Genomic DNA, 139,641 nt, shown 5'->3' with positions numbered 1-139,641 from the left:
GGGGCAAGATCCGTCAAACCCCTCCCGGTTCTGTGGCTCCGACAGCGGCCTCTGCTGGCTCCAGTGGGCTAATTCAGCGGCTGTGACAGCCTGGCCACAGCTCTCCGGAGCAGCAGCTGAGACAGTCCTCCCAGAGTGCTGCGCTTGGCTTCCAAGGACCTCGCCCAGCGCGGGGGAATCCAATGTCCCCTTTCCCACACCCCCTGTGGCACCGAGTTTCCACTCGGCTCCACACTGTGGCCCTTTGTCTCACGCCAGACGGGGGCTCTGGGCTGCTCAGGCTCCCTTCCGCCCGGCAATGGTTCTGGCACGCAGCCTGGCTCTGCAGAGTGGGCTCGGGGGTTGGGTCTGGGGAGTCGGGTAGCAGGGGGGAGGGAAAGGGCAGGTCATAAGACAGGACTGGCCTGCCCCAGGGCAAGGCCAGGGCCACAGCAATCTTCAGCCTAAGCAGGGTCTCAGCACTTTCCCCTCCCTTCACGGGGTGACTGGGTTCACAGTCAGCTCCACCGACTCTGGAGCCAAAGTGACCGGGTTCGGGACCTGGCTCTGCCCTTCCAGTCTGAGTGGGATCAGACTGCCTGCCAGTAGATGAAGAGGAGGACAGTGCCCCCACCCCCGTCACGGGCCCTGGGCAAACGACTGGTGCTGTGTGTTAGTTGCATACTATGATTGTTACTGTCACTACTGCTACTGGCATGCACGCGTAAGCTGTGCGCTCGACATTGTAATTATTCAACATTAGCATTTCATACCTGACACTCAGACACTGCCATGGTTTTGTACGGAAAAGAATCAGACGCTTACTGTCATCAGTTAAAGCAAAATAGCTTCCAGACGTGGAGAAGGTGGACGCCAGGATCGTGTCACTCCCCTTCTCCACAGGCTGCCCGTCCTCCCTGAGAAAGAGACGAGAACGGTGAGGCCTCGCCGGAGTCGACACGGCTGCATTCCTCCAGGCCAGCCTCGGCCACCTGAATCGTGAGCCAAGGCAGGAAATGCCGTGAGGTTCACGTAGCCAACATATCGGACCTGCTCGGGGGACATGGGGAGAGTCACACAGTTCTCATGCTTAAGGAGTAAAACCTAAACAGAAAAACCTCTCAGTGAGGACCTTCCGTGACCACACGGCCTACTCCGTCATGGCCGTGAACTAATTCAAGACTAGAGGCAGGGCCCTGGCTGGTGTGGCTCAATGGGATGAGCGACGTCCCACAGACCAAAGGGCCTCCAGTCCAACTCCCAACTCCAGTACAGGCCGTGGGCTGTGGGCTGGGTCCCTGGTTGGGGGCATGCAAGAGGCAACTGATGGATGTTTCTCTCCCTCTCTTTCTCCCTCCCTTCCCCCTTCTCTAAAAATAAATAAAATCTAAAAAAATAAAATTAAATTAAAAAGACCAGAGACAAAGATTAAAACAAGTTTTTAAAAAATAAATGAGCCACAAGATCAATTCTGCTAAAGAAAGTCACCGTATAAAATCATCACACTCTGCTTTTCTTACTTGTCAATGAGCCAAAGTTAATTTCATACACTGCCCCCAATGCCCTTGAAACTGACGGCATTATTTCAACATGCCAATAAAATCATTACTGATAAAAATAAATCATTTTGAAAAGTCCTAATATTTTCAATGCCTAATTTGAAAATTAGCGCCCCCCCCCACCCCAGTTCTTTCCTGGGGTGGTTTATCCACACAGCGAGGTGAAGAGAAATGCAGACTCCAGCGACAGGACGACTCCTTCTTAGGCTCCCAGGTCCCACCGGTCAAACCATGACTGGAGCCCTGAACACACTTCGCCCTCGTCTCACCCTTTATCTTCCTGTGGCTTCTTTTCCGCAGTGGCGCAATCATACACAAAGAGGCTGTCATCGTCACTGAGGAAAAACAACAGAAGGACTTTAAAAGGAGCACTTTGTTCATAAAAACACTCATTGCTTTTACATCCCTGGAACAGAAAAGTATTCTAAAGGTCTTACCCACAACGGGAAACTGTCCGGTCTAGGTACACTACTTCAGGGAACAGTCGCAGAGCTTTATTTGGCCTTATCTGTTCGGATTTGCCGTGTACAACTGGCACAGCTCTGTATACAAATCAGCTTAGGAACATAAGCGAGAACAAAAACTCAACAAGAACTAATGCACTATTCTCGCAGGCACTAGGACAAAATGGTTCTGTTGGATGAAACTGTGTTCTGATACTATTTGCGGCGGGTATTCTGTACCCAAATTTAAAACTACCATTTCCTGCTTGGGAAAAATGTCTCACCTACCGAAAAAAGCTCCCATGACTGCCAAGCACCAACCAATACAGGCGCCAACTGTCTCTCCCACCAGACCCGAAGTTCTCTGCGGCTTACCCTACTCCCACCCCCAGTGCTTGGAAAAGGGGAGGCATCTTGCACAAACCTACAGCCTAAAGGGACTGTACTTTAAACTCTTCTCGCATGGAACACTGAAGCATAGAAAAGAGAAATAGTCCTCCAAGTCAGAAACCGTGCTGGCCGCTAGTGAAGCAAGCACATGGGTGTCTCCCTGTGCCACGTGTTAGCTACTGGGATCCTCTTCCAGGATGTCCAACCTGCAGCCCGTATGAGGCCAAGAATGGCTAAGAATGTGGCCCAACACAAAATCATAAACTTACTTAAAACATTACGAGGTGTACGTGTGGGCGTGTGTGATTATGTGTGGCAGCGTATTTAATGTGTGGCCCAAGACAATTCTTCCAGTGTGGCCCAGAGCTGCCAAAAGGTTGGATGCCCCTGCAAGGGAATCTGGGATACATGCCAGGTTTGTGAGTAAACTTTGTGCAAAAACCTTAATTTAACACCGAGGTGGCTTTCTGAAGCCAACCACTGAACACTGACGCTGCCGGTGTACCTGTTAGACACGTCATCTGTTTCACCTGCGAGAATCGAATCCCTGGGATAAGAAACAAGGGGCAGGCACTGACCACAACTAATACCCATGAGGCTCCCGAGGCAAGCCTACTAGAGCAACAAACATTTCCTAATTTAAAAATCCCGGGCATAGTGTACACACTGGGGAACGATAAGGAAGGAGGGTTAAATTGGGGAAAAGCAAAAGCAGAAACGTGTGACCGGCCACTAGGGAGTTGAGCTCAGCGGCCTCCGCACCCTCGAGGACGGCGTTGTAGCATTAAGACCTTCGACTGCTGAAGAGTAAGTGGAGCAAGGGGTCGACGGATGCTGAAGGGCATATGAGGCAGCAGGTCCCACCGCAAAGTGAGGGAGTGCGCCCGGAGATCAGTAAGCCCCACTATGTTCCCAAAGAGTAAATCCCTGCAGCGAAGCAGGCCGAAGCAGGCCGGGGCCGCCTTCCTCCCTACGTTCGGGCCTAGAGGGCGTGCCCAGGACGCCGCATTGGCCCCAGCCTGGCCCTCCTTGTTCCCCAGTAACCGGGTCCCGCCTAGACTCCGCAGATCTCTGCAAAGAGCGCCCCAGACAGGTCACCGAGGGGGCGGGGCCCTAGGCAGGGAGCGATCGGTGCTCTGGGAGCGATTCTTGGCAGGAGGGCTGAAAGGACTGACACTCTAGGGCGGGGCAGGCACGCAGCCGGGCCGGGGCGGCAGCAGAGGCCCGAAGGCACTGGCGGGGCTCCTGGGAGGCACCTCAGGGAAACTGGGGTCTCCAGGCCCGGACGCGCACCCGCAGCATCGGTTCACTGCTGCAAGCCCAGACCCCTCACCTGCTTGCAGTGGTAGTGGCCAGGAACCGGCTGCCTCCCCGCACCACCACCGCCTGCCCGCATAGCGCCAGCCCCGCGGAACTAGCCATCAGCCGGGTCCTCGCGCCTCTACCCACGTGCGCAGCTCAGCCCCTCTTCCTGACGGCGCCGGAAAGTGACGTTCGCGCGGACGCCTCAAGGTGACGTAATCCCGGTCCGCCGCCGCGGAAGCTGGAGCCCGGAGCATGCGTAGAACGTTCTCCGCGCGCTCTCTCCGTCCAGTAACCCTGGTTTCGTATCTCCGCAGGTCTGGGTGTGTTGCTCACGCAGTTTGTTGGGGTGAAACTTGCACGCCACACATGGTAACGCTGCTTAATGTGGGTCTTTTCCTCCAGAATGAGTAAGGACGTTTCGGGATCTTTCTCGTGCTGTAGCTGGACCTGCTAGGTTCTCAGTAAATAGTCCTTCAAGAAATGTGAGGGATGGAGTTAAGATCCAGGTCCAGGACGTGGTGTCGGCGCGCGGGAAGGGAGCCCTCCGTAACCTGTGCACCGAGACAAGCCATAAGCGCCCCGGGTGCTAGTTTTCAACCCAAGATAGGGTTCGTTCAATATTTGCTAAGTAAATAAATGCGACAACTAATTGTTGCTAATAGAGTGGCATCGCCAGTCACCAATTGAACAGATTTCTCGGGACTCGTGGTCCCCGCATTACACATTCTTCATCTACTCCCATTTCTCTCCTGGACGCCCCTTCGCTCCATCTCCGTGCCTTTTGCCATCACCCAAACCACAACAGACCTGCTGCTGGCCTCCACATCTTCTGTTACCCAGAGACCCACTTCTCACACTACAGCCAGAGAGAGATTTTTGCGCCATACATCCGATCGTTTCACCCCCCTGCTGAACCCCAAAAGTGGTTTCTCATTGCTCTCAATATAAAGACGAAATCCCAATCGTGCACTGTGAAACTACATGCGGTCTGGCTCCAACCTGCCGCAGCCTTCCCTTCTCCTGCTCAGGCCGTGACTGCCCCTCCAGTTCATTGGCCCAATGCCCTTACTAGCCACGGGCCCTTAGTGCATGCACTTCTGCCTGCCTGCCTGCCTGCCTGCCTGCCTGCCTGCCTGCCTGCCTGCAACGATCTCCCCACCACCCATCTTTTCACTGTCCCTAGTTAATTCCAGTCACTCCGTTTCATACCAGTGGAGCCCTCACTTAATGAGGGAAGGTTTCTCTGACCTTGCACTGTTGGCATTCACAGCTCCATGATTACTTGTTTAACGTCTGTAACCAGACTGCAAACACCATGTGGACCGGGACCTGATACCTACTTTTGCAGGTCACTGTCGTCCCAACTTGCAGCACAATACCTGGCATGAAATCAGTGCTCAATCAATATTTGTAAATAAATGGAACAACTAATTGACTGTCTTAAAGGAGCAGCTATGTTTATCTATGAGGAAGAGATAGGCAGGAGGCTTAACGAACTAGGAGAATGCTGACCCAAACCCACTTCCTGTTCAAACAAGGATGAACCTACACCCAAAATTAAAGGTAGCTGCTGCTGGCAAAGCAGAATGCTTGGGGGAGAGCTGGGCTTCCTTCAAGTCGATGAGGTAAATGGGAATTTTATGGAGGCAGGAATGGAAGACAGCTTGTGTACCATGGGATGAAGGACACAGAGGGTAAGGGGAGTGGTGGGGAAGAAGGGGCAAGTGAAAGACTAACACATTGCAAGGGCGAGGTCACCAATGGAGGGGGTGACACTGGGCAGTAACCACAGGGGAAAAGGAAACGTGTTTCTGAAAGTGAATCTGCTGCAAACATCACTGCTATTCAGCTAACCTGACTGGCACCATGAAAGTTTGTACTCATGGTCTGGGACATTTTTCAGGCACACATGGAATTTACACAGTTTCTGTTCTGGATGGGATGACAACTCCGAGACCACAGAGGTTCCAGAGGGACTCGTCATCCATCACCAGGCTCGTGAACAGATGAAGCTTCCTTTATGTCGTGGTTTAGATCTCACAGAATGTTCCACAACACACATCACGACAGATACAATGAACTATGATTGCGTATTTAAACTGACCTGAAAGCTTTGCTACCTTCGTGCTATAGGTCGCAGCCTTGAGAAATAAGCACAATAAAAAAAAAAAAAAAAAACGTTGCTTGGAGACTGAATAGTAAAGATTGAGGAGGAATCACACATTATATTGAGACCCAGAGCATGCCAACATGAAAACATAGAGAACTGTGCTTGGCCATCAGGTGTAAACACAACTTAATCATTTTGTTGGGGTTTTTTTAAAGTCCTCAAATTCTGTTTTAATTTTCTTTTTTTTAAAGATTTTATTTATTTATTTTTAGAGAGAGAAGGGAGGGAGAAAGAGAGAGAGAAACATCAATGTGCGGTTGCTGGGGGTCATGGCCTGCAACCCAGGCATGTGCCCTGACTGGGAATCGAACCTGCGATGCTTTGGTTCGCAGCCTGCGCTCAATCCACTGAGCTATGCCAGCCAGGGCTTTGTTGTTGTTGTTTTTTTAATAAGTCACTTGCTTTGCACCTTAAATTCTTATAGTACTTGTGCCAAGAGGATTTATTTGCCTCAAGATTTTTTTCTCATCGAATTCCGCGATAACCCATACCTTTCTTTTTAATTTTAACGAGTCTGAATTGAAATGCTTTTAAGCTTATTCTTCTTTTCACACTCTTCCCTTTCATGTCTCTTCCCAGTGCTACTTACTTTATTTTGTTGTGTGCTACTAGATATTAATGTATGTCTACAAAATTATTGTTTAAGTGGGTTTTATCATCATGACAATTATATGTAAGTAAACTATAAAGTTCATCATTACTATGATACCTTGATATTTTACTGTCCAATTATTTTAGCATATTACCTAAAGCCCACAACTTAAATTTCAGTTGTGTATAATATATGTTTGTTTTAAGATTTTAAATAAAGAAGCCCTGGCTGGCATAGCTCAGTGGATTGAGCTCGGACTGGGAACCAAAGTGTCCCAGGTTCGATTCCCAGCCAGGGCACATGCCTGGGTTGCAGGCCATAACCCCCAGCAACCGCACATTGATGTTTCTCTCTCTCTGTCTATCTCCCTCCCTTCCCCTCTAAAAATAAACAAATAAAATCTTTAAAAAAAAAGATTTTAAATAAAGATTTTATGTATTTATTTATTTATTTATTTTTAGAGCTAGCGAAAGGGAGGGAGAGCGAGAGAGGGAGAGAAGCATCAATGTGTGAGAGAAACATCAATCAGTTGCCTCTTGCATGCCCCTACTGGGGACCTGGCCCGCAACCCAGGTGGATGCCCTGACTGGGTATTGCACTGACCGCCCTTTGGTTTGCAGGCCAGCACCCAATCCACTGGGCCACACCAGCCAGGGCAATTTGTCTGTTCTTTTAAAAAATTTCTTATTGTGCCTCCTTAAGCTATCACCAAGTTTTCACTTCCATGAAATTTTAAAAACAATGAAATCATATTAGCTGTTTATTGCTTGGGTAAAAATGGAGAGCCATTCAGTTTTGTACCATCTCTCTTGGTAATTTTCTCAAAGAAGTTAGCTGTGTTATCAGTAACTGTATCTGCTACCCACTGCCATAATAATGCATAACAAGCATGACATTTTTTGGCCTAAAACAGCTGTTACTTAGCTTGTGATTCCGTGGCCCGGCCAGCTGGGCAGCACTTAGCTGCGGGGTTCTTGCGCCGGATGACCTTTGCTCTGTGACTCTGGCCTGCCACTCGGGTGGATGAGAACCTGCCGATCTGAACGGCCTGGGATGGCTCATCTCCACTCCATCGGGCCTCTTGTCCTCAGAAGGGCATGGGGCATGGTCCGCATGACAAGCACCACCAAAGAAAAGGCCACAGACCTCATGAGATCCAGGCACAGAACTAGTGCACTGTGCCATGTGCACTTCCAACACATTCTGTCGGCCATAACAATGTCAGAAGGACAATAAGAGCCAAGGGGTAGGGAAATAAATTGCCCCTTCCGACAAGAGGTACAGCAAAGTCACATACAAAGGGTCTGGACAAAGGGACCCATGGAGAATTGAGGCCATTTTTATAGTCAAGTCAGCCCCCAGGCCCCAATGATTTACGTCTGTTCACCTGAAAAGCACTCACGTCCTCCCAAGATCCCAAGAGTCTCATCCACCCGCAGCCTCAGCCTCCAAGGCCAGGGTCTCAGGATCTGCACGATGCGGCTCCTCAGGCGCAGGTCCTCTGATCCGGGGACCTACAAACTAGCGTGCTGAGTGGCCTTCCCACACGCCAGCCTAGGCAGGTGGACTGGAGAAGGGTAACCACGGTGAACGCTTCCGCTGGGAAGGGGACGCAAGGGACACACAGAGCAGCCAGCCTGCGGCAATTCTGAAACCCACAGGGAGGTGTCTGTGGGGCGCCCCGGGGTGGCGAGTGTTCCTCGATGAGGCGAGTTCACTGCTGGGAGCGTTCCCCCGGGCGACATCCTAACCTCGCTCTTGCCTCTGCCCTCTGGAATACCCCTCCTTTTCCAGCACCTTCCCGGTCACTTTGAAAAATATGCCCTTTGAGCAACTCTCTTAAACCTCTTCCTGCCCTGAGCAAGCTGGGGACCCAGAGGCCATTGTTCACTTTAAACTGCCCAGGCCCCTGGAGCCAGCGGGTGGTTCTTTGTTCAGTACAACTCCCCAAGAGGCTGCAGGGGTGTCGGCATCAAGGCTGGAGAAGAAACATCCTTCGTCAGGTCCCCCCACTCAGCGACAGCGGAGCATCCGTCCACAAGCAAATGTGCCTTGGGGGGAGCTGCAGGGTCCAGCGTTATGTGCCATGGAACCAGGGTGTTGCCACCTGTGCAAGGTGACAGGCATACAGACCTCGGCCCCAGCTGTGGAGGCGGCAGTGGCCCACAGACCGCCTCCAGCCCCTCTTGGCCGGTCAGGGAGCCCCTGGGAGACACCGTCTTAGACAATCGCCCAAAAGAGAGCCTTTGTAGGAGTCCAGCTTTCCAGTGGACAAGTTCCAGCAGGAACATATATGAGCTTGGGGCACTGGAGAGGGTAAGAGAACCGCGTGACGACCGGCACCACCACGCCCCCGAGGCAGCCCAGCTTCCGGCCGAGAGAGACCTTCTCAGCCCGTGGTTTCTCCCACAGGAGAAAGTGAGAGCGCTTGAGTGCGCACCCAGCTTCCCCAGCTGTGCCAGGCGCCGCCAAGGAGGTTTATTTATGTCTCTCTTGCCCCGACCGGAGTACCAAAGAGCGGGGCTGGGGGAGCAGGAGATAAAATTCTCAGAGGAGCTTAAAGGGATACCAACACTGCTAAATGCATCATCACAGACTCTATCAGGCAGCCTGCCCGAGAGCCACTAGAGTTACCTGCAGACCCCTCAGCTGGCCCACGGGCACCCCAGCACCCACCCACACACGTCATCCTCACACAGTGCCACCCTGCTCCTCCCCAGCGGTGGTAAGTCTGGGCAAAGGAACTGCCAGCACACACAGAGCAGGGGCTCACATCATCGGCGGACCGAGGACAGACGTCAAGGTGGAGTTGTGGCACCACCCTCGGAGGACAAAAGCACCCATCTTTCGCATTGTAGGATCCACAGAAAGACAGCCAAGCTTAGGAATTCCACCACAAGAGGGAGCAAGAGACATGGAGCAGAGGTGTCCACACGCAGGGCTGACGGAAGGTGTTTCTCTCCGAAGGCAGGCAGTGCTGATGCGGAGGTGAGAGCTCCTTCCAAGGCGAAGGCAGCAACACAGACTTCAGAGAACGTGAAAAATCCAGGAAACGTGACATCACCAAAGGACCACAATAATCTTTCAGGAACTTATCTCAAAGACGTGGTGATCTGCAACTTTCTCAATAAATAATTCAAAATATTAAGGAAACTCAGGAAGATACCAGAAAACAAACAAGACAGCTCAATGAAATCAGTAAAAACAGTGCATTAAAAATGAAAAGTTTGACAAAGATAAAAATAATAAAAAAAGGAACAAAAGAAAAATTCTGTAGCTGAAGAACATGAATGAAATGAAGAACGAAAGAAAGAAAGAAAAAGAAAGAAAGAAAAGAAAGAAAAGACAATAGAGAGCGTTAACAACAGAATCCAGCAGAAGAAAGAATCTGCTGTGGCTCAGGGGACTGAGCACCAGCCTGCAAACCAAAAGGTCACTGGTTTGTTTCCGGGTCAGGACACAGGCCTGGGTTGCGGGCCAGGTCCCCAGTAGGCATGCAAGAGGCAACCAATTGATGTTTCTCTCGCACATGATGTTTCTCTCCCTCCCTCTCTCTCTAAAAAATAAAGTAAATTAAGTAAGAATCTGTGAGTCAGAAAACAGGAACTTTGAAATATTCCAGTTGGACGAGAACAAAGGCAAAAGAAATCCTGTGTGATCTGTGGAGTCCTGACAAAAGGAACAATTTGCGAGCCATGGGAGATCCAGAAGCAGAGGAGAGGGAGAAAGGGACAGAAAGCTCATTTAAATCAATATTGACTGAGAACTTCCCACATCAGAGGAGAGATTTGGACATTCAAGGTCTTGAAGCTCCTAAGTCAACAAGCAAACACGACTTAACGAAATCTTCTCAAGGAAGCATAATAAAACTCTCAGAAATCAGAGGCAGAGAAAATCTCAGAAGCAGCAAGAGAAGAGGATCTTGTCATTTATAAGCTGTCCCCACAAAGCCTTCCGCGGTTTCTCAGCAGAAACCTCACAGGCCAGGAGTGAATGGGATAAAATATTCAACGTGCCCAAAGAAAACACTGCCAGGTGAGAATACTCTTCCCAACAAACTCACACTTCAGAAACTAAGGAGAAATCAACTTTCCCAAACAAGCAGAAACAGAGGGAGCATGTCACACTTGCCCTGCAAGAAATACCGAAAGGACTTCTTCAAGGAAACGAAAGTAACATGAAAACACAGTTAATGCACAATACAAGCGTAAAGGTAAGTGAATGTAGTCAGATTCAGAGCACTCTACTTCAGAGCACTGTAATTCAGTGGTGTGTTTGCCACTTAACTCCAGCTTAAAGGTTGCAGGACAAGAGTATTGAAAATAACTGTGGCCACTATAACTTGTTAATGACAGCGGGGGCGAGTTCTATCCCACCACCAGAGTTCCGTCCAGAGTGGCTCAGAGCTGGGCCATATGTGCAAGATTCGCACAGACCGGATCTTGCTGGACAAACCTATTCATTGTTCAGTGTTCAAGAAGATAGATATTGGAACCTCCATTTTTTTCCCATTAAAAAGTCAGCATCTAAAACGATAATATAACTTTGGGGCACCAAATGAAATGAAGTATTTGTGGGGCAGGGGGCGTTACTCGTCAGACTGCACTATGAAATATTTCATCCATACCAAAAATATGCAAGTAAAATAGCAAACACTTGTGTACCTACAGCACACCTGAAGAAATAAGTATTACCAATGGAACTGACGCTGTAAGGCTGCCTTCCACGTGGACCCGCCCCAGTTCCCCCGCCCCCTCCAAAGGTAGCCATTGTCCCCTTCCGTGGGTGGCTTGTCTTTCTTGGTTAACAAGTAGGAAACTATGTATTCTGGACACGAATTCTTTATGAATTAAACGATTTCCTAGTTTGTGGTTGTTTGTCTTTAATTTTTACAGTGCCTTTTGCTAAAACTAAATTTTGATTTTTTGAAATTTTATGTATTGATTTGAGAGAGAGAGACAGAGACGTTGATGTTCCACTCATTCGTGCATGCATTGGTTGCTTCCTGTATGCGCCCTGACCTGGGATCAAACCCGCAACCTTGGTGCACTGGGATGATGATCTAACCAACTGAGCTACCCCACCAGGACCAGAAATTTTCTTTTTTTTTAAAGATTTTATTTATTTTTAGAGAGGGAAGGGAGGGAGAAAGAGAGAGAGATAGAGAGAGAGAGAGAAACATCAATGTACGGTTGCTGAGGGTCATGGCCGGCAACCCAGGCATGTACCCTGACTGGGAATCGAACCTGTGACACTTTGGTTCGCAGCCCACGCTCAGTTTGCTGAGCTACACCAGCCAGGGCTCCAGAAATTTTCATTTTAATGTAGTTAAATAACTTGGAGTGTCCTGGATCACAGGAAGTGTGTGTGTGTATGTATGAGCCCTTAACCCCAAACTGAAGAAAGAATAAGGGTGGAGGGGGGTAAAGGGGGAAAAAAATTGGAACAACTGTGATAGCATAATCAATAAAATATAATTTTTGCAAAAGAGAAAGTATAGGCCTGGACACATTTTCTTCCCCACCCAGCACAGTGCCGGGGCTGAGACAGACGTATTTCCCATGGCTTTTTTTTGTGGGCAGGCAGCCTTGCCCAGGTTCCCCTTGTCAGCGAGGGGCGGCTCTGCAAGGGCCCCCTCCGCTCTCCAGCTGAACCCCGGGCCTTCACAGGCCAAAGCCTGGTCTCCTCTCCAGATATCAGTTAAACCAAGGCACTGGCTTTACCAAAATCAGCAAATGCTCCCTGGGCAGCGGGCTTCTCCTGGCTTCTTGGTTCTGTTTTTTGGTCCCTGGGGACACACACTTCCTATGAAAATGTGATCACATTAGACCAAGATGGGGTGCACTCAGAAGGCCCTGGTGGATGCAAAAAGCGAATCCACTCGGGAGGCGCGCATGTTCAGCCCAGGCTTGGGAATTCCCCGGGAGCCCAGAAAGACGTGAGCTTCAGGTATCTTACTGCACAGCGATCATGGACAAGAGACAGTGGACAACGGGGAACAGAACTGGACATTTGATCAGAACCGGTGATTTAGATTTTGCTTGTAACATTTTTCCCAGAATTGCTAAATGTTCTGTAGCCCAAGGGTTTTTCACAACATCTAGTGGCCAAATACTGCCAGAAAAAGAAGTCATCACATGCTTTAAAACAGTTTTAAGTACCCGCAACTTCGCTTAAACTTTCCTTAGCAAAGAAAAGCTTTAAAATTTACTTCTCCTGTATGCTGAGCTACCTGTTTTTGTTCTCTTTTGAAAAAGGTTTATTTTATTCTCATTCAAGAGAGAGGGGAAGGGAAAGAAACAGCGATGTGAGAAACACTGGTTGGCTGCCTCCTACACGCCCCCAACTGGGGATTGAGTGGTGCAACCTGGGCATGTGCCCTGAGCAGGAATCGAACCTGTGACCTTTCAGTTGTAGGACTACACTCTAACCAACTGAGCCGAGCCAGCCAGGGCTTTATTCTTTTACTAAAATGAAAACTACCTTATTAGCTTAGCAAAGCATACTATATAAGGTCATCCTAAACAATATTTTTAAACCAGTGTTATTGAAAGTGGTTTGTAAAAAAATTTAAAACACATAATTGTATTAATTTACATAGGATAGTGGCATAATACATTTCCTTCGGGGCTTAAAAAGAATGTATATTTAGCCCTGGCTGGTGTAGCTCAGTGGATTGAGCGTGGGCTGCGAACCAAAGTGTCGCAGGTTCGATTCCCAGCCAGGGTACATGCCTGGGTTGCAGGCCATAACCCCCAGCAACCATACATTGATGTTTCTCTCTCTCTCTCTCTCTATCTCCCTCCCTTCCCTCTCTAAAAATAAATAAATAAAATCTTAAAAAAAAAGAAATCCTATCTCTAAAATAAAAAAAGAATGTACATTTTAGACAAAGATGCAGAGCTTGGGTGTGAGTGCAGATGCTGTGATAGCGCAGTATTTTTATTTTCTTCTTTGACCCCAACACCTTTGAGTTCACAGCTTGGGTCCCAGTGCTGCTCCAGTAATCTAGTTATCTTTTTAAAAGTTTAATTCACCCTTAGGATACATATGGGAGAATTTCTAGTAGTTTATATAAAACTTCGGGTGGTTAATAAAAGAATACAGACAAATGTAAGTTTTTGAGGTTATTCACCTGAAAATAAAAGGCCATGATGAAAAGCAACAATCCTTTATTTAAGATCAAGGATGGCTATTGCAGAAGCACCGATTCAGGCAGAAACCTAAATAGTGTTCCAATAATGGGACTGAGGCAAGGGGTTTTTATGAAAAAAGGGAAATAATTGCATGAACAGAAAGAAGGAATTTGGAATTGGTGCTAATAAGCTAAATTATTAGCTACACACGGCTGTGTACTAATTCTAAAGAATGTCTTTAGTTTCCGGTCCTGGAGTCCGGAGGCATGCTTTCTTGTTAACCTCACAAACAATTGTTTGGAAAACAGTGCTGTTCCGGCCCAATCCAAAGGTTACTTTGCCCAGTACATTCCAAGGTTCCAGCAGTAAGACGTGCAGGCAGGACCTCTGGAATGGCCATTTTAAAATGGCTCCACTTGTGCCAACTTTCACAAGGTTCTGTCTGAAAATGCTGGTTTGAAACTTGGTAGAGCTCCAGGCAGAGGTGACAGGTCCCTGCAGAAAGAGAATTAACAATTGGAGGACCAACCCCTGCTGCCAGCAAAATCTAGGCTGGTGTTTCAGCTGGCTGGAAAATACGATATAATCCCCTCTCCACAAATATTCATGAAGTCACCGGCCCTTTCTCCAGCCTCTGTATCTCTGATTTTTCTGCAGCATCTTATATTTGCTTCTTGCATTTGGCCCTGTGGTTTCTATTCCCTTTGGCCAAATGCAGGGCAGACTGTGCACTCCAGGCATAGGCATTGGAGTTACAGGTTGCCATAGTTACCTTCACACTCCTAATCATGTTGCTTCCTTAAAAACCATTAAGACATCCCCTTACTCACTGGGTCTCTTCCTCTCCAGGTCTCCCCTCCACCTTATCTGTCCCCTCTTCCGTCCACCCTGGCTGATGACCACACCCCATCTCACTGGGGGAGGTCTTTTCATTTTGTTCTCGAGTCTTAAGGCACCAGTCCGGTGTCTGCCTTTAGCTGGCTGTGCCCTGCTGTTTGTGGAGGGGACCTGGGGACTCTGAAGCAGGGTGATGTGAACTAGGTTCCCCAAGTGGCAACTGTGGCTTACCTTCAATTTTCTTAATCACCAGCGAAACAAGCACACTTCACAAAGACAAGCATGAACCTTTCTCTAGGACAACGAAGTTAATTTGGTTTGAGCAAAGGGTAATTCTGTTAGCATGTTTGTTTTTCTTTCCTTCTCCCTGTAGGGATGTTTTTAGGACAAGAGTCTCAATGTCCCACAGTTCTAAATCTTATTACTAAATGTTATTCTTGCTAAATGTTAAAATGTAGCACAGAATTTTGCAGACCAACTGTATCCAGGATGAGCTTACCAGGAATGCAACCAGATAAAGGTAGTCGGCTGCAAAAAAGAAATCAATGTGTAATAACCAAATAGTGTGTATAAGCAATGGCTAAGTCTCCTTTCTAGGAGACAGCTGTTCATGTGAGTTCCCTTGTCTTTTTTACTTCCTGCAAGTAAATAAAACTACATTGGGAAAGCCACGTTTGGGATCTTGAGTAAAGCCCTGCACCAAACGCTTGAGTTTGGTAACAGAGACAAAGGATTCCTTTCTCGTTGCACGCTAGGATCTAAGGTTGTTGTTCTTGCCTCTCAGGGTGGATTGGATAGTGGCAGGTCCTACTGTATTCGTTTGATTCTCTCCGATGATAAGAGCCTGGGGGACCAGTTTACACCTGTTTATCTTGCCACCTGAATGAATCTCTAGCCTAGCCCAGTGAAGTTAGAATTGCGGACAAGGTCCACTACGATGTGATACTTAAGGGCACCGGGCGTGGCAGGGCTGGGAGCAGGGAGACATGATGAATAAGGGAGAAGGAAGCCGATTACTAACTACATGTATTCCACGGTTTTGCCAAATGTGGGGGTAAATCTGCACCGATAGCTATAAACTTGGATTTCTGATCTTCCTGGCTCCGGTATTATTGTTGTTACAGGCCAAACGCGCATCCACGATCCCGTCTGAGGTCACCCTGTACGAGGGGCAGTGCACAGGGGTGGCCGCAGAAGACCACACCGATGAGAGGATGGGGTCCGACCTGACACGGCCGAGTGGACGCGGGGAGGTGGGGAGGTTGGGCACAGGGTGTGGGCGGGACTTAACGTGCAGAAGTGCTTCAAGCCCACCAAACATTAGAGGACTGTTAACCAGAGCCGAAAAGCTCCGGAAGGGGCCTGAAGTCTGTGCACCTCAGGAGAGGACACCGAAGACCTCGGGTCCACTCTCCGCACACGCATAGGAGACGTCCCACTGTGCAGCCCCGGGCCGCGAGAAACGCTAGCCTGCGATTGCAAACTCCTCCGCAGCACGGCCTCGGGGGTAAAGCAAAGAGCCAAGCGTCCCTGGGGTGCGCGCGCAGGACCACGCCCCCGCCCTCTTCCGCTCCTGATCCCTCTGATGATTGGTGTCCTCCGCCCAGGGGGCGGGCACTCAGGCGGTGGTGCGCGCGCAGCGGCTGGGACCCGGCCAGTCTCCGCCTGCGATTGCTGCCCGAGGTGCAGGAGGCGGGCTTTCAGGCGGCCGTGCGCGCTCTGCAGTGGCACCAGTCCGGTTGCGAGCCTCTCCAGGCCCGCCCCTCGCCCGGCCCGCCTCCGAGTCACCGCGATGGCTGCCTTCCTTCTGTTCCGGCAAGGACGAGCCAGGGCGCTGAAGGTATAGGGGAGCTGGGCCTGTGGCTGCGAGCCCGCGTAGGGTCGCGGCGAGGGCGCGGTCCTGAGGCCATATCTGGCCGTCCCGGGGAAGCCATGACCCGGCTCTGCAGCGGAGGAGAGGGTGCAAGGCCGGTGCAGGCAGCCGGGGGCAGGGGCCGGCTCCCGCCCAACCCGAGTCCCCTGGGGAGCCCCCGATGTGCGGCGTGCACCGCCTTGCTCTGTCCAAACGGTTCAGGACTGCGTCTTTCCTTACTGAAGCAGGAGAAGAAGTGAGGGAACTTCTGGGCACCTGGTTGACCCGGCAGCTGGTTTCGCAGCTGCCAAGAAGCCAGCTTACATTACCTGGTCTGTGAAAAGGAAGGAAGAAGGGCTTGCTTTCTTCATATATGAAAGCTAAGGCCACTTCACGACATCTAAAGTTTCAAAAGGTTCTTATTACATAGCAGTAACTAATCATTGGTAAATAAATTAAAGCACAGATGGGAAATCTATTGCCAGAGAGTCTCTTTACTCCTTGAAAACTAGTTGCAAACGAGTTTTTCTGCGTATACCCATGCTGAGTGCAGTCATGAACAAAAAATTGTTACTCCTTCATGTATGCACTGAAGGCGCCTCTGTTCTTATGTGGAGCGTCTACAACAGTGCCCAGCACACAGCAGGTCTTAGTAAATGGATGCCGAATAAATGAACAGGTTATAAAATGCTTGCCGCTTTGATATTACTGAAAACAAATTTGAAGCAATTTTTATCATTTTTAAAATACTATTTTAAGCAGTATTCTAGTTTACTTTCTAAGTATAGAACAACATTTTACAAAAAGAATCATAGTATTTTGTAGGTTAATAGTTAATTGGAGACTACAAAAAAGTATGCACAGAAGAAAGTCTGGTTGGAGAAGTACCCAAGTGTTAATAGTGCATGTTCTTGAACTCAGGTTTTGTTTTTCTTTTTGCAGCTTTTTTGTATTTTTCCATAATTTCTACAATATACATATATTATGAAAATTGTAATCATTAGAAATGTATGAATGCAAAGGAAAGTATTCATCTGTAGTACTAGCCTTTGTAGCTTTTTTGTATTTTCCATAATTTCTGTAATATACACATATTATGAAAGTTATAATTATCTTTATAAATATGCCATATGAATTTAAAGGAAAACATTCATATGTAGTAATAATACATAATCGTCATATGTACTAATAGCGGTTGTAAATGGTGTTTCACTAAAGTATCCTTTTGAAAATTATGTTTTACTTTTCTTTTTTCAAAGATTTTATTTATTTATTTTTAGAGAGAGGGGAAGGAAGGGAGAAAGAGAGGGAAGAGAAACATCAGTGTGTGAGAGATGCATCCGTCAGTTGCCTCTCGCCCACCCCATAACTGGGGACCTGGCCAACAACCCAGGCATGTGCCCTGACTGGGAACCGAACTAGTGACCTTTCAGTTTGCAGGCCAGCACTCAATCCACTGAGCCACACCAGCCAGGGCTATTTTCTATTTTTCAATTAAAGTTTACTTTACTTTTTTTTTTTAAGATTTTATTTATTTATTTTAGAGAGATGGGGAAGAGAGGGAGTGAAACATCAGTGTGTGGTTGCCTCCAGCACACCCCATACTGGGGACCTGGCCTGCAACCCAGGCATGTGTCCTGACTGGGAATCAAACTGGCAATGCTTTGGTTCACAGGTCTGTGCTCAATCCACTGAGCTACACCAGCCAGGGCCAATTAAAGTTTACTTTCAATATTATATTGGTTTCAGGTATATGGTATAGCAGTTTGACAATCATACTTTACAATATGTTCCCCCTGATATTCCCAGTACCCACCTGGCACCATACATAATTGTTGCAATACTATTGACCATGTTCCCGGTGCTGTGCGTTACATCCTGGTGACTGTTTTGTAACTGCCAGTTTGTACTTCTCAGCTCTTTCACCTCTTCACACCACCCCCCAAACCCCCTCTCCTCTAGCAACTACCAGTGCGCTGTCTGTGTCTATGAGTCTGTTTCAATTTTGCTTTTTCTTTACATTCCTAAAATATCCTTATTTGCTCATTCCCTTGTCAGACTATGCTCCTCAAAGGACAAGTGTTTCCAGGACTTGGTCCTGCAGCTTCTCTCTCCGCAGAATCCGGAAAGAGTGACAAAGGACTGCCACTGAATTCCAAGAAGCAAAGCACACCAAAAAGTAAGATTTCCATGGTAGTCATAGGTGAAAAGAACGCAGATAAATCAGTGAGCTCCCCATGAACTGAAAGGAGTTTTTACTAGCTACACAATTCATGCTTCTTTGTTTCCAGCAGCATCCAGATTATCATCAGACATGAGGTTTGTAACAGATATTAGACCAAAAGTATCAGTAATGTAACAGTCTTCTACTCACCATTCAGCCCTGAGTGGGATGCAGAGTATGAAGGCTCTGGCTGTTTGGGTGGCCCTAATACGTCCTCCCTCCCAGGAATCCCACTTTTCTCTCCCTGATTGTGACTTTTTTCCGCAGTGTTTTGAGACTCATCTGTGGCTTTGCTCAGCCCCAGTCCAGGATTGCAGGCGTTACTCTGTGGCTGTGAAGAGAGTTAAGAGCCGGCCCCGTTTTCCATTGTGACTCGCTTTGATGGAGCATGCTCGGGGTCTGCTCTGTTTGCAGCTCTTTGCACGGTCATTTTGTCTTTTAGCACCAGTTTCACTTTACTTGTCCTCCGAATACCAGCGTAGCCTGTCCTCATTGAAGGGCAAGAGGAAATGCAATGCTATGTTTGGTTTGGTTTTATTCTTCAGTTTTAATTTAATTTCATCTTAACCCTGACCTGAGGATATATTTATTGATTTTAGAGAGAGAGGAAAGTGGGGGTCAGGGAGAGAGAAACATCGATCGATTGCCCCAAACGGGGATCAAACCCACAAACCCATGGAGTGCATGGGGCAGCAGCACTCCAGTCAACTGGGCTGCTCAGCTGGGGCCGTTTTGTTTTGTTTTGCGTTGTTTTATTTTATTTTATTTTATTTTATTTTCAACAGTATGTTTTAAATACTTCTTGTGTGAGAATTTTATGTTCTATTCCCACTCGTTATCAGTTGACTGTAATCCAGGTCCGTTGCATTTAGTCTTAACTGATGAAACCTTAGTTGAGTCTTAAAAAAATATACATAATATTTGCAATCTCTTGGCAAAATCTTTAATCTTCATATGGGGTTTAGAACGATACTCTGAGTTTGTCTTCTTTTCGTGATGATGCCCTTTTCTCAGTTTGAAAGCGTTTGGATTGGTTGTTTTGTCCCTCCTTGGTCTGCACGCAAAAGCGTGAGCGGGTTATAAGATACTGGCATTCTGTTGAGAATGCTGCCTGCCAGCTGCCATTCACACGCCATTGACCTTGACCCAAGAGGCACACATTCCTGGTGATGTCTTCGGCCCCTGTCCACTGTACCTGCTTCATTTTTAAATCGGTGCTCTCTTTCTTTAATCCGTAAGCTTTAATATAAGGATCTTAAAGTAAGGACTTTGTTTGTTTGTTTGTTTTTATTTTGTGGGCATAGCCGCAATACCATTATCACACCTAAAACACCTTTATAAGAATGTCAGTTGAGTTCTGTGTTGTGCCTGGCACGTGTCTGACATTCTTTACTGGTGAATGAGTAGTTGGGTTTCATTACTAATGTTATCCTTGGCCTTGGCGAAGGTTTTTTTTTTTTTTTTAAAGGTTTTATTTATTTTTTATTTTTAGAGGAGAAGGAAGGGAGAAAGAGAGAGGGAGAGAGACATCAGTGTGTGAGAGATACATTGATTGGTTGCCTCTCTCATTGCCCCCAGCTGGGGACCTGGCCCGCAACCCAGGCATGAGCCCTGACAGGGAATCGAAATGGCGACCTTTTGGTTCGCAGGCCAATGCTCAGTCCGCTGAGCCACCCCAGCCAGGGCAGGCTTTGGTGAAGCTTTATCTTTTATCTGCAGTCCTGCCTCGTAGGTTTATGAGCTTGGATTAATGGAATTTAAGTTACCATCGCAGAGCCAAATTTGCCGCTTTTTAGCAACTTTCTTCGGTATGTGGAGTGGAAATGGGGTGCTTCGTCCTGTGAGAGTTTGGGATGCAGCTAGGGGATGGGAAACACGGAACTGGGGGGTTGGTCTTGGGTTCGCGGCTTCTGCCTCTGGACTCAGCAAACCCTGCAGGCCCCCGAGCCTCGGCCCTTGGTGCCGGAGTGGGGCCAGCGATCTCACCGGCCGCCCCGGGCCGGGGTGGGTCCGGTGGGAAGTGGTAAGAGGGGTGGTGTGTGCAGGGGCAGTTTTCAGAGCTACATTATCGTTAACACACATTACATTCCTGTCTCAGAACTTAAGAAACAGTAATCCCTAGGTGAGGAAGAAGTAACTTACACTTCTGAACCGCTGTGTGCAGACATGCCAGAGCTCCAGTGATGGAAAAGCGCGAGACACAGGAGCGCTTTTCACACAGAGGGAGCAAGCACGTGGCCAGGCTAAACCCCGCCAGCAGTGGGTGGGTTTTGTTGCATTTGTCTTTCCAGGACAGTCACTACCGAAGTGAAGCATTGCCAGGTGCATCAGCATCCTGCCTGTAGGCAAACGTCAGGGATCTCATGAGAACACACAGGTGAATTCATGCTTGTGTTCGAAGTTGGAGCCGTTGTCCCTCCACGTGACAGCGCTGTCTTCCAGGGACGCCGTTCTGCACCGCTGAGTGCAGACTGGCTGCGGGCCCTGGCACTGCGGCGCAGCGGTTTGGTGGCAGCCCCAGACCACAGCGGCCGGCTTCCCTCGGAACCGCAGAGAGGGGGCTGGGCTGGGCGGCAGCCGGTCAGCGGAAAAGCAGAGTGCTGGAGTTTAGTTCCCCAGCCGTTCCGTGGAATTCTCCCAACAACGCAGCATGAATGGAGGAACCTTTAAAGCAGGGGTGTCCAGCCCACAGGCCGGCTGCACTCGGCCCTGGGTGGCTGTGGATTCAGTCCAGCACAAAATCGTTCATTTACTTAACACGGCACTTAGTTTTATTACTAAGTTTTATACTAAGTTTTACTACTTAGATATACATATTTTCTATATTAGTGATCACAAACTTAGGACCTGCTCGATGCTTTTAAAAGATTATCGAAAGGGCCGCTGCATAAGTAGGGTTATTATGTGAGGACTTTTTTGTTTCTCCGTGGTGGCAGATATCACGAAAATTATGCGCAGACCTTTTTTTTTCTTTCTTTCTCATCCGTTTTCATCAGTGTTTGCGTATTTAATGTGTGGCCCGGAGACGCCAAAAGGTTGGACACCCCTGCTTTAAAGCATTCTTTTCTGTATGACAGGAGTTTCTTTTTCAAACAAAATATATCATTGTTAATCCCATTTGAAATTTTCTTCCCATTTCAGTAGGTGCTGCCTCAACCCATAATGTAGTTTTAATAACTTATTTACCATTTTAAAAACTTCACAACAAATTTTGGAAGATTCAGGCATAATTTCTCTACTCAAAGCAGCCTGTCTCAGAGGAGCTTTATTTGAAGTTACCTTTTTTAAAAATTCCCTTCCTCTTTTCCACCCAGCCTTCCACCCAGCCTTCCATCCGCCTCCCATCCGGCACCCATCAGTGTGTTCTCTGTGAGTTTGTTTCTGTTTCGTTTTGCTTGTTAATTTGTTCAGGTGTTTTGATTCCACATGTAAATGAAGTCGTCCAGTATTTGTCTCCTGGTGCCGGAGGGCTTCCCTCCCTCCACATCCGCACCAGCACTTGTTTGTTATCTGTTCTCTTGGCGACGGCAGTTCTCACAGGTGTGAGGTGCTACCTCATTGTGGTTTTGATTTGCGTTTCCCTGGCAGTTAGTGGCATGGAGCACCTTTTCGTGTGTGTGTGTGTGTGTGTGTGTGTGTGTGTGTTGTCTGTGCATATGTCCTTTTTGGAGAGGTGTCTATTCAGGTCCTCGGCCCATTTTTTTTAATTGGATTATTCACTGTGGGTTTTTTTTTCTTTGAGTTGAATTAATGTAAGTTAATTGTGCATACTTGGGAATTTTAGACTCAGCGTAGAGGCGGATTAGCGATGCAGGTGAGCAGGCTGTGGGGTTCGGAGGCTGGCATGCCTTCTACGCTGCAGTTGGCAGTTTCTGAGCCCTGTCAGGTATGGGTTAGGGAGACGGGGAGAAAGGGAGAGTTCAAGTGCTCACGCACTTCTTTGCCTCGTTTTTATGTCTAAGGTGCTCCTGGAGCTCCGTGCGAGTCCTGAGAGTTGCCTGCGTCCGCACCTGCTCTGGGCGGTCAGCATGCGGATTCCGGGCTCGCAAGTAGCTGCGGAATCCGACGCGCCGTGCAGCAGGCGCGGAGGCGGAGGGGGCAGCTGTGAACAGTCACTCGTGCGCCGGCCGTTCACGCACGTGTCTCCGTGCACTGCCCGTGGGCCTCTCCGCCTGTGTCCGGGTTCTGGTTGGTCCTCAGTTTTCCTTCATCGTCTTCTGTTGTTCTGTCACATGTAGGTCCCCGAGCCCAGCACACTGTTACAAGCCTGGTTGGGTGCTGGTACTCTAGGAAAGCTAGGAACACGTTTTTTCCACTTTAGAGAAGTTGGATTGATGTCTCTTTAGTATAAAATAGGCTGGAAAATAAAGACTGGATTTAGAGTTTGTTCGTTTGTAATATATTTTTTTAAATTTTACTTTAGATTTGAAAAGGCGTTTTAATTTATAAAAACATGTTCTACACTTTTGTCCTAATCTGTGCAGTTAGAAAAGATTCGCCACCTGAGGAAATGGACATCAGCTCTAGTCAGTGTGCTGTGTGATTGCATTGTTTTTAAATAATTGACTTGACAAAATGGAAGACTTCCATTTGCACTTACTTGATTTTTTTGCAGTGTAAACCCTGTTGCTTCCAGTGGTATATATGATACTAAATGATGGTGGACTTTTGTGGCCTTACAGTACTTCTGCTTTGCTCAGTTGAAGAAATCCCCGGATGGCTTGTGATCGTGAAGGACTTTTCTTCCTCTTAGGGCAACTTCATTTGAACCACATTATCCCCCCCACCCCCCGCCCCCACAACGCCCTCCCCGCCAAGCACGTGGATGCGTGCGCCCCAGGCCCGAACCAGGCCTCTGTCTCCTTTTGTTTCACCGTTTTGTTCAGAGAGTTCAAGTTCATACAATATGGAACACTTTTCTAATATTCAAGAAGCACCAGTTTTTACGGTTTTGAGAAATTTTACATTTGTAAAACTTCAGTAGTTATCTCACATTATAGTTTATCTTAAATTTGGGTGAAATTGTTTCACAGTAATTATCAAAGAAGCTCTCTTTTGAAAAGTGTAGACAAGTTTGTTATTTCTGTTGTTAAAAATCCCCATGTTAAAAACTGCCAGTGACAAAGAAAAGCATCTGCCTTTCTTCCTGTTCTCTTGGGGGGCTCGGCCCCCCTCAGGGTGGGTCCCTGGCGCACTCCTTGGGGTGGTTACTTTGAAGGTGTTGTGAATGACAGAATGGCATATGATAAGATGTCTGTGACTTTGATTCACTTAGACTGTTTGACTAAATATCAAAAATAATATTCCTCTTTATGCCATTTCCTAGATGTAGTGGACCCAAAGGAGAGGGGCAAGCTACTAACAACCCCAGCAGCAGCCGAATTGTCTAGAAACCTAACTTCACCCAGGTCTTCCTCGTCAGCTGGGACTCGAGGCGGGACGGTAGCGGGCCCTCGCCCCGGTGACGACGTGCTGCTCACAGCCAAAGGGGCTCAAGAGGTTCTGTCGACAAAGACCTGGGTAGCGCCTCCCCAGAAAGGCCCGTCCGCGCTCAGAAGCCAGGGCCCCCGCGCAGCGGCCCCTCGGAGGAGCGGGGGAGTGGCGGGCGGTTCGTCGTCATCTTCGTCTTCGTCCTCGTCCTCGTCCTCGTCCAGCTCCTCCGACTCAGGGTCTGACGAGGAGGGCGACGGCCCAGCGGCGGGTTTGCAAGGGATGGGCAAAGGCGGAGGAGGGGTGCCCAGACCGGGGGCCTCCCTCTCCTTTGAAAACAGGGCCCCCGAGGTGTCGGCGTCAGCAAGGGAGACGGCCCGGGCGGCACAGCCACGTGGGGACCTCAGCTCTCCGGAGGGGCCCCGGCAGGCAAGGAAGAAAGGGGCCTCCGTGAAGCCTCCGAAGGTCGGAAAAGACGAGCCAAAACCCACAATATCCAGGTCACAAGTACATAAAGAGTTTATGAAGGCGAAAAAAACGCAGAACATATTCAGCTCAGATACAAGAGATAAAGAAAGCCAGAGGCCATCTGAAGGGACAGATGTCTCGTCCGACCCTACCAAATCAGGGGCGTCTGCACAGCCGAGCGCGGGCCCAGCGCCCACGAGACCAATGGCAGGCCCCGCCGTCGGAAGGCAGCTGCGGGCAGCTCCCCCCGAGACCCGAGGGAGACAGTTGGCAGAGTGGGGACCAGAGCCCACCGGGGCAGTGCCTTTTTCCCCATTCAAAAAAGAAAACTTGGGGAGGCAGATCATAGAAGGAATCTCAAAGGCAGACGAAGAGATTCTGGAAGACCGGGGACCAATAACAAATTCAAAGCTAGTTCCTGTCCAGAACACAGCCATGTCTGACGAGAAGACGGCAGAACTAAAGCTTGAGGCAAAGGGCGAAGTTGCTGAAGACGCAGCAACCCAGGCGGGAGGCCAGGACAACACACGGGGTATATTCCTTGACCGCTGCGAGCTCTCCTTGTGCCCCGGGGGTGGTGAGACTGAAGAGCTGTGGGGTAGAAAGAAGGGCCACCACTAATTGGACTCCACAGTGGGAACGTGGCCTGTTCCACTGTCTCAGATCAGCAGCGGGGTCTCTCTGAATTATGAGAGATACATGCCTTACAGGCAGAAGTCCCTGAAACATTTCATTTTTATATTTTTTAAAGATTTTTATTTATTTTGTTTTTTAGAGAGGGAAGGGAGGGGGAGAGAGAGAGAGAGAGAGGAACATCAATGTGCGGTTGCTGGGGGTTATGACCTGCAACCCAGGCATGTGCCCTGACTGGGAATCGAACCTGCGACGCTTTGGTTTGCAGCCCGTGCTCAATCCACTGAGCTACGCCAGCCAGGGCTGAAACATTTTAAATTTATCTTACAGTGAAAGAGTAGGCCCTTGGCACTCTGGGCTGCCCCCGAACCAGTATAGTTTTGAAAACTGGCATGTAACGCATCACCCTTAACGGTTGGGGGTAGACAGTGTCCGCTTCACGAACTTGCAGAGCAGCTCACTGAAAGGAGAGGGGAGTTTAGTGTGAAGGGCGGTAGTTAAATTCGGTCTGGTGCTGTACAGGCGAGCCACCAGGTGGTGCCTCGCGCACCCTCATGCCTGAGGGGAAACCTGCAGGTCAGGAGTTCGCACAGTGAGTGACTCGAGGGCAGCCGTGGACCGTGTAGATCTTTTCACTGGATGCCTCCTTCTGCTTTACCCGAACAGCCCAGCGGGCTGCTTTAGTTTTCTGCAACGAATTTTCATAAAGGGCTTTTTTGCTAGCACCGATTTTGAAAGGGAAACTGTTTATTCCTACTTATGTTACCATTTTCTTGTGCGTTGAACTTTATAAAACAAGAGTGTGCTTTTTAGGTAGGTCATAGCCAGACGGTCTAGGAGGTCTCTGGTTTTAGGATCTGTGTCTCTTCCAGACTTCTTCAACACGCACTACTGTGACTAACACACCCCGCTCCTTCCTGTTTGCTCTTGATTCTTTTTAAAATCTTCCTTTTGCCTAATTGACGTGACCTGGTCATCATTGTTATCAGTTGCCTTCTGCTGACAGAGTTTACGTGTTTTCTTCCCTCCTTTTTCTCTGCTTGTCATTAATGTGCAAAGTGCCGGAGCTCACCAGCCGCTCCCGACCTCCGGAACCGCACGGCCCGGCGCCCCCATTTCAGTCACGCTGCTGTAACCTGGGGAGGAGCACCAAAACCTTCAGGAGGAAACAGAATCTGGGTGTTCAGAGTGCAAACTTTTTGAAAAAACTTTGCTTCTGATTTTTCATGCACGCGGGAATCTCCCAGTATTCTCTTTGCCCTGTGGGGGTGAGCCGTGCCGCCCAGGAGCGCAGGGGTTGCGTCTGTGCGGTGGGCCACCGCGTCCCTGAGCCCCCCGGACTCTGCCTTCCAGGGGTGTCGGGTTTTGCCAGGTTTTCAATGCCCACATTCACCTTCGTTTGGAAGATGCCCCTGTGCCACACCAAAGATGCTCTACTCACGGAGATGGGAAAGATGCCTGCTCTTTAGACATCTTTTTTGTTTAGTATAACTAAAAAAAAAAAAAGCTTTTGGTATGAATTCAAATAGTGGGAGAGTGAATTTAAGTTACATTTTGTGCAGCCTGAGTAGAAGCAGAGCGCACGCCCCGGTGATGGAAGTTCGGGGTCGGTAAGAACGTGACCCAGAGTTTAGCCAGCGTCTCGCGAGAGCTTCACCCTGCCGCGGTTTTGTCTCACGCTGCACACCGCTGGACAGCGATGTCTCCTCTAGCTGCACACTTTCAGTTTCAAGATCACCAAATGTCTGGGTGTGTGGGTTTTAACTCTTTTTTTCCATTTAAGGAAATAAAGCTAAATTAGTATTTTTTTTATTCTATGAATCTGAAGTATACCAACAACTTTTTCCAAAAGTTAAACGAAACCTACGTGTCCCCTTTCCACTCCCTCTTGACTGTGTTGTTACTAAAACAGGTGGAGTTTATCTAATTTTCCTGTGTTCAGAGACTTATGCTGCTCTTGAAAATGTTCTTCTATAAATGTTTGCTTCTGTTACAGACAGATTTCTAGTAGATCTCACTTTTTCCCCCTGAATCTTTATGTGACCCCAAAGTCCCACTATAATCGTTCTAGGCATTTGCAAAGTTCGGAGAAGCCCAGGGTGCAGAAGCACATGAAGTAGTAAGTTAAGGCACATTACCGTAACTATTCCGTTTCTTGTTGAGGCTGTGTGTTTTAGAACAGATTCGCAGCTAAACTCTCGGCCTTGGTTTTGAAGACGCTGTTGCTTTCATGAGCTTTTCTAACCAGACACCTGATAGCAGGGCTGCAAAGCAGTTCTTTCCCCGTCCAACGTGCTCACTGCCTGTGTTCCGCCCGCAGAGCCCGTGCAGGCCGCCCCTGCCGCCGAGCCGTTCGACAACACCACCTACAAGAACCTGCAGCACCACGACTACACCCCGTTCACCTTCCTGGACCTGAACCTGGACCTCTCGAGATTCAGGATGCCCCAGCCCTCCTCCGGACGGGAGTCGCCTCGCCACTGAGAGCTCGGTTTGACGATCGCGCTCACGTCGTCTGCTGCGTCCCGGGCCGAGAAATAAAGTGCGCTCGAGTCCCCAGGCCTGGCGTGTCACTGCTCCCCTCGTACACCCTCGCAGGGGAGGGCGGGTTGGGGACCCGGCGCCGCTCGCTCGCTCGCTCAGCGCGTGTTCAGGAACGTCTGCGTGCAGGGAATTCTCCCCTGAGGCCCACGGACACGTCCACAGGGTTAGGACACGTGGGTGCTTCCCGGCAGCGTAGCTCTGCGTGGAGCCCCTGGCCAGTCAGTGCCCATCCGGGCCACCAGCTGGGCGCTGACAAGTGGGACGGCAGCCTCTGCTTTCACACCCAGCTCTTAATCAACTAGCAGTGGGAGTTTGCTCGTTTTAATTACTGCGTTGCAAAGAAATAAAATTACAGCATTTTAGTATCGGAGAAGGAACTGTCCTCATGTTCACTTGAATTCGGTTTCCGATGTGAACTCGGGGACGCTTTCAGCGGTGGGGCTGGGGAGAGGTGGGAGCTCTGTGGCGCCCAGGTGGCCGCGGCCGGCCCCGCTGGATCCGCTTCGGTGGCGGGATCACCTTCCTTTACTTAGAACGTGACGTGCCTGGGGGTGGCACACGGTGTGCACCGGGCAGCCTGCGGGCGTGCAGTCAGCAGACTGCTCGGGGGAGGTGACACATGGAGGTACAAGTGCCGCAGCCTGGGAGCTGCGCTGCAAGACAGCGTGGGCCCCTCGCAGCACTGCAGGGCCTGACGCCGGGGGTTCCTGGCGCGGGCAGGACAGTGTCACGCCGCGCTTTGTTCTCACGCCTCCCTCCTCGTTCATGGGCTTCGCTTCCCTCTGCGTGAACTCGGGTCCTCGGCCTCCAATCAGCTCACAGCGAGCCGTGGATTTGAAACTTAGGATTCACATTCCCATAAGCCTGCCTTTCTTAAAATTAGTCCAAATAAGAAAACCAAAATTGAAAACAGTCTTGAAAACCAGCGCTGCGATTGTCTGCCTCCGATGGTCTTACCACCCAAGAGGCTTAGCAACTCAGCAAGTTTTCTGAGCACATTTTTTGTTGTAAGACTACTAAAACCACGTTACCAAAGGGAAGATGGGAAATAGTAAGATTACCTAAAATCCGCTCTGCTAACCCAGCCATTAGTAGCATTTACAGTGGGGATGTCTATAGTTAGATGTAACCACGTAACGTGCGTAGTCTTCTATCCTGTTTTTCTTAGTGGCCTGCATGTCACACCGTGGCCCACAGACCCCCTGTAATGTTTAGGGGTGGCGGGGAGAATAGGATGTGAAGCCACAGAGCGAGTTCCCCTGGACTGTTGGTGCCGCAGACTCGAACATCTTTCTGTAAAAATGACTGAGTGTATTTTGCTCTGCGTGAAGTCTTCCCTCGCAGCCAGTCCGGTGGGGCTGTCTCTCAGCCCCTCTGGGACTTCGGTCCCCTGTCCTCCGCCCACCGAAGAGGCTCCAAAAGCAACAATGGGCAGCACCAGGCAGGTCTGTGCCTTAGACCCATTGTCTCGAGCGACCCCTCCACGTCCCACCTGGCGGCGACAGGACGGTGCCCGCCGAGCGCAGCTGGGGTCTGTGCCATTTCCCGGGTTCTCTCCAGGGGCGCTGCCAGAAACAGCCGTGTGAGCACAACTCGCTCTGTGTTTGGTCTCGTCTCCTTAAGACGGACGTCCAGGAATGGATCTGACCGGTCCCCGGTGATTGGCCAGCGTTTCCCTCGCTTTCATTTCCGTGGGGTTCTTTTTAACCAGCTTCACAGGTTTGAGTCGAACGAGGTAGGCAACTGTTCTGTCTGTGTCTGTACTTTCCTGTCACCCGCACTCTGGCATCTCTCCAGACATGTGTTCTCTTATGCCTGTCAACTCCCCGTGGGCCGGAGGACACGGCGTGGAGACCACAAGTCCAGTCCCCGCCCGTAGTGGGTTCTCGCCCCGACGTCTACCGACTGCTGGCTGATAACTGAAAATCGACAAGCGACTTGGGGAGGTGGGTGGTTCTGAGTCTGCTCCCAGGCACCGCCTTGTGTTTTAATAGCCCCGTGCTCCTGCCTGTCTCTCCAGCATTCCGAACCTGGAATGCACTTGGCAGCCTGCACTGGGTCATCTGACCTAACCCCGTGTCTGACACTGAACCCAGAAAAGACCAGCATTCAAGCTGCCCATCACATACCGACCCTCATAGGCAGAGACAGAGACTGAATCGTTATGGGCGCTTTATTCAAATGGCTGGCGATCCGAGAAGACGGCAGCTTCTCACCGTAATAGATTGTCTTAAATTCCATGTTAAAATGGCCCTTTTTATAAGGAGAACAAAGTGTAGGTGAGGGGTTTGGAATTCAGGGAAAAGTTAAGTGGATTTAAAAAGCGTTCTCACACTGGGCAGTGGTCTTTAGCAGTGTCCTGGGTGGTGGTCCCCTCACCCTGGAGTGCAATGGCTCCATTACCATATGGAGTTGCTTGCAGGCCTCCTGGGACGCACAGGTGGAACTGCTTGTGGTCTCCTGGAGTCAGGGCGGGTCACGCCTTCAGCTCCTGGAACAACAGCTTTTGCGTGCATTGATTACTAAGCTTATTAGCTATCACTTAAACTAAAGTTTTCCAACTCTTATGTCCCCTATCAGCACTTGAGGAAGCAATCCGAGGTCTGTGCAGTGAACTGCCCAGCGGCGCAGGACCTACTGCACCCCACCAGACGCTGCAGGAGACAGACACGCTGCAACATCCGTCTGTCCCGGGAGAGCAGGGAGTGGCGAGCTTTTCCCCGTAAGGGGCCAGATGGGAAATACTTTAGGCTCTGTCACTTGCACTCAGTCGGTGTGGCACAGGCCTCTGTGAGCCTTACCGGGGACGCAGAGAGCAGGGTTTCTCCAAGGGCCACTGTTCATGGGCCCCAGTGTTCACGGCTCCTGCAGCTCACCGAATGAATGGAAGAGCTGGCCAGAGAGAAGACTAGTAAGTCGTGTGTTCCGGGTGCCCTGTCCCCTGGTTCTGCCTCCTTCTGTCCCTGGCCCTCTGTTCCTCTTCCCTTTTCTCGCCAGGCCCCATAGAAGGGTCTGCAGCAAAGGCTAGAGTGCTGTTTCTTCCGGAACAGTTTTCACTCCTACGGGTCTCGAACAAACATCGCTGTGAATGCCTCCTACATGCGGGCCTGGGCTGACACGCCCTGGGCTCCGAGGAAGGGAGGGAGGCCTGTGAAAACACCACGAGGTAACATGCCATGTCCGGTGACGGCAGGGTGACAACGGAAGTGAGCTGCAGGGAAGAGGTGGAGGCAGGTGTTCATCGGAGAAGGCCGTGCGGGACGCGTCTCACCCAGGAGTTCACTGGGTGCCCGGCGGGACTGTGGAGGGACCCTGGCGGGCCTTCAGGATGGGCGTGTATATGGAAAGGCCTGGATGCTGAGAAGCCGTTGGTTTTCAGGACACTAGGTCCTCGGGCATGGTGGGCGGCTCCGGCTGAGAGGGGACGCACCAGGGCTGCATGGGTGAGGGGCTGGTCCCGAGGCTCGGGCTGTGTGTCAGCCCGCCCCAGCTGCCGTGTCAAAAATACCGCAGTGGGTGGCTGAGCTGAAAAATGTATCATCTCCCACCCCGGAGGCGGGGAATCCAAGGTCAAGGTGGTGGCCCAGTCGGTCCATGGTGACAGCGCTCTGCCTGGTCCGCACTGGCTGCCTTCCGACACCGTCGCGCCGGGGATCGGGACTTCAGTGTGCAAATCTGGGGGGACACAAACCTTCGGTCTGTGACAGGCTCTGATCTGCAGGAAAAGAACTGAGCTGCCCTGTTTCGTAACAAGAACCAGACTGGCCGTTTGTTGGGACTACTCGGACAAAAACGGTGGAAGGGGCTGGCCGCAGTGGACGTCAAGGACTAAACGCCCGTCAGTGTGGAGACCAGATGGCGTGGAAGTCCACGCTCCTGCTCCCACGCTTCTGGTGCTTGGGAACTTTCGTAATAACGAGAACTTTGTGAATCCTACTAGTGCCGTGGAGAATAAAGTCGCAGAGGACGACACTCGAGACAGAGAGAGGCAACGGGTGGCTTTGCGGATTCCTGCAGGCAGAGCAACGCTGCGTCTCGCTCAAGCCTGGCTCCTCGCCTGGGTGGCCGGGAAACTGGGAGGCCTGGACAGGGTAGCCACACGGCTGTCCTGAGAGGTCAGTCCCGCCTACAGCCGTGCCAACAGTTTGTGACCGACTCCCACCCTTGCCCGCAGCAGGAATCGGGTTTTGACCGTGTTAATCTGGTCCGTAACTCTCACCCCGAGTGCGGGTGCGTTTGTATTTCCTCCAGGCTCAGAGGCAGCAAGAGCGAGCGGCTCCGGTGACAGCCACATGCCTCCGTCTCTTGTTCCATCTGCTCTGTCCGTGATTCGATACAATTCTTCACTTTCAGCAAATTTTCCTGTGATGTGTCCGAATCGACCTCCTATTTCCGTTCCTCTCGTTCGGACCTCTGCCCACGGGTGGCAGCACTTTGGTCTGCCTTCCAGCTGCCTTTCCTACAGAATGGATCCTCCACGCGCCCTTCCTGGGAGGAAAGCTGGGCGCTGAAACCCAGCCCGCTAGGAGCTGATTCATGAGAAAACTCAGGAACAACTGCCCAGCCAGCGGTGCTAAGAGGACTGGGTTTGGCCGTAGAACTCATTTGCATATGGAACTAATACAAAACAAGGACGGGATCACGGTTGCCAGGCCGGAGGGGACTGTCACAAACCCTGACAAGTAAAAATCGCAGGAACCGAGGACTGGAGGCAGGAGCAGGAGCTGCGAGGCCGCAGCCTGCTGTGAGGCCGCGGCCTGTGAGGGACTGGGTTCATCTTTCAGAGCCGGTCGGGCCTGTCTAAAATAGAAAATAGAAAGGGCGCTGGTGGGGGTGGGGGTGGAGCAGGGACTCCCTGCACTGCCTCTTCATCTCAGTGGCACTTGTGAGGAACCAGTATCTTCTGAAAAAAAAAAACCAACCACATTTATTTATCTGAAGTTTAGAAATCCCTTCGTTTTTACTTCAGTTTCTTTTTATCAATTAAATTTAATAATTTAATGTATAGTTTAATGCTTTGTATTTTTAAAAGTGTCGAAATGAGGTCTTTTATGTCTGATAGGTTCTTGACAAAATTTTAAATCAAAGCTTTAAAATATGTTTAATATGCCCTGGCTGGCATAGCTCAGTGGAATGAGCGCGGGCTGCGAACCAAAGTGTTGCAGGTTCGATTCCCAGTCAGGGCACATGCCTGGGTTGCAGGCCACAACCCCCAGCAACCGCACATTGATGTTTCTCTCTCTCTCTTTCTCCCTCCCCTCCCTCTCTAAAAATAAATAAATAAAATCTTTTAAAAACATGTTTAATATTCAGTCTTTTAAAATATCTAATTTTTCTTACAGGCTTTTTTTTTTTTTTACAAATGTTGTTAATCTGTGATGCAGTCACAGTTTAATGACCACCTCTCATCTTAAAAAGTAAAATTTTATTGGGCATGCATTTCTTGGTGAAATGTATTGGAACTTTCGATTAGTTTTTATATTCAAGAACAAATATAACTTAAGCCTAGTTTCATGAATAATAACAGCCAAAAAGAGAGGCAGAGAAAGTGTAGGCCACGCCCAGGGACGGGTTTGGGTTTTGTGGGGCCTGAAGCGCATGGAATTAGGAGAGCTCTTTTTAATGAAAACATACTGCAGAATTCCGAATGCAAAGTAAGGTATATAAAAGTGAATATTATTTAGAATGAAGGAAAAAGCTTACAAATTTTGAAAGCTGGTAGATGCCACAAACCTGGCAACATCCAGGAAAAGAATATGATATTTTTATTAGCCGCTCGGCGTGCCTTGTGCCAGGCAGTTAATAAAAGAGTTTTGGCTGCAGACCTCGTGACTGCCTTTTCACAGGACGGTTTTGCAGCACTGTTTTGCTAGAATGCAGGGGTAATTCAGCTTTTCCCTCTTCACGGTTGGTCGGAATGTGTTCTCCGATAGTTCAGATACATAAAAATGTGGCTTCACACACAGATGTCCTTGCCGTCCGTGCCCCCGCTCCAAACACAGGAACCGTGTAAAGTTTATTTTTCCACACGACTCCCATCAAGAAAGAAGGAGCGGGGCCTGTGTTTAACCGCCCCGGCTGCCTTCGGGAGAACGCTCTGGGCAGGGGACGGGTTCTGTCGTCCGGGCAGGGAGGCGACCAAATCCTCTGCTTACGGCTGTTCACAACGGAAGGGATTTCCCACCAGCCAGGCTCTGGCTTTCTGAATTTCACACCTGCTTCCCCTTCTCCACGTGCTTCTGGTGCCAGACATCTCAGGACATGGTCATAGCTCATGCTTATGGTCATGTCATGCCTGTGGCCACATCACACGTTCATATTTCATGTTCATGGCATGCATGTGTGGTCATGTTACATGTTCCCATTCATGTCACACGCTCCAGGTCACCTCAGAGGTTCGTGATCATATCACATGTTCATGGTCCTATCACATGGTCCTAGCACAGGTTTGTGATCGTAGCACATGTTCCCAGTCAAGTCATGTGTTTTCATGGTTACATCATGGGTTCATGGTCATGATCATATATCACATTGTTACGTCACATGGTCATGGCACTTTTATGATCATGTCATATTTTCATGTTCATACGCTTTGGTGACCACTTTCCCGGTGGTGTGCCTGGTGGGTCAGCTCAGTGGGGAGTCAGCATTTGGCTGGAAGCCGTTCCCACACCAGACAGCTGTCAGTGGTGCGGGCACACAGGGAAGTCCACGTGAACCCGAAAATGCATCCACTACCCCCGAACTAAGTGCACCCTGGCCGGCCCCACCGTGCACGCAGCCGCGCCAGCCCCGGACAGGAGGGAGGCGTGACTGAGGAGCGGGAGGGGATCGAGATCAACACAGCAGCTTTGGCAAATTCGACAGACGTGGCCACAGGGAGCCTGGGCTATGCCCCACCCTGCCCCGGGGAGGGGCCTGATCTTGTCTCCTGGGCTACGTGGGGGGGCCACCTCTGGGCAGTAGTAGGTGTCAGACTTGCACACGTTCCTCAAAGGTGGCCAAGTGCATCTTTACACTAAAAGCCACAGCACTTGGCCATGAAGTTCATCTCACTCTGACCTGTACACGTGGAAGAAATGAGTGACACGGTTGACGAGTGGCAGAAGGCCAGACTGTGAACACAGATGTGGAGTGTTCAATGACTGGTTTTCACACAAGTAGAAGAACTTACAAATATCCAGTCATCTGCAATATTGTTTCTTTTGACTTGGGGGTGCTACCTCGGTACTTGAACTCAGGCAAAATCTGCCACTGAGCCCCTCTGGGAGAGCACCGGCCACCGGGCCACGGCTGGTGTCCCCAGCGTGCCTTCTGCAGGTGTGGAGTACTGGAGTCCCGGGACAGAGGGACAGCGAGGTGAGGTCTTGGACCCGCCCCGAGTTGTCGCCTGGACTCAATGCGCCACACCCCAGGGTTCTTGCCTGTCTCTGCTCTGTCGTCTGAGGACCCCTCCTGCCTCCCTCACCGGAGCTGGAAGGGGCACAGCGGCAGGTGACCGCAGTCATCCGTGTCTGCCCACCTTTTTTAACCTCTAAGCAGGCATACAGGTGTACGGCCAGGGAGGACAGAAGCCCGTCATGGGGTCCTGGTGCTGGGACTAGTGGGGCTTACTCTAGCACGGTGAGAGGTCTCTTTGAGGGGTACATCCCTAGGATGATGCGAGGAGGCCCCCAGGTGAGTGAGATGCAGCCTTCCCTCTGTAGCAGGGGCTCAGGGGCGTGGTGCGGGGGAGTGGGCTGGGCAGCGCTGACCACTGGCTTCTCCAGGGCATCGGCTGTGCGGGAAGAACACGAGAAGGTGTGTTCTCCCACGCTGAAACCCCTGTCTGCTTCCCTGTAGCCCACGAAAAACACCTTTCCCGCACACAGGGTTGGACACTCGCCAGTCCAGTACCACCTAGGTGATGCTGAGAATGAAACCGTGACACCGATCGCCCTCCTCAGTCACTGTGGGTGGAGAGGGACCGCTGGCCAGTGGAGGGCGAAGACCATGACGGGGGTGGGTTATTTGGGCTCCAGTTAGGAAGCAAGTCTTTTTAGCCCACGAGGTTGAAAATGTCTCTTCTGTCATCCCCATCTGCCGAATCCCAGCCTAGGATTCAAGGTCAGGGACGTCCGTGGCCATCTAAGGTCTGAAACAGGCGACCAGCGGCTGGCAAACGCACAAAGAGCGTAAACATGGGGAGAAAGGGGGTCGCTTCTTTGCATTTTTCCAGGCGGTGAAGATCTAGCTGACCGCCAGGACTCCCTTAGCAGAAGCCGCCCAGAGGCTCTCTGGGCCCGTGGGTCCTAGGAGGCCGCCTGGCCCTGCCCCAGAGCGAGACCCACACACAGCAGGGAGCAGGTCCAACCTCTCCATCTTGGTGCCTGTTTTTTCTCTGCCTTCCTTTTAAGCGCTGGCTTTGAAATCGTAGGAACCGGAGCCCAGGCTCCAAGCATATCTTGATGTTTTTAGTTCATCACAAGCCTTGCCAGGTTTTTATTTTTAAATGCGGGGCTTAAAATATATCGTCCTCAAGCTCCGAGCCAGCCCGGGGAAGCCAGAGGAAAGAAAGCACCGTCTTCTTCGGAACATATGGCGAGTCGCTGCCGCCGGAACGAGGGAGCACGCGGAAAAGAAAGGTGCTCTGGCTCGAAATAAAAACGCACGTTTATTGCATGGAAATTGGCAAAGCCTCATGCGCCCCAAAGCTGTTTTCAGAGAGAGGGTTTGTAAACTATAGAGTTGATGGAAAGAGAGAGAGAGAGGAGGAAAGGTAGACACTCCCCAAACTGACCGAGGCCCTGGGGGCCGGAATGCCCTGAGAACGGACACAGGACACAGGGAAGGGAGGGGGCGGCGGCACGGACACACGGAGGAGGTCATTCAGGACGTAGATGCCCAGGTGCGCGCCCAGCTCCCGGCGAGGTCCACCGTCCTGCCGCGGCCTGAGGGCTGCTTAGCTCACTTCCTTTCCTTGCTCCGGCTTTTGGTTCCCACCATCCTCCCCTTTCATGCTGCCGCGGGGCCCTGTAAAGCTTCCTGATTGTACCGCCAGATAGACCATCGCAGACGAAGGTCGTCCACGCGCAGGGGACAGCTTAAACGGCTTACGGCGCTTGAACTACTTTAAGGTTTATTTTCAGCATCTTTTGATGTCCTCTGTATGGTTTTTTTTTTTGTTTTGTTTTGTTTCAATCTTTTGGTTACTTAGTCTAAAGTCCATCATTCTCTCTCCACTCTCTCAGCACGCTGGGGGTTCGTAGGTCTCTCTTCGGCGTTCCGGGAAGGCTCCATTTCTCATTGTTCTTGGGAAGGATTCGACCACGCTGAGAGCAGGGAATTTTAAGCAGTGTTACTGGATAGTCGACGTTTTGGGTTATCCGAATTTATGATTGGAGTTAGGGTGACGTTAGAAAAAACGCACACACAAAGGGGACTGTCGGTAGTGTGTAATTGTAGAGGTATTAGGTTAATGTATAATGTATAAGTCTGTGTAATGGATAGTTTTTATTCATCATAAAATTTTCAAATGACTCGCAGATGTGCGGCCCTTGCAGCTGTTTCTCCCTCGCTAATGGCCTTGGGCTCTGACTCAGAGAGAGGTTTTGTGCCAGCAGATTCTGGCACGGACGACGGTTCTTGTGATACTCCCCCGGAGGAAATCATTCATTGTCTGCAGGGGTGACGATGACAAACCAATAAAAGGCTGAAGGGGGAGGGGCTGGGGAAGGGGGAGGGCTGGCTGGACCCTGGCGTGGTAAGAAGGCTCTTTTGGAGCTGATTTCAAAAAGGAATTGTATTGACCTCACAGTTCTTACCGTTCGTTGATTGACCTCCAAATTCTTACCGTTGATTAACAGAAATCTGTTTCTGTTTACAAAGTCTGCCTTTCTCCCGCTGGACAGAGCAGAGCGGCTGTGAACAGCAGCGTGAAGCTGGAACCGCACTTTGGAGAGAGAATTCCTCACCGGGCGCCCACGGCACCCGCACGGGCTGGTGCGGGCTGTGTCCGTGGCGGCTCCACTGTGCGGACCTCGCGACGCCCCCCACCTCCCCCCCACCCATCATGCTGGCCTCCAGGGCGGGACTGCTCAAACTTGCCCCTGTAGGAATCACCCCAGGGTGCCAGTGAAAACGTGGATTCCTGACTTGGTGGGCCCGAGTGGGGTGGGAGCTGCCAGGAGCGAACAAGGAGGCCAGACGGGTCCCAGGCGGGGTGACTTCCAGCATCGGTGTGAGCGACAGGCGGACGTCACCGTGAGCTGAAAGGAAAACGCTCGGCTCTGTCTTGCGGGTTTCACGGGACAACCTAATCTCAGCTAAGCGTTCAGGAGACAAAGAACAGGAAGCTGGCGGGGTGAGAGGTGGGGGGACAGTCTGCACATAAAAGGCATCTTCTGTGAGTCTGATGGGAGCCGTGAGAAAAAGCACACAGCAAGCCTTATCTAAATTGCTCCGGAAGTGGGAGTGGTTCTCAGCGTGGCCTTCTCCTGGGGAGGGGGCTCCAGCGAAGATCCATCCTTTTCAGCGCCAATAAACTGCATCTGGGACAGACGCCCAGTGACTCTCGGCGGGCGGAACTCGTCCAGGCTCTGAGGAGCTCTGCGGTGGGGCATGGAGCGATGTGGGTGCCGACACAGGGATTCTGGCCCTGTGTCACTGGGTCGCTCCTTGGTCGGTGCTCCCCATCCTATGATAACCCGAGGTGCCAAGGCGTGGCAAGTCACCGAGTCCTCTCCAGGGTTTGCCGGTAACTTCCGCTCCCGCTTCTCCAGGTCTTCGACTCGGAAGACCTCAGGCCTCCACGCTTCCCACAAGGAATGAAGGGCCTCACCGTTCCCGTTGCACATCCGCTTGTACCGAGGATGGCCTGGCTTCTGCCTTCTCTCCTCGGTGACTTTTGCTGGCGGGTCCCCTCCCACCTGAACGGGGTCTGACAGAACTGCCCCGGGTGTCCCCAGGACAGCCCTTGGTGCTAAGTAGGTGGCAGCTGCTTCCAAAGGGCACGAGCTGCTTCCCGCTGCCCCCTCTCCATTGCTGCGCTCAGCCAGTGCCAGCGAGGACTGGACGGTCTGTGGACACTGACTGGGCACTGGCCCCACGAGGTGGCCCAGGGGTGCTGCAGCGCTGGTCCCTAACCCTAGTCACCAAGACCTGGCTTCCCATTGAGGGAAGGACAAGACAGGGAGCAGTTCCCAGACTATGGGAGGCAGGTGACAGTATGTAGTTGTGGCAGTGTGGGGAGGGACCTGACTCATGGTGACCCAGGCATCACCCCCCCCATACACTTTCTTCCTCCCCTGTGAATCCTGGCAGTGCCCCCATTGGCCAGCCCCCCTGGAAGCCGGGAGCAGCCTGTGCAGGCTGCCCTCAGGGCACAGAGCAGGTGGGCGAGGGTGATTGTAACAGTGTGTGTTATTTGATCATTAAAGCCTAATGTGACTGTTCAAAGCAGAAATAAAGCAGTAACAGGGCAAGGGCTAGAGCCGCTGCGTACCTGTGACCCACCCCTCAGCTCAGGTGGGGCTGGAGCTCAGGCTTTCCCTGGGAGGGCACCCTGGGCCTGTGCATCCCCCGTGTGGCCAAGGGGAGAGGCCCCGGGCCCCCTGGGTGCTGTGTTGAGATCTGGGGTGGGTGCAGGACTGATCGGGACCAGGCACCCCCGGGCCCAAGGAGAGGGTGCGGGGCTGAGCCGTGGGATTCTGACTCCGACTCCCGAGGTCAGTGCGGACCCACCGGGCAGGGGCATCGTCCTCGACAAGATGGGCCTCGTTCCAGCCGCCACCCGCACTTTGGGGGTTCCAGGCCACTGGTGCTTCTGAGCAGCTGGAGACTAATTTCAGGGGCTCTCACCACCCCTTGTGGTTCAGCCAGTTGCTAGAATGACTCAGAACTCAGGAAAGCGCTATAGTTTCACCGGATACTGAAGAGAGATAAAAATCAGGAGTGGCCCAAAGAAGGGACCCACAGGGCAAAGTCTGGGAAGGCCTCCAGTGAGGAGCCTCTGTGCCCTCAGGTGGCACAGTCCTGCCACACCCACGCGTGCCACCAACCCAGAAGCTCACGTGGATTTCCGAGGTTTTGAGTTCTTACTGGGGGTTTACCATGTGGGCGCAGTCGAATCACTGCTCACATGATTGAACTCAATCTCCCAGTCTCCCCCTCTCCCTGGAGGTCAAGAGGTTGGCCTGCTATCACCAGGTTCAAAGTCCCAGCCCTCTGAACCCCTGGGTGGCCTTCTGGCCTGATCTGCCCTCATCCTGAAGCTATTTAGGGGGCTGCCAGGACCCACCTCATTAGCATAAACTCAGGTGCGGTCTGAGGGGTTGCAGGTGGCCTCCCAGGAGCTGGGGACACTGGGGACAGAGACGCAAGCCCTTCATTACACAGCAGCTCCCAGCCACACCACAAGGGACCAAGGAAACTCCCAAGTGACCTCTGAGGGCTGCCCTGAGAGCCACACCCCTGTGGGGACTGGAGGGGTCCCTGTTTCCCCAATGGCCCATGCACCCAAAGCCTGAAACGTGGTCAGGAGAAAAACCCAGACATTCAGGATGTCTCAGCGGGAGGTGGCCTTGCAGTGAGCTCCCCTCGCAGGAACGCTGGTCTCACCAGTGCGGCGACAGAGCAAATATTTCTAGGCCGCCGTTGCCGAAGGTCACACACTTATTCCCATGACTCCGCGTGTTTGGATTTTAGACAGCATTCTTCTGAGTCAATGTCACTTGGGGGATTTAGCTTCCTGGTTATTCTGATTTTTAGTTTCAGGAAGTAAACTCTTTTGATTTATGTAAATACTTACGGGGCTGAGATGAAATCATCTCTGTGAGTAATCTGTTTGAATATCATCGCTGCAGCTGACGTTGTGTGGGTGACACTCTCTGTGTAACTGAAGAAGTCACTTGGGGGGACAGTGTGCTCTTGTTTACAGGAGCAGGGCTAGCTAGGGCTAGGGAGTCGCTTCTGGTGACGTCCTGCCCCACAGGGCCCGTGTGGGCTTTGGGGTGAGATTCTTAGCTCTTCGCTGCCTCTATTTTCCCATAAAAGAGGATTAATAACACTTGCTCCTGCTGCAGCGGAATAACGTGACATCTGGGGTGGGTTTTAAACTACTTAAAGTGGGGAGAAAAGGAGGGGAAACTGAGGAAATAAAATTGGCAAGATGTTAATGATTGTACAGCTGACTGATGGGGACACAGAGGTTCATTATTCTCTTCTCTCTACTTTCCCGTATGTGAAAACCTCCAAAATAAAAAGGTTAGAACATAATGATAACACCTGCCCCGTTTACCGCAGGGGAATGCCGTGAGGCGGCGCCCTGTCCTCAGAGCACCTCCGGGCCCTTGCAGAAGGGCGCCACATAACCACGAGCTCGAGCTGCTATTCTGTGGCCCTCCAGTCATTGCATCACACTTTCAGTGTTGTTGACAAGGAGACAGAAAATAGATTAGGGCCCATGGGAAGGGTGGCTGTGAAAGGAGGAGATAAAACTTCCAGAGCCCTGGATGCTCCCCAGAGGAGGTGATCTTCATCTGACGAACCAGAGAGGCCCATCTGGGCGAGCCGGTGATGTCGGAAATAAATCTGCAAGATATCAAAAATATGTTGCCGGGCAGCTGACAATTTTATTCTGAAGTTCTATGTGTGTAACATTTCCGGGCTCCTAAATGGTAAATCATAAATTTTTATTTATAAATCACTGGCTCCCAGATGAGCACACTGAATAAAAAATAAGCTGCCACAGAAGCTGGTTAATTTCTGCCAACCTGACACCCAGGAACAGGGGGATCTAATGAGTCTGGGGGATCAGCGAGCCAATGGGAGAAGCTCATGCGCCGCAGAGGTTGTGCCGATCACAGCGTGACTTCTGCATTGTGGCAAGGGCAGCAGAGTTGTACAGGAAGACACGGCATTAAACCGTGTGCTGTGACACTAACCAACAACCTCATCCCTACCTGAAAGAAGTACATTTGGGAAGACATACTGTTGGCTTCCTATAAACCCCTGAGCTTCCTATGGTAGTGTAAAGAGAGCTAGCTAAATGCTAGTCACAGATCTGCTGTAAAAAACTCAGAAAGGACCAGAATGCCGCGTGTTGCGTGGAAATCATGCCTCTGAGTTCCCGTCGCGTTTTCGTGGGCGGTGAGCATGGGACCTCATCCCCCCAAGCCTGCGTGATGGGATCCACGACTCATGGTAACTGAGAAAAGGTGTGTTTTCACTTTCATCTTGCTGAAAGTGAAAAAAAAAAAAACCCAGCAGTGCCCCAAATTATTCTGAAGCTCAAGGACTCCCCGGTTTTTCTAAGACAGAACCAACGTGAGTGCCCAGAGACATCTCCGGTGATTCAGAGCGGCTGGCGGTAGCAATGAGACAGGGGTGGAAGCTCACTTTTTTGTTAGCAAACCCTTCGGGCAAGGGATGATGAGACGGTGTAAACAAGGCTTACGGGGAACCTTTGAATAAGTAAGAGATGCCTTCACAAAGAAAAGTCTGGCCCTGGCCAGGTAGCTCAGTTGGTTAGAATGCTGTCCCGATACACCAAGGTTGTGGGTTCGGTCCCTGCTCGGGGCACATGCAAGGATCAGCCAATGAGTGTATCACTAAGTGAAACAACTCATCGACGTTCCTCTTACCCTAAAATTAGTAAAAATTTAAAAAGAAAATATTGAAATCTTTATGCATAATTACCCAAACCTAAGCTAATTGTAAATGATTCCATCTCGTTGTTAAACAGGCTTCTAACGACCCTTATTAGGCAACAGTTTGTGTTCCTTGTTCACAGCGAAAGCGGGAAAAGGAGACACCCCGTGCTGGGATGAGGGCTGTGACCTTGTCTTTACGGCACAGCGGGGCTGCAGTGAGCCTTGAACTTGTCCATTTTTTTCCCCTTTAAAATGACCCAGATTCCTCCTGGCCCTAGAATTCATAAGCACGCTTTGTTTTCCAGTAACGAGTTTATTCTCTAACTTTCCACTGATCCTGACTAATAGTGGCCCGTAACAAAGGCCCTTACATTTGTAAACAAATCTGTGTGGACGCAGCAAGAAACAGAAGTGCCGTCCAATCCGACGGGCAGCGAGAGAGGAGGTGACGCAGCCACCAAGAAGGCTGCTTGCTGACCTGGCTCACAGGTGCAGCCCGTGCTTTGCTCTCTCTCTCTCTTTGAAAATACGCTGCAGAAGACGAAACTCTGTCCTCTGATGTCTCAAAAGATGGTAAACATTCATCTCAGGAAGATTAGGAAAATGGCCAGGAATGAAGGGACAAGAAAAAGAAAAATTTTGGCCCGATGCTCCTGTTTGTAGTGACTTTGTGCTGTCCCCAGGGCAGGGGGTGGTGTGCCGGCTCTGTCCCCTCTCCCTTGGGCTTCCATCTTCAGAGCCTCAGGTGAGCCCACAGCAGAGCTGAGTCCCGCAAAGGTCCTTGCAGCCCGCTGACGGGCAAGGAGGTGACAGAGGGGGCCACAGCCCAACCACCAATTTTCCAACCTTGTCCCTTTCCATCCCCTCTCCTCCCCCCCACTCCTCAGCCAGGCAGTGGATAGAGCCCCTCCAGGTGGGAGTGTCCCAGCCTGAGGTGGGGGGCCCTGAGAGGGCAAGAGGGCAACTTTCCTAAGGCCACACTGACTGCAGTGGGCAGATAGGAAGCAGGACTACAGGACCCGAAAGCACATTTTCTGTGGCTGACCCTCAGCTTATGATTGTCATCGTCCCTCTAGAAGACCCACAGGGAGAGCAGCTGACCTGGACATGGACCCCCAGGGTCATCCATGGAGGCTGGGGCCGTCCACAGAGGGAAGGAGGGAACGGTGCAGTCAGTAAATGAAGCGTGCCTGCTCTCCTGATGGCCTCAGAGTGCCATCACGGGGGTCCGAACAGGGATGAAAAGGGGCACCGTCTTTGTCAGTGGTCCCCAGGGAAACAGAACCGATTGGAGGAAGACGGGTATGTGTATTTATATATACATGTATTTATAGAGATCTGTATCTATCAGATCTATCTATCTATCTATCTATCTATCTATTGAGAGATTGATTGTAAAGAATTGGCTCATGGCATTGTGGGTGTCTGAACTTTGCAGGGCAGGTCAGCAGGCAGAAAATTCTGGTGAGAGTTGATGTTGCCATGGTCTGTTGGTAGAATTCCTCAGGGGATCACAGTCTGTTTTCTTGTCAAGCCTTCACCTGATTGGGCGAGGCCCACCCACAGGACAGAGGGTAATCTGCTTTCCTCACAGTCTACTGATTTAAATGTTAATCTCATCAACGAAATACCTTCGCTGCAGCATCTAGATTTGTGTTTAACGACACAACTGGCCCTGACTGGTGTAGTTCAGTAGGTTGGTCTTCATCCTGCAAAGCAAAAGGTCACCAGTTCGATTCCCAGTCAGGGCACATGCCTGGGTTGCAGGCCAGGTCCCCGGTGGAGCCACGTGAGAGGCAACCACATGTTGAAGTTTCTCTGCCTCTCTTTCTCCCTCCCTTCCTTTCTGTCTAAATAAATAAAATCTTAAAATTTTTTTAAAGTAGATGATTTTTAAAAAGAAGAAAGTACATAAATACGATGTAAAAAGAAGACACTACAACTGGATGCTCTAGCCCAAGCAGGTTAGCACAACCCTAAGCATCCCTGTTCCGTAGCTCAGGAAATGCCACCTGCCCTCACACCGCTTCGGCTGCCCAGGGCCAGCTGCACGTGCTGTTGTCATTTCACAGTTCCGGCTTATTGGGCTTCCTTCCACCTGTCTGAGCAGGCCAGCGGCCTCCCGCACAATGGGTAGTGTGTGCACCTGGCCCCGTCTGTCCTGAGCCCCCAGCCTGCTTTCGTGGTACAGTTCTGGGTCTCCACTGTGACTCGCTCCATCCTGTCGCTGGTTATCGTGTTTCAACTGTTCATTGACCTAGTCAAGACATTGTCTCTCTTCACACACATCGGAATCGTTATTCAGCCTTAAAAGGGAGGAAAGTTCTAACCCGTGTCACAGTGTGGAGGAACCCTGAGGACAGCATGCCGAGTGAAACAAGCTGGCACAAAAGGACAAATGCAGCACAACTCCCCTCAGAGGAGGCGCCTGGAGACAGAGAGCAGGACTGTGACAGACAGGGCCTGGGGGCGGGGGCGGGGCAGTGCCTGCTGCAGGGCACAGAGCCTCGGCCTGCCACTGGAGGGTGGTGGGGGGGGGAGCCCTGCGGAAGGCGAGTGCAAGTGCGCTCAAGGTCACCGAGCTGTGCATTTACACCCGGTCGCCACGGCGAACTTCGTGACATGCGTATTTTACCACAGGGGGGTTACGTAGCTCCCAAATATTTGGGGATCTTTTCCAGTCATCTTTCTGTTCTCGATTTGTAGCTCAGTCCCATTGCGGGTGGGAGGACATGCCTTGTGGACTTAAACCCTTCTCAGTTCCCTGACACTTGCTGGCTGGCTCTGTCCTGCTGTGGGTTATCACATTTCAGCGGTTCAACGACCTCATCGAGGACTGTTCTCTTTGAAGAACTGGCTTTCATCAAATGACAGATTCCAGTCATTTGGAGAATTCTTGGAGCATACACTTTATTACAACATTTGAGCAGTCCCTGGCTGCAGTGTGAGAGACCCCAGAAGAGCGAACACAAACTGAACCCCAATCAGAAGAGGCAGGCAAGCGGGCACTAACCGTGTAACGCCCAGTACAGGATCTCACACCTTGTCAGGTCTCAGTGACAAATAATAAGCAAGGGAGAGATGGCAGTGAGGAAAAGCAAACTCGAGGAAGAGACCCTGTGACATTACTCATGAAGAATCAGTTTGATGAACTTCATTCTTCTTCGTGCTGTTCAACTCTGACCGCTGCTCTCAAGGCGTGGCCCAGAGGACCCCCAAAACCCACTCAGAGAGCCTGTGTGGTCAACATTTATTTTTAGATTAATACTAAGATGTCACCTGCCTTTTTCACAGTGGCATCTGCAACGCTGGCGCAGCTGCAGTGACGGGTGAGACCACAGGTGCCTCTGCACAGAGGGGTCGAGGCCGTGACACCAAATTCCACCGCTGGTCACTGCGTTCTGCAGGACCAGCGCTCACTGTGAAAAAAGGGTGGCTTCCCTGAGAATGCCCTTGTCAAAGCAGAATTTATTAATTTTTTAAGTCTTTGATTATTGAATATGCACCTTTTTAAAAAAATATTTTATTTATTTCTAGAGAGAGGAGAAGGGAAGGAGAAAGAGAGGAGGGAAGGAGAAAGAGAGGGAGAGAAACACCAATATGTGGTTGCCTCTCGTGCACCCCATGCTGGGGACCTGGCCCACAACCTGGGCACGTGCCCTGACTGGGAATTGAACCAGTGACCCTTTGGTTCACAGGCCTGCGCTCAATCCACTGAGCTACACCAGCCAGGGCTGAATATGCACCTTTTTAATATGCTATGCACAGGAACGGGCAGGATGCATGACATGCTCTCCAGACCCAGGTGCAGTGGCTGCCCAGGGGAGCAGCCCTGGTGTGACCGAGTTGGCTTAGCTGTTGTTTTTCATGGGGTACCCTTTTTTTTTTACCTGAAAGAACAATGGACAAACTTCTGGTTATTCAGACTTGGGCATTTGGCAGTTATTTTCCTAAAAATGAACAAGTTTGTCACTTCAAAGAAACCAATGCACAGTATTCGCTTTCTGTGACCAAATTCGAATTTTCAAGTAAAAATTAGGATTCTGGAGAACTTGTACCTATTGCCGAACCCGATCACAGCCTATTACTTTTTTTTTAAACAAATTGCAATTTCTCTTTTACCTATTCTTTTTGAAAAGATTTTATTTATTTACTTTTAGAGAGGGAAAGGAGGGAGAGAGAGAGAAACATCAATGTGCGGTTGCTGGGGGCCGTGGCCTGCAACCCAGGCATGTGTCCTGACTGGGAATCGAAAAGTGTCAGTGCCCTGACACTTTGGTTCACAGCCTGAGCTCAATCCACTGAGCTACACCAGCCAGGGCTACAGCCTATTACTTAAAGCCTTCTCTGATGAGGCAGGTGGTGACATTACAGCTGTGGTCTTTTAATACTGACTAGTGAGACGTGCCAACATTTGGAATATCTGCATAATGCAGTGGATTAATATTTTCCAAATGACCGCATGGACCTGTTACAAAGCCACATGTGGGTAATGGATCTATTCAAAGTGCTGGAGAGACCAGGGAGCTTTAGTCTAACAGCACATCATTTCGCTACTGTGGTGTCACAGTTCACACTGCCACGAACCTTCGGGAAACACCCACATGTCAGTTTGGGTGGAGGGTGTACCTGAGCGCTCCTCCACGTCCCCACCGCGCATGTCGGCAAGGCCAGGTTTCCGTGCGCGTGTCCCAGCAGACGGAACACAGACGCAGATACGAGGACCCCGCTGTCCGCCAGTAAGCCAGACATTGAACAGGTTCTCCGCTATCCTCACTCATTTTTTTTGAGAATAATTATTTCTCATAAAATGTTATTTATGCCCTGGCCGGTTTGGTTCGGTTGGTTGGAGTGTCGTCCCATACACTGAAAGGCTGAGTGTTTGATTCCTAGTTGGGGCACACGCCTGGGCTGCGGGTTCAACCCCTAGGTTGTGAGTGAGAGACAGCTAATCAATGTTTCTCTCCCCCTCATTCTCCCTCCCTTCCCCTCTCTCTAAACCAATAAGCATGTCCTTGGGTGAGGATAAAAAATAAAAAGTTATTTATGTTGCCATGGAACAACACGGAATAGGTTTCTTAATATAATTTAAAATCAATTAATATAGATCTTTAAAAAAAATTTGCCCTGGCTGGGGTGGCTCAGTGGATCAAGTGCTGGCATGTGAACTGAGGGTCGCCGGTTTGATTCCCAGTCAGGGCACATGTCATGGTTGTGGGCTAGGTCCCTGGTGGGGGGGTGTGTGAGAAGCAACCACACATTGATGTTTCTTTCCTTCTCTTTCTCCCTCCTTCCCCTCTCACTAAAAATAAATAGATAAAATCTTTGAAAACAATTTCCCAGTTTTAATGTCTAATACTGTATGCTTTTTGTCAACCCACAGTCAGCTGTGAAGCGTGGCCTGGCAGTCTCTGGAGAGTCAGGGTGGGGCAAAGGGACTCATGCCAACTGCTGGGGGTGGGGGGGAATTCAAGTCTCAACTTCCCAATTCTTTATGTTTAGGAAATTCCTTATTTTATGAGCTTAATCTGAGTATTTCAGAAGGTAGGAGGGGTGAGAAAACAGCTAAGGAACATGAACCTTGTGGTGGGGAGACAGCCCTCCCCTCATGCCCCCAACCGCCCCCCCCAGAGCCGGTTTGGCACAACTTGCAAGCCCCTCCCAATGCTCCTGACCCACACCTGTGTCTGCTCTTCCCTTTGAGCTGATTGTAACATCTCAGCAGTTCCCACGTTCAAGGAGCTAGCTCACTAAGAAATCTGCCACATGCTGGTTACACATATGGGACTCATGTTTCTGTCTTTGGTCGACGTGATTTTCTATTGCCCAGCCCCAAATCTGGCTGCGGCTGCCGTGTCCTGGCTGCGTGTCGCTACAGTTCTTCCGGGGAAACTGTGGCCAGTGCGGCAGCGTCTCCCACCCTGACCTTTCCAGGGGCTTCACTGGAGGAAACGGTCTCTTGAGAAAACGGAGGTTTGAGAACGAAGACTTGTGGGCCGTCTTCGCCTGGCCTGGCTCTTTACAGGCTCTCCTCGGCTAGGGCACCTACTGTGCGCACTGGGTGTTTTCTAGCAGCAGCCTCGTTTCCTCCTCCGCGTAATCCCGAGATGTACCATTGTTCCCACTGAAGATGGAGGACGCTGGACCCCAGGGAGGGGAACCGGCCTCATTCAGCGTCATGTGGTAGGTGGCATGGACAGACTTCCCACCTGGGGCTTTGGAGCAAAAGCCCAGGGCTCCTTTGATGACATCCACAATGGTCTCTTTCACACAGACAAAGAAAATAGGTGGCATGCAGATGATCCCCAGCAATCCTCTTTCTAGTGTTCACGACTTCATGGGATCTCTGCCCTTGAGTGTGGCTTGCTTCCGACCAAAGGAATAGGCAAAGGCGATGGAATGCCACTTTTGGGATTACTTCATATAAGACGTAACTTCTGTCTTCCTAACGGGCTCCGGTCTTTGGCGGCTTTGATGAAGCAAGCTGCCGTGTCATGAGCTTCGCTATGGAGAGGTCCCAGTGGTGAGAAACTGAACATAACCCTCAGGCAAAGCCAGCAAGGAGCTGAGGCCCTCCGTCCATCTGCCACTGGGCACTGGATTGTAAGCTCTGCGAGACAGGGTCTGGGCCTAACTTTTCTTTTGCATAACTTGACATAAATCTTCAGGGTTGTTCCAACATCATGCAGCCACAGGCAGAGTCCGTGCGGCCCTACAGAACTGCATCTTCCCGCCTGGGACAGGCTTGCCGGCGCCTTAGCAGAGTTCTCCTGGCCTTTCCCTGTGGCTTCTCTCAAAAGTGCTCTGCCTGTCTACCTGTCCCACCTATGTGCCCGTCTCCCCCGCCTCTCAGCCTGACGGCACTGGCTGTAGGTCTGAGTGTATCTACGAGTATTTATATGTGGCTGTTTATTTCACACACCTAAATACAGTTCTTGGGACAATAGTAACAACTCTAGAAAAGACATTGGAGAGGAGCCAGAATGCTGGTTACATACAATTTTTTTTTGTTAAGAAACCACCTGGTGTGCCATGAGTGGAGGCAAAGGCTACACATGTACCTAATTTTTATTTTTATTTTTCCTAAATAAGGCCTCCCAAATGTGTGAGCATCAGGGCCACAAAACCTGGAGGTGATTACTGATGGTGTTTCAAGCCCTTCCTCTTTTTTCTGGAGATAGCCCCGTGAAAAGAAGGAAAGACAGATCACGAGGGTACAGAGGCAAAGATGACCAGAACACAGAGGGCAGATCTGATGGTGGGTGGGCAGGGCCTGGGCCAAATCTGCCTGTGACGTACACCACGCTCTAGGGTGACTGCGTACACTATGTCTTCTCTGTTCCCAAACCCCTGCTGCTTCACTTAATGGGAACCAGATGAAAGCTTCAGACCAGGGCGGAGACCAGGGTGAGGTGAGGCCAGGGCCACTTATGGCAGTGTGGGACCAGCGCAGTCACATAGGCTCCTGTCCTCAGAAGGGCCCACACTTGGTGGGCATTTCCATTCTGCACTGGGCCCTGTACATTACATAGTGGGTTTGATTCACTGAGTTTTTGGTATCACCTCCATCTTTCCACCCAGGTCAGTGGCTTACTGGCCTCCCCCTACTCAGGCCTAGAGTACTCTCTGGAAAATGTGGTTCTGCAATGCCATGCAGACTCTACCTGTGAGTTCATGGGTTTATGCAGCCCTGAAGATTTATGAGGAATGTCTTCCTGGACTGTTCAAGACCGACCGACCCCAGGCACCCTCCAGCCTCACATTCCCATCCTGGCAGGCCTGCCGAGCATCCATTCTCCGAGCTGTATATCAACTCTGTACAGCAATCCCACCTGGTGGGAATGTTCCTGCAAAAATGGCCAGTTGGACAAACCCTGTGCTTCTGTACTCCGGTCGGTGATGCCTTCCCTTAACGTCTTGGAGAGCAATGCCACCGACGAGACCAGTAGGTGTACTGTGACAGTCTTCACCTTTAAATACAGACCACATTTTCCCTGTCCCCCCTTCACCTGCTGATAGGGCCAGCTCGGGTCACCTGGGGTACAGGTATACTGAAGGCAAAGCGCCAGACCAGAGAGGCGTGCCTGCAGCGGTAGCTGGAAACCGCACCCCCGGGACAGACGGTGCCCGGGGCCAGGCCAGTCGCTGGGCAGAGACCGCGGCTTTGGGCACACGTGCGCACCCGCTGTGCAGTCCCAGCCCGCGCCCACGAGGAGAAGGCGGAGGCTGCCGCGGGCCTGCACACAAAGGGGGCGCGCGCAAGCTGGGCGGACTCGGCGCGGACACCTGCACGGCCCGGCCTCCAAAGGTCTCTGAGGGCAGCCGGGATCCGCCCAGTCCCACCTGCAGCAGGACGTGCGGAGTGGGGTCTGCATCTCCTCCCGCAAGGCTCTTCCCACCCGAGCCCGCTCCACAAATCTTTCCCGGCCGCTGGAAAGCAAGCGGAGGGGGCGTGGCGCCCGCCCAGGTCACGCCTTCAGCTGCAGAGTCGGGAGGCGGGAAGCTCGGCCAGTTGGGGGCGGGGCCTGGCTCGGGCGCGAGGCGGGGGCGGAGCCGGCCCCCGCCCGCCCCCGCCTGCCTCTCCACCCCCGGAACTCAGGCCACGCCCCACGCCTCTGCGGCGCAGGGGCGGGGCGGGGCCCGGCCCCGGATGGCCCCGCCCCGTCTCTGAATATTGATGCCGCGCGCGTCGGCGTCGCCCTCCTCCCATTGAGCGAGGCTGTGTCGCGTGGCCCAGCGTCGGCGTGACGGTTGGACGCGGGCGCGGCACTGCGGGTCCCGATTGCTGCAGCCGCTTGTCAGTGTGATGAAGATTGGCACCCAGGTAAGCTGTCACTCAACCGCTCCGCCGCCGCCGCCGCTCCGCCGCCCCGTCCCTATCAATCACGCCGGCCCGCCGGCGCCGCGGCCGCCGCCCCGTCGCCACCGCTTGGGTCTCCGTGGTCCGCCGCCGCCTGGGAGGGCCGAGCCGGACCCGCCGCCCGGGGCAGGGGGCGGGGAGGGGGCGCGAGTGGGGGAGGGGAACCAAGGCCGCGGGGAGGGGCGCTATCTGCCGGGCAGCCGCGGGGGCGCGCCCAGCTTGTTTCTTAGTGTGGGTTTACGGACGCGGAAATTTCTGGAAGGCTCTGCCGCCGTCGCTGCCGCTGTGCGGGGCCCGCTGTGAGGCGCGCGCTCCTAACCGTCCCTTAAGGAACGCGGCGCGCGCCCCTGCGCGGGCGGGGGCGGGGCAGGAGTGGGGGGACGCGCGGGCGGGGGCGGGGCCAAGCCAGGGGCGCGCGGGGGGCGGGGCCGGCGTGAGGGCGCGGGGGCGCGCGGAGGAGGGGTCAGCTTGCCTGCCGCTTGGGCCGCGCCTTTGGTTCAGACACTGGGGGGTTCTCTGCGGGGCGCTAGGCGGGAAGATGGCGGTTGCGGCTGTTGGAGGGATCAGTCCCGGCCTCGGGCAGTGCAGGTCTCGCTGGCCATGCCGGGGTCGGCGGGGTGGAGCAGGGTCCGGTGGAGCCCCGGAGGTGTGGCCTCGAGAGGGAGCCGGGCTGTGTGCTTCGGGCCAAGGTGCCTGTTTCGGAATTCGTTGCGGAGCTAGCGCTGGTATTTAACGGCCAATTTGAAATAGTGTGTACAAGTGTCGGACACGGTGAAGCGCTCGCCGGAATTTCACATTCCTTTAGAAAGGAGTGAGTCACTTCGGAAATATTAGGAAAAGTTGAGTCTGCTTTATTTCATCCTGATGGCTCTGGAAATGCCCTGTTAAGTGGTTCTGCCACACCAGTTAGGGCTCCGTCGTGATCTGTGACCCCCAAATATTTCTTACATGCATTGCTGGCATCGGAATCCGTGGTGAGGGCAGAAGGCAGACAGTTGGTGTGTGTGGGTTTGGGCGGGGGGAGCTGTCCGTAACCAGATGTGCGTTTGGCGCTTGAGCACAGCCTTGCAGCCACCCAGGATGTGTCTGATGCGTCAGGGGTGTAATTTAATAACGGAAGCTAAGAGTCAGCTTTCTGTGAAAGCTACCAGTTTTTCCTTAGGAAGTGAGCACGTTCCACTCTGGGGTAAAAGAAAGCTTTAGTTGGGTATAACTTTTTTTTTTCCTGATGTGTCAAAAAAGGTAATATTTTACATATTCAGTATGTTTATACTATATATCATGTTTTAGTAAAGTACATAATATTTTACAATATATTCTAAATATTACAAGGAAGAATTGAAGTGAAATAAAATGTTTGCTGGTAGTTACTGGCGATGCACACACATCTGGTACATGGATTTGGAGGATGGCAGAGTGACTCACATCTATCTGCCTGTCGTCGCTTTTTCCTTAATTTACTGCCTGGAGAGTGAGTGGTACGTGCATCATCCAGTTACGGTATTTGGTGGAATGCACAGTGTGCCATTGTGTGTTAGGGACTGACGTGGGGCTTTTTCTTACCCAGCCATGGAGGGAGCTTCCTGCTCAGAGGCTTGGAAGTGGACGTGGGCATGGGTGGACGGAGGCCCAGGACTGGACAGGTCAGGTGCTGGGCTTGTGATTTAGGTGCCAGAAGGCGGGGGCATGGTGGATGACGCTGGGTGCAAACCTGAGTTGTTGGTTCCTGTCCCCTGGTTTAATCTGTTTACAGTTGTGTCAGTGTAGTGCAACTGTAGAAAAGTACTACCAGAGCAGTAACATTCTAATTACAACTTTCATTTTTGTTGCAAATTGTTAAGCATTTTGAAACCGTTTGGATGAAAACCCTGAAACTGCTACTGATGCAAACCATCTGCCGTCGGGTTCCTTCCCTGTGTTCCGCTTGGCCCCTGGGCCCTCCAGGAAGATGTTTTAGATGCAGTGGCATCCAGAAGAGAACCTGGTACTCTGAAGGACAGTTATTAAAATATTGAGCCCAAATGGTGATCAAGTTTCTCATGTGCCCTTTATTAGCTGAATTAGTACCAGACTGCATGCTGGCTCCAGTAATTAATTCCTTTGCAGTGTCGATAAGCAGACCGACAGTTTGAGATTTTCTGACGCAACTGTTATGCTTTGTGAAGATATTAGTGGACTCTTTTGGTGAAAAAGCTCCAGGTACTGCTGAAACTCCAGGATTCAATGTCTAACCTCTTAACTGAGTGAGGACTAGATTTCAGCCAGAGGTTATTGCAAATCAAGATGTGATGTTTTTCCTCACTCAGGTTCACAGACATCAAGTTCAGAACTTCTGCATCAGGAGTCATTTTGCCCTCAGCCCATCCATTAGTAGGAATACGTGTGTGCCCTTTTTCCCGTTCTTTAGATCATTGCACGGATGACAGTGGGGACAAGGAACTACAAACAGTCTGGGGTCACCGGGCGAGGGTAAGGGCAGCCGCAGGAGCCATGGGGGTGGGGGTGCTGTCTTAGACCAGTGACTGTCAGCCCTTTTTGTATGATGGCAAAAAGTACATTTTTTGCCTATCTGATAAGAAAATAGATTCACACCTGGCAGCTTTTGTAATATTGGCTGTTGTCGGTTTTTAATTTGACAGTCTGAGCGAGAAGAGGTCAGTGACCCTGCCTGAGTAGTCAGGTGCTGCATGTTTGAGAAATTCTTGCAGCACCCTGTTGACCATCGCTGTGTTAGATCACTGTGGCGGTCGCTAGCTGAGATGAGTTACTCTTCTTTCCGTTTATACTGGCTATTTAAGAAGACACTGTTGGGGAGGAAAAATGAAATGAAATCCTCTACCCTTCAAGTTCTTCTGGCTGGACTAATAATCAAATTAACAGAAGAAAGATTAGTAGGAGAAAAACACAGTAAAGTTTAGTAACATATATACATTGGACAGACTAGAAACGCTGCGTAACTTGCCCAAATGGTGGAAGCTGTCATCCTAGGTACCGCCTTCAGCTAGCGACAGAAGATGGTGGAGGGTCGGTTATGGGAGGGCACCAGGCAGAGCACTGAAAACCTGGGTTAGGTGGTTTTGCAGGTTAAGTTCCTGCCTTTTCCTCTGACAGTGCAGGGAGGCCAGAAACAGTGATGGAGATAGCCTTTACAAATCGAATTGTTTTTTACGAGGGGTAACTTCTGGGTTTTCCGGTTTCTCCCAGGTGTGCTGTTTCTTAAAATTAACCAGCTGAAAATCAGGATCCCAAAGTGGCATATTTTGGGGTCACAAGCTCTGTTCCCCTTCAACACAGAAAGTGGAAGTAGAGTGTAGAAAAAGTTCGAGCTGGAAAGCAGGCGTTGATTGACATGATCATTTGGTGGAAAGGCCTGGCTGCAAAGGCTGTCAAATGAGCCTACTGCATCTGCCACGTTGTCCCGCCCACAAGAGTGTGCGCAGAGCAGTGCCAGCCGCCCGCGGCCCCTTGTGTTGGTGGCGTGTTGCCCACCCCACCTACCCCACTCGGGCCAGCCAGTCTATTAACTGTTTCTGGGAAGGCCCCTCGGATGGCCAGGGGACCTGGGGAGGAGACAGAACAGCTGCTTAACTCTGTGTAGGATTCCTTGAGCTTTTTCCAAATGTAGAAAACTGCTGATGCACCAGGTCGAGAGACGGAGGGCCTGTGTGAGCTAGCTAGCTAACATTTTGGATTTATTGTGTTGTCTTGGCTCTTTCTCTAAATGATCGGATCAGTCATCCTGACAGGTCCAGTTACCAGGCCCTGCCCTCCCTTCCCTGAGGGTGAGCTGCTCATCGTGGGCTGGCGGCACTCCTATGCTGGGAGACCCTTTCTGCTCCGGGTGATGTCATCACCCAAAAGGCAGGTGTCTTGCACTTGTCTGGTCCAGTAAAACCATGCGAGGTGAGGCTGTGGGCATGTTTGCTGGGAATGCTGCTTTTCTTGTTTGCCACCTGTGACTGGCACAGAGCGATAGTTTTAGTGAAGTCTCAGAATGGCAGGGAGCAGGCTGACTTCATGAAGTCCAGGGGTCTGGGGCCCAGCAAAGATAAGGAAAATGGAAATCTAGCAGGATTGCAGGGACCACTGTAGTGCCGAGCCTTGGGGCCAGTGGAGCTTCGGTTTGGGCCCTGGCAGGATCTGGCTGCCCCCTGGGGTCTTGGCCCTCTGACCCGGTTGGACTCCAGCTCTCCCGTCTGCTCCGCTCCCTGGCAGTTGCGTCTTTCCTCCCCGCTGCCCACAGCTCAGGCTCGGCTCTCCCACCTCTTCCTCCTGGCTCCCAGCACCCCACGGGGAGGATGGGACAGAGCTCGCTTTCACCCCACCCTCCGACAGGCGGCGGCCTTGATCTGTCCCGGGGAGGGGTGGGCTCCTGCCCTCTGCACGGCTGCCCCTTTTCATTGGGGTCTGCAGTGGGGCGGGGTCACTCCAAGGAGACTGTGGATTTGGTAGGGACTGTGATTGCAGTTTGCAGAGCAGTCTGATTAGACTTTTGCAAAAATAATGTATCAATGAGACCCTGTTAATCTGTCAGTATATGTTATGTTTTGTCTAAGACATTTTATCAAGGCTTGTGCTTTTCGCTCTAAAAATTAGGAATTTAATTTTGTATTCTTCTAAATTCAGTTATGTATTTATATATACTTTTTAAAAAACAAATGTTTATTTCAGCAGAATTTGCTGCAGCACAAGTGGAAGTGCCCCTGTGGCCCTTTGGGGCGGCAGTGAGAGCAGTAAGGAAAGGGCGCTGTTGACACCCGGGGCTGGGGACGCCCGCCCTGCGGGGGCCGTCCTGTGCGCTGTGAGGTGTAGCAGCATCCTTGGTCCCCCCAACGTGCCGGTGAGGCTCGAGCCCCGGCTGCGGCAGTTATAAATGTCTTCCGATGTCGCCCAGTCTTTCCTGGGGGTAAAATTCATCCCTTGGTTGATCCAGAACAGCCTTTCCCTAAAGGTATGGGGTGGAAGCTGAGTTTCACAGGACATGTGTACACTTTTATGTATTAATCAGTTAAGCTATTTTGTATTTTTAGTCAATATTGTATGTCTTCGTATGTTTACATAGTCCAGGTACAATAGTCCAATGTTTTTCATTTTAAATATTTAAGATAGCTTCACAATTTTGTGATTGTTTTTTTCTGATTATTTTATGTCCACGCCTGATGTTGCAGAACCTTGTGAGCATCTTGTTTTTGATCATTTTCTGTGTTTATTTTATCCACTGGCCCAACAAGCCTAGTTAGGGTCCCAGGGGACATGGGTAGGGCAGTATCGCTGCTGGGCCCATTTCTGAGACGCAGTCCCCCAGCACAGACCGTGCCCTAGGAAGAAGGACTGTGCGAGGGGACCCTTGTCTCGGAGGGCGGGGTTCACATTGTCCATAAAATGTGTTCGTTGACCCGTAGTAACAAGTACCTTGTGAAGGGATGAGTATCGGCTTTTACTGGTGTCAGTGATGGTCAGGCTCTCAAACACAGAGCTGTGATGCGAACTGAAATTCCACCACCTGTAATAGTTATCTAGCTCCGAATCTACTAAAACAGGTCCTAAAACCATTAAAACACCTTTGTGGTTAGAATTTTGCTGTATCGTTAGTGAACACATGTGGATCTTTGGCTTAGAAATACGTTTTTTTGGAAGGTTTTTAACAATGTAATATCTTTGATTTCATTTGAATATTAAACTTCAAGTGGTACTTCCCCAAACCTTGTTTGAAAAATAAAGTGATTTCTTGGCACACGTTGTCCTCAGAATGCGTCATTGGGGTAAGGGATGTGAAGGACGCCAGGACAGGAGACAGGGGGCAGGTGGTCAGAACTCACTGAGCTGTAGTGACCGTCAGTTTAGTATTCTAAAAGGTATCTTGGAAAAGACCTCCTTTTTGAGTGTACAATTTTAATAGTTTTCTTGGATTCTTGAGAGCTTGCTTTATTAATAATATTAGCAGGTTTAGTTTGGAAAACAATCATCAGTTAAATGCTTTGAGGAAAGCTTAGTAACCACCAAGAAAATCTGGGGATGCCGTTTGCCAGTGTCTCTTGACTCTCACTGTGTCCCCAGTCCCTTTCTGGCTTCCCGGCATCTCGGCCATCTCGTGCAGACCAGAGCGCCGCGGGGACCCTGGAATCTCCTGCACTGCTGTGGCGTAGGCGGTCATGCCCCGGAGGTGAAGCAGCTTTGATATCAGCCGGGGAGTTAGTCACCCCGCTGAGAAGGGAAGCCCTCGCTAGGTGTGGCTGCCCCCAAGGAGGGAGTGGCTTTACTGCATCGGCACGTCTGGAGATTAAGTGAAATATGCAGAAGACTCGATGTCCCCCAAACAGCAAATTTTTGATGGGTAAAAGAAGTTATGAACATATCTTTGGACAGCTATATTTTAGGCCAGCATTTGGCAAATTACAGGCCTCTAGGCCAGGTGCCAGTAGAGCCATTCACGGTACATTGTGAAGGAAGAAAATATACACCAGAGACAGCATGGGCCCACAAAGCCTAAAATAAGCACCCGCCAGCTGGCCCTTGACAGAGGAGTTTGCTGACCCCGCAGTCAGTTCTCAGCTGCAACAAGTCCAAGTCGGTCTGGAGAAATGGAATCAAATAGAATAAGTCTGTCGGGGCAATGGGAGTAATAAAGGGGAGGGTAGGATACTGTCCCTTAGACGGTGTCTTGCTGCGACTGGCATATAATGACACCTGTGCGGAAACGGCCTGTGTGGGTAGCTCTCGAATTGTAGTTAGAATCATGAAGGAATCCACGTGAACAAATCCTGACAGCTGTATCTAGAGATCTTTGCTTTTGCGACCAGTTCTCATTGCTTCATCGCTCCTTTGTTTTTCCCTTTTGTTGGCGTCTGAGCCCGCAGAAACTGCTTTGCTGGAGAAGTTAGCATGTGGAGTGGGATACTTGGGTATGGGTACCACCTTGTCCAGAAGCAGTTGTTCTGAGACCCAGATGCCACCAGAAAAGCAAGGAGGGCTCCTTCCTCGGGGGCCCTCCTGTGGGCCACACTGGGGGCCGAGGAGCACAGTGCAAATAGGCCGCTGGAGAGCAGGCCCCAGCTGGGCTGAGAGGTGCTGGGGGCCGTGGGGCCAGGGGCCAGGGAAGGGGTTGCACCTCGGTGGGGCCGGGCCACGGCTGCCTCGTGGGTCTTTGGGTCATCAGGCTTCTTTTTTTCTTTCTAGACTCCTCCCTCATACTTCTTTTTTTTGCCTTCACATCTCTTTTGAAGGTGACAATTATAGTACAAAGCATTTGAATATTTTTTCTTTGTAGCTATATTCTTGATAGGATGTCATTAAAATTATCAAGTGTACAGACTAGTCAAATAATATGTTCAAAAATGGTTGCTGTAAGATGCTGTGGTAAATCTGAGGTCTATTAAAAAGAGGCATCATAACATTGTATGATTATATAGAGTATATAGAGTATCAAAGGTGTATGTATGTGTTTATTTATGGTATTGTACTGGTTACCTGGCAATAATTGGGAATGAAGCATTACAGCTAAGTGAAACCCACAGATAATAAAGTTCAACCTTTAAATGCCCTGAAATTCATTTTAGGGTTTAAAAAAATGTTCTCAGAGGGTCCTAGAGGTTGCGTCCCTGATTATTGCTACTCACTACCTGCACTGAACCACAAAGGTGGTGGTGGGTCTCAGCGTCCAACACTGAGGAGCGCGCGGTGAAGTGCGCGATGAGCGGACGTTTGCGTTTCCTTGACGGAACAAGGGTTGCTGGGGAGAGCAACCTGGATGTCGGTGGTGGTTTTAGGCCGTGGGAGGGTGAGCCACAGAAGACTGAAGATGTTTCACCCCAAAATGCCAGAGGGGAAATGGAGCAATGGAGAACTTAGTCATTTCCACAAAAGGGAGTTACGGAGAGGAGAAAACGAGGAAGCTTGCTTGCTACAGTAGAAAACAACTGAGATGGCTCGAACAAGCCCTCACTTACCAGCAGTCACCGTTTGTCTTAAAGGGTTCAGTCTCCCAGGGGATAAAAACTCCATATTTAGTAAACAAGAAAGAAAGAAATCTAGCTAAATTCGGTGTGTGAGTGGTACATCTAAAACTCCCGCAAGGAGGTAGGGAACAAAGGGCTGGAAAACTGTGGAAGTCCCAGCAGAGCAGGCTTTGCAGTATTAATACCAGATAAAAGTAGACTCACAGGGAAACACGCTGCAGAAATACCTCAGACTGCCCAAAGGTACAGTTAATACGCATACACTAACATCAGGAGCTGTGGAAATACGTACAACAAAGGTTGATGGGAACAGGAGAAGTTGACAGCCCCGCACACGGGGGCGCACGGCACTGGAACACCGAGCAAGCCGCACACACACGGAGGGGCGCGGAGGTAAAGGGATGTGGGGCGGGGGTTCTCGGCCTGGCCTGGTGGTGGTGGGGCCAGGTTCCCCTGGTCAGGAGCCGTCCCGTGCGCTGTGGGATATTTAGCAGCCTCCCCGGCTTCTGCTCGGTGGATACCGGTAGCTGTCCCTTTCCCTCCTCCTGAGAACCAGAAATGGTTCTGGACGCTGAGCATGTCCCCGTGGGGCGGCAGTTGGTTCTTGCTGAGAACCACTGATGTCAAGGATTTAAATAACATGGCTAATGGGTATGCACAGAAATTTGTGCCCAACGAACAAAATATAGATTCTCTTCAATTACATGGGACATTGAACAAAACCGGCCACACAGAAAAATCCCATTTCAAAAAGTAAGTTCTATAGGCCAGATTCTTAGACCACAGTGCAACCCAGCTAGAGCCAAAGAGTGAGTGAATAGCTAAAAATATCTACCTGTAAATGTTAAAACCCCCTTATATCTCTTAAAGAGGAGACTGAAAACTATTTTCAGACTCTGTAAATGAATGACAGAGCACCGTATACCACAGCTCATAGGATGAGGCAAAAAACGTTACCAGGAAACAGAAAGTGTCTCAGCTGCGTTCATTAGAGAACAAGAAAGGTGATTAAGCTTTCGGCGCCAGAAACCAGGAAAATAAAATGAAAGAAAATAGTCTGTAGTAAGGACTGTTTCTGCTTTCGCAAATTGGATTAAGAAGAAAGGAGAACACAGTGTTTACAAAAGGGATGTAACAACAGATAAGAAAATTTTACAGATAAGAACACACCATGTGTAAGTTGATGGTAATAATTTGAAGAGCTGTGGATGGTTTCTAAGGAAAACATAAATGACCAGAATTGGCCTTAAAAGTAGAAAATCTGTACAGATCAGTAACTTTAGACGTAATTGAAAAAGTTGCCAAAGATTTATCTCCTCAATAAGGCAGTAGGCACTGATGCGTGAGTTAGATCAGACTTTTCCTGGAACAGATAATACCTGTACTGTATGAGTTGTAGCAAGCATTCACTGAACAAAAGCATTATTGAGCGCCCGTTGTGTACCAAACAGGGTTCCCAGCTGCTGGGAAGTAGTAAAGGCTAATCAAAGAATCATCCAAATGCATGGAGAGTGACAACTGCATGGTGTGCTCCGAACTGTGGGTCGAAGGTTAGGGATAGCCTTCCTAAGGTGGGTATGACTGCCCCGGGTCCGGGAATGGACGAGGGGACGAGGAGGAAGAAGACCGTTCCAGACAGAGGTAGGATAGTGTGTGAAGAGGTTGTGTGTTGTGGGGTGGGGGTGGTACAGGGCTCCAGAGAACCTGGAAGGGCCTGATGTGGGGGTTATACGGTGGGGGGGGTGCGGGAGGAGGACAGGTAAAGAGCCCAATCATGCTGGACAGTCAGTGGCTGTGTTAATTTTTATGACTTGTGTCTGGGAGGCAGTAGGAACCCCCTGACAGGTTTTAAATGGGTGTATTATGATCAGATCTAGGTTTCCAGAGGATCCCTTTAAAGACTTGGAAAAAGGGCCATATCCACAGTAGGGGACTGGTTAAATAAACCCTGGTAAGCCTCACTTCAGAGGACTCACTCTGCAGCTTTTAACAGGGGTGGAGGTGACCACTAACCTGCTATGAAGCATCTTTAGGGTACAGCATGTGAAAAAAGTAAGGCTCGGAACTGTGAGTAGAGTGTGCACCTTTATCCGAGAGAGGCGTGTGAATATATGCTTATAATAAAAAAGGAAGGTGAAATTAGGCTAGTTAAAATGGGGTGTCGTATTGTAGAAGGAAGGGACAGGGTTGTAATTGGGTTTCTGACCACATCTGTTCATAGAACCATATGAATGTTTTATATAGTTTTTAAATAAAATGAAATCAAAGTGGGAGACACTAGTATCTAAAAATTAAGAGCAAAATGGATCAAAAGAACCTAACGTGATACTGAGCTGGTGGCTCAACTACACAGAGAATTATTTCCGGTGACTTTGGGACAAAGTGGATTGCACACCCACCCCGGTGGGTGAGGCCTAAAGATGCAAGAACTGCACAGAAACCTTAACCAGGTTTCAGTGCTCACGTTGTTAGTAATGTTCACATCGCTATTTTGAACAAAAAAAAATATATATGTAAATAATCTCATATGATAGATGAGTCATTATGGTACTGTCTTTAGGAAACAAGATTTTCAGGGTAAGAGAAAAAATGTACAAATATGAAATCAAAGCAGTTAATACTCTGTAATCTCAAGTTTGAACTGGAGCTCTCAGTGTTAACTTGTTTTTTAAAAAATTTGTATGAGAAATTTTCTTTTTCTGTTCATTAAAAAGGCCTAGAAACAGGGACCAGTCAGTAGCAGTGAGCACGCACGGCACCTCCATTGCAGTCTCCACACACCTCTTCCCACTGTCGGGAGTCGGGGCCTCTTGGATGGACGGCAGAGTCCGGGTTTGGGGCAGCAAATGAAGATAAGCCTGGGGTGTCTCATTTTACTGGAGAGCAAGAAAGCTGTGAAGAATTACTAGGGTGGTAACTGACAGTGCTGGCATTGGCCGAAGACGGGATAATTTGGAACATAAACAAATATAACTGTACTTATTTTTAAAATGTTCAAGCCCATGAGGTCATAATACTAAAACAGCCTCACTGGTCACTGTTGGAGGCAAGGGAACCAGCACAGTGTTCTGAAAATCGGTAAGTGGAGGGAAAGAAGCAAGTCTTAAGAAACCCCATTATTGAGGCTGCAGTGTGGAGAATAGACTCGGGTGGGGACAGTGGCCATGGAGACAGGTCTGGGGCATTGTGGGAGTTCATAAAACGGAGATATGATGGGGGGGGCTCCACTCCCTCTTAGAGAGGTGAATGTTTCATTTGCTACATCATACATTTCTTTTTTATGTTTTACCTTTATTTTATTTTAGAGAGAGGGGAAGGGAGGGAGAAAGGGAGGGAGAGAAACATCGATTGGTTGCTTTCTGCAAGTACCCAAATAGGAGTGGAGCATGGAGCCCGAAACCCAGGCATGTGCCCTGACCAGGAATCAAACCCACAACCTTTCAGTTTGCAGGATGACGCCCAACCAGCTGAGCCACATCGGCCAGAACTATGTCATGGATTTCTTGTACATGGTGATTGAGCATGAAGGAGGAATCCCTTTCCTTTTCAGTAATTTGTGTTTCCATATTTTGGAGGTGCCTGTCTTCCAGACAAGGATCAGGCCGTCATTTTCTTTAGACTTGTTACTGTTTGCAGAGCAGCTTATGTGTGTGCAGTGCTGAATGTTACATTTTTGCCACAATTGAAAGTCATTCGTGGTGTTTACCTGATGCATTGCCTTCATTCATTCTTTTAAATAGTGTTTCCCATTTTGAATGACACCATAATTCGTAGATTGAATTGATAAAATTAATGTTTGTAGGAATCAAAGTGAACAGATTGTCAAATACTGTCCTGATTTTCTTACGAGTTCCACAATTATCTCAGAAACAGCATTACTGTATTCTCAGTGTGTGAGACAAAAATGGCAGGACTTCAGAGCCAGGGTCTGACCTCACAACGGTCCCTTCGCTGCTTTGTGCCTCTGTTTCGCATCAGTAATCTGAGGACCACGTTAACAAAGCATCTGCTGGAGTGTTCTGGTTACTGCCAGTGGGAACCCAATTACTCTGTTAATGGCATGAAACCACCACTTAATGATGCTCCCCAATCTGTGGGCTAGGAACTTGGGGAGGGCGCAGTGGAAATGCCTGTGTCTGTGTCACAGTGTTCGGGTCCCCAGCCAGAAAGATGCAGAGGCTGGGGGTGGCTCGATGGCTGAGAGCTAGTCTTTGGGGGGAATTTTCTCAAATTGGGAAGTTGATGCTGGCTGTCAGCTGGGGCTCTTGCCCCGAGCATCTCTGTGTGGGCCCTCCATGAGACCTGGGCTTCCTCACCGCACTGGGGGGGCGGGGGGGGCGCCGAGGGGGGGGGGCGGTGCTTTCTCACAGCGTGGGAGGGGGAACTTCCCCACAGCATGGGAGGGGGAACCTCACTGCGGACAAGCACTTCTGCTTCCTGCTGACGCTGACGACACAGGCCCAGGAGTCGCACCCCGTTGTCTCTCCCACTGCGTTCTCCAGGTTCCGAGTGAGGCGGCCAGGTCAGCTCAGGTTTGAAAGTGCCTCACGTAGGTCTTGACAGACATAGTAGATTCAGGATATTTTGAAATGTTCTATTTCTTAAGTCTTTTAAAAAGGATTTTATCTATTTTTAGAGAAGGGAAGAAGAAAAAGTGAAGCATCACTTGGTTGCCTCTCACACCCCCCCAACAGGGAACCTGGCCTACAGCGCAGGCCTGGGCCCTGACCGGGAATTGATCCAGCGACCTTTCAGTCCGTGGGACAACGTCCAGCCCACGGGGCTGCAGCAGTCAGGGCTACTTCTTAAGTCTTTTAAGAGTAAATTAGCTATTCATGGACCTTGACTCCTCCATATACGTGTTATAATATTTTTTTGAGTTTCTAAGAAAAAAAGAAATTTTCGTTGGGACCCCAGCTACAGGACGTACAGATACTGACGTACCAAGAGAAACTGGTAAAGTGTCCGTGACCTGTGAGGACTGAAGGCCCAGTCAAGCTGACAGGTAGAGTTAGTCCCCACAGCCCGGGGGCACTGGGTGCTCAGCAGTCTACCAAACAGTATCGTGACAATGAGATAGGGTTGACAGGAGCAAGAAAAGCCATAACGTATTTAGGAACTAGTCTAACCACGAGTGCAGGAGGCCTCCACGGGGAAGATGTCCAACGTCACACGTCACGCAGGTGTGGGAGGGGGCTCGGGCCCTGGAGCCGGCAGACCGGGCTCTGCAGGGGTGTCTCCTGTCTGTGCACCGGAACCCATCGGGACTAGTTCACCGTCCGTCCGTGCGAGGTTGCTTCCTGCGCTGTTTGCTGCTCCAGCCCCGCACGCACGCACGGAGAAGACCCTCAGGAAGGGGATCTGTGTGGACCGAACGGAGGGCGCAGCGACGTGCCCGGCGGGCTGCGGGGCCTGCCTTTCGCCCGGCGGCTTCCTGGGAGCCTCTCTGTGCTGCTCCCGGCCTGCTCACCGCGCCGACAGGTGATGACGCGGCTGTGGCCGACTCCGCTGCCCTCTGTGCATGACGTGGGGCTTCTGTTCCCGTTTTCTGTTAGTGCGAATAAAAGTCTTGTCGTTAGCATCTAGCTTTTCTTGCCACGTTTAATGTCCTTTCAAGTGGGACGTTTGAGCACAGAAAAGATTATTTGAGGTTATTTTAAAATTGAAAAGCTACAAAGTTACAGGCCAGTTTTCTATACTTTTGTGTAGAATTTACAGATTTTAAAAATTCTGTTCATAAATTTAGTGTATTTTAACTAAACTCTACTTTTAAGTCAGCCTTTGATCAACTCAAGGTGATCAGATGAACTATGTCATTTTTAACGATTAGTCCCATTCACAACTTACACATTTGGAGCTATAGTTTTAAGTTTAGTGCATTTAATTTTCTTTGCTTTTTTAAAACAGACTTCATTTATTTACTTTTAGAGAGGGGAAGGGAGGGAGAAAGAGAGGGAGAGAAGTATCAGTGTGTGTGGTTGCCTCTCCTGTGCCTCCTACTGGGGACCTGGCCCACAACCCAGTCATGTGCCCTGACTGGGAATCAAACTGGTGACCCTTTGGTTCACAGGCCGACACTCAGTCCACTGAGCCACACCAGACAGGGTTAGTGGATTTAAGTTTCATTTAATCACTTTATATATCTGCCTAAATAAGTAAAACCTCAGGTAGGTCTCGTAACTTAAAATTATACATACAATGAATCTCTTGTTCTCAAACTTTCCAGTCCTGTCCCCCAGGGGGTAAGCCCTGTGGTCAGGGACTTGGTCTGCTCACTGCTGTAATCCCGGGACTAGAACTGTGCCTGACAGTTGATAAACTTGCATAAATGAAGAAATGTTTGTAATTTTTGTTAATTTTACTTCTGTACCTCTTCACTACAAAAGAGATCATGGCTCATGGCTAAAAACCAATAATGCAAGTATATGTTTTAAATTAAAATCAAGGCTAAACTTTAAGATTAATTCACTAAATTTTCTTAACTATGGCAATCACTTTGAATGTCAAGTAGATTATTCTGAAGCCAAATACCAAAATATTAAAAATCTAAATCTTCCACAGGGCTTAACGATACCATTGAGGCACTAAGTCATCTCGGATGAATATAGAGGGACCCACATTGTCCAGAAAGTTGTGCCCGGGAGGACAGATGAGGCCCTGCCAACCTCAGGGCCTTCCCCCTCCCTCTGACCCGCACACCACATGCTCCTCTGCCCTCTGACCCGCACACCGCACCCTCCTCTTCCCTTTGACCCACACACTGCACCCTCTTTTCCAGCCTCTGTGGGCTCAGCCATCTGCAGCCTTCCCAGATTCATCCGTACGGTGTGAGCAGGAAAGACTTCACCACCGGGTGGAATTCAACCGGTCCGTTTATATCTGATCCATTTCTGATAAACTTCTCTTATTCTTCCAGTCAGCTTGGACTAGAAAGTTGAAAAATATTTAAAATGTCAGCCTCTCAGATTTGGCCCGTGTTTCATACTTTTCGTCTGCCTTTAAGGTCGCAACATGAGCGCTACATTCTCTGGTTGACTTGAGAAGGCGGTGATATGTTGTCACGACTGACTGCCTGTGGTCTCGCTGCTTTCCAAACCAGTCAGGCAGTCTGTGGGTCCTAGGACTCTCCGAGTTCCAAGTTTTACTTCATCTTTGTTGGCAATGTGGTTGTTTTAAATTTAGTAATTGCTGGATGAAAAGTATATTATTTTAAAATTAGCCCTAGCTGGTGTGGATCAGTGGGTTGAGTGCTGACCTATGAACCAAACGGTCGCTGGTTCGATTCCCGGTTAGGCCACATACCTGTGTTGCAGGCCAGGTCCCCCATTGGGGGCATGAGAGAGGCACCCGATCAATGTATCTTACACACATTGCTGTTTCTCTCCCTTTTTCTCCCTCTTCCCCCTCTCTAGAAAGTAAATAACCCCTGGCTGGTGTGGCTGGGTGGATTGAGTGCTGGCCTGCAAGCCAAAGGGTTGCTGATTTGATTCCCAGTTAGGGCACATGCCTGGGTTGCTGGCCAGGTCCCCAGCAGGGGGCGCATGAGAGGCAACCACACATTGATGTTTCTCTCCCTCTCCTCCCTCTCTTCCCCTCTCTCTAAAAATAAGTAAATAAAGTCTTTTTTAAAAGTAAAATCTTTTTTAAAATTAGCATTTCTTTAATTACTAGTGAGTTTTCATATTTCTATGCGTGAAGACTGGAAAGTTGTGCTTTGTATCAGTCTGGCTGGAACTCTTGAAAGGGTACCAAAGTGACAATTTCAGCAAGTTACATATCCTTTTTTAATTGAGTGAAACTTGTAGAAATAAAAAGGAGATAAACTGATCCTGGAACACTGGTATTTATTATAAGTACATTAGGTTGGCAATTCTTAGACTTGGATTTTAGAGCCCCAGGTGGTGGTAAGAAATTAAGACACCTGTTTGAGCTTCAACATAATAGGTACTTATTTTTACATGTAATGGGGGGTGAGGAATAAAGATTAATTGATTGTTTCTAAATCTTAAGTTAGCCTTTGGTGTTCACATGTTGCCCCATAAAACAGATTGTGACAAAGGACGACGAGCCGCTTGGTCGGCAGTCATCCTCGGGTTAGAGGCCTTTGGTTGTTTCCCCGTTGCTGACAGGTGTCACTCAGTCACTCAGATTCTGTCCTGGGCCAGCAGTCTGAGGTCTCGCGGCTGAGCGGACTGACAGAGGCCGTGGCCAGAGCACAGCGCCGCCTCCTAAGCCCGAGCAGTCTGCTGGGATGAGTACTGTGAATTCTGCCGAGACCTGTTTGCCTGCCTGCCCCGCAGGTGCCAGGTGATGTTACCACCAAAATGTGGCCTGTCGTTTTGATGGAGGGGGATTTGGAAAGCTCTACAAATTCTCAGTGATGAATTTGCATATGGCTTTTCCGAGTGGTGGCTGCCTGTCCACTCCGCCCCTTGCAGCCGGTCCTGAGCAGATGGTGCCACCTGCTGGTCACTCCTGTCTGCTTCTTTGGGGTCCCTGTAGGAATACTGGTCACCCTGGCACTCTGCCCCCTCTGTTTACCAAACAATATACATACACTAGTCGTATAAAATTGCCTTTAAAAAAATCCTCACATGGTGTTCCATTGTAGAGGAAGCACACATTTTCAAAGCTTGTGACACAAATTTCAAATTTTTCCTTTAGAACAATTGTACCAATTTATAGCAGATATTGAAGTTTTAACCAGTTTTGATAGAAAGACTGCTAATCTACACGTTTTTGAAATAAAACTCTGATTTCAAAATTTTGAAACACACAGAGTTAAGAGTGGAACAGCGATCCCCCCACTTCCACTCAGCAGATGCTGACTTCGGCCACAATTTGTGTGTATGCCCTTGCGGACCATTTAAAGTAAACGGTGGGTACCATGGCCATGCCCCTAAATGTCTCAGCCTCGCTCCTCAAAGCAAAGATGTTTCCGTGAGTGTACAGCATTATCCCACCACCACCACGCTCAGCCTCTCGTGCTGGCACATGCCAACTGTGTATACCGTCTCCCCAGAGTTTCCTAAGCTTTCTTCCACAGCTGCTTTTTAAACCAGGATCACGTGCTGCATGTGGTGGCTGTTTTTCCGTCTCTTTGAGCTCAGAACAGTTCCCTCACCTTTCTGTTTCCATTTGTGGGCACCTCCTCAGGACTGGGCAGGTCTGCCCAGAAGTTCTGTTTTTTGTTTGTTTTTTTAAGATTGTATTTATTTATTTTTAGAGAGAGGGGAAGGGAAGGAGAAAGAGGGAGAGAAACACCAGTGTGTGGTTGCCTCTCACGCACTCCCTACTAGGGACCCGGCCTGCAACCCAGGCATGTGCCCTGACTGGGAATCAAACCAGTGACCGTTTGGTTTGCAGCCCATGCTCAATCCACTGAGCTATACCAGCCAGGGCAGAAGTTCTGTTCTGTGTCCCTTTTGGGAGGCCCATCATGTTCACTTGTCTCATTGCTGTTGATGTGACTTTTCACCTTTTGGTTGACGTGTTTTCTGCCAGGTCTCCACTGTGAAGTCACTGTTTTCCCTTGTAATTGATAGTATCTTGTGGCAGGTCTTCTGGGACCATGTGCGTTTCCGTTTCCCGCACCATGCTTTCACAGGCTGGCATGGCCATCTGAGATACTTCTTGCCGGAAGCAGTGATTACTGTGCCGGTCGCCAAACGGTGATGATTGAATTCCATCCTCTACATACTGCCGGAACTCTGCTGTAATTTAGAGCCCCCTTCCCAGCCCATGTATTCATTCATTCGTGTATCGCCGTCAGCATGGACTTGTGGGTTTTTACTGCACTCCCAGTTCCCATCACATCTTGTTGCTCAGATTGTCCCAGACTCAGCCAGCAAGAGCGCCTGCAAGCTGGCTCGTCCGTCCTTCTGACGATCCCCATAATTTTCTGAGCACCAGTTTCAGGCACATCTTGTGCTTGACCTGACCCAGCCCTAGAATCAAATCAGCCGTTTCTCTGAGGAGTCCTGATTTTCTTCATTGAGAATGACATTTGTCAGCCAATAAATAGGTGCTGAGTGCTCACTGTGGCTGGGTGTCCCGGCTTCTAGGCCCTCTCAGTGGACACAGCGGGGAAAGTGTGTGTTTGCATGCATGTGTGTATATGTACACATGTGTATGTGTGCATGTATATATGTGAGATACACGGATCTACCCTTATTTCTCTATATTTGTGTGTGTTAAAAACCATGAATTCATCCTGACAACTCTTGTTTCCAGCCGGTGGGTGGGGGCGAGCCACGGGGAAGACCTGGGGAAGGTGGTGTGGATGACGATGTGTGTGCACCAGCTGGCCTGCTCCGAGCTCGGCCAGCGTGCGCAGAACTGCCGGGCTGGGCAAGAAGTCGGCCTGCGGCAGGAACTACAGACGGCCATCCCTTTAGCTGAGCCCACACTTAGAGTGGGGGAGGGGCTGGCCAGGGCTGGCCAGGGCTGGGGGCATGCTGTGGAAGGGCAGGGGTGGGCAAAGGTCGGCCTGGGACTTGATCTGCAAGGGTGGTTTGGACCAGCTCTGCACTTTGGAAAGGAGAATAGGGGGACGGAGAGTAACAAAGAATAGAGGCCACAAGAGCTCCTGCCCTGATCAAGGTGTGGGCCATGGTGCGGGGCAGATCAGGACACGCTGGGGTCACTGCCCAGGGACACAAGGGCGGATCAGGGCACTGGGAGGAGGGCCAGGGTTTGGTGAAGGCAGAGGCTCAGTTTCAGGTTTGCAGCTGTGTGTGTGTGTGGGGGGCGTGTCTCTCAACATCGGAAGTCTCAGAGGGCAGAGAGGGCAATGTCCTGATGACTACACGTGGGCCCCTCCCTGGCAGTGGGGTTTCCAAGTCCTGCTGTCCCACGTGGGGCAGAGGTGTAACGGCCACTTCAGTGAGAAGGTGTCTTCAGACTGAGAGACGGAGCGGCCAACTCCACGGGCTGTAATGGGATTTATTATGGGGTAATGTACTCACGGGAAGACCGGGTGGGGCTGGAGCAAAGACAGGGGACCCAGCATTTGGTGCAAACTCTCCGCCCCAACACCCAGCACTCCTGCTACTGCACTGTTTTATACTGTAACTCGGGTGCTCACGGCTGTTGACAGGACAAAGGGACAAAGGACGCAGTAGCACCAGGCCCATCCCTCCTGATGGTCAGTACTGTCACCACTTTGATATACGTCTCAGTTGCCATCCTGGCATCACCAACGGAAGGATTTATGGTTACATTTAGAGACCACCAATGGTCATTAACTGGAGGGCTTTGATGTTCTTGCTAACGACAGTGGGGTGGGTCAAGGCCACGGCACGGAAGGGTGCGGAGACGGAGGTGGTCCTGGCTCACGCCTGCATCTTGCACCAGGTGCTCTCCTCCCCCTCCATGGGGCCGTGCTCAGCCGCTCTTTTCCTTCGCCCTCAGCTGCAGTACCATGGCTGACCCCTCCTCGGGCCTCCTCCACCGGCTCGAGTGGCATCACTTGACTCTACTCTTGTCCCGCTGGCTGCTGCCCCTCATTCTGTGCTGGACCCTCCACTCCCAGCCTTCTTACACTGTCCCCCTCCTTTTTCTTCCCGGGGGTCTCGTGCAGTTTGGTGGCTTTATTCACTGCCTCAGGGTCCTGGGGTTGCCTAACCAAGTCCCACTAACTGGGTGGATGGAAACAGCAGGAACGGGTTTTCTCAGGGCCCTGGCAGCCAGAACCCACAATCAAGAGGTCATGGGGCCATGCTCCCTCTGAAGGCTCGGGCCTGCTGCCACCTGGTGGCCAGGCGCTCCAGTCTCTGCCTCCGATTCACGCAGCCATCCCCTCAGTGTGTCTCAGATCTTCCCTCTCTAAAGACTCGTGAGGCCCTTGACCTGGGCCCTCCCCTCAGTCCAAGATGGTCTCACCTCAAGATCCTTAATAATTACATCTGTGAAGATCCTCTTCCAGATCATGCCCCATTCACAGGCACCGGGGTCAGAACTTGGGCACATCTTACAAGATACAGTTCAGCCCCCGCTGTACATACTGACCACACCCTGGTGATTACTGACTTTGTGTTTCTGGCCCGGACTCACTTGTTCGGAATTTCCTCTTGGACCCTGGGAAGCATCTCACACCGAGAATGTCCTGACTCCTGCCTTCTCTTCCAGGCCACAGGACCCGCTCCTCACCCTCTGCTCCGCACCGGGACATGTGGCTCGCCTCTGCCAGTTGCTCAGGTGGGAACGCTGGACCCTTCCCTGAGCCCACACCCAGCCCCAGGCCACCTGCAAGCCCTGTGCTGGCGCCCCCGCTTGTCCACACCCCCATCCTCTGTGTGTTCCCCAGTCACACAGCCCGTCCTTGACAGTCAGAGGGACTCTCCTAAGATGTATCAAGTCATTCTTCTGGTCAGACCTTCCCGGGAACGCCCGCAGTCTTCACTGTGGCCCACGCGAGTCTGCCCCGTGAACTGGCCCCGTGTCTCCTGCTCCCTTCCCTGCCCTTCCCCCTTCACCACTCTGCTCAGCTGCATCAGCTGCTCCTGTGGGCGCTGCTGGTCCCCCTGCCTCCAGGCGTCACAGGCAGCTGCCTCCCTCCCTGTCCCATGTTGCCCCCAGGCACTCACTGTCAGTGGCCCTGCCCCGAGTCATTTTCTGTCCCCACCTGGTTTTCTTCCTCTCAGCACCTCCTGACATTTACCCGTGTGTTTTGACAGGGACACAAGCCATGGTTCCCTTTCCTGTGTCACATGCAGATGTGGCTCAGCCTCCCTGAGCACACCTCTGTCATTCCTGTCTGTGCTCCAGCCGCCCCGTCCCAACAGTCCCCGAGTCAGGTGCCTGCGGTCTCTGCCCGTGCCTTCTCGGGGAGCCTGCTCTGTCACGCACCAGGGGAGCCCCTCACTCACCTCTGTCATGACACCATGTGTGCCACCTGATCTTCCTCGTGTTTACGGTCCCGCAGCCCTGGCCTTGTCTGCCCAGGGCAGCAGGGCCTCCCTAGCCAGTGTCCTGCACGTGTAGACACTCACTAGACATCTGGGCGAGTGAAGGAATAAATCCAAGTGGCTGAAAAATGTGATCGCAAGTCAGGCCCCGTGCAAGAGCAGCAAGCACATGATTGCCACGTACGTGGGTGATGCCGAGTGGGATTCGGCTTATAGCACTGAGTTAAAGATGTTTTTTTCTCCATGTGAAAATAGGTCTTTAAAAAATTAGTCCTGGCTGGTGTGGCTCAGTGGATTGACTGCCAGCCTGTGAACCAAAAGTCACCGGTTCAATTCCCAGTCAGGGCATAGGGCTGGGTTGCGGTCCGGTCCCCAGTTGGGGGCGTGCGAGAGGCAACTGATCGATGTATCTCTCGCACATCAATGTTTCTCTCCCTCTTTCTCCTTCCTTTCTCCTCTCTCTAAAAATAAATAAATTTAAAAATTATGTGGAGGCTGTGGAGTAGGGGACAAAAGGATGTACTGCAGTTACTAACTAATGCTTTTCTGCTTTTGTTTTCCAGACACCATTTGCTTGTGACTCAAGATGATTTGATGTTTTATAATAAACTCATTAACCATGATGGCTACACAGACATTAAGCATAGACAGCTATCAAGATGGGCAACAAGTGAGAGCTCGAGTTATCTGTGTTTTAATTACACTCAGTTGACCTGGTACTAAAACACAGTGGTGCTTTGTATATTAATAGTTTAATTTCCCTGAGGTTGCAGGTTCAGCTTTAGTGTATTGTGCATTTATTTCATGTTGCTCAAATGATTTCCTAAGTGATACCAAGACCGCTAGTAATTTTGACTCCCTTAAATCATACTGTTGTGGGAATTTTCCATTTTAATATCAGTGTTAGCAAGTATTGTTGCTCTTAAAGAAAAGGCGGGTGTTCCCTGACCGGGTGTGGCTCAGCGGGGTGGGTGTCGTCTGTCTCACGAAGTGGAAGGCCGCAGGTTCCGTTCCCAGTCGGGGCACACGCCCGGGTTTTGGACTCGGTGATCCCTCCCTGGTCGGGGCGCTTGCTGAAGGCAACCAGTTGATGTTTCTCTATCACATCAATATTTTTCGCCCTCTCTTTCTCCCGCCATTCCTCTCTCTCTACAAATACATAAAATCTTTTTAAAAAGTAAAGAGAGAAAAGCTGGGCTGTTAACCACAGGTTCCCATGCTGACGGTTGCTAATCGGAGTGGGAATTGCGCAGTTTCACATTCCCCGGTGTGAGCGGCAGGGGGCCTGTCCTGACGTGTGAGTGGAGAGAGAGAGACATCCATTTGTTTCACTTACCTGCGCATTCATGGGTTGAGTCTTGTCTGTGCCCCGAGCAGGGATGGAGCCCTCAACCCTGACGCATCGGGATGGCACGCTAACCGACTGAGCTACCCAGCCAGGGCACGGGCGGCTTTCTCCATAGCTCTCCCGCTGTAAGAGCACGTTTTCCTTGAAGCCACCCAGGTGTTTTGTGTTCCGTCGCCTGAAGGAATTGGGGAGGAGGGGCTCACTGAGGCCTGTGCAGCCTCCCTTGGGACTCCTGTGGTCATGGGGACGTCCTGGGTGCTCCCCGTGGGCGCACGCCCCCTCTTTCTCGGAGTCCGGGAGCTGGTTTTAGTAGAAGACATTCAGCCCCGCCTTTGCCCCCCGCCATCCCCACGGTCAGAAGGCAGGAACGGAACGGCCGTGCCAGCAGCCGTGAGGATTGCGGTGAGCGCGGACAGCAGTGGGGCCGGCTCCCCCACAGGAGGTCACAGCCCCCACTGGTGAGGCTCTAGGTCGGTTCCAGGTGGGCGGTCAGGACCCCAGGCTGTGCCCCTGACGCTTGGAGGCTCTCGTGTCTTTCCTGGGTGGCCAGTTGTACACTGTTTTGAGTTTGCTTGCTCTTGCAGAGATTTTGCTTTTGTAGGCTTTGAAAAAAATTGTGTTTTTTGCTTCTTATAGGAATTGAGATAGAGAACTCTGTTCCAGCCTGCTCTTTCACCTGCAAGTCCTTTGGTTTTTCCGAGTGACTCTGCTTCTCCCACACAGATGTGATGATGACCCCTCCCCTGAGAGCCCGTCCACCCATATTGCCTGGCCCCTCAGATTCCAGGCCCCCCCCACTGCCCCTCTAGTGCACTGCACTCACCCCACCCCAGCTCACCCACTTGCCCGTCCCACTCCTGGGCACCCTCTGCCCTGCGGCCCTGGACCTTCCCTCCGCTCCTCTTCCTGTGGCGGCAGCTTGGCCGGCTCCTTCCTGCCCTGCTGCTCTGTGCCTAAGTCTTTGCCTTCCTGCCACCACTCCCCCAGGGGCCCGCCCTGGTCCCCGCTGCAGCTCCCTCCGATCCTTTCTTCCTTCCTGGCCATGACCACCTCCTGACATTCTGCCTCGTGATGGCCTTCTGTGCTTGTCTGCCTCCCTGTCTCCTGTCTGCCTTCCCCCTGCCTGTGCCCCGATGCATCCGAGCTCCTGGCGCAGTGCTGGGCACGGCAGGAGTGGTGGGCCGGTTTCCCCCCTGATCTTTGTGTAGTATAGTAGTATACATAGCTATACCGGATTTAGGTAGCCACTTTTCTGAAGTTGACCATTTAGATGCCCCTTTTTTCACAGTCATGAAAAAAGAAACCTTGAAATATATACCGTAAGGCTTTTTTATAATACTGTCAGCTTTCCCTGCAGAAAGACTTTGAGTGGGCTTGAGTTCCTTTAGTGCTTTGTTTTGCTTTTTTTAAGAGAGAGAGAGAGAGAAACAATTTCCCAAGTACACTGTGTCATTTAAAGGTTGCAGAACAGACGTGTCCTGGTCATCAGACTGGGGGAGAGCCTGGGTCTCCCTGCGGATCCCTCGGCTGCGTCCCTGGGGTGTCAAGGTGGGGTTCGTGACTGGGCCCTCCCATTTCCTGGGATGAGTCCCCTTCCTCGAGGCCTGGCCGCTGGGATCAGGCAGGAATGGGAGGTGACCTGCTGGTGGGTGATTACTCGTGTACTGCGGCAATTCTTCTTGTAAACAGTTCTTTACGTTTAAGGGTTTAAATACTTTTTACCTAACTCACCAACAACACAGCTAGTTTAAAGCCATTTAAATGATAATATTTTGAGGACTTCCTGTTATACTTAATACTGTTGTTTTAAACGCAGCCAGCTGGTCTTTATTTTCTAGATACAGTGACTTTTAAAAAAAATGATAGTTTATGTATTACTGGAGTCTGAAGGCAGATGGGGGGAATTTCAGCCCTGTCACGGAAGATGGGGCGTGCTGGGTGTCGGTCGTTTCTGCGACCAGATACGAAGAGCTCGAGCTGGGACGGCGCGTCCACTGTCCTCTCCCCGTGGTGGTCTCAGCGCCAGGCCGCACTGCTGGTGGGAGGAGCCAGACTGCGTGCGGCCAGTCCGTCAGCGATGCGTGCTGGTTATGACTTTGAAGATCATGAGCATTTCACAGATGTCGATTCTCTTTGTTTTTAAATGACTTGGAAATTTGATCTTTAACCACTTTATAAAACTAAATTAAGGAGGAGTTTGTGGGTAGCATTTGTTTGTATTGCTGCCAGTCACATAGCTGGCAGTTTACCGTTCCCCTTGTCTCAGGCCGCACTCCCGCTCGAGAATAGAACGCTCAGTAGTGGTTTGCTTCCTGTTTAGTAGCAAAAATTATCCTCCTTTCACAGTTCAGTAACAAAAATTGTCCTCCTTGCACAGATGCAAGTAGTAACGGAGTTGAAAACGGAGCAAGACCCCAACTGCTCGGAACCGGATGTGGAAGGAGTGAGCCCTCCCCCCGTGGGGTCCCAGACTCCGATGGACGCGGACAAGCAGGCCATTTACAGGTAGCGGGGAGTCGGGAAGCGCGTGGGCCGTCGGGGGCGAGGAGAGGAGACGGCTGTGTTAAAGGGGACGTCGGAGCTGTGGGCCAGGCAGAGTGAGGTAGGGTAACCACTGGAGATATTTGCAGATTCGGATGTTATTCTGCATTTTAGTTTACCTTGCAAAAAATAATTTTCAGGCCCAGATGATTTTACTGGAGAAGTCTACCAAAATTAGACAGAAAAAAAGCAGCAAGGCTGCACCGTCTCGTCCGGAAAACAGGAGGTGAAGGAAGGGACGCTTCCCAGTTCGCTTCACAAATTGAGCATCACTCTGGTGCCAAAGCAATGGGAAAAATGCACAGACAAGTATCCCTCATGAATTTGGACATAAAAATCATCAATGAAATATTAACAAATTGAATCCAGCAGCAAAAAGTAATAGAATATATTAGAATGATAAATAGTGTCCGAGTGGTGTCTGTCTCGAGACTGGGTAGTTCGCTGTTCAGACGTTAAGCAGGGAGACCCCCGGGGCAGTCGTATCAAGTGATGTGGAAAAGCGTTTGAGAAAATCAGCAGCTAATTATCAGTAAAACTGAGCAAAAGAGAGCTTGGACACTGATGAAGGGGAACTGTGAAAGCCCGCAGCTCACATGAGACCTGATGGTGAGGGACGGACCGCTTCCCCCAGGACTGGGGCCGAGGCAGAGCCGCCCCCGGACCCTCCCACTCAGCGCTGCTGTGGGCATCCGAGCCAGTGCAGGGAGACAGGGAGGGGGCTAGAGAGGAGGAAGCAGGACGGGCTCAGGGCACAGACAACACGGCTGTCTGCACAGAAACCCGAGCACCTACCAGCAAACTTCCAGGTACATACGGGGTTTAATGAGGTCACAGGTTACATGCAACACCCAGAAAGTAGTCCTAGTTCTATACCAGTAACGTATGACCAGAAACAGAAATTTAAAAGACGGTGCATTTACAAAGGCTCCAAAAAACCTTAGGTATGAATCTATGTCTATACAATGCTGATGCAGGCAATCAGAGACAACGTGATAAATGGCAGAACATACCATGTCCGTGGATCGGAAGGCTCAACTTAATAAAGATGTCAGTTTTCCTAAAATCAATCTATAGACTTAGCGCAATTCCAATTAAGTTTTAGCAGGATATTTTTGTATAGACAAGTTCATTCTAAATTTTATATAGAAGTCAAAAGAACTAGATCAACTGAAACAATTGTGAAAAAGAATAAAGGACGAGTCTGTTTGATCATAAGATTTGCTATCACTTTACAGTCATTAAGATATTGTGACATTTGTGAGGCAATAGACACATAGATTAATGCCACAGGTAGTCTAGAAATAAATCTACACAAATATGAATCAGCGGATCTTTAGCAAAAATATAAAAACAGTTCGGAAGGGAAAAGGCAGACTTTCTAGCAAATGGTATCAGAACAATTGGACACCTATGTGCAGAAAAAAGATCCTTGATCTACTCTTACATCTTATAGAAAAATTTACTCAAAATGGACCATAGAACTAAACGTCAATTTTAAAACTGTGAAATTGGTGCACCCATTACGATGGAATATTATGCGGCCATAAAAAGGAACGAGGTACTGACAACCTGTCACAGCATCAGTGAACCTCGGAAACGTTGGGCTAAGTGAAAGACGCCAGACACTAAAGGTCCGTGTTATACGAAACGTCTAGAATTGGCAAATCTCTAGAGACCAAAAGCAGATTGTGGTGGCCTGTGGCTGGGGCTTGTGGGTAAAATGGAGAGTGGCTACTGGAGGCTACAGGGTTTCTTTTGGGGACGACGAGAATGTTCTGCATTCACTGGTGCTGGTTGCACAGCTCTGTGAGCATACTAAAGATTATCGGATCGTACACTTGGGGTGGATGAATGCCATGCTCTGTGAGTTCCATCTCCATGAAGCCCACAGGTCCAGCACCTCCTCCACACGCACACACCGAAACGTGCAGACGTGCAGCACCCACGTTCTTCCTCTCCCCCCAGGCACCCACTGTTTCCGCTGTTGGCCTTGCTGTTCGAAAAATGTGAGCAGTCCACGCAGGGCTCGGAAGGCACGACTTCTGCCAGTTTCGACGTGGACATTGAAAACTTTGTAAGGAAGCAAGAGAAGGAAGGAAAACCCTTCTTTTGTGAAGACCCAGAAACTGACAATTTGGTGAGTAAAATAAGTATTTTATTTCTTCCAAATTTAAAATCTGGTCAATAAATTTTAAACTTCGAGTTAGAACTTTAGACTATTTGTAGTTCTGCTAAAGGGGAGCATACTGCACTTCATCCAATAACGTGTGTGTGTGTGTGCGTGTGTGTGTGTGGCTTGACTGTCTCCAGCCTTCTCCCGCCGCCCTTTCCCCTGGTGGTTAAGCTGGTTTCGGCCTGCATCCCAGATGGCCCAGAGGACCCAGCTCTCCCCTGAGCACCTGGGCAGGTTCACTGGGGTTGGCGCGCTCACCTGCCCCGTTCTCCGGCCGTGTGTCTGTGCCCCACATCAGCCCTTGGCTTTCCCTTGATCGTGGACATGTGGCTTCACTCTACAAGACAGCTCTGTCTTGAGGCTCACACTGGTTTGTGGTGGGTGACAAAATTCACGACAAACTGGGGAGGCCCGCCAGCACAGAGCAGGGGGAGGCTTACCGAAGGTCACTGAGGCCCCTCGCCGCCTCCCGTGGCCTGTCTGTCCGGAGCGGGACTGTCTCACATCCGGGCCCCTCCCAGGCCCAGTGCTCTGAAACTCGGGGCTCTCTGCTTTCTGAAGGAAGACAGAGAGTTCCTTGGAGGTAACGTCACTGCTGCATCCGCGGGGAGTGGTGCCAGTCAGTACTGGGGGGCGCTGCTGGCGCTGTCCGGGGCCCTCACTGGGCTCCCGTTAAAGCCTGCCAGCTCCCAGACCACAGCCTTCGTCAGGCCCTGGCCAGCAGAAAAGGGCCTTTGGAAATCTTTTTCCTAAATAAATTGTCTGGGTCTTAATTCTTGCTGCTGCTTTTTAAGTTTCTTGTTCCACATTTCACCCTTATAACCTAATAGATTTTGTGGGTGAGTTGTTTGACTTCGAGTCTGTGTCCTCATGTTGGAAACAGGGCTGGCAGTGCCTGCCCTTTTGGGCTTAGGGCCGGCCGCTCTCTCTGCCCCCGGATCTCTGTCACACAGCCCGCCATCGCCGAGTGGGGGGCAGCAGTGGCCCCCGTGGTCCCGGGCTGGCAGGGACCGAGGGTCTCCTGACTGGTGTGAGAGCACAGGGCCTGGAGGGCTTGACGCTTGGTATCCTCATTACCAACGGACCGACTGGTTCATTCCACAAGTATTGGACGTTACTATGCCAAGGTCACGGCCGGAGTAGCTGAGCTTTGGGGTGTGAATGCACAGGCAGGTGCTGCTCACGGTAATGGTTTTATTATCAGTGTTATAATTATCTCCTGCCGTGGGACACACTGCCCTCAAAACTTAGTTAATTAGTATAAAATCGTGAAACTTAGAAAAATCATAAAGAGAACACTTTTAGGATCTAGGGCTAGTCTGGGGCTAGGCCACCAGCACTTAGACTTGACACCAAAAGCACGATCCAGAAACTTTATCAGAATGCAGAACCACCTACGAGGGCGTCTGGGTCCCCCCGCATTCACAGATGGAGAAGTGGGAGCAACGGAGAGTTGGTAGTTTGCCCCAGGGGCTGGAGGCAGGGGTGAAGCTGGCTGCGGCCCGCCGCTGTGCTCGCTGAGGTCCGTACCGGAGAGTAAGGCGCCAGGTGGTGGTAATTATAACTTGATGTCATGCTGCCTTTTCTTGTCTGAAAGTCTCCATTTTCTCTGCTTCTAGATGGTAAAAGCAATCCAGGTTTTGCGTATTCACCTCCTTGAGCTGGAAAAGGTTAATGAACTCTGCAAAGATTTCTGCAGTCGATACATTGCTTGTCTAAAAACGAAAATGAACAGTGAAACTCTCCTGAGCGGGGAGCCTGGAAGCCCGTACTCCCCTGTCCAGTCCCAGGTATTTACGTTCGGGTCCCGCCCTGCTTCCTGCTTGCTGCCACCCCGCAAGGGTGGGCGGTGCCGGTCCGGTCCGGTCCGAGACCACTGGTCCTTTCAGCACTGCGGCTGTCACGGTGGCTCTCCTGTTCAGAGGGCCTCCAGCTCCCAGCCGGAGCCTGGACTGAGCGCGAAGCCCAGAGCCAGCCCCTCTGGCCCCGGGCAGTGAGTGCAGTGGGGCCCCCGACCTGCGTGCGGGTCCCTGAGTCCCGTGGTTCTGGAGCTCCATCCACTGCTTCTCCTCACAGTATGTTTTTAAACTGTGGGAATGTACACACATCACAAAATTGACCCTCCGAACCATGTTTAAGTGTGCAGTGCAGTGGTCCTAAGCACATGCACATTGGTGTGCAGACACCGCCACTGTCCACTTCCAGAACTTTCCATCTTCCCACACGGAAACTCCTCTGGGGACCTTCTGTAAGGGGAGTCATTTGTGCTTTCGTATTTGGCATATCTCACCGGGGAGTGACCTCAGGGCCCCTGCGCACTGGAGCCCTGCGGCAGGCTGCGGCGCGTGCATGTGGGCGGAGCCTGCGGCTCCCTGCTGGGCGACGGTGGTGACCGTCTCCCCGTGTGCTAACTTCCCGTCCGTGTGTCCTCTGCGGCAGAAGGTCTTCTCGCATCTCTTGCCCGGCTTCTAATTGGGTTATTTTTAAACTGTTGACTTTTTAGGGAAGCCTAGGTACTAGTCCTTTATTGGGTATATAGTTTGCGAATATTTTCTCCAAGTCTGTAGCTTATTTTTTCTATACTCTTTTATTTTTATTTTTATTTATTTATTTATTTTTAGAGAGGGAAGGGAGGGAGAGAGAGAGAGAGAGAGAGAGAGAGAGAGAGAGAGAGAGAGAGAGACATCAATGTGCGGTTGCTGGGGGTCATGGCCTGCAACCCAGGCATGTGCCCTGACTGGGAATCGAACCTGCGACACTTTGGTTTGCAGCCCGCGCTCAATCCACTGAGCTACGCCAGCCAGGGCTCTATTTTTTCTATACTCTTAACAGGGTCTTTTACAGAGCAAGTATTTCCTCCGGTCTTTATTTTATTTTATTTTATTTTATTTTACTTTATTTTTTAATAATAATTTTTTAAAAGGATTTTATTTATTTTCAAAGAGAGGAAAAGGGAGGGAGAGAGGGAGAGAAACACCAGTGTGAGGGAGAAACACTGATTGGCTGCCTCTCACGGGGAACCTGGCTCACACCCAGGCGTGTGCCCTGACCGGGAGTCTATCTGACCGGCGCCCTTCGCTTGGCGGGGCGATACGCAGCCCACTGAGCCGTGGCGGTCAGGGCTGTTCATTTATTTTTAATTTTCATTTCCCAGCCGCCCACCCTCTCCCTTTTAGCAACCATCAGCTTGTCCCCTATATCCGTTTGTCTGTTTCTGGTTTTGCTGTCGTTGTTGTTTATTCATTTGTCCTTTTAGGTTACTCGTGTGGTGGTTGTCATATTTTTACTCTCCATGGTACCCTCCAGGTCCATTCAGGTCTCCGATGGCAAGATTTCATTATTTTGTTGCTGAATAATATTCCATTGTATATGTACACCACACTTTTTTTATCCATTCATCTGTTGACGGACACTTTGGTTGCCTCCGTGTCTTGGCTGTTGTAAGTAATGCTGCAGTGAACACAGGGGTGACTCTGTCTTACTGAATCAGCATTGTCTGTTCGTGGGCTCAACGCCCGGAAGTGGAGTTGCTGAACCGTGTGGCAGTTCTGGTCCTGACTTTCTGAGTCTCCGCGGCGGCTGCTCCAGTCCGCATTCCCGCCAGCAGTGCTCGAGGGCCCTTTCTCCGCGTCCTCGCCAGCACTTGTTCGTTGACTCGGTGGTGACAGCCGTCTGACAGGTGCGAGGTGATACCTCGCTGTGGTTTTACTATGCGTTTCCCTGACGCTGAGTGATGTTGAGCATCGTCCCACGTGTCAGTCATCCATCTGTATGCCTGCTTTAGAAAAATGTCTCCTCGGGTCCTCTGCCTGCATTTTCATCGGGTCGGGTTGTGTGTGTGTGAGTTCCTTATATATGTTGGATATTAACCCCTTACCGGATGTGGCATTTGTGAATATCTTCTACTGTTTGGTAGGTTGTCTTTTTGTTTTGTTGGAGAAAACCACTAGGTTTTCTTCCTGTGCAAAATCGTTGTAGTTGGATGTGGTCCTATTTGTGTAGTTTTCCTTTCAGGAGAAACATCCACAAAGCTATAGCTAAGGTCAGTATCCAGGAGCCCACTGCCTACGTTTTCTTCCAGGAGTTTTATGGTTTCACGTCTTACATCTAAATCTTCCATCCATTTTGAGATTGTTTTTGTAAAGCGTCTAAGTAAGCGGTCCAATTGAAATTGTTTTGCATGTGTCTGTCCAGTTTTTCCAACAGTTATTAGAGAGACTGCCTTTACCCTACTTGATATGCTTGCCTCCTTTGTCGTAGATTTATTGACCATATAAGCGAGGATTTATTTCTGGACTTACTATTATTCAATATTTTTTAATATTGATAGTTCCTATTTATCATCTTTTTTTAATTAGTTGTGATTTTGGTGTCAAGTTTAGGAACTCTGTGCCTAGCCTTATGTCCCGGAGATTTTTCTCTTACTTTTTCCTAAAAGCTTTATATTTTACATTAAAACCCATGATTGGTTTTGAGTTAACTTTTGTATGCAGTGTGAGGGTTTGTCCAGTGGCTCCAGTGCCGTCTGTTGAAAAGGCTCCTCCCCCGTTGGACTGGACGTGCGCCTTGGTCGGAAGTCAGTTGGGCGTGTTTGTAGCGTTCCTCCTGTTGCACTGCCTGTGGGTCTGCGCCGTCTAGTCCTGACTACTGCGTGTTAGGGCTCAAAATTGGGTAGACGGAGTCCTCTCACCTTATTCTTTTTCAAAATATCCTTTCTCAAAATATTTTCGCTATTTCTAGTTCCTTTGCCTTTTCACATAAATTTTGGAATAATCTTGTCTATATCTACAAAAAAATGTTACTGAGATCTTGATAGGAATTGCATTAAATGTGTCCGTCATTCTGGGGAGAACTGACGTGTTGGCTGCTGTGTTAACCCTTCCAGCCCGCACACGCTGTGCCTCCCCACTGGTCCATTCTCCAAGAGTCTCCTTCACTAGTGTTTTACAGTGTTCCACATGTGTCCTGCACATGCGTTTTTAGGATTACACCGAAGTATTTTATTTTATTTTTATTTTTTATTTTTTTTAAGATTTTATTTTATTTTATTTTTTAGAGACGGAAGGGAGGGAGAAAGAGAGAGAGAAAAAACATCAATGTGTGGTTGCTGGGGGTCATGGCCTGCAACCCAGGCATGTGCCCTGACTGGGAATCAAACCTGCGACACTTTGGTTCACAGCCCGCGCTCAATCCACTGAGCTACGCCAGCCAGGGCTGTATTTTATCTTTTTGAGCAATTATAAATGGTATTATATTTTTAAAACTTCATTGTCTATGATATTTTATAGAAATACAGTTGGTTTTTTAATATTTATCTTGTATCCTGTGGCCTTGCTGAGTTCACTTATTAGTTCTAGGAGGTCCTTTATGTAGATTCCTCAGGATTTCCTACCTGTTTAGTCATATCATCTACAAATAGGACAGTTCTCTTTCTTCCTTTGCGATCTGTGTACCTTTAATTTTCTTTTCTTGCCTTATTGGCTAGAACATCCAGTACTATCTTGAATAGGATTGGTGAAAGCTGGCATCCTTTGCTTGTTCCCAATCTTATGAGGAAAATGTTCAGCCTTTCACTATTAATTTTAATTTTAATGGTAGTTTTTTTCCCCTAGATGCTCTTTATCAAGTTGTGACAGTTCCCCTCTATTCCTATTTTTCTGAGAGTTTTTATTACTTTGAATTTTGTCAAATGCATGGATTGATATGATTATGTGATTTTTTTTTCTTTTGCCTGATAATATGGTAGATTACATTGAGGTTTTGAGTATGGAACACGCCTTGGATTCCTGGAGTAAACTGTACTTGGTCGTAGCAGGTAGTTCTTTTTAAGTGGATTCCTGAATTCAGTTCGGTAACATTTTGTTGGGCATCTTTGTGTCTGTAGTGAGGGACCCTGGTCTGCAGCTGTCTCTCCTGGCACGGCCTTAGGCTCGGTTTGGGGTCAGGAAGTGCAGGCTCCAGGAAACAAGCTGGAGGGCGTTCCCTCCCGCTCTGACTTTGGGAGGGCCGAGAATTGGTACTCGTTGTTCTCTAAATGTCTGATAGAGTTCTCCAGTGACACCAGCTGGGCTGGAGATTTCTTTTGGGGGTTTTTAAACTATGAATGTAGTTTCCGTAATAGTTACAGGGCTATCCATATTCCCTGCTTCAGTCGGATTTTGTCTGCGATGTCAAATTTCCGTGCCCAGGTCGCGGTCCTCCTCCTCCTCCTCTCGGCGTCGGCCAGGTCTGCCGCGACCCCCCGCTTCCGACATTGGTCACTTGTCTCTCCCTTTTCTTCTGTCAGTGTGGCCAGAGGTTTGTCCGCCTGTCCATCTTATCAAAGAACCTACTCTTTTTTCACTGCTCTTTTTCTGTTTCCCATTTCATTGTTGTCTGCTTCGATCTTTATTGCTTCTTACCTTTTGCTTGCTTTGATTTTATTTTGTTCCTCTTTTTTTTAGGTTTTTGATGTGTGAGCTCGGGTCATTGATTTGATGGCTTAGCTTTATTCTGACCACGTTAATGTAGCCTACTTGGCGTGTGCCTGCCAAAGCTTTCAGAGTAACCCCTCTGGGGGGTAGCCTCTGTGCTGCTTGTCTGCTCGGATGTCCGGGTGCCTGCGTGTGCCGGACCGCAGGCTGGGTGCCAGGTGCGGGGATCCCTTCCCTCCCCAACCACGAAGCCAGCCGTCAGTCAGTGGGTAAATTAGCCTGTTTGGCTCTAACGTTGGATGAGTAGACTCTCCAACATGGTACCCACGCATGTTTACGTGGAGTGCGCTGCGGGCCAGGCCCAGGCCCAGTACTCCACACGCGTGCACACACAGAGATGTGTGCGTGCTAACATCAGCGGGGCACAGTGCTGTGCAAGCCTGGGGTGGCTCCCCGTCTCCACCCAGAACCTCCCAAACCTGTGGCGTACTCTCCTGAAAGTGCTCATCTTGTCGGGGAGGCGCTGTTTGTCGGAGGATCCAGGGCCCAAGCCGAATCGAGTGGAGAAGGCGTGGGGTGAGATGAGGCGATCTTGGTGTCCCTGGTCATGGCCCACAGGGCTGTAAGGTGTGGCTCGCCTGTGACGAGGCAGGTGGAAGGTGGTCTTTTGGGAGCCAGTCGAAACTAGCATCTTAGCACTGACCCTCACCTCTGATAGTCGGTCAGTCTCGTCGTCTCCCCTGGTGTCCAGGTGCCTGCAGCCTGCCTCCGAGACAGCCTGCCAGCTGACTGTGCTCTTTGCCTCAAGAGTCCCCTTTGGCAATGATGCCATTATGCCACTTGTTTGGAATTTTTCACCCTGGGTGTTCTGTTTCCTAATAGCCCTCCCTGTGTGTTTCTGACTTACAGCAGATTCAAAGCGCCATCACAGGCACTCTCAGCCCCCAAGGAATCGTGGTGCCTGCATCTGCGCTGCAGCAGGGGAACGTAACCATGGCAACGGTGGCAGGTATGGCAATGGATGGAGGGACACCTTTCCTTGAGCTGTGCAGAAAAACTCATTCAGAGTAGCATGGTGATATATATATAACTATAACTTTTAATTCATGCCAGTTCCCTAATAGGAGTCCCCAAATCTAGACCTCTTTGAGTGTTTGTTTCTTTTTAATTTTCAATGACAGTTACTTTACACATATTGTCTTTTCCTACCGAAAAATGTTAGGAAGAAAGGTTTTATATAGGAGTTGAAACTTCATAGCAAAAACTAATTGTAATTTTCCTATAATGGTTTTTAATTGTTGTCTTAGCAGCACCTGGGAGATAGTAAATCATGTCATTAACTGATGACAAGCAAGTACAGATGCATCTTAGTCTTGGTTTAACTTGTGTAATAAAAACTGTCACAGGAGGGGACAAATTCTTGAGTCCTCTGGTGCACGTAGAACGTTGCACATACAAGGCCATCATGAAAATAAAAGGAGGAGGAGAAATTTACACTAAAAAAATCCATGTCATAGCACAAAGGGAAGCTTCCACAGGAAATAAAGCACACTTGATCAGAAAGAGAACTACAGTAAAAATATTTGTCATCTGACACCTTTGGCCAAGTCCTTAGATATGTGCTAATTGTGGGGACGTATTGAGAAAACGTAGGTGAGCACAGGGCGTGGAGGCGCAGGCCCCTGAGCCAGCAGTGTCCCGGGTGCCGTCTGTGAGGACCGCAGGGGTGTCCGCCACGTGGCGCCACCTGGGCGCTGCTTGTGCTGTGAGTTCGTTTTGATAATTTACAGTGACAGGTCGGCTAGCAAACTGTGGGTCATTTGAAATGATGTGAAAAGCCCATCAGCCCTGGCCAGTGTGGCTCAGCTGGTTGGAGCATCATCGTGTAACCGAAACGCTGCAGGTTTGATTCCCAGTCAGAACACACAACGAGGTTTCAGGTTCCATCCCCAGTCCAGGCGTTTGCGATTCCTAGTCCAGGTGCATACGGGAGGCAACCTGTTGATGTTTCTCTCTCTCTTTCTCTGTCCCTTCCTCTCTCTAAAAACAGTGGAGAAAAGATGGATAAGGATAAAAAAAAGTTCATCAAACTGGTGACTTTATTCATTTCATAGTGTAGTGAGAAGATTGGCTTTAAGACACTGAGATCTAAATGTACTTTTTTTCTTCTTCATTTTTGAGGTGGCACAGTTTATCAGCCTGTTACAGTTGTCACTCCACAAGGCCAAGTAGTGACACAGGCGTTGTCACCGGGAACGATCAGGATCCAGAACTCCCAGGTGCGTGTGCCTTCCCTCCGGCAGGATGGGCGGGCGGGGGCGGGGTGCGGCTGCACAGGTACAGGCAGGCTGTGGCGGTTCCCTCAGACTCGCTGTTATGCAGCAGCCACCAGTCAACCTGAATGTACTGTTTTGTTTTTCACTCTTCACCCCGCTAACTGTAAAAAAGTCACCAAGTTCAGAAAAGTCTAAGGAAGCAGGAAAAAAGTCACCCATTACCTTCCCCTCGAGCAATCCGTCTTGTCCAGTCGTGCACTTGACTCTGAGCCAGGAGACCTGAGGCCATGGAGCTGCACTGCCCTCCACCCCCAGGTCACAGCAGATCCTCAGGCAGATTTTCGGACCGCGACCGGCTGGCCGGCACCCCCAGCGTGAGAGTGTTGGCCAGGCCGTGGCCTATGCACTCTGCAAAGCTTCCCCCAGCCTCCCTGGTGAGGCCCTGCTGAGGTGGCACAGAGTTCGGGGTGTCCGGGGCCACTTGCTCAATGCCCTGCCCCACACCCTGGGGAGACACCTGAGAGAGGGCTCCCTCTTGCCCTCTCCTCGCTGCCCCCTGGGGGCCCTGCTTCCAGAAGGCTGGTCCGCTGCTACCCACTCCCCCCACCCCATGGCCCACCAGCTCCCAGAGCACGAGGCAGCTCCGAGGGCAGCAGCGAGAGAGCTGAGAAGGGAATAACATGCCATGACCTTAGGATGGCCCTGTCCTCTCTGTGTCTTTGGTAGAATGTGGTTGGACTTGGTGGTCCCCCAGACCCCTCTGAGTTTTGGACTTGCACACACACACTTTTGCACTTAGCTGGGTTTAATTCAGAAGGACAGTGTCTCTGTTCCCCGTTCTCATCCAAGAGCATTGATTCCTCCTGAGTGTCGTCACCTTGCCTTTCGACTGCCCAGCTGTTTTCTACGTCTCCGAGGCCCCCCATGGGGGTGTGGGGGTGTGCTTCTCCCGGAGCTGGTCACTGTTTGATTTTCCCCTTTGCTCAGTGTCCCTGGTGCCGATGGCCAAACCCTCAGTATTCTCAGTGGTGCCCATGCACCAGCCTGCGTCCCACGTCAGGGCCGGTCTCGTCCCGGAGCTCTCGGCCCTCCGGGCTCCCGTGCGCAGGCTGCTCTCTGCCCAGGCCCTGCATGGGGGTGTCCTCGGACTTCCCTGTGACACCCCCCTGAGGACGGCCGTCTGTGGAAGCCCCCACTCGCTGCTTTCTGGGCCTGGGAAGTGCACAGTGTTGAGAACTGATTTTGGTCCCGTACTTGGTAGGCCACCTGTGTGCACGTGCAGCTCTAGGCGGGGCTCACTCCCGCCCCCGCAGGGCAGCGTCCGTCCGTGGTGACGGCTGCAACACCACCTGTAGGCGCACCTGGAGGGAGAGGCTGCGCCTGGGCAGTGCCGGGGCCCAGCAGGGCCTGTACCTCCGTCTTTTCTAGGTGTGCGTGAGACGCCTACCTAGGGGGTGTTGTGCACGTCCCCTCTTGTCAACATGGGGCTACGGAGAGCGTTCCCTGCTTCTCTTGGGTGAGGGAGGTGCGGTTCCCAGTGGCTGCCGAGGCCCCCGCAGAGGCCGGCTCCTCAGCCTTCGCCTTGGGAGCCCTTGGTATGCACGGCGCGTGCTGCCGTTCCGTCCTTGCTGTCCCACTGGCATGACCTCCTCAAGCCGGGGGTCCTTTCAGCTCCCTGTCCGTCCTCGGTGGTTGCTTGAAATCTCTTGGAGGCCAGGGACTCGGGTGTTATCATGTCCGTTCCTAGAGGAAGCGAGACGGTGAACGAGACGTGGGACTCACCTGTCTGCAGGTGACGACTCGGGCCTGCTCAGCATCCGTCCCGCCCGCCTTGCCCGACGGGGCCTTGGCCCGGCCGGGACACTGCGGGGAGGGTGGTTACGAGGCGGAGGGAGCCAGAGCCTGGGGGCGGTGTGTGTGCCTCTGCTGTCAGCAGGTCGTTTCTCGCCCAGATCTGTGGTGGTTTCCTCTGCCGGGAGTCGTGAGCCTCTTGGACGTGTCGTAATTGTCTGTGCTTTCTAACACCAGCTTTCCATTGTTTAAAAGCTTCAGCTGCAGTTAAACCAAGACATGAGCATCTTGCATCAAGACGACGGCTCCTCCAAGAACAAGAGGGGGGTCCTGCCGAAGCACGCCACCAGCGTGATGCGGTCCTGGCTCTTCCAGCACATAGGGGTGAGCGCGCGGCGGCCTCTGCCCGGCTTGCTTTCTGGCTTTTCCAGGGAAAAGCGGCTTATGCACGCTAGTAGGCCTGGCCTCCACCGCCTGTATTTTGCTAACTGTCCGTGGGGGTTGAGTGTGGGACAGAGGGGAGGGGTACCAAAAAGTGGAGGACATCTCTTCAAGGAACTTAGGTGGAATGGGGGACCCCTGGGGAAGAGGGAGTCGGTCCAGCTCGTCTCGGTCTCTCGCGCGTGTGGGAGGAGCCGCATGTGAGGGGCGGGCGGGGCGGGGTGGGTCCAGCCGGAGCCGTGGGCAGAGAGAAGAGGCGTGTGGGCAGAACCTCCATGTAGCGCTGGAGCCCGTGTTGGGTTTTTGAGGCAGATGTGCGTGAAGGCCCCCAGACAGGGCTGGAGAGAGTGGGCGTGTGGACAGAGGGCCCGGCAGAGGCCTGTGGAACCTGGGAGGCGGCTGGGCCAGGAGGGGGCCCCGATCCCCCGCAGCTGTCTGGGCGCCCAGTTTCCTCCCGGGGCTGTGGCCGCGTCTTCCCTGCGAGGCTGTCTTGTCTCGGGAAGCACACCCTTGTCCGTGATGTGATGTACCGGGACGCTCACTCTTTACCAGGCTGAGCCCCTCGGTCCTCGCACCCCTGACCGCGGGCAGGCCTGCGGCCCAGAGTAGCTGTCAGGGGCGACTCCCAGGGTGGCGGCCAGGGTCAGGACCAGCCGGAGGGCCGCCAGGGGAGCGGGTGGGAGCAGGGGCGGGAAGGTGGGTGCTCCCCGCTGAGCTGCAGCCACGCTTGAGCAGGGCAGCGCCCGTGGGGGTGCGGAGGGACGCGGGAAAGGAGGTCTGATCGGAGGCAGCCGGCAGCCTCACGAACCAGCGCGAGGCCAGGCGCTTCCGCCCATGGTCACTGTCGCCGAGTGCAGTGGACGCCTGCTCCTTCAGCGGCGCCGGCCCCCGGGCTGTGCCTGAGAGCTGGGCTGGCACCAGACCTGGCGCTTCACCTGGCGGCTGTCACAGCCCACTGGTGTCTCCAGCGCTGGCCGCTTCCTCACCCCCACCTCCTCCGTCTCCGTCCTGGCGCCGGTGGTGTCGTCAGGCCCACGTCCCCCCCATGCCCACCCTCCGCCCTCACCCTGCCGCCCAGGCGCCTCTCTCCACTGGGTGGGGCCCCGACTGGGAGCCCCGAGGCCAGCACCCGGTCTCAGCCGTCTCCTCTCCCTCTGGGTTTGTCCCTTGTCCCTGTCTCACGCCCCACTGTCCTCCAGCTGGCATCAGGCTCCTTCCCTGCGGGGCAGGGGCCTGCTGGCTGTGCTGTCACCGAGCAGTCCTGGGAGGAGGGGGGACCCTCCCTTCCTGAGGCCCCGAGCTCCCCCCCGGCGCTGGGCCCCTATCTGGTGTCTGTTCTCTGTCGGGCCGTTCCCACCAGCAGGACGTGGCAGCGGGTGTCAGGAGAAGGGACAGTGTGACCTTGTCTAGGAATTTGTCCTACAAAGACAAGAAAATGAAAGATTTTATGGATAAAGTGGTACGATGATGTTCACTATCCTAATGGGACACAAGTTAGTACATGAATTAGAGCTCATCAACTCGATAGAATATTATACAGCTAGTTAGTGTGATAAGCAGGCACTAGGAGGCTTCAGGTAGGTGGTGGTAAGTGAAAAAGAAGATGTTTTTAGGTATATTGTGAGTCTGAAACCAATAAATATAGTGGTGATGCAATGTTAGAATGTGCACAAGTAAGTGGTGGGATTGGTTTTCCTGCTCAGTGTCCTTTAATGTTTTAATAATTTCTAAAACAACAACCCTGCTCATCGGTTCAGTTAAAATGCCACTTTTTTCTCCTAAGAAGCCATACGCTCGTCCCTAGAATCTAATTGAGTCACCACCAGTCAGGGTGAGGGAACAGACAGACCGCTGCCGAGGTCCTTCGGATGCTGTTCCGTTGTCCCCCTCAGGCACAGTGCCTTCAGCATCCTGGGTGCCCACTGGAAGTAAGAACTGACACCCCCTCCCGCTCCAGGGGTGCTGTTCACGCTCGGGGGCCCTGGTTGGCGCGAAACAGGTTTCTGTGCCCTCAGGTGTCAGGGCGCACGTCTCACTGGCTTCTGCACGTGGACAGTGCTCAGTGCTGGAGAGGCCGTTCATTGCCATAAATGGACATTATTTCCCTTTGTGGCTTCTGTGAATTTTGAGAGTTACTTCTGTTTTAATTCTCTCTTTTTTAAGTGAAATGTTTTAATAATACATAAAAGAAGGGGATCTAACAGATGCCCCCACCCCGTTTGGGTTCTTTGTCGACAGCACATGTGAACCTAGCTGAGATTGTTCCAGAAAAGCCTTAGAGCACATAAGTGCATCCCATAGCGGTCTCTCCTTGAGGTCCCTGTGCAGAGACCTGTCACCCGAAGTGACGGCATGGAGCAGCCTGCCTAGCCCCTTCCCGCTGCCTTGTGGAGCCAGCCGGGGCGTGGGGGGAGTCCGTACACTGTCCACGCCCCGGCTGCCTCCTCTGTGGAGTCAGGGCCGCCTGGCTCAGGGGCGACGGCGAGGGGCCGGTGAACTGCTGCAGGGCGTGCAGAGGGGACAGGGGTGTCCCGTGCCTGCTGCGCCCCCGGCTTCATGAGGCCAGACCCCACCTTGACCCACTTCAAATGGGTGCCATTTATGGTTCATGAATTACTCCTCGGTCAAGTTGATGCAAAAGCAGTGGACGTATCAGGGGCTTAGGACAGCACCTGGGGTGACAGCAGGACTCAGCGGTGTCAGCGCAGCCATCTCGGAGCCCCGGGCTGTAACCAGCCGCTGCCAGGGTGCTCCTGGGCGGCCGGGGAAACACTCCGCTCTGTTCGCATGCCCCTAAAAACCGTGAGACGGAAGTCGGGTTTTCGCTGAGAGCAGTATGGACTGATACTCGCCGGTTATTTACCAGTGGTGGTTTGCGTGCCGCTGCTTTACCTAGAAAATCCTGAGTCCCCCTTTAACAACCGAAGTTCACGGTAACCCCTCTTCGCTTCAGCACCCCTACCCGACGGAAGACGAGAAAAAGCAGATTGCCGCCCAGACAAACCTGACGCTGCTCCAAGTCAACAACTGGTAAGACCCGCCGCCCCGAACTGTGCCCGTCGGTGCCGTGGGGCACTTGGGAACGCTGGCTGGCGCTCGTGACCAGTAGCATGTGTCGGAAAGCTGAGCTCTTTTCACGAGCAGTACTCGGTTATCTGAGTGCTGGCACTGGTGGCAGACACTCAGAGTGAGCACACACCTTCACTTACATTTTTCATGATCAACGCCTCACTGTGAGCTTTTTGCTTACATCCTACTTACCCGACTAGAAGTGTGTTTCTCTGTTGTGTTACTGTCAACAAGTCCCCCCATTCATTCAGAGATGTGGTGTCTCCATGGCCAACCTCCCGGGCAGTAGACAGCCAGGACGAGGCGTCCTGACCTCTGGTGGCCCCTCTGCAGCTCTTCCGCCGTTCCACACCTGTGTCCCCTTGTCAGCCGTGGCTGGGGGAGGCAGCTCCTCCACCGTCCGCGTGGCGGTCCTGCCCCACAGCGGGACCTGGGGGTCTTAAGTGGGAGATGTTCAGCATGACAGTTACTTTCTTAATGAACCATCCTGCTCGGGTCCTGGGTCACACGTGGCTGGGGACACCCGCACCCTGACCACGTGTTCTCCTTCAGGGAGAGCTGTCCACGGTACTAGGGGTGCCAAGGTCTAGGGTGCTCTGAGACTTTGTCGACCCTTCGTCTAGGGTGTATTTACTTATTATTTGGACATAGGAAGTGATTTCAACTTATGAAGTTTCCATGCAGAAAAGAAAAGACAGCACAAATTCTAGCACTTGTACACATGGGTATATTCTTATTTTAACTGTAAAAACTTAAACCTGAAGGTCAGTTAAGTTCCAATATAATGATAAAATCTTCTAATTTTGGCAGTTAAACATACAGGAGGTATGCTTTTGCATTGCATTAAATATTTCTGTTATCTCACATTTGAGCCATTATTTTTGGAGGGGAGTAGCATAAATAACTATTCTATATGGATTAGTCCTTATTAAATATTTTTAATTAGAGTACTAACAGAAATCTAAAGGTTTGATGTTTGAGATATTGTTGCTTTGATGTTTGTAATGTCTTGCATGCACTTGGTGGTACTCACACAGTCTTGTGTTGAAACCTCCTGTTTTGATTTAGTCACGATAGTGAGCGGCTGACTCAGAGGAATAGCAGACACAGAATGCCTTCTTCGAGTGTCCCGATGCCTGGTCCCTGTGCAGTCCTCTCCTTACTTTCCCTTGTTGGTGGACTTCCTTGTGTTCCCCAACTGGCTGCTCTGCGGTGTTCAGAGAATGGTCTTATCTAGGAGGTGTAACACCCACTTTTAATTTTTAAGAACACTCACAGTGTAATGACATGACTTTTGTAAGTTTGAAAATTTTTAAAATCTTTTAATAGGTATAGCTACTTTTACTCTTTGTGACTTTTTCTTCGCTTCTTTTATATTCACAAAAATTGCATCATGGACTGAGATTGAACATACCCATGATTAGCCAAAGCAGCGGGTCCTGGGAAGGAGCAGCGGACTTCCCTCCAAGGCGCCGCTGGCGTCAGGGGATGGCAGAGCTGCCGTGAGGGTGTCTCTTCTGGGCCACGCTGGTGCTGCGGGGCTGGAGATGGGCGCCGGGCGAGCTCCGTGGCGTCAGTCTGTCATGTGCATTATTAGATGTGTCCAAATGCAGTTTGACACGTTCTTGAAGCTTAGGGTTTATTTTTTTTTTAATTTTCACCCCAGGACATGCTCATTGGTCTTAGAGAGAGAAACATTGATGTAAGAGAGACACATCAATCAGTTGCCTTCCATACATGCCCCGGCCAAGGGTAGAACCTACAACCTACTTATGTGCTCTGACTGGGAAACAGACCCACAACCTTTCAGTTTACAGGTTGGTGCTCCAACCAACTGAGCCACCTGGCCAGAGCAAATCTCAGGGTTTTAAAATTAGCCCTGGCTCTTCATCATCACCAAGCCCTTATTGTATGAAATGCTAAAGGGACTTATCTAAGAAAAGAAGATAAAAAAAAACATGTATAGTAAAAGGACAGCAAACTCACAATTATTAACAACCACACCTAAAGCAAAACCAAAAGAAACTAAGCAAACAACTAGAACAGGAACAGAACTACAAAAATGGAGATCACATGGAGGGTTAGCAACAGGGGAGTGGGAGGAGGAGAGAGGGGGAAAGGTACAGAGAATAAGTAGCATAGATGGTAGGTAGAAAATAGGGGGAGGGCAAGAATAGTATGGGAACTGTAGAAACGAAAGGACTTATGACACATGGACATGAACTAAAGGGGGGGATGTGGGTGGGAGAGGGTATACAGGGTGGAGGGGAGAGAAGGGGGGAAATGGGACAACTGTAATAGCATAATCAATAAAATATATTTAAAAAAATTAGCCCTGGCTTATGTGGCTAGGTGGATTGAGTGCCGGCCTGTGAACTGAGAGGTTGCCGGTTCGATTCCCACTCAGGGCACATGCCTGGGTTGTGGGCCAGGTCCCTAGCTGGGGGTGAGCAAGAGACAGCCGATCTGTGCATCTCTTGCACATTGATATTTCTCTCCCTCCATGTCCTTTGCTCTAAAAGTAAATAAATAAAATCTTTAAAATTAAAATTAAGCAACCTTAGGACTTCTTGGTCAAGATGGAGGTATAGGTAAACATGGCTTGTCACCTCGCACAACCACAGCTAAATTACAACTAAAATATAGAACACCCAGAACCATCAGAAAGTCGAGCTATAGGGAAGTCTGACAACTAAGGAATTAAAGAAACAACGTCCATCTAGACAGGTAGGAGGGACAGAGGGGCAGAGACGAGGAGACCTGGAAGGGGCTGGTCCCGAACCCACGTGTGGTGGATGTAAAAGGAAGGGATATATCTCAGAGGGAGCGAGGGACCCTGTCCTCACACCAGACCAATCAGCCCAGGGTTCCAGTGCCAGGAAGATGAGTCCCCGTAACTTCTGGCTGCGAAAACCTGTGAGGTTGGGCCAGTGGAGGAAACCGTAGGGTTCTCAGGCTTCCCCTCCTAAAGGGCTTCGCACCACACACGCATTTACTCAGACTCACTCCTTTGGGCTTCAGCACCAGCGCACACAGGGAAGAACCAAAGTGTCTGCCAGCAGGGCGAGAGCTGGGGGACAGCTTCCTCCCAGACAGACCTCCTCCCGGACAGACCTGCAGACAGCGGCCGTTATACCTTTTCCGAGCCCTCGCCCACACAGAGCCATAGTGCAGTGGCACCATATCTGAGTCTCCGTCAACCCGGCTCACATGGTAAGCTCCGCCCTGATGATTACCTAAGGGTCTGCCCCATCCAACTTACAAGCCCACCCAAGCAGTCTTCCCACCCTGGCAACAGAGGCTTTCCACATGAAGAGCTGGGCTTGGCGCAGACTTCGGACCTTCCTAAATCCACTCAAGCAACAGCTGAGCCCAGTCCCCGTGTCTGTCGCTGAATGGCCCTAGGCCAGGCACCAGCAGTGGCTGTCTGGCATTGATTGCTTTATAGCTTATGCCAAGGGGCCCCAGAACACAGAACACAGGTGGAGGCGGACCTTGGCCTGCACCACCCAGGAAACCCCAGAGCCTGCACACCCAATGGGCAGTTACAGACCACGTGGGAGCACCACCCAACCACCTCCACAGGCCACAAAGGAAGGTGGTTACTAGCCAGGGGTCACAGCCAGTCCTACCAGCTGTCTGGACTGGGTAAATCCCTCCCATTGACCTGCTGATGACAATCAAGACTCATCTACAAGGGAGGGAGTACTCAGCCCACATGGAGGGCGTACCTCGAGTGCCCAGCTTGGGTGATAGGGGAGGCTGTGCCACTGGGCCCTTTGGACACCTACTATATTAGGCCACTCTGCCAAGACTCGGAGTCGAAGCAGCCCTACCGAACACATAGAAACAAACACAGGGAGGCTGCAAAAAGGAGGAGACATAGAAATATGGCCCGAATGGAGAACAGAACACAACTCCAGAAAATGGAGATAAGCAATCCATCAGATGCAGAGTTCAAAACACTGTTTATAAGGATTCTCAAGAAACTCAGTGGGTACTTTAATAGCATAAAAAAGACCTAGGTAGAAATGAAAGATATATAATGGAAATAAAGAACAATTTACAGGGAATCAACAGCAGGGTGGATGAAGCCAGGAATCAAATCTATGATTTGGAACATAAGGAAGAAAAAGATATCCATTCAGAACACCAAGAAGAAAAAAGAATCCAAAAAATTGAGGATAGTGTAAGGAACCTCTGGGACATCTTCAGACGTTCCAACTGTCATATCTTAGAGGGGCCAGGAGAAGAGAAAGAACAAGAAATTGGAAATCTACTTGAAAATACAATACAAGAAAACTTCCCTAACTTGGTGAAGGAAACAGACATGCAAGTGCAGGAAGCACAGAGAGTCCCAAACAAAATGGATGCGAAGAGGCCCACTCCAAAACACATCGTAATTAAAATGCCAAAGGTTAAAGATAAGGAGAGAATCTCAAAAGCAGCAAGAGAAAAGCAGTTAGTTACCTACAGGGGAGTTCCCATAAGACTGTCAGCTGATTTCTCAAAAGAAACTTTGCAGGCTAGAAAGCACTGGCAAGAAATATTCAAAGTCATGAAAAATGGGGACCTCCAGCCAAGATTGCTCTACCCAGCAAAGCTGTCACTTAGAATGGCACAGCAGATACAGTGCTTCCCGGACAAGGTAAAGGGAAAGAAGTTTATCATCACCAAGCCCTTATTATATGAAATGTTAAAGAGACTTAAGAGAAAGAAGATCAAAACTCTGAACAATAAAATGGCAAAAATACCTATCCGTCAACAGTTGAATCTAAAAAACCAAGCAAACAAGAAGAACAGAGACAGAACCATGGATACGGAGAGCGTTTTGATGGTTGCCAGATGGGAGGGGGCTGTGGGGGGGGTGAAGCGGTGAGGGGGTTGAGAAGTACAAACAGGTAGCTGGAGAACAGCCATGGGGGTGTAAAGCACAGCACAGGAAATGGAGCAGCCGAAGAACTTACACGCCTGACCATGGACATGAACAAGGTGTGGGTGGGGATGGCCAGAGGGAGTGGGTGGGGGCCTGGGTGGAAGGGGACAGAGAAGGGAAAATCACGACAACTGTAACAGTGTAATCAACGAAATACAACATTAGAAAACGGGAACTAGCTCATTTGGGCATGCCTTTTGAAAAGCTCGGTGGTCGAGGCTGGAGTCGGCCCTGGAGGCCCGGGGCTCATCCCCCACTCCGTGCCCCGCAGCGCAGGGCGGGCAGGTGGGGACACACAGCCTCAGGCTTCAGGGGACACAGCTCTGCTGCTTTGACCTGCCTCTCCCCTAGAGAAAACAGCGTCACGTCGCGTCACGTTTGCAGTTTGGGCAGTATCATCGGCATCACCATGAACATCCAGTTCGCAGACGTGGGCTGAGTCAGTTAAAGTGGGAAAAGGGTGACGTGGGCGAGTTGGTCTCGATTCCAATGAGTTATTTTGAAAGCCACATGCCCTGTTTTTTTTTTTTTTTTTTGACACTTAGATAATATGCTTGTCACCACTCTAATACCTGTTGTGAAAAGGAAGATGAGTTACTCTGATCGTTTCGTGTTGTTTTTATTTTAATACTTTATTTATCTATTTATCTATTTATTTATTTTTAGAGCGAAGGGAAGGGAAGGAGAAAGAGAAGGAGAGAAACAACAATGTGTGGTTGCCTCTCACGTGCCCCCAACTGGGGACTCGGCCCGCAACCCAGGCATGTGCCCTGACTGGGAATTGAACCTGCCACCCTTTGGTTCACAGACCAGCACTCAATTCACTGAGCCATACCAGCCAGGGCTCGTGTTGTTTTAAAGCAGCTTATTTCCTGGAAAGATTTTGCTGCTCTTCCAGGGGTCTTTAAAAAGGCCGTTTTGACGGAAGTTCTTCCTTTGTCCACCTCAATGCTCAGGTTCATCAATGCTAGAAGACGAATTCTTCAGCCGATGTTGGATTCTAGTTGTTCAGAAACCCCCAAAACAAAGAAGAAAACTGCTCAGAACAGACCAGTGCAGAGGTTTTGGCCCGACTCCATTGCGTCAGGAGTCTCCCAGCCACCGCCCAGCGAGCTCGCCATGTCGGAAGGTACAGGGCCCAGGGCGCATGCGGGTGACAACACAGGGTGGGTGGTGAACCCCAAGCACTGTCACCTCCCGAAAGTTTAGGGGACATGAACCAAGGTGTGTGCAGTAGTCTGCTTCTGTGTCTGAAGTGTGAGGACGCGTCCTCCCGTGTGCTAAGGGACTGTGCGAGGTCACTCACACACAACACGTGAAACGTGACCCACACCAAGGTCCAGCGCCAGCAGTGCACTCTGCGGCCTTTCGTCTTCCTTTTCCCTCGCACGTGGGGCAGAGGGTGGCATTGTCACCTGGTCACCCCTGGCACTTCTGCCTCTTGACCCCTCAGGCCCCTGGGAACCTCGTCTGGCTTTGCCTGCCCCCTTTGACCCTGCCCCCTCTCCGATGTGTTTACACACGCCTTTCTGGTTTGTTTGCGGGTGTTTTTAAGTGTATGTGATGGGGTTACCACCTCATTGCTGCTCTTTCACTCTCCTCCTTGGTTGCCCCTCAGCAAGGTAACTGCTGTAAGTCAGGCACGTTGGGGCCATTATGTGTTCACAAACGTCCCCCCTGCCTGGCAGAGACTCCGGTTGCCGGTCCGTTAGGCAGTGAACAGTCACGCTGTCGCGGATGCTGCTTTGGGTTTCGGACTATTTTTCTGTCTCGTGGCGGATCATTTCTCTTCCTACCTGCCGGCTTCCCCGTCCCTTCCTGCCGCGTCTGAGCTCCCTCTCGCCCCACCCAGTGCGCTCTCACAGCAGACACTGCGGGTCGCCCCTGGCAGTGCCCTGCGAGCGGTTCTTTCTGTCTCGGCCGCGGCTGCTGGTGTTTGGGATCCACGGGGCACAGTTACAACTGGCGCTCCGTGCCGCCGCCCTCTGCCGAGTCTGTCCTCTGTCAGCTCTGGGTCTGGTGAATGAGTCTTTTTTTAAAAAAAAGATTTTATTTATTTATTTTTGGGGAGAGGGGAAGAGAAGGACAAAGAGAGGGAGAGAAACATCAGTGTGTGGTTGCCTCTCGCAAGCCCCTTATGGGGGACCTGGCCCACATGACTGGGAATCAAACCTGCGACCCTTTGGTTCGTAGGTGCGCACTCAGTCCACTGAGCCACACCAGCCAGGGCTGGTGATTGAGTCTTGTTCCCAGCAGGTTCAGTCCCAGGCTGACCACCCCCACACTCACAGAAGGCCTTGAGTGCTCCGCCCAGTGTCCAGGTAGTGGGTGTGTCCACTCTGGCTCCTGAGCTCTGGATACCCCTCTGTCCTCTCAGGTGGCCCTGGCCCCAGCACGCGCGTGCCGTCTGTCCTCTGCCCAGTGCTGAAGGCATCCCACCGCCGCCGCGCGGGCCGGGCTTGGTCCCGCCCCTCACAGTGGGCGGTGCATCAGGCTTACTTTGTTTCCATTTAACTCCTCTTGACTCGTGGTGTCTGCATTTTCACCTTTGTCTTTATCTTGCGGGTTTTGATACGTAGTGACCCTAAATTCGTGTTCAAATAATTTATATTTTAAGTTGTTATTTTCTCTTTCAATACAATAATTAGTTAGAAGGGTACTATTGCTCTCTGCCCCTCTCCTCCTCTTCAGAAAAAGCAGTGCCTGTCTGTTAGGGGAAAAGTTCAAACGCGATTATCCAGTGAACAGAAATCTCCCCTCCATCTGAGCGTCCAGTCTTCTCCAGAGATGACCCTCATCCCCAGTGTCCTGTCCGTGTCCCCAGTGCACACGAGACGGTGTTCTGTGCACCGGCAAGAGTGACAGAACCTCTCTTCCCAAATTTAACATATCCACAGTGATGCCTCCCTTTGCTCTCGCCATGTATTAATATGCTGGAGACTCCTAACGGGTGAGCACGTGAGATGCACCGAGGTTCCCAAGACAAACAGGAGTCAGCGCGTCTGAGGTTCTTTCCGTCTTTCCCCTTCCCGGCTGTTCTCGCTCGACCTCACTCCCCTCGCTTTGTTTCCTTGTTACGTCTGTGTGGGCCTCTCCTGTTCCCCGGTCTCGTGTCCTTCTTGGGGTGCTTGTTCCGCCCTGACCCCTGAGACCTTCCGCAAGGCCCGAGGCCCACCCCAGACGCAGCCTCCCAGGTGCCCGTTGCACCTCCCAGGCACATGCAGGGGTCTTCCCGGGAGGTCAGAGAAGCAGGGAGCACCCACTGGGTGACCGCATTTTCCTCCACCAAGCGCTGACATGAATAGTGACCGCCGCGTTCTGCTGGTCTGCCGCAGGAGCCGTTGTGACGATCACCACGCCTGTGAGCATGAACGTGGACAGCCTCCAGTCCCTGTCCTCGGACGGCGCCACCCTGGCCGTGCAGCAGGTCATGATGGCGGAGCAGAGCGAGGACGAGTCCGTGGACAGCCCGGGGGCGGGCAGGGCCGCGCTCACCCCCGCCCACATCAGCGGGCTGGTCCTGGAGAACAGCGACTCCCTGCAGTAGACCGCGGCCGGGACCCAGGGGGCGCCAGGACCCAGGGCCGCGGGCCTGGCTTTTTAATAGTTTGCACAGCAAACATTTTACACAGTTTTATTTCTGACCTGTTTTATATGTAGATATAGAAGAGTGCACTTTTGTATTTCATAGCGAGCTTCCAGAGCGTCTGTGCCGGTGCAGCGACTTCTTTCGAGCGTGTGCGCGCGTGCGTGCGTGTGGGTTTCCGAGGAATGTCTTTAAAGGTGCGACGCTAGCAATGTGATGGATGACAGACACCCCCGTGAGCCCCTGGCTAGGTTAAGGATCGGTGCTGCCGTTTCGTAGAGAGTTGTGCAGTTTCAACTGAGTTCTGTGGTTAAAGCAGGCCTCGTGGGCTGACGGACTTGTGTGGCCCACGGGCTGAAAGAAGCTTCCGCACCTTAAAGCCGCCAGTGCAGGGCGGACAGGGCACGACATGGCAGCAAACTGGCGCGACTCCGCGGCGGGCGCGCACAGCCCCGGGGCCTCTGCGTCCCCCACCGTCCGGGGCCTGTTCCGTTCGCTATATATAGAAAGAAACTCCTATTTTTACCTTGCTGGACTTATTGGATAAAAAAGCTATTTTTATAAATTCCTTATGAATTGGATTATAACTATATTGAGGGTAAAATTTCTAGAGGAGAAACCATACATGCTTACTATTTCAATTTGGAGTGCGATGAATTGGCCGAATTTTGTGAACCTGCCCCAAGATAGCTAGGGTAATAATTTACATTTACTACTATGGAAGAAACAACTATTTAATGAAACTTTGGTATCTTCAAATTTTAGTTCATCCGTAAATGCTCAGATTGCATTTCCACTTAATCTAAACGTACGTGGAAAGGCACCTGCCCACCAGGACTTCGTTAAGTGAAGTGGTAGACAGTGATCAGTTAACGCTCTCACCGTCCGTGTTTCAGTCTAAGTTAAATTTGACGGCGGTTAAGTGGTGACCACACCACATTAGCTGCGTATTGTTTTAGGGTTTGTTAGTCAGCCATATGTTACGCATAGAATGTTTATTATTATAAACTAATATAAAATGTCCTCCATCCCATTGGCTCAGACCTGGGGTAAGTCGCAAACAGTCACCTTTGTTCCGTGATGGACAGAGAGAGACCGAGAAGGGAGGGGACGGAAATGAGTGGGGCCGTGCTGACCGCGTGCCGCGGGCTCCTGCTGTCGGGTGCACGTGCACCGGCGGTCCTGGGGCCCGTGCGTCCTCCTCATGGGCGTGACTCTGGAGTTTCCAGAGCCCTCCTCTCCTCTCCAGCACACGAGATCTGAAATAACGTTAGGGCTCCCGTTTCCTGGTGACGAGACGGACCAAAATCGTAGACTGGGTTTTGTCTACTTTGGTTGATTGGCTTTCACCTGTTGGCTGGCAAGCGGGGCTGTTGAGCAGAGAGAGGAAACAGGACACCTCATTTCACAGAGCAGGCCTGCGTGTAATCCGATCGGGGTGCTTCCCGGGGGTCGGCGCCTTCCCGAAGGAGGGGCCCACGGCTGGGAAGGCCGCCATGCCTGGGCTGCAGCTACAGCGGCTGGTTGTGGACCGGGGTCACTTTGAGAGGTTTTCAGAGCTAGAGCAGATTTTTTCTGGGGCTGACTTTTCCTTATAAATGGATTCATTAAAGTCAATCATAGGAAACTACTTCCTGGATAAACTAGAAGGCAGGGAGAAATAATAGGAATTTCTTTTAAAAAAGTATTTCAGGAGCTTTAAAAAGAAAAACTTGACTGTCAACTCTTTGGGGAGATAATACCATTTTTAAGCAGGTATTGATTGCATTCCTTATTTATGAACAGTTTTTACTATTTTAAGTCTACACAACTTTAAAAGGTCATTTTAGCTTTACTTAAATTCTAACTTTTTTGGACTTCTCAGAAACGAGGGTCGGCGGAAGCCAGCCCTCTCCTCCTTGGCCCCGCCCTCCCTCCGTCCCTCTGGGCCACCCTGCTCTTCGGTTTAGTGTGGACACATTCAGAGGGTATGGGCTCCTCATGGCTCAGCAGACTGTCAGCCAGGGCTGCGCACACCACTTCAGTTCGGAGGCGGCTGCACCAGGGTTCTCGTTGGCCCAGACCCGCGCCTCTGGGCCCAGGGGCACAGCGTGCGCCTCTGCAGCTGAAGCCGGTGCCCTGAGCTCTCAGTCACTGTCATCAGGGGACCAGGGTGAAGGCCACTTAGAGAGCATGCACTCCTGGGCAGACCTAGCCTGCAGTTTCTCTGACCTCTCCCCCTAACCACCGCCTGCCGTGGCTGTTTGGTCCGAAAAACTGTTGCCCAGCACACAGGTTGTCAGAGTCCGCCTTGTTGGAGCCCGTTGTCCAGCCCTCGGGCGTCACAAGAACCTATGAAAGCACCGCTTCTGCTGAGCTGTCACCGTGAACGGGCTGATGCTTTGCTCTGGTTAAACTCCCCGCTGAGGCACGGGGCTTCTGAACGTGTGAGACCCCAGACAAGCATGTCATCCCGCCGCTCAGCTGCTGAGCAGGTGGCTGACAGCTCCAGCCGGTGGGCTGGCCCAGCGCCCAGTCTTCTGGTCCCAGATGGTGAATAGTGTAAGCATTTACCCCGTGCGCAGAGGGTAGGGCCCCGCCCGTTCACAGCCGCAGGGCGCCGCCGCTCCAGCCCCACACCGAGGGTCTCGGGGTTCGGTTCCGTCCCGTCGTCGTGTGACCCGACTCTGCCCTCTGGGAGAGAGTGTCGGAGCCCTTGTTTCTGTCGGACCAGCTCAGACGTGCCCGGGAGGTGTGACAGGCCCAGTGCTGGCCGTCGGGGACAGAGTGACTCGGCAGCCTGCCTTTGTTTTAGTTACGTTTGGTCTATGAACTGACAATCTTTAAAACGTGAATACTGTAACAATATGTTTTCTTGGATTGTTGTCTTTAAAAGGGATTTTTGTGAAGCAATTGATTTATCAAAGCAAAAAAAATTAAAAATAGAAACACGCTTTATGGCAGTTGTATTTTCTGAAGCTCACGTCACCGCATGCCGCTTTCCCGTTTTAAGTAATGCGTTCAGGCTGTTGACGTGTTTGCTGGTGACAGTTGGGGTTCGTGGTGACCCCTGCACATTTAAACTCAGGGTCACCCTGCACTGGAGCCGTTTATGTTTTCAGGAATCTACGATTACTTCAGTTAGTCATTGGTTTTCCAGGAACAAATTAGAAAGTTCTATTTGCATTTTATTGTATTTCATCATGAATCTTAGGACTCTGATAGAAACGAGAAGAATGATTGATGAGTGACGTACTGCCTTTCACGGCTCCCACTGGAAACCGTGTGCCAGGCGCTCCGGCCCCCGGGACAGGCGTCTGGGCTGCTGCAGAGGGCGCGTCAGCGACCCCAAGACTGGGCTCTGAGGCTGCCGTGAGTCAGCACCTGCACGTCTTTAAACAGAGCAGCGTCTGAAAGCGTGGATCCCGCCGCAGACCAGGGCTCACGGCTGCACTGTTCCGGGAGGGGCTCCGACGGGCGGAAACGGAGTCACTGCCTGGTCGCGCTGACGCCTCGAGGTCAGAGGTGAAGGTGGGCATGACATTTAACCGGGTAGGGGCCCAGCCCTCAACCGTCACCTCTAGACTCCAAGTGCTCTACTTGGAAAGAAAAGAAATTTGGCTTGTGAGGTTTACTCTAGCTCAAAAGTACTGTTTTTGACAAAATTTTATCTATCTTGAGAGAGATGCATTAACAAGTAATGACCCCGCAAACCCTGAAAATGAGAACTGAATTGGCATCGAATGTTTAGCGCTTCGGCTTTTTTTGCTTCGTGCAGACGTCCCAAGTGAGGGCCGTTATGTTCAGTCCGCGTGCACTGCTGTATGCGCTCTGCTGTATGCACACGGTAAGAAGAAATTCCTCACACAGATTATGTTTGCCCCTTTTACAGTTAGATTCTCTTACCTTCTCCGAGACCTAGGATGGCCACACCATTTTTACACTGAAACTTGCACAACTGCAGCCCACGTGACTCGCTGAAGCACACACTGCTCCAGGAGGCTCGCTCTCTGCACCCCCCCACCCCCGTGACCCAGGCCGGGGCGCCGGGCCTCTGCGAGGGGTGGGCGGGGCACAGGGGGTCCTGTCTCCGCAGGGTTTCCTGCTCCGGCCTGGCGTCCGTGAGGGACAAGGGAGTGTTCCCTGCCTGAGGAGTTCCGCACTTTACATACAGAGAGCATTTGGAGAGCATTACCTTGCACAGATACTTCTATTTTTTATATCGTGGTTTAAATGAACCCAAGACTTCAGCCTGTGAAAGCCAACAGTGGCTGTGACATAAAGGAGGAACTCTCTCATCCCAGCAGGTCTGATGGGGGCATTTTAATGATGTTGGTGGCTTTGGTTGCTTAGACATTTTTAGAAAATGGGTGGTAGATAAAATCAGGTGTATTTTAAAAAATACTTTGCTGTAAACTCAATTTTCCCCTGACATTATCTCAGCACAGCCACGCGTGTTCAGAGGTGGGCTGTGAGGCCCTGGCTGGCTTGTGTCTGGGGCTGGGGGTCTAGCGCAGCCCCGAGTCTGCAAACCGGAGGGTGTGCGTGTCAGCCCAGAGCAGCCAGCCCAAGGGCTTGCAGGGAAGGCTCGGCCGAGCGGAGCCAGGGAGGCTGAGGAAGTGGCGTTGGCAGGAGGAGGTGAGTGTGTGGAGGCCGTGGGCTGGGGCCCCCAGCATGCATCTGTGGCTTTGATAACAGCAGTGTCAGAGGAGGGTCAGAGCAGAGGCCCCGGGTCGCGTCCCAGGGTGACTTGGAAGCCAGAAGAAGGTAGCACAGGAACTTACTTGGTTGCCTTGAGGCGAAGACATCTCAAGACCCCAGGTGCAAAGATGATGAGACAGAACACCGGTGGTTTGGGCAGAGCCACAGGGAGGGTTTGCGTTCGGTGAGGGACGCGTGGACTGTAAACAGGTGACCAGGTGAGAGGGGCCTTTCCCTCTTTCTTTCTTACATCTAACGCTGTCAGGGAGTTCGTAATTAGGGCGAGGGGAAGATTCCTGCAAATCAATGAGAAAGAACTAGAAATCGAGAGGAAAACGGCAGGGTGCTCACTGGAAGGCAGATGCAGGAGGCAGCAGGCAGCAGGCCCAGGAAGAGCCGGGCGCAGGCCTGGGGAGCACTGTGTCAGGCAGGGCCAGGCGGGCGGCACTGTGTGCGCACGCGAGCGGGAGCCTGCACGCTGCTGGCGGGCATGTCCGTGGGACTGCCGGGCCCCCGACGGCACGGAAGGGTGATGAGCGTCTCAGCCAGGGCGCATGCAGGGCTCATGGCAGCACCTCTCCTTTCTGACACTGGGTTGTTTCCCCTCGTTCCGTGTCTCCTGATTTGTGGTTGATGCCGCCTGTTTTCTGTAGAGCAGTAGGGACCGCAGTAGGTAGTCCTCAGGCCCAGAAGTGGGCGCATCCCCTCCGACAGGCCGCTGGTGTGGGGCGAAGTCAGTCTGTTCGACCCGTTGCTGGGTGTGGGTTTCGTTGCTCCGGTTACCCTCAGATTTCCCCAGCCCGGGTCTCCTCTGTGTTCCTGCCAAGCCTCAGCTTCCGGCAGGTGCTGCGAGCCTGCACCTGGCTCTGGCCAGCCCCCAGCCCCCACCAGCAGAAGACCAGATGAGGCTCAGGTGGAGGCAGGGTGTGGACCTGGTTCAGCCTCAGTCACAGGCAGGCCCTGTGTCTGGGGCTCAAGGTTCAGCACCTCAGCGGTCTGCCCACTCCTACCTCTGCTGCAGACACAGCTGGATAGGGTCTAGGGCCAGAGCCTGCATCTGAAAGGTTTTCTGCTCCCCTCCACCAAGCAGTGGTTCTTACTGGGAGGGGACGGGGGTCGTTCCTCCCCCAGTGGATTAAGGCTTTGGCTTCACAGGAGGGAAGGGCTGGTGTGGTGGGTGGGGTGGCAGGCCTGTGTACCTGGGGCGGGGCAGGGCGGGGCGGGGCGGGTCTCCAGCTCCCTGCCGCAGCCCTCCCCTTTGCAGCTGCCTCCTCTTCCTGCACTGCCAAGGGGAGCCACCCTGTGTCCCCTCCCACTCTGGAGGGCTTGTCACTCTTTGGGATTGAGTCACCTGGTAGCCTTGTGACCACAGCTCTCTGAGCTTGAGTTCAGATTTTGCATGTTATCCACCTTTTCTCATTGTCAGGGTGCCTGTCATGTTCTCGTGGCTTCCTACATCCGAAATGGAAGCGGAGCCACAAATGGTGTGAAAAACCAGGTTCTCAGATAAATGAGGACGCAGGGAAAAGCAAAACCAGGTCTGTCGCACAGTCCCATTGGCGAACGAGAAGCGCGCAAAACACCGTTCGTTGTCTGAGGACACTCCGCGGCCGGGTGGGCGGGGAGGGGGCCTCAGCTGCGGGCCCAGGACGGCCACCAGCAGCGAGGGCAGCCTGTCCAGACCCAGAGTGGGGTGCAGACCCAGCTCTCTGCACCAGAGGTCCCAGGTTCCATGAGGATGGGGATCAGGCAGGGGGAGACTGGGTTTGGAAACCAGTTCTATTCAGAAGGTAAGGGGTGGTTTCGTTACTGTCCACCTTAGCGCTGAGCAGCGCAAAGCCATTGCAGTTCCTGGTTCCTTGTCCGGGAAGGTCGTTCTCTATGCAGGTGTCCGGGGTCTGGTGGCAGGTTGTGTGTTCCACGACGGCCACGGCAGCACTTGCAGCCCCACGTGTTCTTCTAAGACTTTGCCCATCAAGTGAGGCCCCTCCTCCTGAAACTGGGTGGGGTTTTGTTACCACTGTAACAGCGGAGCAGCAGGAGGTGCGCGGTGACACTGGTAACTGAGAGGTTTACACCGGGGTGGACCGCTCCCACCTAGCTCTTTCTTGGGACCACTGCCCATGGGCCCCCAGCCACCGTGCGGTGGGGACGACCGGCCACACGCAGAGGCTGTGAGCGGTTCCAGCCAGAGCCCGCACCAACCAGCAGGCAGGCGAGAGTGAGCGCGCTCGCAGACGCGTCCTGCTGCGCTGGGGACGGCAGAGCAGAGACGGCTGTCCCTGGACTAGCGGCTGCTCCAAGCACAGCCGTGGGGCAGCGGTGGCCCCTGCTTTCCGCCGCTGTCGGGGGCGGTTTGTTAAGCGCCCTCTTTGTGCTCCGCGGCGCTGGGGTGGGCCTATTTTCCTCCAGCGGGTCAGCACCGGCCTCTCGGAAGCCCACCCGCAGACCCACGGACGCACTCAGTGAGCCTGGGGAACCCCGATGCTGGCTCTGGATCCAGTCACTGTCCCCCAGCTTTGCTGTTGGGTGAAGGGAGGGTGAAGGAGGCATCTCAAGGGGGCTTGGGAGGGAGTGGGCCACGCACACACGGCCCACTGCCGGGACCCCACGGCCAGACCAGACGCCCGCGTCCTCCAGGCTCAGCGGTGCCGTCGTCAGCGCGAACGGCTGGCAAAGCGGCTCTGCGCTCCAACTTGTATCATCCCTGACTTCATGCTCACCGTCCGGCCCCCGCCACCAGCCACCCCAAGGCCAGTCCTGTCTGAGGTGCTCCTAGTACAGGGGCCGCAGGCGTGAAGGAGACGCCCGCCCAGCCCCGGAAGGAAAGGTCTGGTTATTCTGAACTAAGTCACAGAAGCCAGATTGAGTTAACGAGAAGACTAGACAATAAAACGAACAGACCTGTCCTGCTATTAAAATGCTTAAGGAATGACTCATCCGCAGACCGACCAGTGTTCCTAAAACGGAGTCTTTGTGAGCAGCATCTGCCCGATGATGGAAGTGCAGTCTGAAGCACTCTGTTGTCTTAAGTAGGTTACGTGTGATCTGGCCCTGCTATTCTTGCACACACTGGTCCTGCCAGCCCTTTCCTTTTAAATAAACAGCACAAACAAGAACGCCATACTCCCCACGGGGCCCAGCGCACTGGCTTGCCCCACAGGAGGCTCCCGGCGGCCCAGGTCTGCATGTTCGTGCCCCACCCTGAGGTCGCTTCAGTCCACCCAGGCCATGCCCCGGCCGTGGGGTGTCCCCACCTGCCCCAGCCTAGTTACAGCTGTGGGTGCAGGGCAAGGAGGCCGAGTTAATGAAAGGAGGGAGGGTTAGATGCCAAGGAAGGTCAAAAAGTCCCTGGCCCTGGGCGTCTGCCTCCTGCTGTGGGGGCTTCGGCAAGATCCCAACAGGAAAATGAGGGGAAGCGGGGTGCCTGGTTGCCCACACTCTCACGGCCAGGACTCTGCATGGACCGTCTGTTTCCTCCGCCCCTCGAAGCGTTGCTCCTGGGCCCTCTTTCTACTGCAGCCTGCGGCTGCAGGGTCCACTGTCTGGGGATCTCCCTTCCCTGTCATCCTGTGGGTGCCCTCCATGGCCTCAGCTGCTGGAGCCCCTGATCTCTCCCTTGTTTTACTCATCTCGGGGGGAGAGTAAACAAACACTGGATACCTTCCGGTGCTCTCCTGGGCAAGGAGGCCACTTGCCTCGCCGGAGACATCCGTACCTGCCACGGCTGTCAGGGGAGAAGGTGCTCACAGCAAGGGTCTGGCCGCTGCCCCTTCTCCTTTCAGAGGCTTTCAGGCTCCGCCCCTTGTCTCCCAGCCCCCACGTGCTGGAGACGGAGAAGTCCGCTGCCTTCCATATTCCGAGGCTGTGTGTGAGCCGGGCTTCCCCACCCCTGGAAGCTTCTGTTGGGTCCTGTCGTCCCCAGTGGTGCTCACTATGTCCCCCGGGTGGTTCCTTCTCCGTCCGTGGTGCTGGGAGCTGCGTGGCTCCTCGCAGTCTGCAAAACCATGTCTTTTAGTCCCGGACAGTTGCTTGCATTATTCCTTCTCTGTTTTCTCTCTCCTTTCTGGACCTATGACTGACTAGTCACATGTTAGAATCCAAGATGCGCAAAGAATTGCAAGCACGAAAAACAGGAAAAACGCATCACGAGGCATCATGATTTCTAAAACAATATTGAAATGAACAAAGATTGAGGACACACACTTTCTGACTTCAAAGCATGATACAAAGCTACAATAATGAGAACAGTGTGGCGCCGGCTTATAGATAAACATGCAGACCAGTGGAACAGAACTGAGAGTCCAGAAGTAAACCCATACATCTACGGCCAACCGATTTTCAGCAAGAGTGCCACGACCAGTCAGTGGGGAAAGAACGCTTCTTCAGTACGTGGACACAAATGGATCCCTATATACAAAAAGGGTGAAGTTGGACCCCTCCCTCACACCATGTATAAGAATTAAAATGAGCTAACTTTGAGCTAAAAGTATAAAACTCAAGAAAACAAGAGCACATTTTCATTCCCTTGGACTTGACAATGAGTTCTTAGGTAGAATTCCAAAAGAAAAACAAAAGAAATAGATACATTAGACATCATCAAAATGGAAAACTGTCAGGCCCCGAAGTTTTATCAAGAAAGGGAAAAGACACTCAGCAGAATGGGAGAAGATTCCTGTCACTCAGAATTCTGACAGGGGTCTAGTTCCAGAGTACATGAAGAACTCCTACAACCGAGCAACAAGAGACAACCCACTTTAAAAACCGCCAAAGGGCCTGCACAGACATTTCTCCGGAACAGACACACAGACAAAAGGAAGCCCAGTGTCCCTGGTCATCAGGGAAAGGCAAACCGAAACCGAGAGATGCCACAGCACACCCACTACCGTAACTATAAAAAAAAAAAAAAATAAGTGTTGGTAGAGACGAGAAGAAACCGGAAGATCTGTGCGTTGCTCGTGAGAATACAAAACGGCACAACCACCGCGGACAGTTGGGCAGTTCCTGTGAACGTCAACCATAGAATTATCCCACGACCCCGCAGTTCTAGTCCTGGGGTCCACACCCCAAATTATTGAAAACGGTCATTCAAACAAATCCGTGTATATCGACGTTCACAGCAGCACAATTCTCAATAGCCGGGGAGTGGAAGCAACCTAAGTGTCCAACAGTTGGGGAGTGGAATGTTAATCAGCCGTAAAAAGAAAGTTCTGACACCGGCTACCGAACAAACCTTGAAAAACCTGTTAGGTAAAATAAGCCAGACATAAGGCCACAGATTGTATGATCCCATTTATCCAAAATATCTCAAACAGGTAAATCCATATGGACAGAAAGCAGATCAGTGGTTGCCAGGAGATGGGGGAGGGGCAGAGGGAAATGTTTGGGGACTTGGCAGAAACGGTGGCTGTACAACATCTTGAATGTAATAAACGCCACTGAATCGTACATTTAAAACCTGTTCGTTTCAGGTATGTGAATTTCACCTCAATTTAGAAACCCCGAACACTCAAGCCCCTCTAACCAAACCCGCCCCCGGCAGACAACCGATCCATGCTTCCTGGGCCCCCTCTGCTGCTCCCCCTCCTGGATCCTCCTCTGGAAAAGGCACTTCTTTCCACCTTCATCCACTCTGGCCCCGCCATTGCACGGATTCGTCAACCCGGCTGAGGTCCTTTCCAATGCGATTTCCTTGTTGAAACATTTTAGGAGAAAAGTAAAGAAAAGCACATTCTACTTATCCAAGGGTCAGGTATTAATAAAAGGGAAATGGACATTTCCACTGGCTTCCAGCTGAGCCTCCTACACCTGCTCCTCGCTGCCCCTGGCAGCAGGGCGGTGCCCACCGCCGGTGGCTGAAAGGCACTCAGCTTGTTGGTTAGTGTTCGTGAGAGCGGAAGAGCAGGCGGCGTGCTCGGAGTCAGAGCTGGGCCGCGGCCCCGTCAGCTCTGGGTTCAGAGGCTCCTGCTGACTTGGTCTTCCGGTCCCGCTCCCGGGCAGCCACGAAGTTCAGCAGGTCAATGGCGGTGACGACCCCAAACACCATCTGCTTCTTGCTAGACTTCCCGTGGCTGTGGTCTGGGGAGGGAACAAGGCAGTGGGCTAAAGGCACCTCTGCGTGGAGCCACACCCGCCCCAGGCACTCTGAGAGGCTGAACCACAAAGTGTGGGCCCCAGCGTCTGCAGCACCTGGCCACGCCCACGGAAGCCCAAGCACCTGGGCCTTCTTCCCCTGACAGGAGCCACCTGGGTGCAGCTGAAGAGAGCAGGGTGCTGCCCTCCCTGAGCCTCGCCCACTGGCCACGTGGCCAGGGGCCTCACTGATTGAGAGCAGCCTAAGGGTCTGTCTGGGTGCCGGAGGCTCGAGTCCCAGCACAAAATGGCACCACCAAGCACACCCACGAGCTGCATCAGCTCCCACCGCTGGCCTGTGACTGTCCTCAAACCCGTGCTGCTCTCTCGGGCTCAGGATGGATGCCCGCCCCCTGGACAGCAGGGGTGGTTGAGACGGCTCCACCTGAGTGGGCCACGCAGCGCTCAGCTCAGATTTGGTCAGACATAATTCTGGGTGTTTCTTGATGAGCTCAGCCTTTGAACCGGTAGCCTGAGAAAAGCAGGTTGCCCTCCCTGGTGTGGGTGAGCCTCATCCAATCAGTTGAAGGTCTTAAAGGACCAAAAAGGCTGATGCTCCCCCCAGGAAGAGGGGACTTTCCCAGCCTTTGGGCTTGAACTGAAACATTGGCTCGTCCTGGGTCTCGGTCCTGGGTCTCGAGTCTGCCCACTCCCCCTGCAGATCCTGGGACCTGCCAAACGCGTCACGTGAGCCAGTCCCTCTAACACCCCTCTCTGCACACACACATCCCACTGGGTGTTTCTCAGGACAGCCCTGACGCAGTTGCCACGAAGCGCGGAGAGCCAGGTGGCACTGAGGGATGGCGGGAAGTGCCCAGGCCACGTTTTGTTTCTCCAGACCCCATCCCAGCGACTCCAGGGCCATCGGTCCCTAGGCTAGGGGAGCGGGAGACACAGAGGAGCCAGGCACCCTGCTGGCGTACTCAGAGCACCTCAGGAAACCTGAGGGAGGCCCCGAGGGGACCAGCTACCTGAGTTTCAGGGACTTCTAGGCAAGGTGGCACTCAGGAGGAGCGCGGCCTCTGCAGGGGAGGGCAGTGTGTGCCGCCCCTGCCACCTGGCACTCCAGACCCTCGGGCACAGCGGGTCAGGCACCTCCGTGAAGGGCCGAGTGTCCATCACAACCGCCAGCTCTGCCAGCAGCACGAGGCAGCCATGGACACAGCATCGGGTGTGGCTGTGCCCAAGGACACTCCGTTTGTGGGCCCTGACACTGGAACTCACACTATTCGGGGGGCAGGGTGTGTTCAAATACAAGTAAATGTGAGACAAAGAAGAACCGCCCCCCCACCCCCCGCTCTGGGGTCTGGCGCCCGGACGCCCCCCTCTGCCCTCGGAGCCACAGTCCTGACAGCAGAGCCACTTCCCAGGTGGGGACAGCTGGCGTACATACCTGCGGGCCCCCCCACCACTCCTGCCAAGGCCTGGTCCTGCGCTGTGGAGCCAAGGACGGGAGAGGGGTTAGACTCGGCCGCCCAGGCCCTGATGGCCCTCAGCTGGGGGTGGGGGCGGGGCAGGCTCCAGAGCGCTCCCAATTCTCGTGATTTCTGCAACCCTCACTCTCATGGGCACCCAGGCCTGGCCCACGGAGGAGTTCCCACTGTGCCCAAGGCTGGGAGGGAGGGTCCGCACCACTGACGCCCACGTGCCGGTGAGGCGCCAGGGCCCCGCTGCCCCACAGGAGCTCACAGCAGCAAAGCGCATGCAGGAGCCTGGGGCTGGGCCTCAGTGGCCAGCACCTGGCAGGGCTCCACCACCCCCACCCTGCCCCCACCCCACTTACACTGGATCTGCTCGTGGACCACCAGGGCGAAGTGGTCCATCTCCAGGATGCGTGAGAGCGTGCCCAGTGGGTCTGTCAGGCGGATCTGGAAGAGAAGCTGTGGTCAGCGCTCATGGGGGGCGGGGGCAGCCAGGCCGGCCGAGGGAAGGAGCACGAGGCAGCAGGAGAGGCGGGCGTCCCTCCACGAGCTGCCTCTGCAGCCTTTTGCAGATGCAGGCACAACGCAGGACTCAGAGGCCGACACAGCGCACAGAAAGGTACACTGGTACATTTGCACAGTGGAATTCTATGCAGCAGAGAGAAAGAAGGAGCTCCTACCCTTTGCAACAGCATGGATGGAGCTGGAAAGCATTATGCTAAGCGAAACAAGACAGGCAGTGAAAGACAAATACCATATGCTCTCACCTTTAACAGGAACCTAAACAACAAAACAAAGAAACAGGCAAAATGTAACCAAAGACACTGAAATAGAGGACAGGCTGACAGTGACCAGAGGGGAGAGGGGAGGGAATTTCAGGGGAAAAGGGGACGGGTTTACAGGAACAAGTATAAAGGACACAGGGACAAAAACTAGGGGGGTGGAAACGGGAGGGAGGTGGGGAGGGATGGGTGGGTGGGCTGGGATGGGATTAAAGGACAGAAAACCGTACTTGAACAAGGGTTAAAATTTTAAAAAGATAGGAAGATACACAGGAAAAGCCACGGGAATGTTCCGTTCCTGTCGCTGTAAAGGAGCCCGTGAGAAAGGCTGCTCGCGCAGGGACCCCAGTTCTCAGCCATTCCCGGAAAGGGAAAACGCCCCCTTGTGTGGGGACCACGGCGCCCGCCTCCAGGGACAGAAGGGGCCTCGGTGCCCGCTGCTCCAGAGAACCGGCGCTCACCTGTTTGAACTGCTTGTAGATGACTTTGTGAACTTGGTCGGACGGCTGCACCTTCCCGGCGAGCAGGCAGGACAGCATGTTCCCCAGAGTCACCATCCCCAGGATGGCCCTGGGGAAGGCAGGGGCGGGGTCAGGGGAGGGGAGACGGCCGAGCACGCCCCCAGCCGCCCGCCCTCGGCGTCAGCGTGGCCTTTGGCCGAATGTGGAATGTCCCCTACACTTCAACACCTGTCCGCTGAGAGCGCACACGTGGCAGGAAGACAGCAGTGACCAGATGCCCTGCCCTGGACCTGCCCGTCCGATGCGGGCAGACAGTACACCAGTGAGTCCTTTGGGTATTCCCGTCTGACAGGTGGTGTCAGTGTTCTCGGACATGGGACTTCTAGTGCTAGAACGGGGACAGTCCCAGGAGAACCGCGACAGTTGGTCACTGGGCCATGTCTGCCAGCCCGTCCACTGAGCCCTCTCCTCAGAGCAAGGCCAGGGACTGCCCGCTGCCCCCTGTGCTCATACTGCGTGCTGTGCAGTGGGACATGGGGGTCAACACGGCCAGTCCCCCTGCCCCGGCCAGTGCTCAGGGACATGATGTCCAGGGGGCGTGGTCCGATGCTCCGGACATTCCCATGCAAAGTGACTAAGGTCAGCCGGCCAGCCCTGTCCGGGAGTGTGGCTGAGACTGACCCCGACTCATCGACCACAGGCGCCTGGTCGAAGCCCTTCTCCCGGAGGATCTCGATGGTGTGCTCGCAGGTGACTGTGGGCAGCACCGTCAGCGGCGCCGACAGGCTCAGCTCCTGCACTGTGAGGTGCCACCACCTGAGAGGGAAGAGAGCAGGGCAGGTGGGAGTCAAGGACAAGCACGTGGACACAAGGGCAACATCATACAGGGGGACCACGGGGACGACCAGCCAGGCGTGGGACAGCCCAGGTGCCCTAGGTCCTGGGGACGGGGGTGCCGAAGGCGGTCCCAGGGGTGCGGTCCCTGCTCAGAGGCGTCCTCACCAGGGCCTCTTCACCGTGAGGTCCTCCTCCTTCAGGAAGCCCTTCTGCAGCATCCACCTGTCGCTCAGGAACTTGGACCTGCAGGCGTCGGGAGGTCAGCGGGGTCGGGCGGGGGGTGGGGGTCTCACCACCATCTGTGCTCACACCAAGGGGCACAGTTCTCACAGAAAGCCCAGTACCACCCTGGCCACATGGCTCAGTGGGTCGAGCGTTGGCCCGCAAAGCCAAAGGTTGCCGGTTTGATTCCGAGTCAGGGCACACGCATGGGTTGCGGTCAGAGTGTGGGTGACGCAATGGGCAAGTGGGGCAGTGGGGCAGAGGCCTTCTTAGGCCGCCGCGTCCTCACCCTCCCTCGGCTGGTGCATCAGGCCTAGAGGTCTCACATGAGTGATGGGAGTACGGGGGGCTGGCGGTGGGAGCAGGCTTGTGGGCACTGCCACCATGGGCATGCACTGTGTTTAAACGCATCTAGAAGACCCCAGACGTGAACACGGCAGGCAGGGAAAACATGGGCCCCCGAGATGTGGGGGGAGCCATGGCCCAGGAGGGCGGGAGTAGAGCCTGCAGGGCCCCGCCCCCAGCCCCGCCTCCCTGCCGTCAGATCTCCGGAGATGCAGCAGAGAGACAACTGTAGCGCCCAGGGAGTGCCAGGAAGGACAGGACTTGGGGGGCGGGGGTGTTTCTTACATGTAGTTCCGGATGGAGTCGGGCAGAATCACCACACAGCGCTGGCCCTCCCGCAGCTCCTGGGCCGCCTTCACGGCCACTGCCATGGCGCTGCCGGCACTGCCACCTGCCAAGGGGGCCGGTGTCAGACCCACCTGCATCCGGGGGAAGTTAGCAGACAGGAGCCTTGTCCCACCTCCTGGCCGTGGAGGCCCTCGTGATGGACGCCCTCTAGCCTCTCCCAGCATCCCTCCCCAGCCTGGGACCCCTGCTGTGGGGAGCCCCCACCCCAAGGATAATGCTAGTCTTGACTGAAAACCCCCCATGTCCCGAGCTCTCTGGCACCGAAACACACATGCACCAATGACAGCACTGCCAGGTCACTGCTCAGGGAGCCACGCGCTGGTCCCCACTGCTGACTCTCCCAGGAGTGCAAAGCTAACAGCTGCCGCTTTTGTGTGTCAAGCTGTGTCCCCAGACCCTTCTCAGGGCTTCATGTCATGCCCCCCCATCAGCGAGGTCGTTACACACAGAAAACAGAGCACGTGGCCCAGGAGTGTTGCCCCAGAGCTCCAGCCACTGTGGGAGGGTGCTCCCGCCTCCCTGTGAAGAGGGCACCGAGCTGGAGGACAGGCCGGCCGACCTCCTAAAGGTCCAGGGCAGACGGACAGCACTCAGGGAAGCTGTCGCCGCCTCGGAAGGAGGGTGCCCTGGACCATGCGCACTGGAAGCTGGCGGAGGCAGGCGCCCACCGGTCCTTCGCACCCGCTGCCACCCACTCACCACACAGCAGCCCCTCCTGCGCGATCAGCATGCGGGCGAAGGCGAAGGACTCCTCGTCATTGCACTTGAACCACTTGTCCACCACCTGCGGGCAGGGCCCAGACCGCCAGCTCCAGGGGGGGCTCAGGCAGTATGCGGCAGGGTGGGGGCCCCCAGCCGTGTGTGCAACTGCACACACAGCCACAGTCCGGGTGGCTGCGACCCTCAGCGGACACAGCCCGGCCCCCGTGCTGGGGTCTGAGACTCATGTCTACAAACTCGGAACTTTCTACCTCTCCCTGGTACGACGCACTCTGCACGTGGCAGTTGAAACTGCCTGCTGGTTCCTGCCGAACGGCCACATGGCCTGCAGGCTGGGCTCTACGTCCCCCAACTGAAGCCCCTTACTGGGTCCCTGGAGAGAGCCTGTTCTGGGGTCCTGACCTCCCCCACGTTCTCCTTGCTTACCCACCTGAACCCCCTCCCTCTGCAGAGGCCTCATCTGTGCATGTGGGCCAAAGCCAAACCTGCTGGAGTCTTTGCCCAGCAAGGTCACACATCATGTACTTGGATACATGCAGGATGTTATCTGGTATTGACCTTCGAGACTGCATTTCTTGCACCTGCTTATATGCAGTCCTGTTTCTGCCCCTCCCTCGGCAGGAGAGCCAGGCCGGGCGCCAGCGGTCAGCCAGGCATGCAGGCGTGCAAGCTGGTTCCAGGGCGAGCCCTGGGGACAGGAACCGGTCACCGGGGCCCCACCTACCGACCGGTCCAGCACCGTGGGGATGAAGTCGTAGCCGATCCCCTCCACCTCGTAGGCTGTCACCTCCGTCCGGTTCAGCTCCTCAGGCTCCGCGAGGATGGAGCCTTCGGGGTCCACCCCGATGATCTATAGAGGGGGCGGCATTAGGGCCCGTGTCCAGCAAGCCTCCTCCGGACGAGCCCAGCTATCACCGGGGGTCAAGACCGGAATTATGGGTGCCCGCTAACGATCTGCCTGTGGGGTGCAGGTCTCGTTCCCCGTTCCCGGTTCCCAGCTGGGAACCCAGAGGCCCCAGAGCTGGAGTAATCCCAGCTCAAGGGGACAGCGGGGGGAGTGGTTTCCAAGAAGCTCCTCCTGCAGAGAACGTCCCGGGGCTGCCACAGCCTTGGGCACGAGGAGCAGTGCTGGGCACGGGTTCCCCTGGCCAGTGGGGAGGCGGACGGAGGGAGGAAGGGGGCTCAGCATCGCCAGCGGGCATTTCTCCGAGCCCCGAGCCCTGCCTGCCTCTCAGAGCCCAGATGGGGCGGACGCAGGACCTGAACCTGAGAGCTTAGAGCTCCCCAGTGGTCCCTGGGGGCACCCAAACCGACTCCCACCCCCAGCTCATTGGATTGTCGGGGTTCCTCTATCTAATGGGCGGGGCCTGCAACCTCCCTCTCCTCCCCTCCCCTCCCCGACCCCAGCAACCCCGGGTCACTCACTTTGCATCCAGGACACTTCTCCTTTAGCTTCCTCGCAATGCCCGTGATGGTGCCACCTGTGCCGGCTGAAGCCACCAGCATGTCCAGCTTCCCTGATGGGGGACAAGCCACATCAGGAAGAGCATTCTAACAATAAGTGGAAACACACTCGACCCAAATGAAGGTGGGTCATAAAAAAGGGTCCGAAGAAAAACCGTTCTCCAGTTTCCCCAGCTTTCCTTCACCGTTGTCTCTGGCAAGCGCTCTGTCACTGGGCCACAGTGAGCTTGCCTCGGCCCCTGAATCTCTATTAGGTGTAAAGCCTTCCCTACGAGAAGGCCAGGCGTGGTGGCTGCCTGGGGGGACAGGACACTGTGTACCAGTGAACTGAATCGCGAAGGACAGAACCCGTCACTCTGGCTCGGCTTGGAAACCCCCTGGGCTCTGACGCTGCCCAGCGCCAGCCGGGCGTCCTGCAGACGGGTGTGAGCTGGCCCTCGTGCCGACGCGGGGGCCGTGTTTGCCAAGTGAGAGCATTCCCACACATAAAACGTGGGCGAGCACATGCCTGCACCTCGCTGCCTGGCTCCCGGGCGTGGAACGAGGCTGCCCGTAAGCCAGTGCCAAGCGCAGACGGCAAACAGGAAGTGTTCCCGGAGCCTCACATCTGTACGGACGGGAAGCTAATCGCTGACACCCCCACCTGGGCTCTGGCGACGAGAAAGCCTGAGTACGGAGTTCAGCGCCCGAGTGAGGGCTTGATGCCCAGTGCCACTCAGCAACGTGAAGCCCCAGCTGTGAGCCCGGCGCCAGCCCAGGACACGCTCGCCCCCACGTGCAGGAGCTTTTGCAGCTCTGGAGGACAGGCTGCTGGGTAAACAAAAGTCACTGCATGACCTATTTGCCATTTAGGAGAGGCACACACAAAGTCCAAGACAGCACAACAGAAGCAGGAACGTGCTCTAAGAAAAATTCGCATTTCACAGAGAGGGGGCACTTGATCTGGGTTCTGAAGGACGAATAGGAGTTCACCAAGGAGCGGGTGAGCGATGTGAACACTCCCAGGCAGCCAGAGAGAGGGGCAGGGAAGGTGCACAGAGGGGCGAGGGTGGCAGTACGCACCGTCGCACTGCTGCAGGATCTCCTCAGCCGTGCTGTCGTAGTGAGCCACGGGGTTGTTGACGTTGCGGTACTGTGTGGAGGGAGAGCACAGGGGCTGTGAGTGAAGGTCAAGGACACTGAAGTGGCAGCAGCCACAGGGCATCCGGCAAACAGGCAGATGAGCTCAGCACAAGCCAGAGGGGTTCTGGCAGCCCAGGGAAGAGGGGCCAACGGCGCAGGCAGTCTCAGGAGCCTCAGCAGACACAAAACATCACACCCAGCTCTTCAGAAGATGCGACTCGCGAATTAGCCCAGGAACGAAATTAGTGAGGCGGAAGAGCTTCTAGTAAAAAAGTGTTTTTATGTGTTTTACGCCTGCAGAGAGCATCCAGGGTCCTCAGCGAAGGGCGCTGCCACCCAGCGTGACGAGCAGAGCCTGACGCAGAGCCAAAGGCTGGGCCCAGGCCGGAGGCCCTACCCTGCTGGGAGTCAGCAACTGCGTGCCACTCGCTGCGTCAGTCACTTTGCAGCCCCCACTCCTGCTGCAGATGCGGCACCCCCCCACGCCGAGGCCCCCAGGGGTGCCCCACCTCGAGGAGTCCGCACTCCGAGTGCACATCCACCCCAGCCCCGAACCCCACCTGGTCCAGGATGTGAGAATTGGGGATCTCGTTCTTCAGCCTCCACGCCACGCCCACGTGGGACTCGGGGGAGTCGAACCTGGCATTGGTGGGTGTCCTCACAATCTCCGCCCCCAGGGCCCGCAGCACGTCCACCTGCCAAGAAACGGAGCCTGTCCCCACCCGCCAGGCCTCCCGGGCTGGGGCAGGGGCCCTGGGAGACAGCCCGCCGCTGGCCTACCTTCTCCATGCTCATCTTCTCCGGCATCACGATGATGCAGCGATAGCCCCTCACCGCGGCGGCCAGGGCCAGCCCGATCCCTGCGGACGACAGCACACGGGCGCCGGGTGAGGCTCCGCGCATGCGCCTGCAGCCCCTGCCTGGGAGGCCAGGGACGAGCCCCAAAGGCCCGAGGAGAGGGCTCTGCAGACTCCCAAAAGCCCCACGTTGTCCCTCTCCGCCCTCAGGGGCAAGAGGGAGAGTGCGAAGATGAAGTAAAAGGCAAGTGTGCTCACGGGGAGGAAAGCTGGGCTGCAAACACAAGCTCCAATCCCCCAGCTTCTCCTGGGCGCCCACACCATGGGCTGGGCGCTCGGGCGGCAGCAGTGAGAGCAAGTGTTGTGGGCGGGCCGTGCGCACACGGTCCTTCGGGGGAAGGCAGAGTGGCCCGGAGGGCAGGCAGAGGGCAGCAGGGCAGCCTCCTCTCTGGGTCCAGAGGGGCCGGGGCCACTGCCCGGAGGACAGGACATCACGCCAAAGAGGATTACTATCGAGTCTCAAGACCCAACGGGCCCTGGCTGGTGTGGCTCAGTGGGCCAAGTGCCAGCCTCTAAACCAAAAGGTCGCCAGTTCGATTCCCAGTCAGGGCACATGCCTGGGTTGCAGGCCTAGTCCCCAGCTGAGGGCATGTGAGATGCAACCACACATCAGTGCTTCTCTCTCTTTCTCCCTGCCATTCCCCTCTCTCTAAAAAAAATAAACCTTAAAAAAAAAATAGATCCAGTGGAATTTGCCAAGCGAGGTTTCAGACTTGCTGGGGACCTGGCACCCCTCCCTCTGTCCTGTTTCTCCTTGGCAAGGGGCGGGGGGGCATCTGTCCTGTGCCTGTCCCACCACCGTATTGGGAAGCGCACGACTGGTCCGGTTTCACGGGCCACAGTGGCGAGCAGCCTGCCTGGACTGCGCCGGACTCAGACGAGACCCCGGACTGCAGAGCGGGTGCTGGAGGGAGTCCAGACCCGCGGGGCTGCTGGGATGGAGGGGGTGTGCTCTGCCTGTGAGGAGGACGTGGGGCTTGGGGGCCGGGTGGCAGAGTGTCATGGGCTGCACCGTGTCCTCCAAAATTCCCACGGTGAAATCCCAGCCCCCCTCATCTCAGAAAGTGACAGTATTTGGAGACCGGTCTCGGAAGAGGTCAGTATGGTTAAACGAGGTCGCTGGGTGGCCCCTGATCCCACATGACTGGTGCCCTAAGAAGAAGAGGTGAGGGCACAGACACACGGAGAGGGGGCGACCGTGTGAGGACGCGGGGGGAAGACAGCCGTCCACTCGCCAAGGAGCCAGGCCTCAGGAGGACCAGCCCTGCGAACCCCGAGGGCAGGCTGCGGCCTCCAGGACCGGGAGGGAACACACGTGTGTTGATTAAGCCACACGGCAGCTGCAGGGAATGAAGGTGGATCTTTACTCTCAGGGGCAGCTGCTCGCCCGGGCAGCAAACACCAGCGAGGCAGGCCCGACTGTGGGAGGTCAGGGGAAGCAGGAACGACCCACAGGCAGGTGCAGCGCGCATGCGTGCGCACTGAAGTGCCCGGGAAGAGGCCGCCAGCCAGGCCGGCGCATGCAGCTGCGGTCGCCCTGGCCAGGGGGCCCTGGCTTGCCCCAGCACACACCTGTGTTCCCAGACGTCGGCTCGATGATGGTGTCCCCGGGCTTCAGGGTCCCGGCCCGCTCGGCCTCCTCGACCATGCGCAGGCTGATCCGGTCCTTCACGCTGCCCCCCGCGTTGAAGAACTCGCACTTGGCCACTGGGAGCCAGAGACGGTCGTGAGACAGGAAGAGGCCCGGACCCCTACCTGGTCCCCGCAGTCTGTCTGCCCGCCCTCCCCCGCCGCCTCCACTACCCGACCCACTGACGACGGAGGGCCAGGCCTGGTCTTCCCGGGTTCTCCTGCACAGCGGCCCCCTCCACGCCCACCCCCCACCACAGCTGCAGGAGTTCCTCCCGCCCACCAGGGACCAGGGGCTACCCTGAGGGAAGGAGCCCCGACTGGGTGGACGGCTCCCAGTCCCAGCAGGAGCTTGCCGGGTGCGCAGCAGTCGGCCAACTTGAGCCCCTGGTACCCCAGAAGGCCCGGCCTTCCCCGCGGCCCCTGCTGGACAGACAGCCTGATGCTCTGAAGCCACAGCCTCCGGTCCCATTCCCGACCAGGACGCAAACCCCTCCACGCCCACCTCTCATCAGCCGCCCCTGGAGACACCCTTGCCCAGTGCCACAGGCTGTCCACCACTCTCACCGCCCAGCAAACACTCTGTCCTTCCGGTGCCGAGACCTTTGCTCGGCTCTTCCCTTGAGACCACCCCCTCCCTCCCATCTCCTAAAAATGAGCAGTGTTCGCGAAAAGAGGGAGATGCGGCACAGGGCGGGGCCTGAAGACCCTGCGCTGGCCTGCAACACTCACAACGCAACAACCTCTGACCTAGTGCGTCCTGGTTTCTGAAATCCCACCTCTACACAGGCGTCGGCCCCCAGAGCCAGGGGAGGCCCCTCGGGGGCCAAGTGTGGGCGTGTATGTGGGTGTGTGCACTGGTGTGTGTGTGTCTGCGTGTGTGTGTGCATGGGCGTGGGGGGGGAGGGGCTCCCAGAAGCCTGACTGCTGGGTGGCCTGCGCCCCGGAACCCTCCCAGGTCTCACACTGGAACCATCGAGTTAGGTCGCTCTAAGCAGCCTGAGAGAAGACCAGCGCCGGAGCAGGGATTGGAGCTGGCCAGCTGACGGCCTCCTCGGCTTGTCCACGTGCGAAACGGACACACCAAGACCTGCACTGGGGCTGCTGCCAAGCTCGGGCGCAGTGGGCCCCCACCCCCCTCATCTGAGGAAAGAGCGCAGAGCAGCCTGGGCCGTGGGGCCCGCGGGGCGCCCCGGCACTGCCCGCGAGCGTGTGTCGCTCACCGCTTCTTAGGAAATTCTTTCCCCAGCGGGGAGCGGGGGACTCTGCTGGTGGCACCCCCTCCTGTGTCAGCCACCCGGCCTGAGTCCTCCCCTGGGTGGTGCCACTTCCTAAGGCCTGCTTCCCCCTCAGGGTCACCTGCCCCTCAGGCCCACTCCACCCCAGGGTGCCCGGTCCCCCCGACAGGGTATCTGCGTCTGCTGTTTGCTCTGTGACAACATGGCAGCTCTACTTGGGCTCCTGCCCTGAAGACGGTGACGGTGAGGAAACCCCCCTCCTGCCAAGCGGCCCCTTCCCCAAACGACAGGTGAGACTCGGGGAGGACCCCCTTGTTTGTGTAAGGTAAGGTGAGGCCAGACAGAGCCCCCACATTCCCGCTCCTGTCTCGTAAGTGACAGATGAACTGTGTGTCCCCACAGAGGCATCTGATCACTGAGTTAACTGCTCCCTGCCCAGGTGACGACGGAGACCCTCGTCACGAAAGCCGTCCCCGGTGTCACATTGCCCTGTCGGCAGGCGGCCTACCCCTCCACAGAGAACTTGAAGACCTCGCTCTGCTCCCGGGCTCCAACCCCTCCAGCACTGTCCAGGGCACACCAGTCTCCTTCCCAGCTCAGGTCCACCCGAGCCGCCTGCCTGAGCCTGCTTCCTGGGGCTCCGCATGCTCCCTCTGTCACCCTCGGGCCCCAGCTCGCAGGTCCCCTCCTCGCCGACACTGGCTCCAGGGCGGCCCGCCTGGCCACCCTCCAGCACGCTCTTCCCGATCTTACCTGACCCGGTCTCGGTGATTCATCAACCCCACGAGGGTCCAAGGGGCCCACCCCGCACCCCCAGCCCAGGGAGCTGCCGCGGGGCCGGGCGCAGGACGGGGGACGCAGGCACTCACGGAGTTCACACTTCAGGCCGAAGTTCTTCCCGATCTTATTGATTCTCACCATGGGGGTGTCTCCAATTTTCTTCAGGATATCTGGCAGGATTTTGGGGGATTTTGTCCTAAAACAGAGGAGTCCATGATTATTCAGAAAAACAAAGCGGTACCAGTCTTGGCAATCCAGCACATTCTTTAAAATAAATCCAAGACCTGGCTTTAACGAGGGACCTGGGCGGTGGTTACACAAATATGCACACAGGATAAAAAGTCACCATCACACACACACACACACACACACACACCCTGAAAACCCTATGAAGGGCACCGTGTCCATAACTCAGTTAACAGCAGCTGCACCAATGTCACTGCCTGGGTTTGACAGTGCACTGCAGAGCTTGGGGTGCCCTGGGGGGACTGCAGAGGTCACGGCCCGGGTTTGATAGTGCACTGCAGAACTTGGGGGGCCCTAGGGGGACTGTGGCCTGGCTCCCTCGTGTTCTTTCTCCAGAGTCAGGCCGCTCGGACCCGGCGTGGCGAGGAGGCAGGATGCAGGGCTGGGAGCTGATCTGTCTTTGCCTTCAAGGAGATAATGAGTTTTGCCAGCAAAGCATTCCTTTGGGGGGACATGCAAGAGACTGAGAGAAAGAAAATGCACTACGGTGGCAATGTAAAGGAGTCATCGACGGGCAGCTAGGTGCAGGGGACACAGGACGTGCCGACGTTAAATCATTCCCAAGTACAAAAGCGGACTCTGAAACGACAGGCCCAAGTCCGCCCTTTTAGAAAGTCTTCCCTGGGGACCGTCAGCACCTTTCCTTTGATTCTGACCATGCACGCCCCCGCCACCTCCTCTTCTCTCCGATCAGAACACCGCTGTGACCCCAGAGCGGAGCCCCTTCCGACTGCCTGGCGACCAGGCAGTGGCGCTGACTGTGAGGAGCGCCTGCCCGCACTCAGGAAGTGTCGGGCACAGGTGCTGTGAAGCGTGATACTCAGGACAAGAGAACAAAGACCTCCGGTTGGTCCCTTTGTCCTTGGGGTCAGGGTCAGGGCCAAGTCCCAGGTGGACCTCGGGCCCACCCATGTGGGGTCTCCTTCTCACCGGCCAACTGTCTGCCTTCATGTGCCCGCGACCAGCCCAGCCCCAGACGGTCTCTGCCTGCCAAGCCGGCGGAGGGACAACATTCGGGCATGTGCGAACCATGACCCGGTGCTTCCTACACGGCTCCTGCGGCAATGCTTCCTCCTCGCCCTCAGGGGCGGGTGCTCCCTGAACACCCAGGGAGGCACATACACAACTGGCCTGAGTTTCAAGGAGCGAAACAGCTTCCTGCACCCTGCCTGGGGTGTCCAACGTACTCTCCGAGGTCCTCAGGCTTCTGCGAGCCCCCATCACCAGCACTGAGCCCATTGAACGCCAAGCCCCGGCTCCCGAGGGCTGGGTGACTCCTGGCCCCACCCCCCAGGAGTCCTGAGACAGGCGGCCGGTGCTGCATTCCCCCCACCCCCGGGGGGCCCAAACCGGCAGCAGGCTGGCATCCCCCTGCTCCCTTCCGCTGTGAAAGGGAGCTGGGAGGGCCAGCCACGCCAGAGGCAGGGTGTCAGGGCGGAGGGAGAGCCTGGGCTGGGGGCAAAGGGCGCCTGACCCGATTTGGGAGGCCAGGTTCTTGGGGCCACGCTGGGGGCTGACTCGTTCATTAGTTAAAGCGTAGGCTGGACAAAGGTGAACACCGGCACAGTCACGTGGGGAGGGACTGGCGGGCTGGGGGTGGCTGAGGCACACCGGACCCGAGGGGGCTGTGGCAGCGGCCAGCGGAGGCTGAGGCCCACGCCCACCAGGCAGGGGGCAGTGGGCAGGCCAAGAACCATGGTCCAGTGTCCCCCTGGTAGAAGAGCTGGAGTCCGGCTCCCTCACAGCCGGGACCTGCACTGGGGCAAGCAGTGTGGGGCTCCAGGCCTCAGGACGGGGTGGCAACCCCTTTGGGGTTTGTACCTCGGGGTAAGCAGGCCCGGGCATGAGGTGCGGGAGTAACGGCATCTCACAAGCTGGAGAGGGCAGAGGCCTTCCCACCCTGAGACTCAGAGTTAGGTCACCCAGCCCTAGGGAGCCCGGGTGTCTCTGGCCTGCCTAACCCCAGCAGCCACACCCCCGCCTCACCCCAGCTTTCACCCACTGCTAGGTTTGGTTTAGTTCGTTTTTGGTTTTTTTTTTCCTGGTTTGGTTTGTTTTGGCACGAGGGTTCATCCTGTCTGGCCAGCAGCCAACTTGGCCTCCAAAGCACCCAGCACTGAGATATGTTCAATGCTCGGAGCTTCTGGGTTTGTAAATTTCCATTCCTACCTATTGACCCCCACAGAGAAGGGCACCCTTCTCTCCACCCCCCAGTTCTGATTTTAAAATCAATAATCACGAATGTCGATAAAAGAGTTTATACAGAATGAGAATCAAACATCTAAAAGGCATACATAGCCTTTGACTCTGGGGGACTATACTATGAAAATAAAGACAGTCCTAAAATTTAGTGAGCTTGATTTAAGTTTCACAGTGGGCCGGGGATGCCGTCTTTTTTTTCCCCTTTGCCCCTCATGGATCTCATGCTCCTAGAACAGGGCACAGAATGTAGCGGGTGCTTCGTACACATGTGCTGACCACATGAAGTGTAGTAGTGTCTACTGTGGTTATTCAGAACGAGCTTATTGCTACATCTCAATACCACTGGAGGCTTTAAAAAGTTATGGTTGATTCCTCCAACGGTCTCTGTCCAACCTCAAAAAGAGCCTGCTGTCGAAAACCAGTTCATGACCGGGAGAAATGTGTTTGACTTAGAGGTAAGTAGAAAGGTGCTAACCCTCGTAGCTGAACGTATGTGCACTCGTTTCAAACCTGAGTGTGCAGCCAGGCAGACCTGGGCTAGAAGCTTCCCTCTACCCGTCACTCACAGCGCGTGGCTCGGGCACCGCCACGTACGATTCAGCCTCTACTCTCACGGGGCACCGACTCGGGTGCTGGGCTACGGTGCAAACAAGCCTTGGCTTGTCTGAGGCTCCCTGAGCCTCGGCTGCCTCATCTGTAAAGTGCCCCCATCCTGCAGCTCACTGGCCGTCACAGTGATTACAAGTGGGGGGTTGGTTGCACCCCACGTCTACAATCTCCCCCCCTCCAGGTAACAGATGAGCCACGGCGTGACCATGAACGGGGACTTACAAGGCAGTGTGGTGATGAGGGGACTCGGTGATGGGCCTGCCCAGCTTCCAGGAGCACCTGCTCGGGGCATCGGGCCGGATCCACTGGCGGTCCTTGCTGTCCTTGTCCCCCGGAGGCCCCTGCTCTGGGCTCCCCTTCGCTGAGTGTGCCCCTGACATGTGGGGGCACCCTGCCGCCCCTGCTTCGGCTTGGGGTGTCTCAGAAGGCATGATGTGACCTGTCAGGGGGATGGGGAAGAGAAGCCACCCGTTGAGGCCATTCCCAAATGCTGCAGAAGAGCCTGGGGTGGGGCTGCCGGGCCTGGCCTCTCTCCCAGCCCCGCTGGGGGTGGGGCTGCACTCGTCCCATCGGCTCAGCAAGAACAGGCCCAGAAACAGGCACCGGTGCTCTGGACAACTTCGGCGGTTTCCCAAAAGGTTAACCACAGAACAAACTACCAGGTGGCCCCCACAACTCAACTTCTAGACATCTATTAAAAAAATGGAAACATATCTGCACACCGCATGCATAACAGCACTATTTGCAGTAGCCAAAATGTGCAGGCGGAGCAAGTGTCCATCAATGAGTGAGTGGATATACTCGTTCAAACTGTGCTATATCCATGCATGAATATTACTTGGCCAAGCCCAGCTGGTAAGTGGAACAGAACCTTCCCTCTGTCATCTTCGGGGGAGGGGGGTGCTTCTTCCATCTTGCAGAAGCCCCCCACCCCAAGTCATGGCCCTCCCTCCTCACCCCACCCCTACTGTCCAGAGGTGAACAGCCTGGCATAGCCCTGGCCAGTGGGCGCTCGCTGGGTCACTGGACTGGCCACGATCCCACGGGGACTCAGCCCCAGCAAGATGCAGGCCTCTCCTTCCTGGAGACTTGCAACCTCCAGAAAGGTAAAGAGCAGCTGGGAACACAGATGGAAATCGATCTGGTCCGCAGAACCCAGAAGCATGCTGCCTGGCTACCGGGTCCGAGCTCACAGGCTCTGGCCTGCACTGCCTGGCTCAGCTGCCAGTGGCTACAGCAGGCTACCCCCACGCTCTTTCCACCCCTTAAACCGCAAGACCCTCCTGAGGTCATGGTGCTGGCAACGGCACCCCACACTTGCGCACTGGTCAGCAGGAAGGGGTATGGTTAGGGCCAAGGGTGCAGACAGTAGTAAACTCGTCTTTTGAAGTGAGAATTTCCAGGTGAGAGACCGAGGCCCTCCAATGATTCTGGACCCCGTCGGATCATAATCCTGAGGCTAATAGGTTTTTGTTCCCGCCTGGCTCCCACCCCTGACACCATGCCCGGGAAGGGCCCCGCGCCCCCACCCCCGGTGCCCCCTGCCCCTCACGGGCACGCAACTCGACTGCCGCCCGCGCAGCTACATCAACATTTACCCCCAACCTATGCAATTGGCAGAAAGGAACAATTTGCCAAACAGCCATTTCCTATCGGGAATGCGGCGAAAAATCAATGACGGGCACCCTCCCCATAATTCCCTCCCTTGTCTCAGCGCCGCGGTCCCAGGCTCGCGACCCCGCGTGCTCCGCAGCCCGCAGTTGGGGTGGGGTCCCGGGCCCACGAGCTCTGAACCCTCGGCTTCAGGACGGTCTGCATTGCGGGAGAGAGGGTCCCGAGAACCAGGAGGGGTCGCCAGCCCAGCTTCGCCTCGTGCGGCTGCAGATGATGCAACTCCGGCGGGGGATGGGCGCCCCGGTACCCTGACGACCCCTCCGCCCAGGTCTGGGGCAGGGCTGGGCCGAGTGGTGCTCACCTGGACCGAGCGCGGGAAGGGGGCGTGTGGGGCGCGTCCAGGCGATGCGAGCGGCGGCGGGACACCTGTGACTCAAGGCCTAGAGCATGGCCTGGCGGGCCTCCGACGGATCCTGCGTCCACGGGTGGCTGGAAGACGATTGGCTGAGAGGCGGGGGCGGAAGGCCAGCTCTCAACCAATCCCGAGGTGCTAGGAGCCAGGCCGCCGCCGCGCCCGCGCGCCCCCGCGCTGCCCCGCCCCCCGTCTCTCCTCCGCCACCCCCAGTACCTGTCCTGGAGCCCCGCTCCTCCCATCCTACCCCCACTGCCGCCCGGCGGGTCGGGACCGGTCTGCCCCCAGGCCCCACCCATCCCCAGGGCCCTGCTCCCACCCCACCCCCCAACTGTGCAGGCGCGGGCTGGACCCACGCCTCCCCGCTGCCCCGCCCCCACCCCCCACTCTCCTTAGGAGCCGCTGGGGGCGGGAGGGCCGCGTTCCTCCCCGGACGCCGCGGCCCGGGGGCTGTGTGCGCGCGCTGCACCCGGTGTCCCGATGCCGTGGTACTGCTTGGGTAACTGCTCCCTCTGCGCGGCGAAAGAACATTTGCGGGTGAATTTAAAACGTGCCGTCTGGAGAGGAGAAGGGCTTGGAAGGCCCTAAGGATGAGCCTCGGCAAATATCCCGCCCTCGGGGCCCCTTTACCCGCGGTCTGGGGCCTACGCGCTCCTGCCCTCTGGTCTCGGGACCGCGGGGGCGAAAGCTGCGGCGGCCCGACGGCTCACAGTGAGCGCTCAGCACCTGGGCTGTGCGCGGACAGCAGCGGGAGGGATGTAGGGACCTTTTTCCTGTCCCGGTGCCGAGACGCACCAGCTTGGCCTGCCCAGAGCCCTCGTCCGCCCAGCAAGGGGACTCTCACTGTTAAGAGAAGGGACCCGAGCTCACCGAGACTAGGTCAGAAGTCACAAAAGCCCCTTAAAATCGGATGTCGCGCAGGTGGTCCCCAATCTATGGACGCTGGGGCTGCCGGCCAGGAGGGGTCTGGGGGCCACTGGAAGGCCAAACCTAACAACAATATTTCAAACGCGTGTGCCCTGGAGTCCTGCAGGGCTGAAGGGAGGACCCCTCAACGGGAGTTTCTCGGCACCTGACTAGTCAAGTGCGAAGCCTCCTGGTTTGGACACAGGTGGGCACATCGAGTCGCTCTGCTGAGCACCGTGTGCCTAGGGTCCATCCAGAATTGTTTAGCAAGTTCCTGCCCCCTGCCCACGCCCGTCCCAGGCCCTGGATACAGAGCCCAGCTTAGAGTAACAGGGGCTTCCTTCCCTGCGCTGTTCCTGAACTATTTGGGCCAGTGATTTTCAACCTGAGTGCCGCAAGAATTTTTAAAGCATGCATTTACCTGACTATTTACTCAGGGACACTGACCTCTTTCCCCTCGGGTTGTTGAATTCAATAATGACAACAGCCGTTCGGTGGGGGTGACCTGTCTTAAACCATAAATGTATAGGTCATATCATACAGTTGCATCATACTGGTCATGTCATACAATAAGGTTGCACCTAATTAATTCTTGGTGCCAGAAATCCTTATATACAAGTATAGGCACCTGATTTTTTTTAAAGTCATTTTGGAGCAAGAAGGGTAGGTAATTACTATTACTAGTAGTAGTAAATCAGTAAAAATTATACCTGTTTTTGTCAGATCAGGAAAAACTGTGCTTTTCGGAGCACCACAGAACTCGAGGGGCTAGTCTGTGCTCCATGAGATGAGGACGGTTGGGAAGCACGGATCCGGGAGGAGGGGCTCAAGCACAGAGCACGTTGTAATGAGATGCCCACTAATGAGAACCGGTGTAAAGAACTGCAAAGCCAGAAATGTGGAAGAGGGGCCGCAAGGTGAGCTCGTCTTAGATCAGGGGATCGGGAAAAGTCTCTCTGGACAGGTGACCTTAAGTGGAGACCTCAGGAGCCACACCTTGTTCTGCGGGAGAAATGTTCTAGGCATTGTCATGCCTGGGCAGGAAGCAGCGCAGGCCTGAGTCAGAGGGACCCCTGCAGTGAGGAGCAGGGAGTGGCCAGAGAGGGTGGGAGGGGGCGGGGCCTGAGCACTGTGAGCCAGCATCTGGACTTTAGCCTGGATGACATGGGGCCCTTGGGGGTAGGGTTTTTTTTTCCTTTTGCTATTGAGAGGGGAAGGTTAGGGAGAAAGAGAGGGAGAGACACATCAATGCATCGACGTGAGACAGAAACATCGATTAGTTGTCTTGTATGCGCATCTGACTGGACCGAACCTGCAGCCCAGGCATGTGCCCTGACCAAGAATTGAACTGGTAAACTTCAGGTTTCTGGGACAACACTCTACCCACTGAGCCACACTGACCAGGTCTTGAGGTCGTTTTTGATCATGCTTTGTATGATTTTCTCTTGGCATAATTTCAGACTGCCACAAAAGTGGCAAGGAATTCCTAGATACTCACCCAGATTCGCAAATGTTAAACTTTTACTAATCCCCAGAACCTGTGAGTGTGGCCTTATTTAAACCTAGAGTCTTTGAGGGTATCATCGGCTTTTGAGGACATCATGCTGGAGCCCGCAGAAGAAGAGGGAAATCCGGACACAGACACGGAGAGGAGAAGCCATGGGACCGCAGAGGCAGAAACTGGAGTCAGCGGGCCCGAGACAGGGCTGTGGCACCAGGAGCCAGCAGAGGCAGGAGGAACCCCCACCAGCCCGCAGTGCACAGGGAGGGCAAGGCCCTGCCTTGCTTTTGGACTCCTGGACTCCAGAAGTTTGTGGCAGTTGTAATGGCAGCCCAGGGACTAACATTTTGAAAGATTTTTGACATAATTTCAGACTCCCAGAAAAGTGATAAGAATAATACAAAGAATTCCCAGAGGCCCTTCCAAATGTTCATTTTTTTTTACGTTTGCTTTACAGTTTTTTCTCTCTTCCTCTCTGTGTATTTGTGTGTATTATATGAATCTAAATATCCATCATCTGTTTATTGTCTGCCTATTTATTTTTTTTAATATACTTTATTTTTTATTTTAGAGAGAGGGGAAGGGGGCAGGAAAAGAGGGAGAGAAAGCAGCGACGTGATCAGTTGCCTTCCGTAAGTGCCCCGGGGGACTGAACCTGCAAACCCAGGCGTGCACCCTGACTGGGAATAGAACCAACAACCTTTCAGTTTGTGGGACGGTGCCCAACCAACTGAGCCACACCAGCCAGGGCTCTGCCTGCTTTCCTTTTTGCACAGTTGAGAGTAAGTTGCAGACGTGATGTCCCTTTCTTCATAAACACTTCAGTGCGTATTTCCTAAAAATGAAATATTGTTTTCTATAAAATAGACAATACAACCGTGGAAATCAAGAAGCTAAGCTAAAACTGCCCTTTAAAAAGTCTTTTAAAAAACACACACACACACAGTTAACATCATTTCAAAACTATGATCTAACCAACAGAGCCTCCTTTGAGTTTGCCGATCACCCCCATGGCGTCCTTCATGGCAAACCCCTGACCACAGATTGCACGCAGTGGCCGGGTCTCCTTAGTCACTCTGCGTTAAGACACTGCCGTTTTTGAAGCGTCCAGGCCAGGTCTTTTGTGACGTTCCCTTGTGACTGGACCCAGGGGTGCACTTCCGCCGGCTCCCGTAAGAGCCATGCTGAGTTAGTGCCTGTGACCCGGAGGTCTGAGTGTCCCTTCTCCGGCAGGCATTGTTAACTTTGAACATTTGCTTTCTCTGCTGCAAAGTTATAATTTTAATCTTTGGAATGAACAAGTGTTTTGTGGGGAGATACTTTGAAACTAGGTAAACACCCTTCCCACACTCACTCTCCAGTTGTAGCTTCCATTGATGATTTGTGTGTGTCTGAATCAGTTTCTGTTAAAATGGTGGTCAAGGGGTGCTTTTCCTAATCCCATCATTCTTTCTACGTTTGTTATTGGGCATTCCACCAGGAGAGTTTTTCTTCTCTCTACTCACTCGTCTAGTGAATTATTTATACCAGCGTGGATTCATGCACCCTTTTAAGAGCATACGGTTACCATTGAAAGTGCACAATCCAGTGGTGTTTAGTATTCAAACAATATTTAGTATTCAGAGTTGTGCAATCATGACCACAATTTAATTTGAACCTTTTGCCACTCCACAAAGAAACTCTGCATCTATCAGCAGTCCCTCCGCATCCCCTTGCAGTCCGGCCGCCGTAGGTAACCCACTCCTTTATCCTATTTATGTCAGGTGGTTCCATGGAGTCTCGCCTTATGAAGTAGGTCATACTGTTTTGTTTTTAAAGATTTTACTTATTTATTTTTAGAGAGAGGGAAAGGGAAGGAGAAAGAGAGGGAGAGAAACATCAGTGTGTGGTTGCCTCTCACACACCCCTTACTGGGGACCTGGCCTGCAACCCAGGCATGTGCCCTGACTGGGAATCGAACCGGTGACCCTTTGTTTCATGGGCCTGCGCTCAATCCACTGAGCTACAGCAGCCTGGGCACGTCTTTTTATTGTCAAATAAAATGTTACTGTGTGAGATACCATGTTTTATTTATCTGTTCATTAGCTGATGAGTTCACCTAGGCTGTGATGGATAACCTTGCTATGATTGAACATGCATGTACACGGTTTTGCGTGGACATATGTTCCTTTCTCTTGGGTCCATGCTGAAGACTAGAACTGCTGGGTCACATGTGATTCTATGTTCAACCTTAGGAGCAGCTGCCAGACCGTTTCCCGTGGCAGCTGCGCCGCTGACCTTCCCCGCGGGAATGCAGGGGACTTCCGGCGCTCCACCTGCCCGTCCCGCACTGGCCCTCCCTCGCTGCGTGGCTCAGAGCCACCCCCGTGGGTGCGAGGTGGGACCTGGCTGTGGTTGTTGTGATTGCATCTCCCTGATGACAAACGCTGTGGACTGTTTTTCTCGTGCTTGTCCGTCCTTTGTGTATCTCCTTTGGGGAGATGTCGGTTCCGATCCTTCGTCCGTTTTTAAATCGGGTCATCTGTCCTTTTGGGGTTGAGCTGGAGGAGTCCTTTATATATTCTGGACACTACACCCTGGTCAGATGTGTGACTGCAAATGTTTCCTCTCGATCTGCAGGTGTCTCTTCGCTTTCTTGACAGTGTCTTTGATGGAAAAAGCTTTCAGGTTTAATGGACTTCTATTTTTCTGTTTCTTTTATTGTTTGTGGTTTTGGTGTTATATCTAAGAAGCCATTGCCAAATCCAAGGTCATCAAGATTAACCCCCATGTTTCCTTCAGTGAGTTTTATTTCTTACATTTAGGTTTTGATCCCTTTTGAGTTTTGAGTTCCTGCTTTGTGTATGGTGCGAGGTAAGGATCCCATTTCATTCTTTTGCATGGAAGTAACCAGCTGTCCCAGCACCATTAGCTGAAGACACTATTCTTTCCCCATTGGCTGGCTTGGCCCCCTGGTCAAAAATCACGTGACCACTGATGTGGACAGTTCTTGCCAGACCCGCCACTCTGTCCCACGAGTCTTGTGCCAGTGACACTGTCGCCGTGTGTTTATTACTTTACCTTTGCACTGAGGTTTGAAATCAGGAAGTGAGTTTTTCCAAGTTCCTCTTTCTTTTTCAAGAAGAAGGGCTGACTGGGGCCCCCTGCAGTCCTGTGCGAATTCCAGGGTCAGCGTTTCTGTTTCTGCAGGAAGGCCGCTAGGACTGCGGCAGAGGCTGCGCTGCATCTGCAGACGGCTTCGGGGGGAGTCACCTTCCAAGTGATGTTTGGTCTCCCAGTCACGGACCCAGGACGTCATCCCGTTGTTCAGGTCTTTCCTTTCTCTCGGCGAGCTTTGTGCTCTTGCGCGTACAAACCGTGCCCCTTCTTGGTTAAATTCATTCCTAAGTGTATTCTTTCGGGTTTGGAGAGTAAGACTTCCAGTCCACGAACACGGGATGTCTATTCACTTAGGTCCACTTTATTTTTTCCAGCAACGTTTTGTCACGTTCAGAGTGTGCGTTTTGTACTCAGCAACTTTTTACACCATCTGTCAACCGTTCTCTGTAAGACAAGACTACTAGGGGGGCCGGTCTTCCCCCGCTGTCCTTCTCCCCACCACCTTCAGGTGCTGGAACCGCTAACCCCGACGGCCGTTGCTGAGCTCTTACTGCGCACGTGCCAGGCACTGTCCTGACCGCTTGACTTGTGTTAACTAATGGTGCCCCATGACAATCAAAGGGGTGGGTGCTGTTTCACCCTGACTTTCTGAGGAGGCACAGAGAGTGAGTCTGTAGCTAGTGAGGAGCAGAGCTGGGGTGCAGACCCAGGATGCGACTCCCGCTCTGGCCTTCTCGCCTCCCAGGCAATGAGTCAGCCCAGTCTTGGGGTGGATTAGGTTGGGCCACGTGACATTGCTGATATTTGATCTTTCATGACCTACACACACACACACAAAAGGCAATTTCATGTGATTCAACTTGTTAAAAAAAAAACAAAACCCTGAGATTTGAAGCAGGTGCTTGAGTCTTTGTCTCCGGATTCAGGCGGGGCGTTTTCTGAGGTTCTGCTCTGCAAGGTTTGAACGTGCTCCCCAAGGACACCCCAGCTGTGGGTGAGCCAAGGGCACCTGGACGTGCGTGGCATCTTCTGAGCGAAAGGCTGCAGTCTGTCCTGAGATGGGGGCCCGCAGGGCATCAGGCAGTGAGCACTCTTGTGCTTGTTGTGACAGTAAGTCCCAGGGGGGACAAAGGGTAGGTCCCCTCCCTAGGAGCCCTGCTGCGCCATCTACATGAGTTCCCCGGCCAGACAGAACTCCCCGCCAGGGCCGGGCACTGAGCGGGTGATCTCGCCTGCTGGCTGACAGGTGTCTGGGCAGGGGACCTCCGCCGAAGGGCCATGTGGGCTACGGGGGCCTGTCCGGCTGCCCCTGGAGCAGGAACAAGGGAAGGCGGCCACCTGGTTGGCCTCGGGACTGTTTGGTTGAGAAGCTTCCATTATATAAGAGGTGCAGGGGGAAAGAGACCTTGAACTTTAGAGAGAGGAATGTGTGTGCTCTGTCCCAGGAGTTAGACTTGGGAGGACAGTTCCATTTCCCCAAGTCTAGCACTTTTATGCCACTGGCTTTCTTCCCGTTTGCTCTGCACAGCTGCTGGGGAGCCGCCCTGGACAGTGGGGAGGAGCATCGTGGGAGACGGGAGGGGGAAGGAGGAGCACGAGGTCTCACCCTGGGCGGGCTGTGAGGTGGTGCTTTGGGGAACAGCTGCACAGTTCTCACCTGTTCAAACCTTCTCGGGTGGACGCCAGCAGCCTACTGTGGACCCAGGAGGAGCCACGGAGGAGCCGTGCGGTTGGGGGGGGGGAGGGCAGCCTCGACAAGAGCTGGTCCCCTCCCAGCCCACTCAGGGCCACCGTGAGAGAGAACACGAGGAACACTGGGGTGGGGAGTGACTTTCCTTCGAGTCCAGGATTGCGCTTCCCAGAGAAGGCAACCTCCGCCACAGAGACGCCTGTCCCCCACCCCTCCCGTGTCCTGCTCTGCCCAGAGGAGGTGCGCGGTGTCCGGCGGGTGGATGACCAGGCTCCGACACTGACTTGTCTACTTCTCCTGACTGCGGGACACAGATTTGTTGGGAAGCGCAAACTCTGGGGACTTACTCCCTACTGTCCTGTCCTCGGTCTGGTACGAGGCGGCCGTCCTGGTGGCTGTGCTGCTCTGCAGACCCAGGCTGTCCTTCCGACGGGCCGTCCCACAGTCCAACCATGGGTGGAGAAGCATGACAAGTGTTTGCGCCTTAAAATCCAAATCCATGCCCTGAGCGGTTGGTTAGGTGTCGTCCCACAAAGCGAAATGTCGCCAGTTCGACCCCCAGTCAGGACACATGCCTGAGCTACGGGCTTGGACCCTGATGGGGCCTGTACGAGGCAACTGAGGTTTCTCTCTCACATCCGTGTTTCTCTCACTCCCTTTCTCCCTCCTTTCCCCATCCCTAAAAATAAAGTCTTAAAAAAAAATCCAAATTCATGTTCTCCAATCAGCTTTATCAGTAGTCAAGTTGATAAAGGGGAAAAAATCTACTGAGGTTGAAGCCCGGGGGGCAGCCTCGAGCCCCCCATCTGCTGGAACAGGACCCAGAGGGTCCTGTCCTTAAGGGGAGGAGAGCAGAGAGGTGGGTGGGCCCAGGCTGCATGTAAGGGCATGCACTCCTCAGGCCACGGACAGGTGAATATTGGCAACACATGGCAACAGGGGACTCGTCTCCAGCCTATGTAAAGAACTCCTAGGAGTCAGAAAAAGACAGATTATTCAATTTAAAAAAAATGGGCGAAGACTTGAAGAGACGCTTCATAGATATGCACATGGCCAACAGCTTGAGGTGCCCAACTTCATCAATTCGTCAGGGACATGCAAAGTAAAACCAGAGAGATGGGCCCCTGCTCCCACCCCCACCCCCACCCCAAAGGGCTGAAGAAGAAGACGGAGGTTGTCTACCCCAGACCCACCCGCCGGCCCACCCCCCTCATGTCTGGCCCAGACCGTAGCAGTGGCTTCCAGGGTGCCCCTTCCCCCACTGCCCGTCTGTAGCCTCCACGCTGCAGGGAGATGCCGCTTTGAAAGCAGAAACCAGTGTGGGTGGGGGACTGGCTGTGGGCGTGGGAGGGGATGGGGTGCGGAGAGCGGTGGGGAGAAAGGTGGGGCAACTGGGACTGAAGAATACATTAAAAAAAACCACAACTCCACCCTCTTCTGCTCAGACCTTCCCACGACTCAGGACAAAACTCCAGGCCCTGCCTGAGCCCCCCAGGCCCTTTAAGATGTCTCCGGTGGCTGCGCCCTGAGCACACCATGGAAGACACTGCAGATGACGCCCCGCACCCGGGGCCCCGTCCTCTGGTCCCCTCTGACCAGTCCCAGGTGGCCCCGTGGCTTGCTTTGACCGATCAAGTGTGGCAGGAAGTCCGGGCGTCTTTCTGATCAGAGGCGTGAAGAGCCAGCCAGGGCTTCTCCTCTGCAGGTCTGGGTGGGCGGGGGAGGCTGCGCCCAGGAGGAGCTGCCCCACCAGCCCGCGGGGTCCGCACGTCTCTGCAGGACACCTGAGCGCCAGCCCACCCTGACCCACGCTCCCCCCACCCGCCCCGTCTGGCCTTGTAGTTTGCCCCCGCCGTTCCCCGCCCTGGAGGGCACTCTGCCTCAGTTCTCCCGGTTTGCCGGGCGGTTGGCACCACACTGCCACACCTCAAGCTGCAGTACCTCAAGCTGCACATTTTGAGTGGCCAACGACATACTGGATGTTGCAAACCAGCTGAGCAGAGGCAAGAAAAACTAACACAAGGATTCCAGCTACACAATATTCAAACACAGGCAGAACCACTGTTGAGGGAAGACTTAAGACTGAAGACGCAGATCTTAAGATAAAACAAAACAGGTGATCGGAGACACGGAGACTGGTTTCCTGGGGGGCGGAGGGAGAGCTCCGCACCGGAGGGCCGGTCTGGGTGTCGCCCGACTACAGTGCGCCCTGGGAGGTCTGCGGTTCTCTCTCCTTTATGGCAGACTCCGGTCAGGTACAGGTGGCCCTGGAGGGCAGGCGTGAGCTGCACGGGCCCACTTCTGTTCAACAAATACTGTACGTGCATTTACTCTCGCGATATAGTATCTCTGTAAGCTACTTTTCACATGCATCTCAGCTAACTTTGTCTAAAACTAGACTCACCTTTTTCTCTGATTTCACCCAGTCCCCTCGCCCCTGGCTACCATGCCTGTCCTCTACCGGACTGGCCAAAAAGCCTGTATGGTTTTGTCCACAAAATAAAGGACACGTTTTTCATTTTCCCCATTAACCCTCATGGATTCGGATATTTTGAAGTATTGCTGGCTATCTCCTGCATGGTGTAACGCTGACTGTTCTCGATTTGATCGCTATGAACGTCCACTGGTCCACCTGACCGCGGAGCATCGTCCAGTGACAGATCTCCAGCACGAAACTGTGCAGACCACTTTTCACACACTCGATGGGTGACAGCACCTTCTCCATACGCTGCACAAGTCTTTTTGTTTCAGTTGCATTTTTACCTTTTTTGAAATAATAAAGCATAATATGCCAGAACTGTTGCCTATTTCCTTCCGCCTTCAATGTTAAGATGGCTACACAAGAATTCACCATTTTGGTTATTTTAAATGCACGCTGGTATGACAGCTGTCACAATACACACTAATGAAACTGTTTTGGATGAAGTTGAAGACAACTAAGTCCTACTAGGGCCAGCTTACGGAAAAAAACGAAGGAACTTTTTGGCCAACCCAATACCCCTGTGGACGTGTTTACTCATCAGATTCCACACGTAGGTGAAACCACACGGCACTTGTCTTTCTCTGACACACTTCACTCAGCATAACGCCCTCCAGGGCCGTCTCTGTGGCCACAAATGAGAAGATGCGGCTCTTTGTGGCGGACCGACCCCCCGCCGCGCACACAGGTCTTTGCCGTCGTCGTACACGGACACCTAGGTGTGCGGCCCCCCGTACCTTGGATGCTGGAGGCGGTGCTGCGGTGAACACGGGAGCGCAACGCGCACCTTTAGGGTAGTGTTTTCGTGTTCTCTGGACGAACCCTTGGAAGCGAGTCACTGCTGGGTCCAAAGGTATCTCTAGTCTCAGTATTTCTGAGGAACCTCTCCAGTGTTCGGCAGTCCCACCAACAGTGCACGAGGGCCCCCCTTCCTCCACGTGGTTGTCTGCTTGGTGACAGCCACGCCGACCAGTGTGAGGGGACACTGCGTTGTGTGGGCACTTCCAGCTACAAAGTCGATACACCTTTAACCACTGATGCTGAAACGACTTCCCCGCATGTTCTGCCACCGGCACTGCCACAGCCCAGTCAACGGAATTGCCGTGTCTTACCGGTCACAGGGCCGTGTGGGCTAACTGGGGTGAGGAGCCCGATCCCGCGGGGCCCTTCTCCTTCCCGCTTCGCTCCAGGTCTGCGCAGGTCCCGGTGCCCATGGGGACCAGCAAGGGAACCCAACTCTGGGGCCCAGTCAACACGGCCACTTCCAAACCCGTTTCTCAAGGGGAGAAGCCTTACTTTAGTCCTGAAGTGCCGGCCGGGCTATTCCAAGTGCTAACTAACAAGGTGTTTATC

The 139,641-nt window shown here is 52.8% G+C and overlaps 4 protein-coding genes across 13 annotated transcripts in view; 2 read left to right on the top strand and 2 right to left on the bottom strand.

Annotated features, from left to right (window-relative positions):
* WDR4 (WD repeat domain 4) overlaps window positions 1-3,841 on the bottom strand; it is a 13,837-nt gene extending 9,996 nt beyond the window's left edge. Inside the window, exons 1-3 of one of the 7 annotated variants that reach the window (XM_045852438.1) lie at window positions 3,705-3,841; window positions 1,808-1,873; window positions 753-896 (exon numbers count right to left, since the gene is read on the bottom strand). In XM_045852438.1, the coding sequence (XP_045708394.1) occupies window positions 753-896; window positions 1,808-1,873; window positions 3,705-3,793 (299 nt within the window). In that variant the 5' untranslated portion in view covers window positions 3,794-3,841. Of the gene's footprint in view, window positions 349-752; window positions 897-1,807; window positions 1,874-3,704 lie in introns of those variants that run through there. The other 6 variants (XM_045852439.1, XM_045852444.1, XM_045852441.1 and 3 more) reach the window with 6 other exon arrangements.
* A 12,243-nt stretch (window positions 3,842-16,084) lies between these two features.
* NDUFV3 (NADH:ubiquinone oxidoreductase subunit V3) lies at window positions 16,085-27,932 on the top strand. Of its 2 annotated transcripts, XM_045852592.1 has the most exons (4): window positions 16,085-16,251; window positions 18,322-18,442; window positions 23,814-24,917; window positions 27,339-27,932. In XM_045852592.1, exons 1-4 carry the CDS (start codon window positions 16,204-16,206, stop codon window positions 27,500-27,502), a joined length of 1,437 nt encoding a protein of 478 aa, XP_045708548.1. In that variant the 5' UTR covers window positions 16,085-16,203; the 3' UTR covers window positions 27,503-27,932. The 2 variants fall into 2 exon arrangements, with proteins under 2 accessions (XP_045708548.1, XP_045708549.1); XM_045852593.1 differs by lacking the exon at window positions 23,814-24,917 and having other exon boundaries at window positions 16,094-16,251; window positions 27,339-27,577.
* Window positions 27,933-50,904: 22,972 nt separating this feature from the next.
* On the top strand, window positions 50,905-104,434 carry PKNOX1 (PBX/knotted 1 homeobox 1). 2 transcript variants are annotated; one of them, XM_045852541.1, is made up of 12 exons: window positions 50,905-51,016; window positions 71,137-71,205; window positions 72,479-72,585; window positions 75,641-75,768; window positions 77,773-77,944; window positions 79,600-79,770; window positions 85,303-85,402; window positions 86,575-86,672; window positions 88,716-88,844; window positions 91,855-91,931; window positions 97,863-98,035; window positions 100,242-104,434. In XM_045852541.1, the coding sequence occupies exons 3-12, from the start codon at window positions 72,535-72,537 to the stop codon at window positions 100,451-100,453; spliced, it is 1,311 nt and encodes a 436-aa protein (XP_045708497.1). In that variant the 5' UTR covers window positions 50,905-51,016; window positions 71,137-71,205; window positions 72,479-72,534; the 3' UTR covers window positions 100,454-104,434. The 2 variants fall into 2 exon arrangements, with proteins under 2 accessions (XP_045708497.1, XP_045708498.1); XM_045852542.1 differs by lacking the exon at window positions 50,905-51,016 and adding an exon at window positions 60,605-60,648.
* A 6,017-nt stretch (window positions 104,435-110,451) lies between these two features.
* On the bottom strand, window positions 110,452-128,712 carry CBS (cystathionine beta-synthase). Of its 2 annotated transcripts, XM_045852583.1 has the most exons (17): window positions 128,563-128,712; window positions 126,810-127,026; window positions 123,620-123,726; window positions 121,456-121,590; window positions 119,807-119,886; window positions 119,587-119,721; window positions 118,967-119,036; window positions 117,866-117,957; window positions 117,165-117,290; window positions 116,420-116,504; window positions 115,658-115,763; window positions 114,971-115,048; window positions 114,650-114,784; window positions 113,969-114,077; window positions 113,088-113,172; window positions 112,698-112,739; window positions 110,452-111,250 (listed from the first exon to the last, which is right to left on the bottom strand). In XM_045852583.1, the coding sequence occupies exons 2-17, from the start codon at window positions 127,016-127,018 to the stop codon at window positions 111,093-111,095; spliced, it is 1,752 nt and encodes a 583-aa protein (XP_045708539.1). In that variant the 5' UTR covers window positions 127,019-127,026; window positions 128,563-128,712; the 3' UTR covers window positions 110,452-111,092. The 2 variants fall into 2 exon arrangements, with proteins under 2 accessions (XP_045708539.1, XP_045708540.1); XM_045852584.1 differs by lacking the exon at window positions 112,698-112,739.
* Window positions 128,713-139,641: the final 10,929 nt, after the last annotated feature.

This window comes from Phyllostomus hastatus, unplaced genomic scaffold, assembly GCF_019186645.2.
Source record: "Phyllostomus hastatus isolate PE091 unplaced genomic scaffold, TTU_PhHast_1.1 phas_contig_948, whole genome shotgun sequence".
NCBI lineage: Eukaryota > Metazoa > Chordata > Mammalia > Chiroptera > Phyllostomidae > Phyllostomus > Phyllostomus hastatus.
Note: the sequence above shows the minus strand (reverse complement) of the source record. Positions and strands in the feature narration are given on the sequence as shown.

Excerpts from the sequence above, each read along its gene's own strand:
- NDUFV3 (XM_045852592.1), top strand. The coding sequence starts at position 16,204 with ATGGCTGCCTTCCTTCTGTTCCGGCAAGGACGAGCCAGGGCGCTGAAG. Across the intron at positions 16,252-18,321 it reads GACGAGCCAGGGCGCTGAAG|ACTATGCTCCTCAAAGGACA; the intron begins GTATAGGGGAGC and ends TTCCCTTGTCAG. Across the intron at positions 24,918-27,338 it reads AGGCCAGGACAACACACGGG|AGCCCGTGCAGGCCGCCCCT; the intron begins GTATATTCCTTG and ends TTCCGCCCGCAG.
- PKNOX1 (XM_045852541.1), top strand. The coding sequence starts at position 72,535 with ATGATGGCTACACAGACATTAAGCATAGACAGCTATCAAGATGGGCAA. Across the intron at positions 72,586-75,640 it reads GCTATCAAGATGGGCAACAA|ATGCAAGTAGTAACGGAGTT; the intron begins GTGAGAGCTCGA and ends CTCCTTGCACAG. Across the intron at positions 91,932-97,862 it reads CTGCTCCAAGTCAACAACTG|GTTCATCAATGCTAGAAGAC; the intron begins GTAAGACCCGCC and ends CTCAATGCTCAG.
- CBS (XM_045852583.1), bottom strand. The coding sequence starts at position 127,018 with ATGCCTTCTGAGACACCCCAAGCCGAAGCAGGGGCGGCAGGGTGCCCC. Across the intron at positions 119,037-119,586 it reads ATTCTCACATCCTGGACCAG|TACCGCAACGTCAACAACCC; the intron begins GTGGGGTTCGGG and ends CCCTCCACACAG. Across the intron at positions 111,251-112,697 it reads AGTGGTGGGGGGGCCCGCAG|ACCACAGCCACGGGAAGTCT; the intron begins GTATGTACGCCA and ends TTCCCTCCCCAG.